The sequence below is a fragment of the Musa acuminata genome, chromosome BXJ2-1, assembly GCF_036884655.1.
Source record: "Musa acuminata AAA Group cultivar baxijiao chromosome BXJ2-1, Cavendish_Baxijiao_AAA, whole genome shotgun sequence".
NCBI lineage: Eukaryota > Viridiplantae > Streptophyta > Magnoliopsida > Zingiberales > Musaceae > Musa > Musa acuminata.
The window spans coordinates 2,458,996-2,580,891 of NC_088338.1; the positions used below are offsets into that span (position 1 = coordinate 2,458,996).

The 121,896-nt window shown below is 38.0% G+C and overlaps 14 protein-coding genes across 31 annotated transcripts in view; 5 read left to right on the forward strand and 9 right to left on the reverse strand.

The window, feature by feature from the left end:
- The window catches only part of LOC103987074 (long chain acyl-CoA synthetase 9, chloroplastic), a 13,472-nt gene extending 2,122 nt beyond the window's left edge, over positions 1-11,350 (reverse strand). The window contains exons 1-8 of the mRNA XM_009405268.3: positions 10,908-11,350; positions 9,956-10,453; positions 9,715-9,795; positions 7,927-8,199; positions 6,774-6,905; positions 6,477-6,650; positions 6,162-6,391; positions 1,095-1,212 (exon numbers count right to left, since the gene is read on the reverse strand). Coding sequence (XP_009403543.2) covers positions 1,095-1,212; positions 6,162-6,391; positions 6,477-6,650; positions 6,774-6,905; positions 7,927-8,199; positions 9,715-9,795; positions 9,956-10,402 — 1,455 coding nt within the window. The 5' untranslated portion in view covers positions 10,403-10,453; positions 10,908-11,350. The remainder of the gene's footprint in view (positions 1-1,094; positions 1,213-6,161; positions 6,392-6,476; positions 6,651-6,773; positions 6,906-7,926; positions 8,200-9,714; positions 9,796-9,955; positions 10,454-10,907) is intronic.
- A 2,064-nt stretch (positions 11,351-13,414) lies between these two features.
- Positions 13,415-21,451, forward strand: LOC135598408 (uncharacterized). Its single transcript, XM_065092141.1, has 4 exons — positions 13,415-13,718; positions 13,808-13,868; positions 13,964-14,108; positions 20,953-21,451. The coding sequence occupies exons 1-4, from the start codon at positions 13,475-13,477 to the stop codon at positions 21,208-21,210; spliced, it is 708 nt and encodes a 235-aa protein (XP_064948213.1). The 5' UTR covers positions 13,415-13,474; the 3' UTR covers positions 21,211-21,451.
- Positions 21,452-21,883: 432 nt separating this feature from the next.
- Positions 21,884-24,444, forward strand: LOC135598409 (U-box domain-containing protein 26-like). The gene has a single exon (XM_065092142.1). It carries the CDS (start codon positions 22,927-22,929, stop codon positions 24,190-24,192), a length of 1,266 nt encoding a protein of 421 aa, XP_064948214.1. The 5' UTR covers positions 21,884-22,926; the 3' UTR covers positions 24,193-24,444.
- A 1,934-nt stretch (positions 24,445-26,378) lies between these two features.
- Positions 26,379-27,272, reverse strand: LOC103989495 (fasciclin-like arabinogalactan protein 19). Its single transcript, XM_009408359.3, has one exon. It carries the CDS (start codon positions 27,249-27,251, stop codon positions 26,379-26,381), a length of 873 nt encoding a protein of 290 aa, XP_009406634.2. The 5' UTR covers positions 27,252-27,272.
- LOC103987046 (thioredoxin Y, chloroplastic-like) lies at positions 27,258-30,125 on the forward strand. Of its 2 annotated transcripts, XM_065092143.1 has the most exons (5): positions 27,260-27,677; positions 28,680-28,768; positions 29,376-29,553; positions 29,702-29,774; positions 29,933-30,125. In XM_065092143.1, the coding sequence occupies exons 1-4, from the start codon at positions 27,327-27,329 to the stop codon at positions 29,765-29,767; spliced, it is 684 nt and encodes a 227-aa protein (XP_064948215.1). In that variant the 5' UTR covers positions 27,260-27,326; the 3' UTR covers positions 29,768-29,774; positions 29,933-30,125. The 2 variants fall into 2 exon arrangements, with proteins under 2 accessions (XP_064948216.1, XP_064948215.1); XM_065092144.1 differs by lacking the exon at positions 29,376-29,553 and having other exon boundaries at positions 27,258-27,677.
- Positions 30,126-35,718: 5,593 nt separating this feature from the next.
- On the reverse strand, positions 35,719-38,151 carry LOC103987030 (probable mediator of RNA polymerase II transcription subunit 26c). Of its 4 annotated transcripts, none has more exons than XM_009405216.3 (9): positions 37,400-38,151; positions 37,238-37,306; positions 37,052-37,134; positions 36,885-36,961; positions 36,752-36,807; positions 36,623-36,656; positions 36,401-36,516; positions 36,230-36,323; positions 35,719-36,128 (listed from the first exon to the last, which is right to left on the reverse strand). In XM_009405216.3, exons 1-9 carry the CDS (start codon positions 37,820-37,822, stop codon positions 36,028-36,030), a joined length of 1,053 nt encoding a protein of 350 aa, XP_009403491.2. In that variant the 5' UTR covers positions 37,823-38,151; the 3' UTR covers positions 35,719-36,027. The 4 variants fall into 4 exon arrangements, with proteins under 4 accessions (XP_009403491.2, XP_018675368.2, XP_018675394.2 ...); XM_018819823.2 differs by having other exon boundaries at positions 36,752-36,804; positions 37,400-38,150; XM_018819849.2 differs by having other exon boundaries at positions 36,401-36,513; positions 36,752-36,804; positions 37,400-38,148.
- A 977-nt stretch (positions 38,152-39,128) lies between these two features.
- LOC135583367 (uncharacterized) lies at positions 39,129-52,555 on the forward strand. Of its 4 annotated transcripts, none has more exons than XM_065092146.1 (16): positions 39,129-39,643; positions 39,758-39,843; positions 40,820-40,900; positions 41,066-41,220; positions 41,300-41,364; positions 41,494-41,685; positions 41,780-41,831; positions 42,937-43,203; positions 43,364-43,497; positions 44,489-44,678; positions 44,790-44,849; positions 44,925-45,161; positions 48,257-48,515; positions 48,601-48,806; positions 50,364-50,411; positions 51,978-52,555. In XM_065092146.1, exons 1-16 carry the CDS (start codon positions 39,468-39,470, stop codon positions 52,266-52,268), a joined length of 2,499 nt encoding a protein of 832 aa, XP_064948218.1. In that variant the 5' UTR covers positions 39,129-39,467; the 3' UTR covers positions 52,269-52,555. The 4 variants fall into 4 exon arrangements, with proteins under 4 accessions (XP_064948218.1, XP_064948220.1, XP_064948217.1 ...); XM_065092145.1 differs by having other exon boundaries at positions 39,131-39,643; positions 50,361-50,411; XM_065092148.1 differs by lacking the exon at positions 40,820-40,900 and having other exon boundaries at positions 39,130-39,643.
- Positions 52,556-54,455: 1,900 nt separating this feature from the next.
- LOC135598410 (RING-H2 finger protein ATL58-like) lies at positions 54,456-59,067 on the reverse strand. The gene is made up of 3 exons (XM_065092161.1): positions 58,630-59,067; positions 58,458-58,543; positions 54,456-55,081 (listed from the first exon to the last, which is right to left on the reverse strand). The coding sequence occupies exons 1-3, from the start codon at positions 58,882-58,884 to the stop codon at positions 54,694-54,696; spliced, it is 729 nt and encodes a 242-aa protein (XP_064948233.1). The 5' UTR covers positions 58,885-59,067; the 3' UTR covers positions 54,456-54,693.
- A 1,111-nt stretch (positions 59,068-60,178) lies between these two features.
- On the reverse strand, positions 60,179-74,652 carry LOC135583378 (uncharacterized). 10 transcript variants are annotated; one of them, XM_065092151.1, is made up of 14 exons: positions 74,348-74,652; positions 74,044-74,108; positions 72,714-73,133; positions 72,318-72,592; positions 71,371-71,531; positions 69,588-69,762; positions 68,401-68,512; positions 64,583-64,773; positions 64,376-64,470; positions 63,870-64,286; positions 63,056-63,164; positions 62,406-62,680; positions 61,911-62,281; positions 60,179-60,650 (listed from the first exon to the last, which is right to left on the reverse strand). In XM_065092151.1, exons 5-14 carry the CDS (start codon positions 71,388-71,390, stop codon positions 60,526-60,528), a joined length of 1,890 nt encoding a protein of 629 aa, XP_064948223.1. In that variant the 5' UTR covers positions 71,391-71,531; positions 72,318-72,592; positions 72,714-73,133; positions 74,044-74,108; positions 74,348-74,652; the 3' UTR covers positions 60,179-60,525. The 10 variants fall into 10 exon arrangements, with proteins under 10 accessions (XP_064948223.1, XP_064948222.1, XP_064948227.1 ...); XM_065092150.1 differs by having other exon boundaries at positions 72,674-73,133; XM_065092155.1 differs by having other exon boundaries at positions 60,179-60,447; positions 60,520-60,650; positions 72,318-73,133.
- Positions 74,653-77,063: 2,411 nt separating this feature from the next.
- On the reverse strand, positions 77,064-79,034 carry LOC135598411 (zinc-finger homeodomain protein 4-like). Its single transcript, XM_065092162.1, has 2 exons — positions 78,631-79,034; positions 77,064-78,332 (listed from the first exon to the last, which is right to left on the reverse strand). The coding sequence occupies exon 2, from the start codon at positions 77,992-77,994 to the stop codon at positions 77,215-77,217; it is 780 nt and encodes a 259-aa protein (XP_064948234.1). The 5' UTR covers positions 77,995-78,332; positions 78,631-79,034; the 3' UTR covers positions 77,064-77,214.
- A 3,064-nt stretch (positions 79,035-82,098) lies between these two features.
- Positions 82,099-93,880, reverse strand: LOC135598412 (protein STICHEL-like). Its single transcript, XM_065092163.1, has 7 exons — positions 91,501-93,880; positions 90,713-90,932; positions 87,057-87,300; positions 86,793-86,983; positions 84,222-84,972; positions 82,573-82,642; positions 82,099-82,481 (listed from the first exon to the last, which is right to left on the reverse strand). Exons 1-7 carry the CDS (start codon positions 93,478-93,480, stop codon positions 82,380-82,382), a joined length of 3,558 nt encoding a protein of 1,185 aa, XP_064948235.1. The 5' UTR covers positions 93,481-93,880; the 3' UTR covers positions 82,099-82,379.
- Positions 93,881-97,015: 3,135 nt separating this feature from the next.
- Positions 97,016-108,002, reverse strand: LOC135598413 (protein CLT1, chloroplastic-like). Its single transcript, XM_065092164.1, has 10 exons — positions 107,188-108,002; positions 106,176-106,321; positions 105,047-105,084; positions 104,843-104,958; positions 103,646-103,745; positions 103,531-103,566; positions 103,345-103,395; positions 103,151-103,274; positions 100,925-101,050; positions 97,016-97,342 (listed from the first exon to the last, which is right to left on the reverse strand). Exons 1-10 carry the CDS (start codon positions 107,985-107,987, stop codon positions 97,182-97,184), a joined length of 1,698 nt encoding a protein of 565 aa, XP_064948236.1. The 5' UTR covers positions 107,988-108,002; the 3' UTR covers positions 97,016-97,181.
- Positions 108,003-111,576: 3,574 nt separating this feature from the next.
- Positions 111,577-113,417, forward strand: LOC135598414 (serine/threonine-protein kinase-like protein At3g51990). Its single transcript, XM_065092165.1, has one exon. The coding sequence runs from the start codon at positions 111,665-111,667 to the stop codon at positions 113,264-113,266; it is 1,602 nt and encodes a 533-aa protein (XP_064948237.1). The 5' UTR covers positions 111,577-111,664; the 3' UTR covers positions 113,267-113,417.
- A 3,809-nt stretch (positions 113,418-117,226) lies between these two features.
- On the reverse strand, positions 117,227-121,602 carry LOC103986912 (probable glycosyltransferase STELLO2). 2 transcript variants are annotated; one of them, XR_671828.3, is made up of 4 exons: positions 119,520-121,602; positions 118,058-118,184; positions 117,434-117,970; positions 117,227-117,343 (listed from the first exon to the last, which is right to left on the reverse strand). XR_671828.3 is itself a non-coding variant. In XM_009405061.3 (3 exons), the coding sequence occupies exons 1-3, from the start codon at positions 121,259-121,261 to the stop codon at positions 117,494-117,496; spliced, it is 2,346 nt and encodes a 781-aa protein (XP_009403336.2). In that variant the 5' UTR covers positions 121,262-121,602; the 3' UTR covers positions 117,227-117,493. The 2 variants fall into 2 exon arrangements, 1 of the variants encoding a protein (XP_009403336.2); XM_009405061.3 differs by having other exon boundaries at positions 117,227-117,970.
- Between the last annotated feature and the right edge of the window lie 294 nt (positions 121,603-121,896).

Here is a 121,896-nt window from a genome sequence, read left to right on the forward strand (position 1 = left end):
GGTTGGATCTTGGTACAATAGTAAGGTTGCTCTTTCATGACATGGGAGACCAAGGTTCAAGTCACGAAATCAGCTTCTTTAAGTTTTTAAAGGTACTGCTATGTATGTTGGCCCTCCCTAGACCCCGCATTGGCGGGAGCGAGCCGCGTGCATTGGTTACGCCCTTTTTACTTGATATCACCAAGGCATATGTAGTGCATAGACCAACATATAGGATCCATGATTTCACATTAAAAATGAAATCAGCATTATACCTTCAACATTTGATCAAGCAGTGAATTTTTCAAAGACTGCAGTTACACAGCATTTGAATGTTACTAACCTAAAGAATTACCACAGATACCATGTTGTATCAATAAAAGCAAACTTAGGTGTACAAAATCTAATGGAAAAAAAACTCTAAATTGGTTTAGCATAAAAGTTCACTTTGTAGTATCACATTAAAAATCTGATAAAGACAAAAAAGAAAGTCATCCGAGACGAAACAAAATAGGTTATAGCATCAATAAGTGAGACTAGTTCTAGCAATACATAAGATAGAAACACATTAGATTTTGTTAGCATGACAATTGTGTAATGTCAGAGATGGCATATGCAAAGAATGCTAGAGCAAGACGAATCAGGGAGGAGATCCAATCATGCTAAAGATTTGAGATATGTGCTAAAACAACCTAAGAATATCTACGTAAACTTTCCAATAGAAAAAATTTGGAGGTTGCGTTTGTATATGCTTTCCATGAGTAGCCTTGTAGTAGCATATTTAAATTGTTAATGATACAAATACAATATAGAGAATATTATGCAGTTAATCAACTCGAACTAACATCACTTCATGGACTGTAGCTATTTCCCCCAATCATGAAGTTATAATAGGAAATCGTACAACTGGAAGCTAAAAGGACTACAAGTAAAAGTAGTATAGAAGAATAATCTTAAACTAGCCTGCATAAGAACCTTGCAAAAAATAATAACAAACAAAAAGGAAACCAGCAATCTCATAGATGCCTTTTAAACAAAAAAGGGGTGGTTTATCATGCCAATTGAGAAGGCAATGTCCTCATTCGGATAACAGCAAGATGTTTACGCATCCTCACCTTGACATATGAACATGGAAGTGGAGCACCCACACGGCCAACAGATATGTCATCATGTTCTGAAAATGAACCGCCAGCACAAGTTTCCGTCAAACCATATACTTGCGCTATTGGAGCCCTGACAAATATTTGAGGTCATTTACAAGGTTTAAGGCATTGAAGCTCCTATAGATCTACACAAATGCAAGATACAAATATTGATAGTAAAGGAAATTTAACAAGTTACATAATAGGCAATTAAAGTTCTGTGCATCAACTCCATAACATCATTTCCCAGGTTCTGCTGCAACAATGTTCATTCAGCAGGTATATGGCTTAAAGTGTGTGTCATCTTCAGTCATGCATGGTTAATTTAGCGCTTCTTATATTTCTTTGAAAATGAGTTGGATGATAGAAGGCTTAAGTAGTGCATAGAAAAGACAGTGAAGAGATAAAAGCATTAAACTAATTTGCATATATCATCACCACATCTCTCTCATCCTCTCCCATTATAAAGTCAAAATTGTGTCCGAATTAAGCAATCATTATGTTCTCCTAAATTAAGCTTTAAAAATTAGTATGGAAAGAAAAAAAATCTTGTCATCACTATCATTGCAAGCTTTGAGATCATTGCCAAGGTAAGCAAACCATACAAATAATCCATCTTATGTATATCGATCAGTTATAAAGTCTTGATTTGCATCAAAACATTAGCATCAAATTTCTTGAAATAATCTCAAATTATCAAATCCATCGGATAAAATAACTATCTATAAAATTCTTCACATATTAATCTTGACATTTTCATCAAACAATTTATCAACATCATTATATATAGGCGTTAAATAGATGTGCACTATGTATCAATATTAATGATATCTTCATCTGAATCTTTAATAATCAATAATGTATGTGGCTTTGTGAACTATTTCACATCAAGAGGAAAAAGATATCTGTATATTTGTATTCATCCTTGATTATCTTGCTTTTGTGCAAATGTCAATAAGATCAATCTCAATATAAACACTAATATGATAATTGGTTGTACTTATTAAACCATCTTTCATTCAGTTAATAATTTCATTTTCATTTAACTTTTTATCCTACAACCCATCATGCTGGTTACCGCTTTCAAAATAACCTCTGGTGGCATAGGAGGAAATAAATCTCATTAAAAGCAACCAAGATTCTCCCATAATTATTGCTTTGAAAATCCATGGAAAATAATTTTTCTATCACCTGATAGGTGAACAGTATGTTCTGTTATTTTCTTCTTAATTAAGAAGTAACTCTTCCTTTTGTTCTTATAGAAGTGCTTCAAACTTTTAGTAAATCTGCAACATCTCCAAGGCATTCAGAACTAGATTTTTCAAGTTTTCTAATTCAAGTAGATCTTTATCTTAACGTTCCACATCCAATAAATATCTAAAAACACAAGAAATCCATTCTATACCTTCAACTTTGCTCCTCGAATGATAAATCAGTATTCAATTTGATAATCGACGACTGTGATCTCTGTCATCAATCAACTCCTACGTATTAGCTCTCTTCTTTGATGGTTGTCAAGATCAATATACGCTTCATATATTACTAAAACCATACATACTCTAATACTATGTCAAAACTAATCATAGGTTCTGTTTGGAAAACAAAAAAAATAGAAGAAGACAGAGATGGAGATGAAGTTATTCACCATCACAGGCCAGAGAGAGCAAGCAAATCCCTCTGGCTTGATTCAAATCTACAGTTGTCTGAATAATTAGAACAAATTCTTTCTTAGGATAGGTAACCTTAGTCCAACAAATTCAGCAACATAGGCAGCAGCATCTTTCACTTTCCAAAGAAAAGAATTACCCATTTTCTCCATAGCTTTGGCTTTTATGACTCTAATAGGCGCCGAACAACATTGCACCAGTAATTTTGAATGCTAAAAAGACCGGAGCTTTGTTTCTTGTAGTCAACCTGCAAACAGAGGAGATATCTATTTCAGTGATTGTTGTACCGCCCGACATGGTATGGTACAGATGGTACATACCGGTCCAGGCATGGATCGATATCCAAACCACCCCCGGTCTGGGCGGTCCGATTAAAAGAGTAAAAAAAATTGAAAAGTGGTGGGCCCAGTCCATTTCAGCATTAAAAAAGGGGGGAAAAGGTAAATTAGGGCTCGCAAACACGAACCCTCTTCTCGCATATGATGCCACAGCCTCACCGCTGCAGCGGCGCTGCCTCTTCACTGCTGTGATGCTGCCACTGCCGCTTCAACTGTGACACTGCCGTTGCTGTCGTTGCTTCCTAGGTACACTGCCACTGCATTTCTTATCCTCCTCTTATTTCTTCTTCTTCCTTCTTCCTTATTCCTTTTTCCTTCTTTGTTCCTCCACCACCGCTTCCTCTTCATCCTCTTTTTCTTCCTCATCAAAACACCATTACGGTGTATAGATCAGTACGTACTGTTCCAGCAGATTGCCAAAATGGATCTCGTACCCGAAAAGGCAAACTATAATCTATTTGATCAAGTTAGGAGACCACTTTATATTTTATATGACATCCATGAATTATATATAGCTGTCATTCTCTCAAACTTACAGGATTGCAGTCATATTCACTCGGCTTCCCTCTGATCAGCACCAAAAGACTTTACCGCTCTGCTAGATTTCCTAGCCACATCATCTGCTGAATCCACATAAAATCACTCCTCTCCATAGAAATTACAAATAAGTATGGAAACAGGGGATATCTTTCCTCAGCACCTTCTTGAATTGAAAGGAAAATAAGCCACCAAGCTTCTACTAAAAGAGTAAACCAAAACCTTGTTTTGTTGCGGTGATAGGAGCTTTGACAAAGTTTGACATACCCAGTTTAACAATCTCATGGGGAATAAAAAACAGCTACAATCATTAATGAGAAAGAACTGGTTCACTGAATCAAAAGTTTTCATAAGATCAATCTTCAGAGTTACCTAGGCAATATGCCAGACTTATGTAGTGTATGTAATATCGAGGAAAGAGGGATCTTATGCAAAATCATTCTCCCCTCAAGAAAAGCACTCTTTGACTACTGATGAAAGGAAGGCATGATCGTAGCAATATAGTAGGACCTTATAAACGAATTTGTAAGGTGTCTATCTTATAGCAGACTGATTGTAGTGTTGCATTTACCGAATCCTATCAGGTTTGATCATTGAATTCATCAATCCTATCAGATTTGAACTTTGAATCAGCAATCCTATCAGGATTGATCTTAATGCTACGAGGAAGAATAAACCGCAAATGTGATCACATCTTCATACTTATGTACAGCACATAAGAGCTTGCATAAATGTATATATAGTTGGTTATATAACACTTTCATGCATATGTATAAATCAGCGATTTAAAAAGGCGCAAAGGCGTTCGCCTAGGCGCTCGGGCGAGGCGAGGCCCGAGCGCCTCGCTAATCTTCCAAACAACACGCTTCAAAGAGGCGCCGCCTAGGCGTTCGCCCGAGCCCAGGCGCTGGGCGCTTCGGGCGAGCGCCTGGGTTAACCAAGGCGACCGAACCAGGATTTTAGGTCTGGTTTGGTCCTGGTTCGGTCTCCGGTGGTTAGTTGGTTCAATCGAACCAACTAAAACCGATATCAGTGACAACCCAACCCTAACCCTCGTTGCCGCTGCCGCTCCCGATCCCGATCCCGATCCCCATCCCGCTGCTCACCGCTGTCGTTGCTCGCAAACGCTGTCGCTATCGCCGCTTGCGCCTCCCGTTGCTCGCCGCTATCGCTGCTCACAAACGCTGTCGCTGTCGCCGCTCGCGCCTCCCGCTGCTCGCCGCTGCCGCTGCCTTCTTACACTCCGCTGCCGCCGCTGCTTCCTCTTTTCTTAGTCAGCAGGTTCAGTACCCCCTGACACTTCCTTCTTCTCCTTCTGTTAACAGTATACAGTATATTGTTAATATTTAATACTATAATTTAATTTAATTTTTTAAATAATTATATTTATTAATTATATTATATATTTTTATATTTTAGCGCCTCGCTTCGCTCGGGCGAGCGCCGAGGCGAGAGCCTAGCGCCGCGGGCGTTTTTGGACCTTGGCGCCTAGCACTTTTTAAATCACATGTATAAATCTTGGTTTCAACAATTATTTACTCAAAGACTTCACAGAATTTCATTCCTAAGAGGTCCCACTGTTGATCAGTTCAACACATCCCTAGTAAAAACAGTTTAAGCACCTCTTTTTGATATATTTAGCAATTGACACTCATAAAGTACTCTCTAAGTCGACTTCGCATAATCTAATCTAACACGACAATCAACCCTAAAATTATTAGTACAATATTGGACCCTGGTAAAATGTCCAGCATTCTGATCACTATCAAGTTAAACCTTTCTTAACTGAATAAGGAGAGACACGGAGGAAATACATAATCAGAAGGATTATAAAAGAAAAAGAAAGTAATATACATAATTGAACTCCTTAATCCTTTTTCTTGTTTATTAATGAGTAATTTAAGAAGACAAGTCAGATGGAAAAGATGAGTTCAACATTGGACCATCGCACTATATAAAGAATGGAAACCATAGTTTTCTCAAAAACAGAATACATAAACAAATTGAAAATATTAGTTCAAAATTTACTTCAAATGCATGCTTCTCAACCAAAGTGCAGATGGATTTCCCATATAATTCAAGCACAAGGGTTATCAACAGCACTAGCCTAAAAATAATAAATGTCAAAGAGTGACAATCAGGCGTCGAAACTGACTAGTAGACAAATCTAAGGCCTCTAGAATTAGGATCACAGATATTGACTATCCTCTCGGAGTCTAGAATGAGGTAGAAATTTGGGCGACCAAGATGGGTGCCAATTGCTCAATTTAGAAAGCCTGAACATCTGAAACGCATAATGACTTTTTCGAGGTAAAAAAAAAAGAATATGTTCGTAAACTACTTGTATAATGATGTGCCAGTATTAGATAGCACGCATCTTTTTTAATAAACATAGCATTTATGCTTGAAGCCTGCAACCAAAGCAAAGCACCTGCAACTACTACTGTACATCCAGGAGAATCAAAGTATCAAACTAAAGACATGAAGGTTATACTAACCCAAGACATATGCTGATGAATCTTTGAGTATCACCGGATAGAGGAGCTCCACCCGAGAGTAGAAAACGTACATGTCCTCCTAAAACTGCTCGAATCTTTCTAAAGACAAGAAACTCCCATAAAACCTTCTCTAGACCCCATGCTCCAAACCAACTTCCATTAATTGCAGCCAATCTACGACCATATGCAGCATTAAATAGTTTCTTCGATAATCCACCCTTAGCATCTATCTGAAAAACATACCATATGAAAATTTGTGGCAAAGAATCTTATGAAACAGATTTTATAGTTATCCTTTCCAAGAGATGGCAAGACCTTTTTCCACACACCATCACGAACACGGTCAAGTATAGCAGGTACAGCAGTCATCAGTGTAGGCCTCAAGACTGAAGAATCACCTTTTGTTCCTTTCTTTATCTTGTTTGATGTGTCAGTGAGAGTCAAAGGTGAGCCATACCCTATGGTAGTTCCTGCAGCAACCATTACGTTCTGCACAAGGCATATTCACAAAAGTGTCACTGATGAAGTAAAGATAAACGAAGCTAGACCGTGAGCAAGTTATGATGTCCATCCTGTGTAAATTCATAGGTAGATTGATTTGAAGCCCCTCACCTCTGCTGCAAATTCAAAAATGTGAGCCAGTGGTAGGTATGCCAAGTATATATCTTTGGTCCCAATAGAAGGGACGATAGTCATAACAGCTGAAACTGTAGCTAGAATATTGCCATGTGTCATCATTACTCCCTGCATGAGAAGTCAAGGGAAGAATGTATATTAAACTATAAACACTTCCTTTTGTGGAAATAAAGTCGAATCAATATGTCAAAATAACCAAAAGAAGGGCATTTTTTTCATAACTTATGATGTCCCTCATAAATTCCACATTACTTTATTCACATATTCATAAAAAATCGTTACTAAACAGAATCCTTAATATACAGAAACTTATGACCAACTTGTTAGGGCCAATATGTAACCTGCTTTTCAAGAAGAATCTCCTCATGCTCTGGGACTGGGCAAGAACACAAGATCAAGGGTTGTATACCAGATATCATATCAGTCCATCTTGTCTGGACAGTATGTGTATTTTGCAGCATGCACCAGGGCCGGTACTATCCAGTACAAGACAGTACATGCTCTGTACAACTCAGTTTCTTTTTTCATTTTTCAACCTTTTTAAGTTTTTTTTCTCAAAACTTGATGCATACTAGTGTATTGAGTGTTGGTACACTGGTACAAACTGATAAGAGTACTGGTCTGAGCCCTGACCAGTACAGTACCAAACCTCAATATCATTATGGTAGATGGGATGCATCAAATGCCACATAAGTACCTCAGCTACATGGAATGCAATGTGTGGCAAGGGAAGTCTTTGAAAGAATGTACATTAGAAATAGGTACAGAAATTGTAGAAAACATACATAAATATCGTGCAACTTGAAATGGGCAATATGAAAAAGAAAAGGCTAGATCAACCATATAATTACCAAAATCAATTCCTTGATGAACGAGCAAAGTGGAATACTAGGCAATGTATGATTAATCCAATAGCATTTTCAATCAAAGTTATCAACAATGTCTAGCGCTACCATTTGATCTGACAGCAAAAATTTCATGCCATCGAAACCCTGGTTCCCAAAATTATAACTGAAATAATGAAGACATGCAAGCACGATGCCTTACAAGTACCAATTAGTGACTAGAAAGCTATATATGACCTGCAAGGAAAATGCAATTTGAAGTAAAATATGAGAAGGCAGCAGACCTTTGGCAGACCAGTGCTACCACTTGTATACATTATCACAGCAATATCAGCTGAGCGAGGCAGATCTGCATCCACAGGCTTGTCCCTGCCCAATCTCTCTACTTCGACAAATGATGTTATCATCCAACCAATATTCTTCTGGGCCAATGAAACCTCACTTGGAACACCCTCCTCATCGATATAAATAACACGTTTTACAGTGTTGAGCTGTTTACTTACAAGAGTCAGTTTTTTTAGTTCCTTATGCCCACAAATTACAGTTGAGACTTCTGTCTGAGCCAATCACCAAATAGAACAGATTAGTAAGGGGATTCAAGCCAAGTGTTTGAATGACTAGAGAAGACGACAAAAAAAATGGAATCTAGACAAACAAATTATTAACATGATGTGAAAGTTCATTGTTAGGTTTATCAGCAAGTGAAATGTGTTTTTGGATGCAAAGGTAGTTAATATTCACAAAAGTAGTTCATTGAAACACAGAAATAAACTTTATGCAAGATCAGTAACCTGTAGGAATAAGCTCCACATTGCTATATATACCATGTATCTAAGAAATAAGAAGAGAATATGATAATCTAGTCAAGATTTTCTTGCGCCATTTATTCACTCAGTGGTTTTGTTCATCATCTAACTAAGAAGTCCAAGGTTCACAAGTATCCTTCTCAAAAGTTAGACATCATGGAAGAAGACATGTCCTGAATTTATTGAGAACAACATTTTTCTGCCAGTGTCAGGAAACTGAAGTTTGTCTTAACTCTTAACTCATGCAGGTAATTTTTCAGACAAATATGGGCTAACAAGCTAAAGAATCACTAAAAATTATAAGAAACACCTTTCTTTTAAGTTGTTGTAACCTGTGATGTTGCCTCCAATAATTTTTTTTTCAAGTAATAGACTAAGATAGGCAATCTTGCTCTCAGGATTTCATGTCCTATGATGGTTGCTCAGTGATTTAACAGTTATAGCATTATCTATAAAGGCACTGAAGTCATTTAGATCCAAACAAGCTATGTGTAAAAAACAGAAATTATAATTTCTTCAACCAATCCCATGCAAGTAATTCATATAAAAATACAATTCACAGCTTCCAAATGGGTTCCAATGCAGAGCACAAGTAAAGTCTTCCCAAGTAATTAAACCAAAGAATAACCTAGTATGAGCTGTAGTAAGTTCACTTAACAAAATGTAGATTCCTTTTTCTTATGAGCAGCTACTGTTCGACATGCTTCCACAATATGGTCTAAAATAGAAAAGTATTTAGCTTTCCAGTACTAAAGTCACTTTGATCATTTTATTTCTATTTGACTGCAAAGAAGACAGAATAGTGAAAAAGATATATAGGGAAAAATAGAGAGATATAAAAGGAAACTACTGAGAAAACCAAGCTCTCCTATTACCAGAAATCTCACAGTGAACTCCTCTCTGATACCTCTGAAACAATCAGCATTCACATAAACCCTTCTCGCCAATAGATCTTACAAATTTCATCGCAGCAACATATAAATTTGGGACAAAGAAAATAAAAAAAAAATGGAGAAAATACCTTTCGTAAATATATAAATCACGAATCACAACCAAGGCATACCAGGAGAAGAGTACTACATGAAATAGCTACCAATATATTAAATAAGCATATGATAGATTGAAATATCACATATACTTCTACAAGACTGAACTGAAAACTTTCCAAATGCAACTAGAAGCTCAAAACACATAAACTTCACTGCATACCACACATTCAATCCAACAATTACACAGATGGAGGAAAGCCATGATTTAAATGCAAACCTCATTTAAAGAGTGACAAAGAGCCTCCTCTCCGAGTGAAGTATATATAGTAACAACAGTGACATTCTGCCTGAAGCAACCCTGTTTTAAGAAAAGAAATCAATTATATTAGGAAACTGACAACAACTTCACAACTTCTTGTTGCAAATAAATGCTCCAGCTAAAATTTTATTATGTACTCAGTAAATTTGACAATTTTATTATGAAATCAAGTGTTGAGCATGCATGACAGGAAAACCACCTGTAAGGCAATAAACCACTCTGCCCGTGTATCAGAAAATATTGCGACCCGCTCATTATTTTTGTGACCAACTTGCACTAAACCAGATGCGAAACTGCAAACAGCTTTGAAAGCGTCACCATAATTGACCCATTCATAGTTTCCCAGATGGAGCTTCTCAAAGGATCTTCCATCTCGTCTTACTTCTGTTTCCCTTGCTATAAGTTTCCGAGTTCCAAACAGAGGCCTGTATTCAAAGCGCTTGCAAGATTGTTCAAATAGCTCAGCCAGTGTCGAGATACCTTCCCAGAGAGATTCCACTGGAGAAGTGAAATGGTAGTTTCGAACTGCATATCCAGGTTCTCCACCGACAGTAACTGGCAACCCTCGTTTCTTCACATTGTTGGGTTTCAGTAAGATGATTGAAGCTAGAAGTGCGACTAAAAGTCCAACAATATATGGATTCATCCCTTGAAGATAAGCAATTACTCCGTCGCCGAATTCTCAACAAAATGCAGTCTTTCACAAGGAAGAGATGACTCCATTAGAGCTTCAAGAGATATTTTCACCCCAAAAACAAAAGATTCAAATAGCAACAGTGTTCACCAACAATCACATCATGGTTAGATGGCATCGAAACGTTAACAGTTTAAGAGGCTTCTTTTAACACTTTATAATAACGACAACATTAAAAAATACAAAAATAAAAGCAACGAATTATTTTGGCCCCCGAAGTTGTTCATGATGGAAGGGAGAGAAAGCGAGTGCTTTATATAAACCCAATCTTTCGGGCAACAAAGAAGAAAACAATATTCTCTCAGAAATTATGGTGATCACGGGCAGAAAATATGAATAAAACGCCCACATCAAAATCAATAGTTTTTTTCATGCACTTGAGTCGAAGTCCGAAATCAAAATAAGAAATTAAGAGCGAGGGATCGAGGAGATAGAAAAACGATCGTATTAGCAGCACCTCATAGGCCATGGTAAAAGCGGGGGCGAAATCGATCCGATTCTGCTCTATGAATCCATGGCGGCGAGAAGCAAAGCCGTAGATCTGATGCACCACGAGTTCGAGAGGGGAATATTTAACCGAGGGGCGGGGTTGAGGATTCGTGAGATTGGAGAACTCTGGAAGAGTGGAGACGACGACAATTTTGGGTTCGCGCTCCCTCTCCCTCTACTCAAACTTCCTACGTTGCTCTCTGCTGCCCATATTCTGGCCAGCAATAGTAGCAGTAAAAGCATGCGGATGACTGATTTGGACCCCTCGCTGTCTCTTGCACCGATAGTGCCAGCAAGCAATGCGTGAACGTTGAGGTTTCTAAGGAAAGCCTCACGAGCTGTCTCGAGAACGAAAACGAAACATGGCACCTGAGTTCACGAAGACGACCGCCGACAATCTAATCTTCTCTCTCTCTCTCTCTCTCTCTCTCTGTGACGAGCATCTCTTTTCTTCTTTCGTATTTGTTTTTATTTTCTATTTTATCCCTTGAAATACGACTCTTATATCTAAATCATTTTAATTTATTTTTATATTTAAATATCTTTAATATTTCGATCTATAGATTTAAAAATTATATTAAAATCTCTATAATTATACCTCATCTGATCCTTAGATTTTAAAAAAATTATATTAAAATCTTGATAAATATAAAAATAAAATATTTAATTTTATTTATCTTAACGTTATTGATTTTACCGATGAAAGATATAATACTTGACAATATACACATAAAGAACATGAAATTGATTGAAAAAACGATAATTTTAATGATAATAATGGATGATAACTCTGTAAGTGATTATTATGATGATTGTCAGTAAAAACGATAAGGTGGTCGACCTTATCGATATCATGAATGATACGAAAATAGTAGATAAAAAATAATTTTAACTTAATTTATATCTTTCATCGATAAAATTGATAGTATTATGATAAATAAGATTAAATATTTCACTTTCATAACTATAAAATTTTTAATATAATTTTTTTAAACTAAAGATTGAAATGAGAAAGATGTCTAACTATAAAAATTTTAATTATTTTTTAATATAAGAATCGAAATACTAAGTAGAGACGTAATATGTAGAATTTTCATCAACTATATTCCACTCTAACCCATAATTTCCACTGGTCAATCCAAACTCTAATCCATGCTATTTACTAAACTTTGAATGGATAGATTTGTATTATACTAAAAGTGTTACTATTATATAGCAGATTAAATCAAATCGATCTGAATTTTAGTAGCAAAATATACAATTTGGCAATAATATGTAATAATAATAATAATAAATTATGGATTAAGTCAAAACAATATAAACGTTTTAAATAATTTAGAATATAATTTCATGTCACCAACTTTTGAAGTGTCTGATACAAAATAAATTTCCATCTGCGTCATGTTAATATAAAATATACTGTATGATTAGGATCCATAGCTCATAATAGTATAAAGAACATACTACGTGTATAGTGCAAGCAACTTTGCTTTCGCAGCTCCTTAAAAGTCCTTTAGATTTGGATTCGAGGCGACTTTTAGTCCAACTTTAAAGCGTGAGGCTGAATCTTTATGTTAGCAATAACCTAATTTTAGTTTGTAGAAAATAAAAAAAAATAAAAAGGATGTATATATGTTTGTATAAAAACCAAAAAAAGGTTAATTTTTTTAAAAATCATTTTTTTTATTTTTTTCCCCAAATAGGATCTCTAAGTTTGTTTTTTCTTAGCCCATCGCTTTTGTCATCTTCGTCTTGCTAATGTCACCCATCCTTCGTTACTTGTTGTGTTTATCAATTCCATTGTTTGCTTTCGTCTCGATATTTCATTGCATCTATATGATGTCCTTTTCTATCCATCACCTCTCTCTTGTCCATCGTCGCAAGGCCTCACCCTTTCTTATTATCACGTCCATCACTTTCGTATTTTTCATCTTTCTTTGTTATGTCAAGTGAAGGTGATGGATGAAAAAGAACATTAAGTCATGGAATGATAAGTGGCACCGACAAGATAATAGCGACAGATAAGAAAAGGGAAGGGAATGGAAGAATTTTTACGAGATTACGTAAAATAAAAATACCATTTGAAAAAAATAAAAATAAGAGCTATTATGAAGAAAAAAAGGGAGAAATATCTCAAAATGTATTATACATAATTTAATGCGATGGAAAAAAATAAGGCACCAAAAGTAGTGTTGTGTCTCCGTTGAACCCATATTTATGGCCCAACCAGAATTAAAGCCTACTTGGACCCAAGCTCTTCTGCCGTCGTGTCTCACATCGCGTCTCGAGTCCACGAAGAGTTCCTGTCGCGAGGCAACTTCGTGTCCTCCGCCAAATCACTTGGATCTGATTCCAGTACTCAAAACCATTAAACGGTCAAGATCACTTAGAACAAAGGGTCCCACCTCCGTTGAGTGATCTAGATCGTTTAAAAAGAAATGGGTATACCAAGTAATGGAGAGGATCCCATCCAACGCTACAACAGCGCTCATTTTGCCTCGCCGATCCTCGTTGTCTACACCGCTGCCTCAGTTGATGGAAGCTTCGACCATGGCGAGATCTCTCCTCACCGCGCCTCCGCCCCTATGTGGCCCTCGCGCGCACCCGGAGCCCCTCTCCTCTCCGCCCCTCAGGGTTCACGCGAGGTTTACTCGCCCTATCTCCATCTCAAACCCCAAAACTTCCACTTCGGCGTTGCGATTAGAGAAGATCAACCGGTTCCTAACCCGGTGTTCCTTGGACTGGGTCGAGACGAAAGCGGATGTTCCCATCGAGAAGAGTTGATTCCTTTCTGATTCTTTTGCTCCGAGATCGGTGATTTGTTGGTATGTTTTCTCATTTTGCTTATTTTTGTTGGTGGATTTGAAGGGTTCCCGCCGTTTCCGGCTGTAATGGACATAAATCAGATCCGCAACATTTTGCCTCATCGGTGAGAATAGTTCGCCTCTCGGTTGTTTTGGTTTGTATTATTGATCCGAGTACGATGCTGGAGATTGATCTGATGATGTGCGGCCTGGATTTTAGGTTTCCATTTCTGTTGGTTGATAGAGTGATCGAATACACGCCTGGACATACAGCTGTTGGCATCAAGAACGTTACCATTAATGATAACTTCTTCCCGGGACATTTCCCCGAGCGTCCGATAATGCCTGGCGTTCTCATGGTTGAGGTATCTACTTGATCACACGATCATTACCTTTCCTTTTTTACTTCTAGTTTATGGTTACTTTTGGTAAGATGTAGGGAATATGTTATCATCCTTTTATTTATTTATCGAAGGATTTTGTGAATATTCTCATATCATAGTGAAGTCTCAGGGTACTGATAGCATCAGCAAAATAAGTATTCTTATATCACATTTTCTCATGATGAAATCTTACGGGGGCTGGTAAGATCAGCTTAATAACACAGTTCGGACTATATTCAATGATTCTGATAGAGCAAAATCATGAAACCATGATGCTTTCTGTGAGTGTTGAACATGTTACTGTTTCTCCAGTTGTTACTTATTTTGGGTGATTATTGGAAGAAACTATACTTGTTTGATTGTGCTAATGAATTCATGGAAGAGTTGATCTCACAAGTATCATGGAACTTTCACATTGCACTTTGATATATCGGAGTTGTTGGGCCGTTGTATGTATTCTCACCATGACAATTGGTACTAGAGAATTTGGTTCCATGTACAATCGATATCATTCATAGATGTAAGGGAACAAAATTAGTACATCTAAATTTGATATCGTTGATTTTCTAATGTTAACTATTCTACGAGATGATGTTTATTTGCAGATTAATCCGACAGTTGAAGCCAAATGATTCTCAAGCTTACTAATTAGCAAAGCACATTGCATGATAGTCACATTTTTTTTTACCGTGTTTCATGTTATCAATGTCGAATTCTATATTGATATAATGCAAAAAATCTGTGTAGACTGAAGCATCTTAATGATAGGAATATGCATATGTTTTTGAGCCACTTGTTAAAAAATTTGGAAGCAGAACAAGTTACTATCAAGACGAGTTTGGTTATATTAGCCTAGTATGTTCTTTTCCCTTCTTATCAACTCATGATCCCACACTTAGTAGGACATTGAGCAGTAGAATCTGTGCTTAACCAAATTATCCATTCTCAGTATCAAGTTGGATCCATTAAACCATTCTCCCTCTCTCTCTCAAAGTTGTTCCATACATTAAGAGTATCTAATTATCAAAGTTTTTGAAGTGAATGGTATTGACAGATAGAGCTTTTATCTGATTTATTTGGAACATTTACTATACAGATTGTGCTGTCAAGACATACACTATATGAGGTTTAGGTATTTTGAGTAGACGGATCTACTCTGATCAAGCTTCTTTGGTTTTTGATGCATTCATAGTAACCTCATTTCTTGTAAGCTATTTCATTTTGTCAGCATAGATGTCTCTTTGAGTTTGAATAATTCTAGCAAGGATTCAATTATTTGTCAGTCATTTGCTAAATATTTGAGATCTGAAGGGTCTATAAATCCTAGTTTAACTGGCACCAATAATTAATTGTTGTAGTCTGCAGTGTGAGAGCAGAAAACAAGAAACATAGATAATACTGGTGGAAAAATGTTGTTAAATCTAGTTAAGCCTGAACGATTTTTTTTTTAAATTCTGAGATCATATATATATATATATATATATATATATATATCTGTTTGGTTTTCCACAAGATCATTCTATTCTCCTTTAGCTATGTTGTTTCTGGTGGACTAAGAATACTTTGCAGCATCATTCATCTTGTTTGTGCTACATTAGTTAATAAAATGATCCATTCGGTCTTGGTCCCCTCCCCAGCTACCAGAAACAAAAAAAATGGAAGATTAAAAAAAAGTCTGGTGGGGATTTAGGGGAGTTCCAATTGAAAAACCTCAGAAGATGGGATTGTTAAAAAAAGTCAAGGAAAAACAAGCTAAAATAAAATTGAAATTTGAAGGACAAGTATACAAACAGTCCATCGTTATAGGCAACACGAAGATCCAAGACTTGAAGATCTTCATTTCAAGGATTTTTAGGGTCAAGCTAATATTCATAGGGGATGTCATTCATAGAAAGCCTCTAATAGTTGTGTGCTAGGGGTCATGTAGCTAGGGAGTAGACTAGATGCTTTAAACTTTGATACATCTGGTTAATACTGATAATCTCTTGCCTACTCTGGTTTTTAATTTCCTATCACTTGGCCTTGTTGATAGAATATCAACAAAATTGAAAGATCAAATATCAATCTGACATAGGATAAGTGCATATAGGGCAAAAATAGTATTTTCTGTCTTTTCTAGAATTAGATAATAAGAAAGAGAAAAGGAGGAGGAAGAGAAAGATTTTATGATTCACTTGTCACTGGGCATCATATGTAGGGTCTTGACTTCATACCAGTATAGTGTAGTTAAAGGCATTAAAAGGCGCCAAGGTGTCAAAATGTTCAATGTTAAGCACTCGCCTAAACGAAGTGAGATGCTCCCAAATATTAAAATTTTAAAAATATATATCATGATTAATAAATATAATCATTAAAATAAAAATAAAACCTCAATATTGCATTCATTTAAAGAAATCACATTGTCGGTTAGGTGGTTGTGGATTGCTATCGGTTGAGAGTGGAAGAGGGAGGAGTCATGGGAATGGTTGATGTCGATTGGGACATTGGATGGCTATGGGTTATTGTCGTTTAGGAGGGGAAGAGGGAGAAGGGAAGAGGGCTGGGAGAGGATTGTTGTCTTTTGGGTAGCTATTAGTTGTTGTCGGGTGGGAGGAGAAGAGGGACGAGGAGGAAGGAGAGGGGGTTGTGGTCCGACAGGAATGAGGGGAGATATCAGGGAGGAGGAGCATCTTGTCAAGAAGGGAGGAGCTGCGACAAAGGGCAGGTCTACGATGAGAAGGGGGGGACATTGGTGTGGGGGGTTGCGATAATGGGGGGAAGATACTAGCTACGGTGGAGGGAAAGGGGTATTGTCGGGGTTTCGGGAGTGTGTGACGACGGAGGAAGAGGAGTGAGATACCGAGGAAGAGCTCGCTAGAGGAAGAAGCCACCGTCGTCGTTCACTGATGGAGAGGAAGATGCTACACCTGTCATTCGCTTGGAGAGGAAAGACGCCGTTGTGATTAGGACTCATGGTGCACTGGAGGGGAGCGGTGTGGGGGTGGTTGAGAACCGTTTGATTTGGTTTAATCAAACCAGAATCAAAGAGAATTGAACTCTACCCAGGCTTGATTTGAACCAAGCGTGTTGATTGGGCTCAACCCAGGTCTGATTTGAATCAGGCGGGTGCCCAACCCCAGTTGAAGGCGCTCACCTAAACTAGTTTTCCACTCGGGCCTCACCTTGCTTGGGCGAGCACTTTAGCACCTGATTACTTGCCTCGGATGTAGATATTATCCTCATATTATTGGAGGGAAGTACCAACTTCTTTTTAGCTCTAGAAATCATTTTTAAGGATATGACCTCATATACTTACACATTATGGGGTCATACACCCTTTCCTAATGTTCCAGGTTACAACCCCTTTCTATAATGTTCCAGGTCATACATCCTTTCTTTCAAGACATATGAATCATTTCTTCTTTACTTGTTTGGGAAAGATATATCTTTACAAATATCTTTGAAAATAATCTTTCTTATGATTAGATATTTGTTTGATAGGGTTCGTTTTTGTAGATTCTTTAGTCATGACTACTTTGTAGGTATGACATATCCAGTGAAACCTTGGTATCTCCAATCAAGCCCAAACTGATCTCCTCTTTTTCTTTAATTTCTAATCCAGCCCAAGATATGTATTCCTGATTTTTATTTGGAATCTTCGATCAGTCAGACGATTTGTCACCTTCTATTTTTCTTGGTATATCCAATCAAGTTGAAGATTTATCTCCTTTCTAGTTTAGCATTATTTTTTCATCTTTATGGATAATCTAGGTAGAGCAGTATATAAATACAGAAGATGTAACCACATGACAACTTATGATCTTCGTAGAAGACCTCTTTAAAATTATAAAATTATTTTTAAAATAAAATTAGAGAAAATAGCTCTTGTGTTGATTATTTACAGGCATATAATGATAAAGTTTGTTTTGAGTTAGGATAAGTGTACAAATGATAGGAGATTAATCGGTTGTTAAGTTGGTCTATGTTCCCTGTCATCACTTTAACCCTTGATAGAATGGATTTTTTCTTTTCCCATCTTGACACTGGTTAGGTATGGGAAATCTTTGATAAACACATCCAGTGAGGAAGAGGAATGGAGAGGTGAGAAGCTTGGTGGTGCACTTTGTTATTCTTCATTGTCATGTACTGGACCATCAACCTCACAGCTATCCTTATGTTTACTTTTCCACTAGTGTGCTCAACCATTCCTAATAATGACCATTGGTCGAAAATGTACTCCTAGGTTTAATTCTCCATTCTGTCTCTCTCTCTTCCTCCTTTTAGTGGCAATTTACTTCTCTGCTGCTAGCAGCAGTGGCAACTGAGAATTTACCCAATGATATCGTGACAATTGCTCTTTAGTTTAAGTTCTGCATCTCATCCAGCCACGTCAGGTTCTCTGCTGCTGAGTTGTTGCTACTTAATATCTCATGCAACAATTCATTGTCATCTCCCTTTGACATTTTTGCACCAGGTGGCTCTTTTGCATTGTCGTGCTACTTAGTTGGCACTGAGAAGGAGAAAGATATATGGATAAGCAGATAAAGAGAACAACAATATCTCAGAGACAGAGTGTTACTATAGGATTAGTTTTGAGTTATTACATGGGTTGGGGACCAAGTTGGGTTCGTTTGTGATAGGGCATATTCCAACATCATCCTCGTAATTGCAGTCAACCACCACGTCGAAGTCGACGTGGTGCTTCGGTGCTGATGTGGTGCACCGCGTTGACATGACACATCGGACTCGTACGAGATAGTTGCCTGCCTGCTGTGCCCATGCCGCTCGAGGTTGTACGAGGCAACGTTGCACGGTATAGAACAGCTTGGGAGGTGTGGCGGGATTAAGTAGGTCGATTAGACCGCTTGAGACGTCGACGACCGTTAATCAATCGCGTACGACAACCTTCGATTGCAAGTATAAAAGTCGACCTCCAGGCCAATACCAAGGGTCGGACTTCAAACACCTAGTTTCACCATCACTTCTCCTTACTGACTTAAGCCACGGAGGGGTCGAGTCAGGAAATCCACTCCCGACCTCGACCTATGTGCAGGAATCTGAAGCTCGGCACGGAAGGATAGAGCGTTGCAAAGCCTGATCCGATCTCCCGCGGACCGACCCGATCACCCTCAGATGACCCGACTAGACATCGACTCGATCCAGCCTGAAAGCCACGTTTGACGACCTCATGTACATGCCCCGGACTAAGCCGTGTTAACTCCTCGGCCACGGTGTGAAGTTGCACAACAGTTTGACTTATGTCTATCGCATCCCCTTTTCACCCAAATAAAATCAAAGTTTGGATTTTCTCCAACTTAATTCAAACGTTGATCAATTAGGAAAGCTCTTTCTAGATAATTGGATTTGAATTGGGCTCAAATGGGTTGATTATAGTCCTAGCTTGCTTAGTTTTATCATATGGTTATATATTACATAAAAAAAGAAGTTTCGAGATATTTGATATTCTATGCAGATATTCTTTAATGAAAAAACATTTTTTATTTAGTTTTCATGTGCTCCTATATCTTATATTCTTCTTTTACCTGATCTCTCTCTCTCTCTCTCTCTCTCTCTCTCTCTTCTTTTTTTTAAATATTGTCTAAAATATCCAGCATGAATAATTATCCTTTTCTTTATCTACCCTGTTTTTGGCCAGAGTTTAATGTATTTTTAAGTGGTTTCTGGGTGTGAAATCGTAATAGCTTTAATGTCATGTTAAGAGAGCATATGGTATTGTCAACCATTGTGTGGCAATTCTGTAAAGCACTGCAAATCATGAGTTTTCTTTGTTTTTTGTTCACATGCACTATATCATCTGTGTAATTTTCTCTTGCTTTGTGCTTCATGTTCTGCCTTTCTTGTCCATTGGTTATCCTATTTGGAAACATTCATCTAAACATATGTCTAAATTATTAAGAATTGTCTTGGTCTTGGGTTTTGTCTTGTATTTGTAGAATCACCCTGACTAATCACTAATTGTACCTTATTTCTTTTTGCTGCACTTATTTCTTGTTTCTTTCTTTTTCTTTTGCCTGGGGGACCTTTAGCACCAAGCATTCATCAAACTGGCAAGTTAATGACATCACTGTTTCTGTTAGACCATTTCAATATTGAATACCACGGAAGTTTGTCCTCAAGTTCTTGTTAAATATTTCTTGAATTTTTTCTGTGATCTTTTATGAGCTATCAAAATAATAGGAAGGGAAAGAAATGCTCTGTCATGTCACAAAATTCTGAATGGGGCCTGATTGTCATTTCAGATGAAACTATCAGTTCTACTATATATGTCTTATTCAGTTCCTCTGAACCATATCATAAACCTAGTTGGTTCATGGTGTTGCTTTATTTTATGTAAATTTATTCACAATTATTAGCTTCATTCAAATGGATGGCACATAAAGTTGGTAATATCTTCAACACCAGTAATATGTTTCTTTTATATTTAGGATTACTTTTATCAAGTGATCAAGAACATTACATTATTTTATTATCCTAGTAGTTTATGTTGGTACCAAATGCTGCATCTTTATTTCTGCTCTGCTAAACGAGTCATCTGCATCTTGTCCACATGATTGAAAGTAATAATTCTCTTACCAATTAAAGAGAAAAGCATACTACTTTTTGTACCACAACGCAGATTGCTTAGGCTTTGGTAAAAATAGAAAATAGAGAAGCAATTTTGAGTCCTGGTAAACACCATTGCCAAATCCTGATGGTTTGTGAGACTCATGCTGGTTTATTGGGTAAGTACTAGATGCAATTCTCTGAGTTCGGAGGTCCTTTGTAGTGTTGTAACAATAATCTGTAGTCTAGTTGGTGATTAATACTGAGTAATGTGGTGATGCAGGCAATGGCCCAGGTTGGAGGCCTGGTTATGCTACAACCTGAGGTAGGCGGCTCCCGTGAGAATTTTTTCTTTGCTGGAATCGACAAAGTGAGATTCCGGAAGCCAGTGATTGCAGGGGACACCCTAGTCATGAGAATGACACTAATCAAATTGCAAAAACGCTTTGGAATAGCAAAAATGGAAGGGAAGGCTTATGTGGGTGGCGACCTGGTCTGTGAGGGCGAATTTCTAATGGCTACAGGATCTGGAAGCGAGTAATGGTTGATTGCCAAGCAAATCTCTTCATGTGCCTCATTTCTTTCCGGGGAATCAAAGTTGTCCTTTTGGTCCTTTTTGGCGTCTAAGGTACTCACTCTTTGGAACTCCACCGGCATCTTTTTTTTGTTTGTGTTCCAAGTTCCTTCTTCAGAAGCTTCATGTTCTGAAATAATTTGATCTTGTGAGCGAAGACTAAATTTTCTGGAGAAAACATGTTAGCGAATCCTATGTTTAATCTTCACTGTGCCAGTCTTTTCTGATTAAGTTTTTATTAATCCTTTAGTCAAATATACCTTCCACCTGGTTTTGGATATTGCCTTTTTGCCTGTGAGAAGCTTAATTAGCTAAAATTCAACAGAAATGACAATTATTGGTAATAATATCATCCATGTTTAAGTTAGTCTGAATTTAGTAATTTATATTATGGGAAATTACTCAATTTTGAACATTATCATCCTATATATTGCTACATTATCCATCTCTACATCCAGCATTGGCATGAGCTTAATGCAAAAGATAATATAATATAAATTAATATTAATCAAAGAGAAATTATTTGATTGTTCTTCATTTAAATGTAAAAGATAATATTATAATAATAATAATAATAATAATAATAATAATAATAATAATAATAAAGCCATTCATTAATTCCATTGCATTATCCACTTAGCTGTCTCATCTACCACGTGCTTAAATTGTACTCCTCTTTACGCTTTCTATTACCTTCTGCTGAAGCTTCGCGTGACCACCTATTAGGCGGGTCTTCTTATCACAAGTCTTTTCCCAGCCGTTGGATTGCTCTTCGTCTCATCCGACAGCCGGCGCTCTCCGCATCCATCGCCATGTAGAAAAGGGTATGTTGGTCATTTGGCGCATGGGTTCCGTACAGCTGCGAAGACGTGCGGCGGCTATGACCCAGCACGTGCCGAGGGAGAGCTGCCGCGCGCGCTCTGGCCGTCGTGCTGGGTTGACCGGAGACACTCCCAGGCCCGGGGCGCCCGCCGGTCCCCCGCCACCCCCTTCCGCACGCGCACGCGCCGCCCGAGCATTGCGCCACACGTCGACCATGGTTCTTCGTGCGCGCGGATAAGCTCTCGGTTGGGTATCGGACAAGATTCAGTTCACCGGCGTGGCATCTTGTGATTAGCTTATGCTAGCTGTCTGCTGCGTCGGAGTCGGTCCCAGTCAATCCTCGACGGCGTGGTCTTCAGGGTTCACACTGGGCGGTGCGGGCCCCACCGCTCTGCACACCTGTCCGCTCCACAGATGTTTGACTCTCGCACGCTCACTTTGACCCAACTCTTATCTGAGCCGTTCGGCCTACGTCAATAGACGGCTTGGATGATCTCCAATTGCCGACATTTCAGGTTCGACCGAAACCAAAAGGTTATCGTGCTCGAAGACCGCGCCCGCCGATTTATTACCTTCTCGGTGTACGACAACCGTTCGATCAGCGCTCCCCGACGAGATCTTGCACAGAGAGGCGGGGACGCACACGTGACACGGCGAAGCATAAAGTTCACGTAGAGAGCTCGGGTTAGCAACCGCACGTGTGGAGCGATAGCATAAGAGGGGCCTCTCCCCACACCTCCCGGTGCTCACCGTAGAGGAAGCCTGCGCAAGCGAGCGAGGTCTGACAGCGGCAACCCAGCTGAGGCGGGTCGAGAGGAGGAGCTGTACGAGAGGGAGGAGGAAGAAGAATTTAGATTGGCGATGCCGGGGAGCGTGGCGCCGTTGGATCTGGCGGGGGTGACGATACCGCACCATTTCCGGTGCCCGATCTCGCTAGAGCTGATGCGGGATCCGGTGACGGTGTGCACGGGGCAGACGTATGACCGGGAGAGCATCGAGTCGTGGGTGGCTACGGGGAGCACCACGTGCCCCGTCACCCGCGCTCGGCTCGCGGACTTCACCCTCATCCCCAACCACACCCTCCGCCGCCTCATCCAGGACTGGTGCGTCGCCCACCGCTCCCTCGGGGTGGAACGTATCCCCACCCCCAAGCAGCCCGCCGATCCAGCCCTCATCCGGTCCCTCGTCGCGGCCGCCCGCTCTCAAGGCGGCGCGGCAGCCTCGCGCGTCGCTGCGCTCCGCCGGCTCGGTTCACTGGTGCGGGAGTCGGAGAAGAACCGGGTAGTGATCTCGACTGACGAGACCCGCTCGGCCCTCGTCGAGATAGCGTTCGAGGGAGAGGAATCGGGGTACCCGGACGCGGACCAGCCAGCAATGGATGCAATGGCGGTGTTGTCGATGCTTTCGATGACGGAGGCCGAGAGCGCGGGGGTGGCGGCGAGACCAGAGCGGTTGCGCCGGCTGGGAGAGGTGGTAAGGGGGCACCCGTCGACGGAGGCTCGGATCAACGCGGCGACGGTGATCGAGGCGGTGGCTGCGGGGGCCCGGTCGGCGGAGACGCGAGCGGCGGTCGGTGGAACGGAGGGAGTGATGGAGGGGTTGGTGGAGCTCGTGGCGCAGCGTGGGAACGGGCGGGCGGGGCGAGTGGGGATCCGGGGGCTTTTCGCCCTGTGCCTGGCGAAGGAGAACCGGGGGCGCGCGTTGGCAGCTGGGGCAGCCGCGGCGGTAGTCGGGAGGGTGGCCGAGCTGGCGTCAAGCGACGTGGAACGAGCGCTGGCGACTGTGGAGCTACTGTGCCGGGAGGACGGTGGCAGGGACGCGGTGGTGGCGGGATGGGGGGGAGGCGCGGTGGCAGTGGCGGCACTGGTGAGGGTGATGGCCGGGAAGGCGTCAGGGAGGGCGGCGGAGCACGCTGCGGCTGTGCTGGTGGCTGTGCTGGGGGGGTCAGAGGCTCTACACGCGGAGGCGGTGGCGGCCGGCGTGGTGGCCCATCTGCTGCTGATGGTGCAAGGCGGGTGCTCGGAGAGGGCAAAGAGGAAAGCGCAGCTCCTCCTAAAACTCTTCCGCTCGGCATGGCCACGCCACGACACCATCTCCAACTCCGACGACTTCCTCCAGCCATTCTAAAAGTTCCCACATTCTCTCTCTCTCTCTCTCTAACCTGTCGAACTCTTCTCTTCCATTTAGAAAGCAAGTCGATAGATTTTCATGTCCCCTTCCTCCTGAAAAGACGTCGAACGAAGAAAGGAGTGATATGGGATGGGAGACTTATGGTTGTGACGTATGGAGATAAAACCACCATCTGTTTTGGTTGTCGGATGGGAGTGTAAGTATGGATTTAGGATTGAAATGGATGGGTCGATACCGCAATTTCCGTTACCCTGCTCTTGAAATCTGTGCATGTTCGTTCCCATGCTGTTCTTCATGATAAGTTGTTTTCTTTATTATTTTCTTCTTTTCTTTTAGCTGAATTAAGTATACTTCAACCGAAAAGGAAGTACAAGAAAGTGGACGAAGAACAAAACCTATTCTACTTTGCCTTGTTCGTGCAGAAGAATGAGAATGTTATCTTGAGCTCTGGATATGAGAGAGGAAGAAGAACAGGTGCCATTATTGAGTGCTTTACCTTTTTGACTCTTGACCGGGTGAGAATGTCCAGTAAAGGGAGGATAAGTTGGGTACTGTTTGCATGAGATAGTAATCAGTGTTATAGGAATCGAGATACCGTTTAGAAAAGTGGAGGAGGCCGGAGTGGATTCGTTAATGCAGGGAACTGCCCCCATGTTTGAGAGATTCTCAACATGTTTGCGGGTTATCATTTGCAAACAAATCTAAGAATTTATTAAGAAGTTATAAATAAATAAAAAATTAAATATGCTTAATTTAACTAAATTTTTTTACCTTGTATGGAGCTCAATAATGAAAAAAAAAGTATTGAATATATTCTCCAAAGTTGCTTGATTCCAAATTCTTGATGAGATTGTGAGGTGTCTCCATTCTGGAAAGTGACGCTCCCAGATATGAGAGGATCAAGTTGCAGTTACAATGACCACCAATCCAAGGGAAGAACCAAATGTATCAGGATGGAGACACAAGGATGTTGACCGGCGGAGGACTGGAGCCTGTGACCTGCATGCACTGCCTACTTGCCTGCTTGGTGCATGCAGCACGCTTTTCAAAAAGGGGAGGGGAGTGTGGAATCATGGTGGTGGGCTGCAATGCTGGATGGTTCCTTTCAGTGTCCTTTCTCCACTGTCCTTGATTGCAAAATTGTCTTTGGCACGAACCCAAAGTCCACTTGGGAATATTGGTTTGGCCCCAGAATGATGACAGCAGGAGGAAAAAGAATGGAGGAGAGCGATAGAGAGAGAGAGAGAGAGAGAGGGAGAGGTTTGCTGTATAATCTTATGACCATTAGTTTCGTTGTAGTGGTCATCATACAAAAAAGTATTGGTCCATTTGGTGTCACATGGCTCGGTCATTTAATTACTTCAACTCAAGTGGCCATCCTATGCCTTGAAGGGACCTTTGTCCTTTCTGTTTCCTTTCGATTATGTGGGTCCTCTCATAAAATAAAGTTTGTGGAGGTCAAGATATGCACAATGATAGTCCAAAAAAAATTAATAAAGTATCAACTCTTTAAAGATCTATATTGTTTCTGATCAAAATTAAATATTTTTTATTTCCTAAGAAATAATATTATCATGTGTCTGCTAGAATTTTTGTGACTATATTTTTTCTAATTAACGAACAAAAGAAAGTAAAAGAGTAAACACAGAAGACTTTCAGTTCACAAGTGATATCACAATCAAACTCATTAGACAATCAAGTGACATAAGTATGAATATTTTTATTTGTATTAAAAAAAGAATATTATGTCTATAACTCAAAATTATTTTATTTCAAAAAATTCATCCAATCTTGATTTTCTTATAGATTGATCGTTGAATAATCTTTCAAAACAAAATTCAAGTATCCTCTTTGACTATATCAAATTTTTTATTTTGTAGTCTTAAATTAAGTTGGGATGATTCGAACAATTATTATTATATATTTATTGTTAAATTTTGAAAAACTATTTTTAGTTTTAGAAAAAGGAGGGTATCATTGTATTTTTGATAATTAACTTAATAACTTGTTGGATTTTATGACTACTTATGATAATTAACATAAAAGCATCTGCACCATGTAAGATCTCTAACTTGTTGAATTAAAGCTTTCTACCCGAGTGATCGTGACCGTCCGATCCGCGTTGTTGGCAGGATCACAAAAAGATTATTATGAAGACATAGGGGAGTATTAACAAAATATCGTTAAGGGGCGTCAACAATACCTTGCTGAGGTGGACTGAGAGGGCGGCCCGCGGCTGGTGAACTCGTCGGAGACGCTCCCACCTTCCCGGTGCCTCTGTGTCTCCCCTTCCATCCGCTTTTGCTAGTCGGCGGGTAGATTTCATCAAGAAACGACGGCGGCAATGTGATCGGATATGGATAAGCGGGCATCGGCACCGGAGCTGCCGCGACCGGCAGGATCGGAGAGAGATCCATGGCAGGGGATGCCGCTGGCGTCCAAGAATCCGGCGTGTGATCGAATCCGTCAGGAGGGAGGTGCTTATCCGGCGATCCTGGCTGCTCGTACGGGATCCCATCTGAGGCCTCGCTCTTGCGCGGGGCGAGGATACCGTTGAGGCCGTGGACGGCGAGGTCCTTGCAGTGGAAGATCCCCGGCAGAACAACGTCCACTCCGTCGACCGTCGCCACGTCGAGACCTTCCCCGCCGACGGGGTCGCGGCGATGGGAGATGATGAGGTCGCGGGAGAGGAGGAGGGTGGGGACGGGGGTTCCCGACGGGATGGAGCGGAGGGAATGGTGGGTGAGGTGGCGGACGGCGACGTGCTGGCGAAGGACGCGGACGTAGGCGGCGGCGGGGTAGGCCATGTCTAGCGCGAAGAGGGCGGCATCGGTGGGCGCAAAGAGGGTGAAGGACGCGTTGGGGCCGTGGTGAAGGAGGTCGAAGAGGAGGTCGGAGACGGCAATGCCGTTGCCGAAAAGGGCGTAGCCGCTCGACCGTAGGGCAGCAATCGCGGAGTCCACTTCGTTCTCGGAGATCGGAGCCACCGTGTTGGATGAGCAGAGGAACACCAAGAGCAGGAGGAGGAAAAGAGGAACAGGGTTCGATTCGGCCATTGATGCGGGGGAGAGTTCTTGAGCTGTTTGGGGATGAAACAGGTAGTTTAAGGCGGGAACGAAAGACGAGTTCTGATGAGCTGCAGGAACAAATGTTTTCAATCATGCACTAACCTTAACCAATTCGATGTGACCGACGTTCACGATTCAGTTGGGCTCAACCGTCTTTGTCAAAAGATCAGCTTCGTTTATGACGTGGAAACAAAGCGCAGCACCGCGAAACCTTACCCTAAAGAATCACGAGAAATGGCGGCCTCCCGCACCGCTGCTGCGGCCCCGGTCGCCACCGACCTCCGCACCCGCTCCATCTGCCTCTGCCCGTTGGAGCTCTCGGCTGTCGCGACGCCTCGCTTCTCGCCGCTTCGCCGCCAATCGATGCTGGGCCGCGGTCTCACCGCGGTCCCTCAGCGCCGACTTCTTCCTCGGGTGACTAGTTTCTCACACTTGCTTGTCCTTCGTTTTTGCCCGATTATTTTTTGATGTTGAAGTTTCGGATTGTTTATCCTATAGTCAGTCTTAAGGCATTCGGTATTGTCCTCGATTCTTGAAATTTGATTTATCGTTTTATGCCACCATATTGCTCGATTGGAACACCCCGAGGGAAATCATGAGCGATTTGATTTGAATTCTTCGGAGATGTTTTGAATCAAGCCTCAACGAGTCGAGCTCATTCCGGATTCGCAAGAGAGGAGTGACAATATGTTCATACCGCCTCAAAATTGACTTAATTCGACTTCTTATTGTTCATGGGGTTTGGCTCTTAATGTTTGTTATTTCAGGTAAATACCTATCGATGATGTTATTGAATTCCCAGTAACAGTAGTTACCAACTAAGCTTCATGTGTTCTTCTGATTTGTCTCCTGGCAATTATACTGCAATACATGGAAGAACTTGTCCAGTGTTGCCTGTTATGCTGGTTAGTTTTATTAACTGGAAATCCATCTGTCTGATACAGTTGAAATATATTCACATTACCAGATATATTAAAACATTCTTTCATAAATTTTCATTGCTTGGGTGAATCCCTTAGCATGTGCATGAAGTATGACGCGTGATTGCGTGTAATATGCCTTCAATGGATAGAAAGATAATATATACATCTTTTTGGTTGACCCTTTGACGGATGGGGTTGAATTGTCATGTGCCTGTACTCATTAGGATTAGTTCTTCCAAATACCTTGTCTTACAGTGCTGACTTTGGATTAAAAGTGGTTCTCTTATGTGCTTTTGTTTAAACTGAGAACATTGAACATTCTTTTACTTGTGGAAGAATATGTGACAGGATAAAGTAAGGACTTGGACTTGGCATTCTAATTTATTAGTGTCCTTGTACACATTTCTTTTCTTTTTCCCTCTACAATCCAGATGTAACTAAAGAGGTTGTATGAAATTGTATATGACCAATTTTTCTCTGTTTGGTTTTACAGATAGAAGCAAAAAAGCAAACCTACTCTTCCTTTGATGAATTGTTGGAAAAATGTGATAAGCTGTTACTGGTCGACTTCTATGCAACATGGTAATGATACTTGCTTCAACTTTTAGGAAGTATTTTTACTTTTGTAGCCACTGGCTATTGTTCCAGATCATGTGATAGAAGATGTATGAAATTTCTAATTAGTAAGCTATTATTGCATATTTTTCTCTAAGGCAATTGTTGTAATATATAGTGTTCTTGTATTAATTTTATTGAGCCCCACTTTAAAAATAAAGGTTTTAAAGCTGATTCTGTTAATGCTCGAACAGTTTGTAAAACATGGACTCTTGGTTACCCTTGGAGATGTGGTGAGCTAGATTTGATAATATGGAGATAGTGAGAGAGCTTTATCATTTAATTGTTTGGTTGAGTTTTGAGCATTAACATCCCCAATTAAAAAAAATTAGGTTTCTTAATCTATCAAAATGATATAAATAATTCAATACTGTTTTTGCATCATGTCATCTTTCAAGTTTCCATAACCTATTATGCTAGGTTCACTCATGCCTTTCTTCCTTTTATCGAAAAAAAGACATGATACACCTCACTTGCAACATTTGTATGTGAAATTTCTACTTTCAAAAATTGGATCTTTTGTGGATCTGTAAGCAGTATTGTGCAGGATTTGAATTTCTCCATGGTGTGTAAGGTGTGGTCCTTGCCAATTCATGGTGTCTGTTCTAGAAGAAGTGGGTGAAAAATTGAAAGACAGAATCCAAGTGATCAAAATTGATACAGAAAAGTATACTAACATAGCAAATTGCTACCAAATTGAGGCGTTGCCTACATTCATCATTTTCAGAGATGGAAAGCCATGCGATCGCTTTGTAAGATAAAAAAATGCTTAGTGAATCTGTTATGTATTTATTTTTTTCTTGTATTTCTTCTATCTAGAGCTGATCATTCCAGAAAGCTTTCATTCACAATGACATCGGCTACGCATCTTGTTGTGACAACCTTTTGGTTAATTTTCAGGAAGGAGCTATGCCTGCTCATCAGCTTATCCAACGCATTGAGGCTGCTCTGAAAGTCAAACAGTAGCTTTAAAGTAATGGTTTTAACTATTAGTTGTTTTATTCCATTGATTATACTCGGAAAGATTGTTTCTTTTGTACTTTTATTACTATTTTACTTGTTCATTCAGTTTTAGTTGTATTAGGCTATATTGCATATCTTCTGATGGTTGCTTCTCTCAATATTGGACAGGTCTGAATTGGTTGATTTTGTAAGTATCAGAACTAGACTAGAGATCAGTTAAGAGTTATTCCAGTGGTGGAGTCTATATGCCAAGAAAAATGGACCTACATAACCCCATCTACTAATCCAATTGAAGTTGTAATCTTGAGCTCGTATGTCATCAAACTTATTTAAAAAGATTTGGAAGTCCTACGCTTGGCTCTGTGTCTTCCCATCCAATACCTTACGCACTCTTTGAGACTATATGTGATGCTTTTTATTGGTTTTCATCAATGACACCAGCAAGAAATATATTGAATTTCAAAGAACGTACTTACAATGACATACAAATCTATTGCTTTGGAAATGTTTTGCCAGCTTTTATATTATATATGATGACCAGTTTTAGTTCTCAGTTATATTCAGCAATGCTAAAGTTCAGTATAGAAGGTTACCAGAATCTCTGCATCTTTATCCTGATGTATTCACTGGACTCTTTTAATGTTTAGAGGGCTTATATAATGGCATCTTTATAGTGATTCCACTGGACTGGGAGAAAGAAGGAAGAAGCTTTGTAATGGGCATACTGCAGTGGCATATAGTTTGGGAAGAATCTAATTGTGGACCATGTCTCATAACTAAAAAGAATTTACATATTCGAATAAAATGCCACTGGGGCCCTGTTGCTGCCTATGCAAATAACTCTCTTGAAACTTGTCCTCATGGTCCTGGGAAACAGGAAGAGTTTGTCAGATGAAAGTGGTTCCATTGTGGAGAGGAGGCAATGGAGGACAAGTTATTGAGCATGGTCCTAACTCCTAAGTAACTCCCTGGTGATGCAGTACCCCTTTAAGTGCCAGATGGTTTCATCTTCTTGTTCAACTATCAATTCTAAATGCATGTCTAATGCCGCTGGTTCGAGATAGTCTTCCTGGTCTTAAGAACTTGTTCTTCTGACATACTAGGTTTGATCTGTTGGATTGAGGGTGGCATCAGATGAGGTAACTATCTACTCTTAGAAATAAGATCTTGTGAGTTAAGTCTCTGGTTCCTTATTTTTCTCTCTAGTGTTCTTCTTTCACGGAAGCTTTTTTATTTCTCTCTATGCTCATTAGTGGAGCATGTTGAGCTAAATGGGTTTGACAATTCTTAATGCTGCTTCTCTTCTGGTTTTTGTTTCCTCAAAATCATTATTTTCTGGAATCTTATCTATTGACTATTTGGCCCAAACCTGCAACACCCTCAGGTATGATAGGCAGTTATTTTCAGTCATGTCACTGTTACACGAGACTTTTGAATTTAGGTTTCAGTTTAAGTTTTTATCAAGCAACCGTTATGCAGAATTTAACTTTTCTTTATTAGTTGCTTCTGCTGATTGATCTGAATATCTATACAAAAATTAGTATGTTGTAGAATAATTAAATTCACTTTATAGAATAATTTAATTTAAGATATAATGAATGATATGAGCTTATGAAATTTATTAATTATTAGTATGCTAATCATGATTCAAAATTTAAAATAATTAAGATAACATTATAAATCATGCATCATAATCTTAAAAATATAGCATTATTTTTATATTTAAAATTCATTGATTATTGTTTACTAAACATAATTTAGAATTTAAGCTAGTTAAAATGATATCATCATACATCATGATTGTTGATAATATAACATTTTTAATATCCAAAATTTTTAGAAAATTTCAACAACTAAAATATAAATCATAATTTTTAATTAAAGAAAAGGTAGAGGATCTACATTTCATGGTCCTTCTTTCTATTATTCCCTCACGCTGATACATAATAGATGATGAGGGAGAATTCTCCAGGAAATATAAAATTTTGAATTTTTAGATTAATTAATTAATTAATCAATTTTATGTCTAACTTGTTTGCATAGATAAGGATGTACGAATCAATTCCTAATTGATTTTTCTTAATTAGGTTAATCATACAAGGAAGTATGTCAATTCAAAAAGGTCACCCTAAATATATATATATTTTTTAAAATTTGATGATTCATTCTCTAAAGGAAATTTAGTTGTTAAACTTGGTTTACCTTAAGAAAATAATTATAGATGCTACTTTCTCACATCTTTTCTTTTTCAAGTGGTTTCCTAGTTTGAATGATGCTTTCAACAAGATTTTATGATATAATTTTATTCATCATACCCTACTCCATTTCCAAAATTTGGATTGGTTGTTCTATGAAAGTAACATCATCTCTACCAAGCATGCTTTGCTTATTATTATGGTATTTCGCATAAACCTCAGAAGTTAAGATGAATATCACCTTTATAGAATATTGGATCAAAATTTTGGAAAGGAAGAAATACATTTTGATGCATAAAATTATACCATTAATAAAATCTTATTAGAAGTATTAGTCAAATCAATACGCACATGGGAAATGAAAGTGGATGTGAGAAATTATTATTCACAATTATTTTCTTAATATAAATTAAAGTTAAAAATTATTTTTTTAAGGAGAATATAATCATTAGAGATTTTTTAAAAAATATATATTTTTTTTATATTTAGAGCTTGATATTTTTTGAATTGATATGTTTCCTTGTTTGAGTAACTTAATTAAGAAAAATTAGTTAATAATTAATGTTTTACTTCCTTGATTGGACAGATAAGTAGGCATGAAATTGATTAAATGATAAACTAATTAAGATAAGAATTTAAAATCTTTGATTTCTTTTAGGGGAATCTTCCCTCCTCTTATTTAAGAATGTCAAATATCTCCCCTTGTTATTTATTTATTGCTTGCCAACGGAAGGGAATGAGAAGGGGAAGATCATCATTTTGTTAAAAGGTAGACCCTCTACCTTTTCTTTAATTGGTTATTGTGATCTATATTTTAGTTGTTAATTTTTTTTTAAAAAAATGGATATAAAGAGTCTTATATTTTAAAAAATTATGATGTATGATAATGTCATTTTAACAAGTTAAATTCTAAATTATGATTAGTAAATGATAATTAATGAATTTAATTCTAAATTAGGATTAGTTTAATTCTAAAATTTTGGTCCAAGCCTTTCAGCCCAACCGAATCCTATTCAGCTCAAATTTGAGCCAAGCCTATGGTCCACAAGGAACATGAAGTTTCAAGGTACAAGAACAAGGACTCAATTACAAGTGCTGTTAAATCTTATATCTTATGTCATTATTGGATTAAAATCATTTGGTTATTTTAGCAAGGTGCATATCTCAATTGGTTGAACATTGGTATTTAATTATACAAATTAATTAGGGTCAATTCATGTGCTGGGAGTCAATCCACATGCAACAATATTGCATTCCATGTGAACAATGGTCAGTAGTCCACGACAATCCACATGGCAACAATACCCCATCACAACCTCAATGGTTAGTAGTCCACAGCCTTTCCATCATCACTGCATGGCAGAAGAGGAGGAGAGGCACCATCAACTTCTTCCACCACCACAAGGATGAGAGCTCTGGGTTGCTGCTGCTGGTGCTCATCCCCTGCCTGGCATTTCACCACTAGTTTAAGTTAGTTGAATGGGAGGGGGTAATATATTTCCACTCCATCAATCATCTTAAAATTGGAAATTATAGGAACAAAAGGAAAGAAAACTAGAAAATGAATCTGGACTTTGGGAATCTAAGTTGGCTTACTTGTCACTTCCATTAGATATCTTCTCTTCAGAGTTCAATGTCAAGTGGAGGAGATGCACCAGAAGCCAAAACTAGGATGGAATGAGCCAACTTTGTGCCTGTTCAGATGTGTTCTATTTGATACTAGTTCTACCCTTTTTTTATACCTCAAACGTGGAATCAAGTTGGGAAAAGTAGTTTTCTCTTGATACCTCTTAAGCTTTCTTTCTCTTCATTAATGATACAGAAACAAATTGATCAGTATTTGTATGTTGGTGAAGAAAGTTAAATATGTTCTTGGGATGATTTGTAATTGCAGGTGTTAACCCTGATCGTGGTTCCGTGGAGCTCCTGTTAACTACTGAGGTGCTCTCTAGTCTCACTCTTTTGTTATCCAATCCATATTCACAACACTATGAGAGGCCACGCCTTTTGTTCTTTGACCTGCACATTGTTCCTCATCTTCTGCTTTTACTGTCTCTTATTTTCTTTTAACCCTTTTCTGATTTGTTTATTTATGTTGATTACTGTGAGATGTCTATCTGGCTCTCTTTCGAGAATTGATAATGGGTTCTTTTTACTTTTCCCTAGTCCTAAGGTAGTCGAGATATTAGAAATATAGTTTGGAATCTTGTTAACATGAAATTTTTGAAGGACTCTACGTGCCAGAATTGACCCTTTCTATCCTGTTTTTATGAATCTTATTACGTTTGTATTCAGAAAGTAGTTTACTTTAAAGGCTGTGGAAGGTTGGCCAAGAAAATGAAGCAGGGATGATGGTTGATCAGGAAAGATATGAATCCTATTACGTTTGTATTCAGAAAGTAGTTTACTTTAAAGGCTGGAAGGTTGGCCAAGAAAATGAAGCAGGGATGATGGTTGATCAGGAAAGATATCCGCCTAGGGAGCCTTATCCAGAGCACATGAGATGGTTTGTTTGGATGTGAGATTCTCCCACGTCTCATAAGAGTCCCAAGTCTTCGTTTGATGTTTCTTGTAAAATAAACTTTGCTTAACATTATACTTGATAAGTTCCATTTGATGCTAAAGTCAATGTCTATTAGTCTCAAATGAAAAAGACATGAGGCTTAAGAAGTTCAAAATGAGTTATAAGAGTTAAACCTATGAATGTTTTTAATAACATTGAAGTTACAAAAACTTAAGTGTCTCAACGAGTGAATACTCGCTTTAGAAATCATATTAAAGTAGATATCACTGTTGGCTAATTGGGTCCCGTGTCGAATTGATGATCCAAGCGAACCTGCAAGATAGATGATAAGGCATATTTTGGTGCGACTTGCGTGACAACGGGTGGTAGCTATCTCATAGTCGATGTGGCGTATTTGTGCTGACAAAGTACCTCGGAATTGAGGGCGATGGAAATCATACCCATGCTGCTTGGATTTGTACGAAGTGACGTTACCCTATCTCAAACTATTCGCGATGATGCAAGGCGAAGTCGCATGACGCGGAGTCGTGTAGGTTGGCCTACGCTGCGCGAAAAGCATGAATCGATCTCCCGAGGTATCATATATCATTAACGAGCCTCGTACGATTGTCCTTCCAACAAACATGTATAAAAGTCAATTCCCTCTCTCGAGTTAACTTAAACTTAGTATAGGTCGAGTCGAAAATTTCTCTCCTGACATTGACCTTTTTTTACAGAGCAACAATCGAAGGCTCACCTCGGCTCGATTGATGAGGTGCTCCCCGAACCGACTTGATTTTTTCGTCACATCACCGGATCCTAGAAAAATAGAAAAATAAATTAGTGGTTAGCATACATCCGGTAAAATATCGTCGTCGAGGACAAAGACGAGTACACTTGAAATAAGTAATGAACTTTATTGAGGCAGTTGCCAGTAGTGCTGATCGTTGGCACACGAGGATTGAGGCAGCATGAACATCTAATGCCCACCGAATGCTGTAAGTCCCATCTCCCAAGTTGCTTCGCGAGTCGACTATGGCTATTGTGTAATATTATAACATACATCTACATCATGTTAGGTTATACCATTGATGAGACATCTGTTAAGGTGAGCAATGAAACAACCGCTTGCAAGTTTCCATCGACAACACACGAGGAGGTCTATTGTGCACTCGAAAGATTGGCAACCTCTAGTATGACTCAGTAATGTCACATAGCATCGAAACAACAGTCTCTCAGCAACAACGCCGTGTTGGTTGATCAAACAAGCCTAAAAAATTGTAAGCAATCTGCCGGCAAACTACAAAATCCTATAGCGAGAAATCTTTCGATAAAGAAAACGAATTGGTGAAGAAACGCAGGTGACTGGCGACAATGCCATTTACCAAAAGGACCAGCTTATCACGTTGTCGCAAACCAATCGAAATCCTCATATTTCCTCGCACACAAATTTATAGAATGCATATTTATAATCCATTTCTCCCGCTTAAAAATCTGCAGCCAGAGAAGAGAAATCGAGGAGGGAAGCTGAGCGGGTAATCCCCGCCGGTTCGCCGTCTCCTCCGTCACCAGTGCTTCCCCTGGAACCCGCCTTTGCGGGTGAAGGTATTCTTCTGCTTCGGGATCTCGTGTATATCCATCACCTGAATCGTCCGTTGCTTTTTGGCTTCGGCGGTCCCCAATTGTGGCAGGAAAGCAAAAGATTAATCCTCTCTGTCGTTGCTATGATCGTCTGAGGGAGGGTCAGATGTGAGATGAGGCACTTACCGTTCTGTGCTTCCTGGTAGTTCTCATGGAGCCGCCTCCTGGCAGAAGCGAGTCGCTCGGGGTCGAGCAAGCCGTCCTTTTCTTCTTTTGGCTTCTGCCATCGAGAACCAAGTGAGAAGCATGGAGTGTCAACCGACGTATAGGAAACAAGATACGGAGTAGTTGCTTTACAGGGGGAGGAGCAGAGGGTAGCGCGGTGGCGACGTGGGCGTTCGGCTTGGTTGGAGGAGCTTCTCTGCGCGGGGGATTGGCCTTCACCTTTGCCTCTGAACTCGAGAAACCATCTGCTTGAATCCAACGCCAGGGTTCAGTGTATGCGAAGGAAGAAAGAAAAAAAAGGGGGAAAAAAGAGTGTTTTTTTTTTTCTTCTCCTCTCTCTCCATCACTGCTTACTGTGAGAATGGGGGGTGTTTCCACGTTCTGGAGTCTGCCATGAACAATCCAATAGAGAATTCAACAATTGAATCCACAATCTGAAGGAACAAATTGTTGTTATTGTTAGATTACAGAAAGGCTAAGAACCTGGAGCCCGTTCTGGAAGTTCTTTCGGGGAATTTGCTGTGGGGACTCACCATCTGCTGCAACCCAAAAGTTGTTTTGATTGGAAGGAAGGAAAAGTAAAAGCTGATGTTTTGACTGGGGTTGGGAGACGTACCGATGATTGCCGGAGAAGCAGATTGATCACCTGGCGAATTCGATTTCACCCACTCCTCCACGAGATCTTTCCACTTCCTGAAGAACAAACAGACATGGAGAAGAGGAATCAGATGATTTCTTTCTACTTTTTTCCTTTTTCTTTCTTATCTCTCGATCTCTAATCACCTCACGAGATGCTTCACCAATCCGCGCACTTCGTTGGAAGGATGCTTGCGAAGGCCATTCACATGCCTCCCTATGTCCGTCTCCTGAAGCACGAAAGTGCCGAAAGGACTCAAAATCCCAAGAAAATGCATCGGAAGTAGTGATCTTTTGAGCATAAATGAAGAGTTGCTGGATTGAATCTGTCACCTGCAGTGATTTGAAGGTGATGTCCATGTCCGCGAGATCCTGGAGGAGGCTAATTAGGGAATCCTCCGACTGTGGAAGACCAAGGAGATGGTCACGACGATGCGTTTTTCTGTGTGTCGAAACCAATCAAAAAGGGAACTTTTTTCTTAGAGGTAAACAGACCTGATCAGGGTGTTCCAAGGACTCTTTGATGGCGAGGATTCTCCTGTTCGCCGCATCGATCGAGCGGTCATAACTCTTCGGATCATCTTCCTCCTCCGCCTCCGCCTCCGCCTCCGCCTCCTCCTCCTCGTCGTCTTCATCCACCGGCTCCGGCGACGGCGGCGTGGGCGGAGGGGCCGCCTCCCGCTTCATCGCCGGGCTGCTACTCCCCTTCTCCTCCCCTCGCGGCTGCGACCTAGCCGGGGGACCGCAGTCCCGGCACCGATCAGCCGGCGGCGCGTAGAGCCGTTCCACGATCCCATCCCGCCGCGCACGGAGCTCCTCCGGTCGGTCCGCCGCCGCCACCGCCACCGCGGTCTCGATCAAGTCCCACAGATCCACGTCGGAGCTCCTCAACAGCCTCCGCAGGTCCTCCGCCTCCATCCGGATCCCTCTGCAGATGATCCGTCAGCACCAAATCCCGCGCATCCCCCTCCGACCAGACCAGGTTCGACCCCTAAACCTTCTCCCCTGCATCACCCATCTCATCATCCGCCAACCTCAACGAATCCCAAGAAAGAATAATACAGCGAGGAGGAACGGGAGAAATGATGAACAGAGATCTAATTCGTTGAATGCATAAAAATAAATAAACAATTAGGGGATTATCTTCGGTTTTATTCCGTTCCCGGAAGACGACAGAGAGGGCAGCATTTGGTTCCTCCTCTCTCTCTCTCTCTCTCTCTCTCTCTCTCTCCCCTTTCCGTTGCCAGGAAACGGAGGAGATGAAATGGACGTGAGAGGCGATTGGTGGATTTTAACGGCGTTTTCCTAAACAATTCTTCTCTTATATATCGGATGTTATATTCTTCAACTTAAATAATCCTTTCTTACCATATGTTATATAACCATTGTGGTGGACCGTTACAAAATTCTCAATGGGAATAGTTATTTTGAATCTTTTATAGTGTCTTTGGTTATTCAGTTGGAGTTAATTCTCGAGGACATTTGCATCAAATCATTGGATGTTATTTTGACTTGAAGAGTGGCAAATGTTATGATTAATTGTCAGAAATCTTGTATTAATATATATCCACACATTAATTCTGAAGTTTAAGCTCCTTAATTATAGTTTTAGATGAGTTTAGAATATAATATTGCTTGCAATATCATTATATTAGTTTTGTGAAATTATCCGAATGCTAGTCAAATTGATCGTATTCCTATATCAAAGTTGGTCAAACACTGATATAAAATTGTTATTCCCGGGTAACAAGATTTAATTATAATTTAGGCTATTCATATTTACAGAATAGTTTATTAATAGTATATTAGTTATCACCTCAACAAAACGGCTTACCTTATTACAATAGACTCAACATCACTATTGACACTATGTTTTCGATCTTATGAGACAAGGATTTAACTAACTAACACGTTGATAATTGAGACAATTCATTATCTTCAACTTGCACTATTGTTATTAGAACAGCATGTGACAGTCTTATATGGCCACTGATGAAAGAAAGAATGAGACAAAATAAAGGTATCATCGGCTAATAATAATGATAACAAAGTGATCCGATCCCGTTCGATGACGCGGGCGCAGATCCCCTGTTTAGCATCGAACAGGGTGAGCGAATCCTCAGCGGACGATAGCTGTGAACCCTGTCCCTGCGGCTGCAGGGAAGCCGCACCCTTTCTCATCGGACAGCGCGACGTCGTCGGTTTCATCTGGCTCCACGGGGACGTCGGTCGTGGCTCGCTTTGATTGGTGGCCCCATAACCCATCTCCTTCCCTCCTCCCTCGCGGCATTGCGAGAATCCGCTGCCCCCTTTCCCGGTCCTCTTTTAGCCCTCCCGTTCACGTCCAAAACCCTAATTTCCTCCGCGGATAAGAGGAACGAGACCCCAATTCGCATCCGGATCGTTGCATTTGCCTATCCCATCCAAGTTTTCGATCCATTGTCTCGCCTCTTGGTCGGATTCACGGTGGCAGGGGAACGAACCGGTCAATTCGGATGTGAATCAGGTCGTTCTTGGCGGTGAGGATGCGAATCCTGAGCCCGATCAGGATCTCCAATAATCTATGCCTCCGCGGATGAGATGCCTCACCGGCTCGATTCCGAAGAACCCACCCTCTAGGAGATTGCTTACTCCGAGATCGCGACGGGTTCAATTCTTCACGCCGGACATGCTAGAGACCGTTCACGAGATCGCCATTTATATTCACCGGTTCCACAACCTCGATCTATTCCAGCAAGGGTAAAGCGCTGCATTCTACTTTTCTGTTGAACTTTGTGGTATGAGGTGAATTGCGAGCTTATTAATCTGGATTTTGAGAGTAGAATTTTAATTTTCTTATGTTTGAATAAGCAGATGGTATCAGATAAAGATAAGCGCAAGATGGGAAGACGGCAGCCTGGAATCTTGCGGTACTCCGTCCAGAGTTATTCAGTATGAAGGTACCAATTTTAGATGAAGCTTTTAAAATGTTGTTGGTTGTTTGGTGCTACCTGGGTAATCACTGGACGTCAGATATGTGATGGCCTAGGTTTGCTATGCTTGACACAAGTAGAATCATTATGATGTTACATGTGTTTAACGGGTATGAATACTGTTGTAGTATGCTTCTGATAAGTAGGGTGTATTAGCTGCAACCGTTATGGATGAAGATGTGACGGTGGAGGGAGAGGTGGCACCGTAGAAGTGGAGGACGAAGAGGTGGTGGAGGAAAGGAGGAAGGGAGAAGGCGGTAGAGGAGGAGAGGAAGAGTACCAAGGCTAGGGCTGGTGGCTACGAACGTGGGCGGCAGCAGACGGATACAGTGAGGGATGCACGTGATGGTGGACACAGATGCCAGCAGGCACAGGGGCGAAAGCACAAAGTTGAACTTGGGTCTTAGGGTTTGAATTTTTGTTTTAAAATAAAAAAAAAACTGAGCTGGCTTACCACCCAGTCTAGACCCATTATTGGGGCTGAACTAGGTGGTAATCTCGGTTCACATATCCTGAACTAAGCAGGAAGCCCAGTTCACAGACCTTACCACTTGGTTCACAGGAATTGCCAAGCGGTAAGCCTTGGATTGCTCGAAATTGGTAATTCATGTACCGGTCAGTGATCGGATCACTAAATTCCGGCCATATCATACCAAACTGGTCGAAATTGCACTTTATGTCTAGAAGATCTTTTTTTCCTTGAAATCCTATATCCCAATGGTTCAATCCTAATATATTAGATATCTTCTCAGATATATACGTGGATACCAAAGAATCAGTTTTATTTAAATCACGAAACCAGTATCTGATCACTTGAACTAACTGAAATTCTAAACAAAAAAAAAAGCTAATATATCCAAAGATCCATATGAATAAAGTCACCATAATTCAGTCTATTGGACTTAAGTTAGGACTAACTGACTTCCATTTTGCTTAAGGGTAGTTTTTTGGTGGATTAACAGCCATCCCATGACAGCGTGGAATTATCGTGACCCAAATAAGTGGGTGTTCAGGCATGGTGCTGGTAAAGTTCTATTAAACTTTGTCTCCAATTATTGTTACCTTAGTGGAATTCTTGAACATCTTTAGTCTGCGATAGTAACATTTTTATATTCTTCTTGTTTACTTCTTCTCCTCATGCATGATGTTTCTGCATCTCTTGAATTGACATCCTAGGTGTATTTTGCAGCTCCCAATATAGTCTCAGATGATATTTTTGCTGTTTGGAGGATCGATGATGCTGATCATAGTTTCTTTACCCATCCATTCAAAATCAAATATGCTAGACAGGATGTTCCTCTATCTATCATGGTGTCTTTCAATTTTGCTACAGGGAAATATGAGGTTGGCATCATCTTTAGTGACTCACTTGAGGTGAGATCCGTTTGTTTGCATTTTGACACCTTTGTACTTTAATTTCCAGAGACCAGCAAGTTCTGCGGCAATACTAAAGTTTGAGCTCATGTATGCTCCAATGTTCGAAAATGGGTAAGCAAAAACATAATCACACTGTGAGATTTGTGCTAGCTCTATCTCTTCTCTATCGATCAATTCTTATTTGTAGTGGTGATTTTCTTTGCAACGACAATTTGAATCTTCTTTCGGTTCCTTTTACAGCAATGAAATTCAGGCCTCTATTGAAATGTTTCCAACTGCAGTCCATGAATTCAGGATTCCTCCTAAAGCACTACATGGTCTGCATTCATACTGTCCTGTTCATTTTGATGCTTTCCATGCAGTGCTTGTTGATTTAAGTGTACACATTGTTTTCCTGAAATCTGGTACCAGCATACAAGAGAAGGTATCAAGGTTTGTGAAAATTTGAGTTTGTTCTTTTGTCCATATGCTAAAATTTACTTTGCTCTCTAGTATGTTTCAATTGATTTGAATTTTGAAATGCCAGTACTTCTCTAATGGTGGAGAATATTGCTGATGAATATTACGGATCCAATCAGGTAAGTGCCCTTCGACACAAAAATATAACGATCCTTTATGTTACCTTCTCAGATCTATTATTGGATTATGTAAAACTTTTTCCTCAGATGCATATGACCATTGATAATGATGCATTCTAAAAATGTTTGTTTTTAGAATAACAAAGGATCATCAAATAACAAGAAAATGTAGCATAACACTTGAAACATGGAAGCACATCTGAAATAAATCAAATGATTACATCTTTCTAGATTTTTCATTCACTCATTTAGTTTTTTATAATCAGATTATGTATATTTCCAGTTTCCTATATCCAAAATTATGTGCATATGATCTTCAATGATAATATTATATAAGTGGATACCTTGGCCTTTGTGATTCAGGTATCTATCTTTTTATTGTTGTCCTGACTTATTTGTCATTTAAAATCATTAAAACCAAAGGCATTTGGCCACTGTCAGTATTAAAAGCTAATGATAATTTGTTATAGGTTTTTCTTTCCACTCCATCTTCTACTCTGTTATAATTAATGCTTCGTCTTGTTTATGCAAAATTCAGTTGATGCTTAAATCACTTCGATAGGATGTAATTTAGCGGCACTATATGAATATGAATGCCATTTCTTCAATTTTTCATATCCATTTGGGTTCACTCCACTCTGATAGTGTCAGAAGCTCATTCTAATCATCAGCTTTCTTTTGTTTTAGAAACTACCTCCTTTGACTGCTTTACTAGAGTACTAATGAGCACTTTAACTGGATATGAGTAATTGCCACCTCATGAATCTGCATCATACAAGCATATCAAACAATATCGAGACTCAGTTGCTTTTTGGCAACAGTTTTATGTTGATAAACATTAGATGATGCTTACCTTGAACTCATATGCTTTAAAATCGAGAAAAGAATTTGAACTACCTTTCAACCTTCATATTGCAGTCTTAAAATTTTTGATTTGATTTGACATTTGGTTGCATATTTCTGCTTGTCTTGTTTAGAAATCGTCCTAATTATGTTTTGCATTGATCTAGAATAATTCCCTGCAACCATTAAATAAAATTGTGCATATATCTGTTATGCTTTTGCTTATATGTCCTACATATAGCTAACTTTGGTATCTTTTCAGATATTAGGTCAAGGGTGGAGCCCAAAAGCAATTGAAATTGTGAAGTCACTGTTTGTTTCACGTGAGATACTTATGGAAGAAATAAGAAACCTAAGCAAAGCAATTGGACAAAAAATTGATGATTTACATAATGCTGACCTCAATCTTGGTAAATTTGAGTTTATTGGTTCTTCATTGAGAACTGATTTATCTACTGCAAACACGGGCATTTCTGGGTCAAGTATGGGTGTTGGACACTTAGCTGGCATGCTACAGAATATTCTGGAGGTGCTTGTTTTGCTGCATTTCAGCAGTTTATTGCTTTTGAGCATTTTGGAATTCTTATTTTTTTGTTTATTGCTTTTGAGCATTTTGGAATTCTTATTTTTTTGTAAAAAAAATTCATTATCTAAGTTCCTTTTCAGTTGATATCTATATTCTTATGCAGAAATCGAATGGCACTGTCAATTTTGAGAATGATGTCATGCTCTACTCTTTGTCCAAGGAAGAACTGCTGGATGTATATTTCACAATGGGAAACCAACTCTCTTTTTTGTGGAATACATTTTTGAACTTCCATAGGTATTCCACTTTTGCTAATTTCTCTTTTACATATTGGTTAATACAGTGAACATTTTTACCTTTGGAATGAACTTTTCTGAACTATGAATGTGATATGCCATTAAATTGCTTCTTTTACATTGTTATTCATCAACTTGGTTTTGATATTTGACATGCAAACCTCCATTGCCACTTCAACAATCCAAGTTTTTAATATATGCATAATGTGTATATCAGTCTCTCCTTCATATTGAAAATTAGGTCCATGATATTGAAACTCATTTATGAGAACTCGTCTATTCATCTTAATTACACCCTGGGTTTTTCTCTTAATATTGCTAAAGCTATATTTCACATTATACATTCTTAGTCCTACTTAATATAAAATCTTTAGTTTCTAAGGTTTATTTCCATTACTTTAGAATAATCCCAATTGGACTTTCATCTTCCAAAAATATTGTCTGCAAATAACACTTTGGGGGTCAATCATTTATATAATCAATAAGTTCGTTGATTTACCAGCACAAAAGTGTAAGGATATAATTTTAATGATTAATCCTTTAGTTATAGAAACTTCTTTAGATTCACCCCATGTGACTACTATATCAAACATATCTTTTATCATGTCAATATAATTACTAAATACACATTCCTTTTCTAAAATCACCGCGATAAATCCCTAGAAATTTTACCACTGGCTTTTTTAAAGTTGTAAAAATATATGAAAATATTTTATCTCTTTTATATTTTTCCATTGGTTGTCTCAATAAATAAGTAAATTCTATGGTTGATAGTGTAGGCATAAAACCAGACTGATTCTTGTTATGCATCTTATTCTTCCTTCATTCACCTTTTCCTAAGGTTTTATAATATGCCTTGTTTTAGTCCCTCCATAGTTGGAGCAGTCTTGAATATCTCCCTTATTCTTATTTAATAAGTACTGAAAGATCTTCATTAACCAGGCATTTTTTGAGTTCTCAAAATCTTGTTAATCTACTTCATTTGGCTCTAGGATAAATAGAATTGCAATACTTGAACATCTCCATGGTGTTTGGGCTATGGATCGGAAGGCAGAATGGTCCATATGGATGGTTCATTCGAAGATTGAAGTTCCCCACCGGTACTTGAAAAGTGGAGCTGATGATTCTTCTCACCATAATGCACTTGGAAAAGTAGTAGGTGTGAGGAAGTCCAATGACGAGGTAATAATGTCCTTTATTAGTTTATCAGTTACCACATTTTCAGTGTACTTGCCAAATAAATGTTTTGAAATACTGAAGATATTTAAGTGGTTTGTTTTCTTTTATGTGCAGCCAGCTCAAGGTGCAACAACACGCGCTGAACTTCACCGGAGAAGTATTGCCCAGATGAAAGTGAGATATCATGATTGCTACAACGTTAGTGCTAATTTATTCCTGAAGATTCTAAATTTCATATGGTGTATGCAGATAAACAGCCACTCAATTCAAGACATGTATATTTTTGGTGATCCTTCACATGTTCCTGTTGTTCTAGTAGAACAACATGTCATTGATCTTCCTAACAATTCATCCTTGCATAGTCCGGATCCAAATGATGCTGCAATACCTACTGGCCCTGGTAAAAATGTTGTACCCAAATTCAGTTTGGGACCCAAAAGAAATTGTCGTGTACTACGAGCAGTTGTGTTTGTGCATGGATTTCAGGTGTGTCCCCAATCGCACTGGCAGTTAATTCCTTATATGCCTGTGATGTTGTAGCTTCCAAAGTTGACACGTCATATAAATTAGTAATTTTACTTGATGCATCCAGTAAGTTGTACTTGTATTGATGGCCCTCTAGGTTCCCACTGCAGAATCATCTAACTTTCAACAAATTATTATATCTGTATGGGCATAATTATGGGCCTCCTTTCAATAAAATTATTTAATGCATTCCTCCTGAATTTATGACAAAAGATTCATATAGCCAACCTCAAATAGTTGAGACTTGATTCCTCCCAACTGCAGTTCGCAGGATGTCTGATTGTATTTATTTAATTGTCATATGCTTTATTTTAAAAACCAGTTTGGCAATTTTCTGCCTCTTGAGCAGCTCCGTTGCTATTTTATCTAACTCATCTTGTTAAAGCAGGTATAAAGCACATAGTCTCAACTCTCAACTGCTAAACTTTTTTGTTGTATCACTGTGAAAAGAATGTAATAGGTCACAAGTATTATTTCTGTCCATTATGAAAACTTAGAATCACTTTTGAATTAGTATAGCCAACAATCTCGTTTATAGGATTTTTTGCAGAACACTTTTACCACTGAAATTTGTTGTATCGAAGAACTCACATTTGAACACTCTTCGGATGTTGTTTGCTTGAAGAACTTCTTTTTCGGCTAACTATTATATGAAAGGCACAAGAAATAGTAGTTTAGAAGTATTTTTAACTGATATTACCAATTTCCTTGCCCATCCACAATTCCTGTTTGTCAGTGTCCAATTGGTGATTACTTATGAAAGTTATCCTAATATATTAAGATGATTTACTTTAGTTATCCTAATGTAGAAGTTATTGTAACTCAGTTTCTTACTTATGGAAGACAAACATATTTAGATGTGATAAGTCAACATTTGGTCGGTCCGCCACTGGTGCGGCCCGTAAGCTCGCGAGGAATTCTCCGCTTTGGGCGATAGGTGTACCTGCATGGTTATGCCCTTCTAGAGCTCGTGAGCTCCAAAAGGCGCTTCTGAGGGTAAGGGTGATCCGGTGGACTTACGAGCTCTTGATTCCCCTACTCCTTAACCAATGTGGTACTAAATATCCTTATTAGTGCTCCCTCTCGTAGGGGAGCCAAGGGCCTAGGGTCCTTCTTCTAGTGCCAATTTGATAAGTCAATATTTGGTTGGTCCGCCATTGGTGCAACTTGTAGGCTCACGAGGAATTGGCCACTTTGGGCGATGCTACATGGTTTTGCCCTTTCGGAGTTCGTGAGCTCCAAAAGGCCTCTCTGAGGGTAAGGGTGACTCGACGAACTTATGAGCCCTTGGTTCCCCTACTCCTCAACCAATGTGAGACTAAATGAGCCATTGATTCCCATATGGGTGGGAGCACTGATAAGGATATTTAGTCAAAGGTTCTAAATACCGTACTGTATCGGTGTACTGATCATCTATCGATATGGTACGTACCGCTCGTATCGAGCGATATGGTATGGTATTGTAAACTATGATTTAGTCCCACATTGGTTGAGGGGTAGGGGAACCGAGGGCTTATAAGTCTGTCGAGTCACTCTTACCCTCAAAGGTGCATTTTGAAGCTCACAAACTCCAAAAGGGCAAAACCGTGCGGGTACGCCCACTGTCCAAAGCGGACAATTCCTTGCGAGCCTACAAGTCACACCAATGGCGGACCGATCAAATGTTGACTTATCAAATTGGTGCTAAAAGGAGGGCTCTGGGCCTTTAGCTCCCCTACGAGAGGGAACACTGATAAGAACATTTAGTCCCACATTGATTGAGGATTAAGGAAACTAAGGGCTCATAAGTTCGCCGGGTCTCCCTTACCCTCAGAGGCACTATTTGGAGCACACGAGCTTCGAAAGGGTAAAACCGTGCGGATACGCCCACCGCCCAAAGTGGACAATTCCTCGTGAGCCTACGGGCCGCACCAGTGGTGGACCGACCAAATGTTGACTTATCAGATTGGCATTAGAAGAAGGGCCTTGGATCCTTGGCTCCCATAGGGGAGGAAGCACCGATAAGGACATTTAGTCTCGCATAGGGGAACCAAGGGCTCATAAGTCTGCCGAGTCACCCTTACCCTCAAAAGCATCTTTTAGAGCTTATGAGCTCCGAAAGGGTAAAACTGTACGGGTACGCCCATTGTCCAAAGCGAACAATTTCTCATGAGCCTACGGGTCGCATTAATAGCAGACCGACCAAATGTTGACTTTCCAGATTGGTGCTAGAAGGAGGGCCCTGGGCCTTTGGCTCCCTCACAGGAAGGAGAATTGATAAAGACATTTAGTCCCACATTGGTTGAGTAAGGGAACCAAGGGTTCATAGGCTCGTTGGGTCACCCTTACCCTCATAGGCGCCTTTTGGAGCTCATAAGCTTCGAAAGGGCAAAACCGTGTGGGTATGTCCATCGCCCAAAGCGAATAATTCCTCGCGCGCCTACGGGGTCGCACCAATGGCGGACCGACCAAATGTTGACTTATTAGATTGGCACTAGAAGGAGGGCCCTGAGCTCTTGGCTCCCCTGTGGGAGAGAGCACTAATAAGGACATTTAATCCTACATTGTTTGAGGAGTAGGGGAACCAATTGCTCATAAGTCTGCCGGGTCACCCTTACCCTCAGAGGCGCCTTTTAGAGCTCACGAGCTCCGAAAGGACAAAACTATGCGGGTACGTCCATCGCCCAAAGCGGATAATTCCTCACGAGCCTACGGGCCGCACCAATGGTGAATCGACCAAATGTTGACTTATCAAGATGTTATATTTCCTAATCCTGGTTCATTATGGAAATGGAGATGAAAGTCATGAAGCACAAGGAATGCCACCTACAATGAAACAAAAATTACATTAAATTCTATATGTTCTAATATTCTAGTTTGTTATTCACAATCTTTAAATTACCCTTGATCAGACTGTATCACATGGTATCTATGTCTCTGTATCTACAAAATGGCAATTTTTAAGGGTTTTATTTGCAAAGCGAATTTCTAAGTGACATAGAAACTTTTTGTATTGATTGATTAACCTTGTAGATTGTGGCTTTCTTGACTCTGTACATCGTTCTTTGCCATAATAGGGGCACCATCTTGATTTACGACTTGTTCGGAATCAATGGCTTTTGATAGATCCTGGAGCTGAATGTCTCATGTCAGAAGCTAATGAAGAAAAGACAACAGGAGATTTTAGAGAAATGGGTCGAAGGTTGGCTTTGGAAGTGGTTGCCTTCCTTAGGAAGAAAATGGATAAGCTTTCAAGATATGGAGGCTGTAAAGTCACAAAGCTTAGTTTTGTTGGGCATTCTATTGGAAACATCATCATCAGGAGTGCCTTAACAGGTAATGATTATTTACTCGAGGAGTCATGATTATTTACTTGAATACGTCTTTTTCTGATATCTGTGTAGCATGTACTATTTTGCAGAGAGTGTAATGGGACCTTTCTTGAAGCACTTGTATACATATATGTCAATATCAGGGCCACATTTAGGGTATTGGTACAGCTCAAACTCTTTGTTCAATTCAGGATTGTGGCTTTTGAAGAAACTCAAAGGAGCTCAGTGCATTAATCAACTTACTTCTACTGATGATCCAGATCTTCAGAATACATTCTTTTACAAGCTCTGTAAGGTAATAAAGCACTAAATATTTTAATATTTGCAGGACTTGCTACACATAATATACTAAGTCAGACTAGATAGGCTTGAAATTTTAGGGGGTTTACATATCTATCCTTTCAGTGTTAGGAAGTAGTATATTTGTACCTACAAATTTAGTGTAGCATATATGTCCAAATATTGAGATCCTCCATATAAACCCGTTCCTTTAACATCCATCCAAAAATTTCAGATACTAATTATTGTTATCAATAGCTATCTTTAGTTTAAAAAAATAAAATACAAATACCTAATTTTTTTAATATTTATTTCATCATTAGTGTCAACTAAGTGAATTTTTAAAGAGTACTAATGACGATTAAAATTTTGAAGTCCTTAATTGAACAGTCACATGATGACAGACAGACAGCTGATGAAGATTTACTAAAATGGCATATATGCAAGTCTTTTGGGTTTGCTGGGATTTATATGCTAGACATATTTTTAGAAGTTAAAGACAATTACTGGCCTCGGAGGGACCTATAAGTAACTTTTCCTTTTTTTAAATTATGAATATTTAAGAATTATAGATAACATATTTTTATCAAAAACTAAACCTTGAGCAATTATTTGTCATTATTACTATATTCAGCAATTGTTATCCATCAGATAATAAAAGAAACTAATAGATATACACTATCTTCTACAGAAACTGTGGCCCTTGCTACAACTTTGCAATGAAAACTCGGTTTTCACTATTCCACTGTTTCTTTTCTACCTGTTTTAGTTTATATTTTCATCACCATTATAAACTTGACTAGTATAAACAGATGAGTGTAATTTGTTTGCCAGTTTGTGATTGCTGGTTGAAACTAGTGGTGATCTGCTCCGTAGTTTCTAACTCTCTATAATTTAAAGTTCTTTGCCGTGCAACCTAAGTATGTTAGAATTTAGATGTAGTAAGAGAGAAGAGAGAGAGTCTAGACATAATTGTCTCTCCCTTTTTACTGGAAAAATGAACATGTTACCATGCAGCACTTGTTTTGAGCATCTCTTCTTCCCATGTTAGCAACCTAAAAAAATTAAAGAATACTACCATGATGCATGCCTCAGATTTGCAGTGATGACAACATCATTTGAAGTCCACACTAAAAGCTTCACTAAAGGACAGGTGAGTTATATAATAGTGTAGAACTGTAGATATTTGTTGTGAAATGGATTTCCTGCTTATCCGAAGGAACATGAGAAGAATGTTGTAGAAATCTTTGTTAAGATCTTTAGTACTGCTTCATTTCAAGATCGTTTTTCTCTGGTTCGTGAGTTGTACTATTCCAACTTTAAAATATCGTTTGAATAGTTACTTACCATCTGGTGTTTACTACCGCAATCAAGCACTGGTGAAATACACTTTGTACGACTCGATATACCTTTATTTTATTTTATATTTCATCATTGTTAGGCTGTTCATGATGGTAAACTGCTTAGTACGTTTGTACCAATCCAGCAAGTTTGTTGAAACCAGAATAAAACAAGTCTTTAGAATCTTGCTTGTATGTAATTTCTTATATGTTTTCTTGTCATTTTTCAGCAGAAGACATTGGAAAATTTCAAAAACATTATCCTGGTATCTTCCCCACAGGTACTATATTCTGTAAAGTTCTTTCCTGTATGTACTAAAATTAAACTGGCAGCTTGTGAAAAAAAGGAAACTTTAATGTACATTGTTAGAGTGGGTGCATTTAATTGAATTTTAAGACCATTCTATATGATTGGTCCCTAGAACCGTATATTGGTATATTTTGGTGAATTTTTAGATAAATGGTGTTACCGAACATCTAAATTTGCTCTTCCAAGCAAACCACTAAACACTTTCTTTTGTTTTTTCTCCTTTTCTTTTTCTTGAGAAAAGGTGACCTGATCAAAATTTGGCTCCTTTAACCCCTGATGGCTGAAAAAATAAGCAACTTTCAAGTTCTGCATTTGGCTACATTGTCTTATTTTGATTTTGTTTTCTGCTTGTATTTGTGTTATTTCTGCTGTATTGACAAACAAGGAGTACAGATCATTTCAATAAGTAGCTTATGCCTAGATTCATATTTGTTAAACAGATGCTGTTTTCTTTTTTAATGGCATTTATTTTGTTTTTCAGCTAAGGCACCATTTTTCACTGCATCAAAAAAATGTTTCCTCTAGCATTTTTTTCTCAGACTAGGGTTTTGAACAGCACGATCATTACATCTAGTCTAGGATTATTATGTGTGATAATGTATTTTATTGACAGAATTCTATGGGACAACTTTCTGATTGCTTTTATCTTACGTCTACAAGTGCATGCTCATAAAAGATGTCACGAGTTGAGTCGATAGGATAGCTGACCTATTTATTTGATAAGTCTGAACCAACAGCTTAAAATTTTTGGTCTCATGTTGATAATATGGTAGACCCACTCTAGTCTTATAAACCAACTCAAATCTGCACCCACTTCCAATATGGATCTGATTCTCCTCTTGTGGCTTGACATCTAATAAAAGCTGAAACCATAGCCCAAAATTATATTTCAGTATAATGCACGTCATGCATTGCCCAAGGGTGGCTCCTAATCCTTTCCTATTTGGGTCATGCTTAGTACTAGATATATTTATCAATTGTAACAACTCCTTTTCGTATGATAACTGACTCATTAGTTTGATAAATTTGAACCACTCCCATAATGCTCAATCCCAAACTAATAATGGTAGACCTACTCTGTCCCTATAAAGCAAACTCAAATCTCTTCCTCTTTTCAAATCTTCTCCCACTTTCATTAGGACTAAACTAGTATGTTTACAAATGAGTGCCCGATTGAAGTCTAACATGATATATAAGTGGCTTTGGGAAAACATAGTTAGTGGCTTGTTGCAAACTCTGCAAACATAGTTTTATAATCTAAGTGGCAGAATTTTAAAATGTTAGCATGTGCTTTTGTGATACCTATTAACAGATTATGAGCCCTTCTGAATACTTTGATCTTTAACCCTCCATAGTGCCGAATTTCTTTTTGTAGCAAAATATCAAACATGAAGAAACTTGCTATTTATCATTTCTTCTAGGTCATCCTGCTTCACCTCTTAACTTGTATCTGTTGACACTTGATGTTTATTCACATGCAAAACAAATGATTGCTGTAGTAGTTCTTTTAATTGGTTTCCTTTTTTTTTTTTTCCAGGATGGTTACGTTCCTTACCATTCTGCCAGAATTGAACTGTGCCAGGCATCGTCTTGGGATCAGTCAAAGAAATCTCACATCTTCATGGACATGCTCAACAATTGCTTGGATCAAATCCGTGCTCCTTCATCTGAACGGAGAGTATTCATGCGGTGTGATGTGAATTTTGACACATCTTCTCAAGTGAGGAACTTGAATACAATCATCGGGCGAGCAGCACACATAGAGTTTCTTGAGACCGACATATTTGCAAAGTTCATCATGTGGTCCTTTCCAGAATTCTTCCTTTGACGAGTGCACTTGTGAAACAGCTTTAGCTTCTCGTGTTCGCACTTCTTTGTCATCCATTTCTGTTGTCCCCACTAACATTAGTGCAGCTGCTAATATGAAAAGCTAAGAGGTCATTACGATGCTCTGGGAGTGAACACATGGAGCATCAAGCTGGAATGAAACACATAGGAGTCTGTTGTATAGTATCTTCATTCTAAAATTCATTTATTTCATTCCTTTTTTTTCATGAATGTACATGTAATCACCTTTCTCATATATAACATTATTTAATCTTTTTTCTCACAGAATTCTGCGAGGTTATGTAAAGGTAATATGCATCTGGTAAGTGTAAATATAATAAGCTGGAATTAGGAGTGTTTCATAATACTTGTTGTGTTGTTCATCACGTAGTTTGCAATTATATTCTTGTTTGCAATGAAATATTATTGTATTGCTCATGACGTGCTTCTATCATCAAAATCCCTATGAACCCTATATACATATTTAGTGTCACTTTGCGACTTCCACAAGCATTAGAGTCCACAATTTATTAGAACAGGTTTGTCATTGTCCGAAATCAGTTTCCAGAAGGTGAGAAAACATGACATTATCAAGAAAGATCCTGAGTTTAAAGCTTGAAGTTATGATCATTGTACGCCCCTAATGACCACATATCAGACTGAGGCAAATGCTGCCCTAAAGACATCTGAATGCTCTTGATTTAGTCGCAAACTCATGATGAAGCATAGTTAAAGCGAATCATTTGTGGGTTTTCTCGGATAAATCCCTCTTATCTTTTATTTCGCTTGGAGAAATACCCTCCCATCTCAAACTCATTAAAGGGCCCTCAATATTAGAAAAGACATGAGTTTCTCACCAAAATCCACCTAGATTGGATAGATTCTTTAGCCAAATCATTCTGTAAGGGGAGGAGCTCTCTCTAAACAAAATGAGAAAAGGTAGTTTGATCCTGCAAAATCCACAAATGTGGGGGTTTTTTTGTCCCCTGGGAAATCACTTTTAAGATATTCAAATGGTTACCAAAGGTCAAAATAAGCAAGCAAAAAATTGTGGGACAATTTTCCTGAAATAAAAATTCTCTTTTTTGATTTTAAAAAAAGGTATCATAGTTTTTAGTTTTTCAATTTGGTGCCCAATATTTCTTACAATACTCGTAATACCCCTCGTCTCACTCATTGCTCGTCGCCCATATCGTCTCCGCCCTATAGTGGCTACCTTCGTCTTATCGTGAAGTTTCTCTGTGCATAGCCCTAGTCCTACAATCCATGAAGCCTCTATCCTCAACGTTAACTATTTTTGTTGTCGGTTGTCATCTTTGGCATGTCGTGAGGCCTCATCGCGAGCATCCTCATCTTGTGGTTACTGTCCTCCTTAGCTTTCATTGAGACTATTGCCTTGACTCAGAGTCAAAGGGTAATGAGAAATTGTTGACGTTTGCGACGCCCATGATAGCTCTGTTGGAATGAGAAAGGAAGATGTTACGAATGATGAGGCTTCACAAAATCATCTCATAGATAATTGAGTATGAGAAAGAAGTTACGATGATAATATAGCAGAGAAAGGGAAAGAGGAGGGCGAGCCCAAAGTCGCCTCTATAGGGATATAGCATGTCAACAAGTGATGATAGGGAGGGTGCCAAGGCATCGAGTTCTCGTTGTAAGGCAAAAGTGATGGACAATAGCGAGGGTATTACTAATTTCTTAAACTTTCTGATATAATCCACCATCGATTAACCTCCTTGTTTGAAGTTAACAAATTCCACTAGTGATTGATAACACTGAAATACTTTTGACAAAAAATATCCTCAAATCTTTCTCAGATTATTTATTCAACATCTATAGTCTTACATCTCACCAGTTACGAATATATATATATATATATATATATATATATATATATATATATATATATATATATATATATATATATATATATATATATATATAATTCCCTGACACCACCAGTAGTTAACAAGTGAACATATTACAATAGTATAATATACAAAAAACAATTTACTATATTCAAAACATTAATAAACTAGAATCTTATGAACACTACATTGATCATATAAAAAGTATAATCCATCCGTCCTAACAAAATCAACCCCCACGTAGCTTACAAAACGATATTACAATAGAGATCTTCTGCGGTAGAGACAGAGATGGAAACAAAAACTCTGAACAAGTGTAGCCAAGAAAAATAATCTACGTCGACAATCAGCCCAAGAAAATAAAAAACAATGTCAAGTTAAGTAACTACAATGCCGATATAGCCCAGGAACATAACTTGTTTCAATCGTGACAAATATGATTTGTAACATCATAATTCACTACTCAAAGCTCGGAGTTGTGGTGGTTGATACATTTGGAAATGCCCCATTATTTCAAATACATTTCATAGTGGACTTACACACTGAAGACTTACCTCAAACACTGCCATCAGCTTTGATGACGTTCGACACCGATCCTTCCTCATCATGCCGAAGTTGTTGAGCTTCTCTTCTAACACAGATGAGGTCATCAGCACCATCTCTCTGCTCCTCAGCTGCTTCAATTTGGGAGTTAACAAATCCCGAATTGGTTGGCCTCTCTGATGATTGTTCTTCTAAGCTCCCTTGTTCAACTTCAACTGCATGATCTGAGAAGTCGCTAGCAGTGGATTTGGTAGCTGGAAGAAGCGAGACTCGGCAGAGAGGACAAGTTGTGTTGGTTGCAAGCCAGTGATCAATGCAATCGACATGAAACGTGTGCCCACATGGGGGTATCCTCTGGAGGCGTTCATCTGACTGGTAGTCCCCCAAGCACACAGAGCATCTACGAAAACAAAAATGTTAATAGAACCGATTTATCCATCTGCAGAGGAAACAACACCATACTCCTAATTGACCTTGTAAAAGTATAGGAAACAATTTTTGTATAAGGATCTTTTGGCATTGTCAATTGCACAAACTAACATTGGTAATGTATAAGCAGCACTAACATTGATTATTTAGTTAATACATCTAAAATTCATAAACCTGTCCATAAAAAAGTTTGTTAAAAAAAGAGAAAACAGTTGAGGATCTTTTGTACATAACCCCCTGCGATTTACAACTTGAAACAGACATTATCCACCTTGTTCAAAATGTCCTGTAACATCAGTAGATACTAACAGAATAAGAAAATACAAATTTTCTTTCCCCAAATATTTCCTATATTTCATAATATTCTCGCTTATGTTTCCTATATGCGTACTGGTTTTAAGTAGAACATAGAAAAATTCTACTATTATCGATAGATTCTGAAAATGTTTGACCAGATAATGAACAGAGATCTACCAAGGAGTAGCTGGGTCAAACCCTGAACGTCAACCCACACTTATAAACAAAAACAAGGAAAGATATGAAAAGAACAAGAAAAACCATAGAAAACAAACACCAAATAAAAGAACAAAAAATAATGGTTATCAAATCCAGACCAGACCAATTGGTCGGACAAGAGAAACCAGGATCGAGACCCGTAGCCAGTTTGGTGTAGAAAAATCTAATTGAATTGGCAAGCCATCCAAATTTATGGTGATCCGGTCATGATGAAATATCTCCAGAAAGTAAAAGGAGATAACTAGTGGATTAACAAACATTAGTATCATCCAAGTGCTTCGGGAAAGAGACTATGAAGGTAGATGCATTATCCAAGTGCTTCGGGAAAGAGAATATGAAGGTAGATGCATTATCCAAGTTGACTTCACGATTATATCCGGCTTTTGGGGGCAACATATTGAAGAAAACATTGACGACCCCAAGCGTTGATCTTCCCAAAGTACTGAATATCGCTGTCAAGCCCTGCTGGATGTACAAGATCGTGGAGCACAAAAAAACTAGTGTGTTGACTCTTGATCCGGTTGCATCTCAGTGATTACAGAGGGAAGCTTGCTTGATTTAGTCTAGTTAACAGTCAACTATGTCGAAGTTAATTAACCAGTCATATTTGACATGCCTCGGACCCTCTGAAGCAGAAAAAGTGTTATATAGCAGGGATACATTGACCTAAAGTGCTACATAGAACATATCAGCGGGAAGATCTTAGCATCTAAAGTGCTACGACAAATGTATTACTGGCCAACACTAAAGGACACATTGACCTACATGCAGAAACACCATCAATGTCAATTTAGTTGGCAGTAGAGTTACCTCCTACCAACTGTGCTTGACCTTTGGCACAGTGGGGAGTGGACCTGCTCGGACCCTTCATACCAGCATAATCAATGCAAGTATTTAATAGCCAATGGGTCGAGGTTGAACCATTTGTAAGCAATACTGAGACGCAGGTCGAGGCCTTCTTATAGAAAAAACATCATTATTTGAAGAGAGGGTCCCAAAAGTTCTCATAATCAACAACAACACTCAGTTTAGCAATGCAAAGCACAGGAGTTCAAACAGACAAATCAAGTTGACCAATCGTACACTCCTAGAAGGATTGAAGAAGTGCATCATCAACGGTGTAAAATTTATAGTGTTGTTGAAAGACTTTACACAATAGAGTGCCTACTTATCTATGACATCCTCAATAAGACAGAAGGCCCAAAAGTATGGTTTTACTTAAGTTGGGAAGGACTGCTAAAATGCTACTTGTAGAATAAAATTTTGATAGGTATACCAAGGAATGGTTCTAAATATTACCCGAACCGGACCATACCGAGTGGTATTTATCAGTCCAACGAGGAATATGGATGCAGACCACCCCTTTTTCCAGATCAGAAACCTAATCCTCCTCCAACTCATAGTCACATGAGTCTCCAACTCTATCATCTAAATAAATTCTACTCCTAATCTATTTAAGAAAATCATCAAAAACTCAAAATTAAAATTAGCAAACTACCCTCAGCCAAAATTTAGTCAAGAATCCATGAATAACACTCTCCATCTACCACATGGAGTATGTCAATTGGTACAGTGAATTTTTACACCAACTATGAGATGACACATGAAACCCAAATCAGTCAAACCTTGTTATGGCTGGTTGCGACAGGGAATATTTTCTCAACCAAACTTGACACAATAGATCTTCTCTAAGCATATATGCTTATGGCTAGTGCACTATAAAAAATATCCCCTCTATAGGTAAGCCATGAACATTAGACTACATAACATACTCTTTTCCCATGTCGGGCCGGTCTTTACTTGAGCATCGAAAGAGCCTTGTTGGACATGCCCTAGCAATAGTTTCTCTATGTCTCCATGCTGCTTAGAGGTCGTCCATATAGAAAAATAGTCAAGTTCGGCAACCACAACATCTCACTTCCATAGACAATTAATATAGTGAATATTTTTCCATAGACAACTTATTGCACCCTAACTGTTCCGTCGTAACAAACAGGTCAAATAGCATAATTGTAGAAGTAATGTGGCAACATATAAAGTTAGAATTGGCATTTCTAGTAAGGTAAAGACGTGCCAACCAAGTGAAGGACCATCTGATTGTTAATTGTCCAAGTAAAATAAACATGTTGTTCTACTCAAACTGAAAATTAACTTCGTTTACAAGGCAGAAATACAAATGTTGGAGTACTATGAATATTATAAACCTTTTCACATCAAATGCAGAATAATCATCTTAAGGGCTTTTGGTTCCATTGCTCATGATTTTTCCCTCATGTCATATGCATATAAAACATAAATGTACTTCATTTTCAGCATAGGTATTGCAGAAAGTGGGTGTCTAAAAATTAGCCTGACTTTACATTCAAAGATCCCTGCTGTTGACATATAAGGCCCAAGCAAGCCAGGACAGAAGTTTCCAGTGAGAACTCGTTTCATTTAATCCATACATTCAGAAGATATAAATCAGGTGTAGTGAATAATATATTATGAAACTATTCAAGTTAATTCATGCCCAAATATGAACCTGTGTGATTTTGAGAAAATAAGTTACCTAATGCACATAAAAAATTTAAGCAACAACCATTAACATAAAGTGAATCAATAAATACAACTACACCTAACTCGCACAATCTAAATTGAAGTGGCGATAGGTGTCACTATAACAAAAAGTTAAGAATTTCAAATGTACACTCAGATGAGATCCCACATATAGCAAAGAAATCTTGCAGCAATATGCAATAAGTATAACTAAAAAGTAAAGGGAAAAAACATGCAATCAGTACTATAAAACATTGGGGGAAGTCACAAAGTTCATTATAAGAGCAACTCACTGTGTCTCTCTGATCAAAAAGCTCTCCTTGAAAACGACGACCGGAAGCATCTCTCTGACTTCTTTTTTTATGCCCGATTCTGAACTCTGGATGGGGATAAACAAACGGTAATCAAAGACTGACATCAACAGGTAACATGCCTCGGTGTCCAATACTCGAGACAAGAACTTACTCTCGGCACGTCTCCTCTACCCAGCTGGGAGGCTCTCAGCCTCAAGGACTGCCAATGCGCTCGCCGCCGCCGCAAGTAGGACAAGTAGAATAAGAGGAGCAGGATGAATGTGAAGAAGACTGGCACGGAAAAGATGAAAGCCTGGTAGAGCTTGAGCTCAGGGGAAGCAGCTGAACAGTATGTGGGTGGGTCTGAGGAGCCACAAGACATCACCAAGATGAAGCCCCAAACGCAATAACTCCAGGAACAGTTCATACACCAACAGAAGCCAAATCTTTGAGAGATGAAGCCCTCGAAAAGCCCAAGAAAGAGGAGGAGGCAGGCATTAGGGTTTGTGGTCGACTTTGTTGGGGGAAAAATCGAGTCCTTAGATTCATGGAAGGGGCGGAAGGCGTCGCTTGTGGGGATGGGCAAGAGATGGATCTGATGCGAGGAGGGGAGGCAACATGTATGGGGTCAGATGGGCATGCTGTGAAGAGTGGGACCCTCTGAGGCCACGTCGGCGAAAGTACGCGTGCGATTTGGTTACATTATAGAGCGATAGGTTGGAGCCCCATCAAGCAATGCAATTTCGTGGAATTAGGGAGGCGGATAAAAATGCTTAATTTACACAATACATATATATAATATGATTTTCTAAAAATATTTTTCTCAGATATAACTGGCTCACTTATTATAATATTTCTGAATAAATTTATGATATTTTATTTTAATAATAAAAAACAATACAAAGCTCATTCAAGAATCCCGTAATTGAAGAACTTTTCAATAATCTTTTAACATGTGCATGGATTAATATACATCAAATTTCGTACATACATACGTACTATATGTATAATAAGAAGATCAAGCCACTGATTTACTAGTAAACCTGTTGGCCATTGCATGTCCTAGGAATCAAATACATGCATAAAAGAAAATTAGATAGCCATCTTGCAACTTAAATTACAGCTTGGCTATATGACTTAGGATTAGTCCTAAAGATTTATTACTACCTAAAATTATCGTAAGAAATATAACAAGAAAAATATCAATTAATTGCAGGATTGAGAATAATTTCACTGCTTATATCTTCATGATTGATTGAAGTCATTTTAAAAATTATAGAAATTCTGGTCTAAGTATCCAAATTAGTTAAGCATGGATACGTTCACTTGTTGAATGTAGCATAAATAAATTGGATACCAACATAAATGAAACAAAGACCAGTTGAAATAGCTGGTCCAACATTCACAATTATCCACCACACAATTTATAGAGAAATATTTAGAAGGTGCATGGAGCTACTGTTGAACAACTACCTGCACAAGCAAACTAGTAAATGTCAAGAGGCATCACGACCTTACGGTTCAGTATGGATCAGGCAGTTACTGATGCTGTATAATTTTTGTTCTATATATTATTTGATGACACTGGACGATATACTGTCAGATACACCAATATCAAACTGATCCAGTAGGTTACCGAAATAATAATAGGCTGATTATTAAGTCCCTGGAGACGATTACCCCTATCAAATCTATACCCACAATAAGTTTGAGTAACTACATGGGAAAAACATGATTAGTCTACCAAACCAGTCGTCTATATAGTCACTAAATAAAGGAAGAAGAAATATAGACATCCTTTTAGTTGTGGCAAAATTCAACAGCCATGAGATATGTAACCAATTTTCACTCTTGTTGTAACAACAAATAGTCTCGATATTGAATGAGTGGAAACTTACTAATCAACTCACCGAGAGCATCTTCATCAATTTATTGTAACTTGGCAAATATCAACGTGCTATCCTCCAGCATAGCCCATTGCAAGCAGCTCCTACAATCCAGGAGAGAAGAAGTAGTGACGTCCTGGTTCTGTCAATTATATATTGCTCGGTCCTCTAATTACCTTGTTTCACTTCTTAGTTTTGTCTAACACCTCAATGTATCTCTTTGGAACACCATAGTGGTCCACAAGGTGCTTTGCCAGGTCATCGATCACACCTCCTTGAACCAGCACTTCATGTTGTCCTTTCTTACCTGAAACCACAAAAGAAATCACATGAAGAAAGCATTAAACAACATGCAACAAGAATCTAGCATAAAGAAACGACCACAACCACAACAACGATCTCACAATCTAAACATCAAGGGGTGGCTTCAAAGGGAACTCAAACTAGATTCTACAAGATAACCCAAGATTTCACAAATATTATGATACACCATAACTATACAGTACTAGTGAAGTTTTATAACATTATCAGTTTCACTTACCATTTGGAACACCATTCCACCGAAACAACCATATGCTTACTTTCTTTTTATGATTTCTATATACAATATTAAAAATAAAAACCCCCATAACGCTTACTGATTATTTCACAGACATTCCGATACACAAATGACATAATATTAAACCAAAGTAACAGTTCATGTCAAAATATCATATTGTGCAGGAGGGTTTAGAATTTATTTGATTATTTTAGTTAGGCATGGTATTTCTAGCAAGATGATCTTGAGGAAAGCTGCAATCATTTATCGAGGTAGCAATCATATCCAGACTTCCTAAGACTATTCTTAATGGATTTTGCAAGTTATTCCTTCAAAACTTTAAGTATCATAGCAGCATAATACCCACAATAGGAGTGAACAAGTACACCATCTCCAATTATACGGCGTACAGATACATCATCAGCAATCATTTGGCTCTGCTGAGGGCAAATTTTTTTGATAATCCAAAGAGCCAGTACTACTTTCTCACTGTTGTACACCTTTGGTCTTCAATGCCTCTCATGACACCTAATTTGGAAGGTCAACATACTACCTATCTAAAATAAGAAAATAAATGAAACTAAGGTTCGCAATACCGTATCGTACTGGTGTTTTGACCTGGACTCGATACTGGTATGGTACAGTGTACCGAGCGGTACACCCAGATGCACCGAGCACTGTAGCACTGCTACAGTGCTGTACTGCTACTATAACAGTGCACTGCAACAGTCAGTTACTGTTGCAGTGCACTGTTATATTAGCAATACAGTGCACCAGTACGCTGTAGCAATACACTGTAGCAGTGCTACAGTGCTCGGTGCACCTGCAATAGTCGGACCGGTACGTACCACCCGTACCAGGCGATATGATTCGGCAGACTCTAAATGAAACTACCATGACTTGAATGGGGACCATCTAAAAGCACCCACATAAGCATGCAATAGTCAACTGTGTCAACCAAGAAATCATTCTTGTCCTGCTACACAATTACACAAGAATCAACCTTATGCTCATTCAGTAAGATCAAACCTGGAAGTTCTGCCACTGATGTACTGCATGCAAACTTCTTTTGCAGTTCCGTAGCCAGTGAATCAGCATCCAGTAGGAAAGTTTCCAAACCTGAGACCCTCGTGACCTTCTTGTTTCCTTGTCGTCGTTCTGTCATGATCTGAATGGGTCTAGCAGCACCTTTGCGGACAGCAACTTCATTCCCTTTTGATACTCTATGATGAACTTGCATCCTGCTTAAAAAAGTTGATCCTAGATCCTTCTTGTGGATTTCTGTTGGATAAGCTGAGCCCTTTTTAACAGACCCTTTGTAGAGAGCATCACACAATGTAGCATCCAGAACTACCATTGCCTTATCTGTTGGCTTAACCAAATTTTCCTTCTCAACATACCTGACAATTCCAGGATATCACTACATAAAATGAAACTTAAGTGATAACAAAAAGATTTTGCAAGCCACATAACTCAATAAAACTTGCAAGACACAAAATGCAGAAGGTTTTAGATTAAATGCACCTGAAGACAATGTCCGAGGAATCTGATGCACTATAAAAACTTCCAGTGTCAGCTCCAAGAGTTGTGAATATGGAATTTACATGAGTGCTTGGTTTGTAGACTTCGACCACCTGTAGTTGGAGTTTCATCTGTGAACCCCCACCTGAGTTATCATGCCTTTGTTCGGCACTCTCTTGAACGCGCTTCCCTGGCTTAAATGACATGTAGTCTGAGTGTCCGCGGTTAACGCCTAGTAACATGACCTCTTTTTTATATCTGTCTTCCTTTGCTGATATCTGTTCAGAATTTATGATTAACAAGAAGAAAGTATTTGCATCAACTTATAAAAATGATATGTCTAACAACTTGTAGATCCCTGTCTAACTCGTCATACAGATGACCGTAGAGAAGGAAATGAGATTCAACAACCACTACAATCATGCACATCCTCTTTATATCCTTGTACCTTAAAACAATTTTCTTAGTAATAGCACACATGTTACTGTCTCAATTTGCAAAGTGGTGCTATTTGCTCCATTATTAGATGTGAAGTTCAAAGCAAGAAACTAATTAAAGAATATTTTTAAAAAACCTTTTGACACGAAGAAATAAGCAGCAAGTAATAAATTTCTTTTTCAAATATTACTTAAAAGCTTTATATAAATGCTCACCAGCCCAGCAGAAGATTTGGACTGCAACCACTTGGAAAGTTTCTTATAAGAAGATTTTTTAATGTCCAAAATAATGCCTGCAGGTCTGCATGGTAGTATATGGTTTGACCTATGCATCACAAGCACATTACAGCATTAGAAAAATTGAGTTATTTAAAACGACAATTACAGAACTTAAAACACAATGTACCTGAAGTTAACATTTATAAACATAACAAATCAAATGTGCCGTGGTAATGATAGCTTAAGGGTTTTGAAGTCCATCGATTGAATTATATGTAGTCATAAAGTCACATATTTTCTCTGAGGAAAATGGAGGGTAAAACCAATAAGTCTCGGTGACTGTATCCTAAAATGATGAGTCACAGTAGTTTACAATGTAATGATTTAGCAATTTTAATAAATTTCAATGAAGTTATCAAGAAAACCAGTACAAACTGATAGGAACTTGCAACTTCCATGCTCCAGGAAAGAATGTTGCACAGATAACTCCAATGGATAGAAGGGGCAAATGGCAATATGAATAACGAAAGCGAGTCTAGATATATTTGGCCTTTTAAAGACTAAAAAACTAAAATCTTTAGGACATGGAACCTCTGCCTTGTTGATGAAAGGTGAACCATTTTTGTAGATGGGTACTGCAATATGACATTAATTACATTTTGAACATGACAAATTTGAATAAATTTAACTAGTAACTAGCTGACTCAACCAGTACGCAAGATTTATTTTCAATAAGAAGAACCAAAGCACTTGCAAAAAGTGATTCACTTTAACAACCAGGATAAATGCCCAGAAAATTGGGCTGTTTTACCATAGAGTGCTTCCAGGCATGGGAAGGTCTTTATCTTTGACAGTTGTATGCAGTGCTTGCAAAAGGCATTTGTCCAGGAGGGCATCAATTTCTTCCCCAGACAAAGTTTGTTGTTCCTTCTCATCACTTTGTACTTCAGCTGTTACACTGTCTGAAAACTTTAGCCCACTTATATCAGCAGTGATTTCTTCAGAGGTTTGAACACCAACATCTAAGTTTTTTGAAGCATCAACATCTGTGCTACCCTGGATATTTGTTGCAATAGGTCCGCTTTCTACCACATTAATATCATCTTCATCATTTGAAGCATCTGGATGTACATCAGATGGCTGAGAAATCAGTAATAGATTAGGATCTTCCATGACAACATCTACCAAAAAACCAGCATTTGGAACATAATGACCTTCGGCTGATTGCCTGTGTGGAAGTTTAATAAAAACGAGAGTAAGATAATATTGATAACATATTCTTTAAAAAAATTTCTTCTCTTTGGCCAGGATACTTGCCATAGAAAATCACGATAATAATGTGTTATCCTTAAAGCTTTCCCACGTAAACCAGCTCTTTGGGCTTCTGAACTACTCATGGTGGTGGCTCCAACCTGCAGACTTTGGATACAGCTTCACAACAATAGTTTGAAGTTTGAACAGGATATAGAATGCAACTGAACTTTGAACTAAGAAAACTAACTGTTATAGATAAAGCCCACATACCGCGATTGGTGCTGGATTTCCAGGAACTTTTACTGCCCATGGCTGCCCAGCTAAGAATGAAGGCAGGCCTTCAGGAGGTATACTAATGCCAGGGAACATCAAATCAGCACCTCCAATCACATAACGAGAGACCTCACCACCCTTGAGCAGAAAGGATGGTAAGAGTTCAGGAACTTTCCACAATGCATAAACTGCAAATTTGACAATATGTTATGTTCTTAGACTACCAGTAATTAGATGAATTTTCACTAGCCACATAATCCAATAAACATTTAATTTCCGTCGCAAATATAAATCAACAAGATCATTTAGAATTAGTTAGAACCTTATCCTTACAATTACAGTCATGCCACTGCCAGTCTGCATAGAGTATAAGCATAACACATGATGCATCAAGAAAAAAGAAATTCTGCTGAAAGATGCATTCATTTAGCTAATTCAAATATTCAATATGTATATTCTCACAGAATAACCATATTCTTTATATGACAAAATATAATACACTTAGAATCGTAAATATATGCACTAAACTATAGTAAAGTCTTTATAAAGGCAAACACAGAACATAGGACTAGTAAAAAAAGAAAAAGCAGCCAGAGAAACACAAGAAATTCAGGCGATTTAGGAAAAAAAAGATAAAAATTCAATCCTTGCACGATTGTATCCATGTCAAAAATGCTGCCTGGCCTGCATAGATAATTATTATAGCAGGATACTGGCAGCCCACGAGTAGTATGGATGAACAACAGTTAAAACAGATAGAGGACTGTAGTAAGACAAAAGATCACATAAGAATGAAAGCAAGAAAACTATCAGTAGTACTTCCTATATTCTACTGTATGATAGCAGTATGTTGCAGTGTTTTTGACATGGATACAATCCCATTTATGTCAATATTAGTTTTCAAACTAGAAACCAAAGATACTTCTTTGTGCTTGGTAATGTTTTGTTAGGTCACTCTTTATCTCCCTTTGAGCGAACTGACACCATCTTAAATGCATTTCATTTATTTTATCTTATTAGGACAACACTTGTTGGTTCACGAGTGTAGGCATGTCTTTTTTTTTTTTCCCTAAGTAATCTTACGCATCTATCTCGGAACTCTCATCTTGGTTTCCCATGCACCTCTTCCTTTTAATCATTCCACATTCACTTAATGAATATAGTCTTCTTTAATCTCTCATTTTTGTAAAATAATAAATCCAAGATACGTAAAACTTTTACTTATAATGATGTCATATCTAGCTACCTTAATTTTACTCTCGTTTTTCATATAGCATTTCTAAAGTTTAATTTTATACATCCATATTGATTCCTACTTAAATTAAAGGTTAAAACCTTTAGTTTAAGTTGTTAGTCTCTATAACTCAAGTTCAAAACCAATTATAATTAAACTATCATGATAATGAGATATTATATCCCAACTATTTTGGGTCTTTTACATGGATATTTGCCCACCATTCAGCTCCATACAAGGCGATATCACTGGTTAGTAAAGTCTTCTTTCTTCCTATACCTCTCCCCATCACTAACTCTAATTGACTCATCTCGCCAAACCACAACTTCCATAGGTTTTCTTTGAACAAAGTTATACCATCTTAGGTGATTCACCCTAATTTATCCTCTGCCTGAGTCACACTTGTTGTTCTTTATTTATAATTTTAAACATCCACCTCGGTGTTCACTTCTCAACCACACTAATTATTATACATGTTTTTTAAGTCATAACCATCCAACACTTAGCATAGCTTGTCTAGCATCTACTTTATAAAAAAATGTTTGGAGTAAGAGGGACCTGAGAACTCATAAAACCCTTAATGACCCCTTCCACCATACCTTTACTTTATTAGTAATATCTTCACAAATTTCTTCATTTTGTTGAATAATAAATCCAAGCATGGTTTCAGATACCAATTAATATGGTATGCACCGGCCAGTATATGCCGGTCAGGTACCAAACCATTTCAGTACTGCTGTTTTTTCTTTTGTTGATGTCAGATAGTACGGGTTGGTGTACCGCATAGCATACTGATATTGTATTTGTCTTGTAAATTAATGAAACAATTTCAAACTGAGTTTCAAGTTTTTCAATCCAAGATGTTTAAATCTTTCATTTACATAAATTGTTGTTCATCCATCCTACCTATATCCTCAATCCTCCTTTTACTACTATTAAATTTACATTTAATATATTCGGTCTTAGACCCACTTAACACACAACATTTAGTTTCTACAATTTGTCTCCACAACTCAAGCTTATGATTAATTTCATCAAAATTCTTGTCAACCAAACCAATATCATCTGCTAATATATAACATGTATATCAATCCAATATATGACTAGTAAATTCATTCACTACTAATGTCAAAAGGTAACAACTTTAACTATCCTTCATGAAATCCTCTAGTTATAGGAAACTACACTATCACTTATCTTTTATTATTAAAAAAATATAGTGACTTCAACATCATGGACTTGCTTCAAATTCTTTCAACTAAACTTCCTATTTTCTTTAGATAATGCCCAAAGTACCAACACAGCTCTACTTGGAAACTCCAATAAAGTATAGTGAGATAAACAAAGAAAAAAGCTGAAAAGGAATGCAAATCCTTCGACCAATTATCCTTAACAATTGTCCTTTCACTAGTGCTTATTGAATTAACTTTAAATTTTCATATTTGATGATGCTCTCTTCCCTTTCTACATCATTCTTAGGTGAGCTAGGTCAACCAATCAGCACATTTTTTTATAATAGATCAGTAACCATTTGTACAATGTTTGAAAATTAATCACCTACATAGCAACCATGATTTTGAGTATAGACCAGCTCTTGTTGTCATTCAATCACCTGTTCCATCTGATCAATAGTTTTTACCATTTGTGGATGTGAAATCTCAACCATTCAAATTTTGTTCCGTAAACATCTGTTATAGCCACTGAGATCTCAGTAACAGAAATTGCAATGCAGCCTAGTTGACAAATTCAACTCGAGCGAATTATTTGCCACTCTAACAGGCAAACAAATCATTGATAAGATTATGTCATGTGAATTTATTTAAAGATATAAGCAAGGTAGATCTTTTGACAAGAATCTCAAGACACACTTCATTTGATGTTCCTAACAACATTAGGCTGAAAAGGGTTTTCTTCCGTAAAACCCTTTCTGTTATAGCCACTGAGATCACGGTAACAGAAATTGCAATGCAGCGTAGCTGACAAATTCAACTCGAGCGAATTATTTGCCAATCTAACAGGCAAACAAATCATCAATAAGATTATGTCATGTGAATTTATTTAAAGATGTAAGCAAGGTAGATCTTTTAACAAGAATCTCAAGACACACTTCATTTGACATTCCTAACAACATTAGGCCGAAAAGGGTTTTCTTCCTTGATAATAAAACCCAATTCAACAATATTGATCATAGTTATCTTGATTTCTAGTTCTCCTTGGTTTATGTTGTGGTTGTTAAAAAAATATAGAAGGCGGAACAAAAATAATAGTGGTTGAAGATTGTAAATTCAAGTCCTTTAGAGAAACTTAAAGACCTCACTACAGCATACAATCCATAAATGCTTCATAAAGGACCATAAAAACACTTCTCAATAGACAATCAATGAAGAAAAACAGCATAATGTTCATTGTTTGTTCCCCCCCCTTGGAAACAAAGTCCTAAAGAGCATCGTCACAATCATGGTTGAACAAGAGATGAAGCAACACATTCATGAAAAAATACCTAATAGGGTAACATACATAGTACTGAAATGTGAAATGGCAAAGTATACATGAGTAAAAGCATATAATAATTTGCAAATACCTGTAGGATATATCTCAGTGCCTCGTCCATCAATGTCAAAAAGCATTGGGAGCCCACCTTCGATAACATATACATGAACCTTGTTTGAATACTTGGCCACTGTTATCTCAGCCTAACATATTATGATGGAAAAAGAAAAAGAAATGGTGTAAGGTGTAGCAAAATAGATAAAGAAAAATATAGCAATATACAATATGAGAAAAACAAAAATAGAGCAAATACAAGTGTTTTGTCAATAGCCTTGGATTTATACTAAAAATGATTGGTCTCTTATTGATGGGATCAACTTCTTACATGTTTCGAAGATAAATAATCGATTAAATAAACAACAGTCTTGATAATAGTTACTTTTGAGTTCCACAGGAAAATAAGTTACAAAGCACACTAATAGTTTGAGTCCTAGATGTAAACCATCATCTCAAGATATAAAGTAACACTGAGTAAACTATGGGCCCAAGAAAATTCTAGGGAATGAAAGCAAGCAATGAATTTGAACATGTAGTCAACTAAAGATTCATGAACATAATACATCTATTAGGCTTGCCAATAAAGAATGAGTTCTGTAATACTGCATAAATTGCAAATGTCATAATTAAGTGAGAACTGAAAGCATATATGAATTGATCAACTATAGCTTCAGTAAGATGCAATTTCTATAATAAAATTCATGAAGATAGAGAGCTAGTTCAACAAAATTTTTACTGCTGACATTTATTATTCTTACTGAACATATAGGAAACAGCACTACTTGTTATGCATCCTGCAATCCCGGAATAGATGCAAGCTTTTATGTAAAAAATTGTCAAGTCTATAATGTCATTTGGATTTTAAAACCAATGCATGACTAACAAATTATCTATGTTTGTGAAAGTTGTTTAGGTATAACATCTAAAATTTTGTGCATTCACATATTGACCATCATGGTCAAGTATCTTCTTTTTTGGACAGATTAGAAAATGTTACGACAAGAACTTGTTAATTTAAGTTCAAATACCAACTAAAGCCTTTATCCTTTTTCTTTTCTTAGCTTCTGCTAGCATAGATCTGATTGTGCTCAAGTATTCTTGTAAGAAACAAGACAAAAGGATCATATGCAGTGCATTTATTCTTTTTATCACGTGTTGCAGCCTTCATGAATATGTGAATACAAGTTTTCACCAAACCATGTACTTGCTTGCACTTTTTACCTTAGGGGGAAGGATTTCATCAATATTAGCATCTGAAGCAAGTGGAAACCTGTCCTTTGCTGTTCTTCTCAGCTTCTTCTTGTCAGCTCCTGACAAGCGTTGCGATAGTTTTGCCTCAACTGGCTTTTTAAACATGATTACTGGATGGTGTCGAGCAGAGTAAGTGTAGATGGTGCTGCACAAAATGAAGTTCATTCATGCTACCAATTTCTTTGTAACTTTGCAGAAAACCAGTTTAACATTTCATTCTGACTAATAAAAATTTAGCTTTACACCTACAAATACTTAGATTTGTTTTTGAGTAAGATAAACCAAAAAAAAAAAAAACAGAATTTACTCTATTATGCAAAAAGAAACTACTAATGGCAACATGTAGCAATACAAAACCCGTAAGTGACTCGTGATGGTTGCAGTTATTGTTGCAAAGCCTACTGAATATATCATGCGAAGAATCTAGAATAGACAAACACCAAGACCACCATGGCAAGGCTATACAGGAAAATCTGGTCATATCACCCATGTTTCTCTCATTATCAATTAAATGCCGAGTTCCAGAAGCTCAGCACACAACTACCATTGCAACTTCAGATTCCTTTCCCCCAACATCAGTACAAAGCACGATCACGACAGAAAACACAAAGGAAAAAGAAATGAACAAGATTTCAGCGCAGTAACATGCCCTAATACGATCCGAGCGCAATAACGAGCACCGATCCTAACAAAATCCAATGGGAAAGGGCTCAAATTAGGTAGAGCACCATTAAACCCAGGGACGGATTCGATTACCGACGGAAACGCCACGTTCGCTCGAGGCAGAGACGGAGATTCTGGAGACGAGAACTAAAGCGGCGGAGACAGGCAGGTGAGCAGGTATAAATAGGAGTTCGCGATGGAGCTTCGTCCCGAGGTGAAGACCAAAGGGTAAGCAAGGCAAATTGAAGCCGGGCGAGCGGGTCGGCTTTCTTGGTCTATGTGGGTCGATTCAATCCGTTTAAACCGGGTTCAAATTCCTGGTCGATCGAGTCAAGCTGGATCAGATTCCTTTGGATAAACCAATCTTCCTGATCACTTAAACCGGGTTTTGAGATCTTCTACTCTCATTTCCATTCTCTTCCGGTATTCTATATCCCTTCCACTCAAAACCCTTTCCATGCTAAATAGTTTGTTGAAGTAGAAATCTAATTTCTCAAATAGAACATTCCAATCGAAGATCCGATGACTAGTCTCTTCAAAATGAGGTAAATCCGAACCCATATTTCATAGTTTATCGATTTAATTTAGGGGCTTAATCAATTTTTCTAATTTGATTTATACCTAATTTTGAAGGCTTGATGATCATGCTCAGAATCTAACTAATAACATGTAAATCTATAAAGTCATATTATATGTTGTATGTGAATTAGTTTTCTGCTACAGCAATTTATGATTTGGATGCAGCTGATGAGTGTGAGTATCCAGCACTTATTTCATCTGAACATATGCTTCAGATATGAACAAGAGATCATTATAAACTGGAAAACGAGACTGCATTGTCCAAATACAAAAGAACAAGATATGATTATTTACTGTCAATGGGTTCATGTGGATGGAACCACAAAGCAAATAAACGAAACCAAAGTTCATTTTTTTGATATTGTGATGCATTACAGACACATTCAGTGAGGAGTCTGAGATCCAGTCTACAAGGAAGAAAGAATCATCGTCAGATCATATAAGAGAAACCCAAAAGCTATCACAAAAACAAGACAAATTGGAAGAGGACTTGAAAGAAAGAGGAGAATACCTTATAATTTGCTCTATCATTCAAGATCATATGACATGCGTACTAGATGCTTCCAGCAAAACTCATACCTCAGACCTCAGTACACACCTTTACCACCAGAATGCGACTTCCTCATATCTATCCTCGGAGGAAAAAAGATCCAGCATCCACACCTTGGTCATCTATGATAAAAGAAGGTTAGAAAATGAAGACCATAAATCTGATCTTGCAAAAAAGAAAATAAGCAGCCATTTGGATTTTTGCAACTAATAGTGCTTGAAAATAATAGTTGTAAATAAGCAAATGCTACAATTAGCAGGTGTAATTATTTAAATATCTGCCCATGCAAATGCAACATATGAGAGAAGGGGAAAGAGCAATATTCACCTTTTGCTAGCAATTACATATGCAACTATGATATATAATTTTCATATCCTAAATAAGACTATGAGTTGATTTTTCTTCATCCATCATATCAGGCACAATTTAAGACTATGTATGACCATAAAGAAAAGCTGATAAACCAAGAGATAAGATATCATTCACATGCTCATCTGGCTAGAGAACCATTATGTGATACTCGACTGAATAAAAAGTATAAGTACTTCAAGGATTTCTGATTCCCACGTTAACCAAAACCAAGAAGGCAAAATTATGTCACATGTATAAAAAAGCAACAGCCTCCCCAGGGTATCTCGATGCTACTGTAGATGAACCCAATGGCTTTAATTCTTGGCTTTCAATATTAACAATCTATACCAGTGAACAAGACTCTGATTTATGCTAGCGAGTTGGTTGAGGATATCCGCTCTGTTACTGAGGCTGCCACCAAGCAAGAAAAATGGTGGCTGTGAGAATTGAACCAAGTGGTGCTCACAAAGTTTATATGTTGGTCGGTACAACCAACCAAACTAAAAATCACAGCTTACAAAGGCAAAATCCGGTCATATTTGTACACCACATCTTACCAGTTTTGGAAGCCAACTTAAGCTCTGATGAAAATGCTCTGAACTGGATCATCATAACTTGTTGCTATTGCCTTCTTTCACAAGGCTATCTTCATTAGACTAGTGCTTCATGATTATATAATTGTCAGATAAACCAGGAGATAAGGAGAATAATTGGTTTCAGGAAACTCAGCCTAAATATCTCCCCAAAGCCCCACCAAATGGAGACTAGAATCAGGATGATACGGCTAATCCAAGGCCCATTAAAGTAGCTCAGCTGTGGATAATGTCTTCTCCTGATACAGAACCAAAGTATAATAAATAAGAAATGCACAGGAGACCGAGAATAGCAATAAGACAAGGAAAATGGTCGATACACCGAATGCATCTGTGGCAAGACTCAGTCGGGGGCATCACCTGAAAGAAAGATTCCAAACATGCTATCTGCTATAATTGGATCTAAGATGGCCCTCAGAGTTTGTGTACATAAATTTTCTCTGCAGCAAAGATATCTTACTCATAGCAACCCTAAAACATTTTATGATGATCTAATCAAATTAGGTCTATCCAGCCATGATAACCGTCAAAAAATGCAAAGAAAATGTGATGTCCTGCAGCTTGATACAGAGACCAAAGGGAAAACTGCTTAGATTACATATTTCCATTGACAAAAATCATAAAGCAACAATTTCCAACAACTAATAGCTTTAGCATCCTCTGAGTGAAAGGGAACTTAAGAATTTCATAAACAGCATGAAAGGCAATTGAGTTATGATAAAGGGAACAGCTTCTGCATATCAACAAGGAAGACACATGGTAGCAGTACATGTGGAATACCTGCATGCAGTAAAAGGTACATAATCAAAATTCCTTATCTTTTGAAAAAAACAATGCCAAGGATTAACAGTAGCCCATATCAAATTCCCAAGAATTTAAATGCCAGTATTGCCTTGTTCTAGAATAGCTAATTGAAGGTACAATTAATCTAGAATCTATCCCTAAGATTAAGCAATTAGACAGTATTTTCACAAAACTGAATTTACCACAATATTAACCTATTTTTCAGTAACTAACAACATACAGTTCCAGATCTACAAAGGAGAAAGTAAAATCAGGATAACAGTGGAAGATATTTAAATTCAACACCTCAACCCACATTCAGAATTCAAATGCAGCAGCAATAAAATGTTTAAAGACAATAAATTTAGTTGCTTCAAAGTAATAGCATATGAACTCAATCTGAGAGGTAGAATATCATAGCCACACCAGAAGATTACTGGTCAAACTAAACTGCTGCTACAACTCATGAACAAGAATAAGTTGATAAAAGCATGACATTAAGGTTAATTTTTTTGCAACAATATGAACACCATATCATCTTTAACTAAGGAGATTACTATTTGCAATCCCCTTTTTGTTATTTACAATCGTTTTTATAAATAGATATATATAACCTTAATTTATAACTTAATTTTAATAAAATATTTTCACTCCTTATCTACAACCTTGTTTCTTCTCCTTTTTTTCCCATTCTCCTCCTCTTAATCGCCCAATGTGAACTAAAATGACGGGAAAAAAATAGATGATGAAATGGGACAAACTAAAGATCGAAGAGGAGGAGATTAGAAATAGCTTTTGAAGTTTGTTACAATGATTTAACGCTACAGTGAGAAATAAGATTATGTGCATTCTGTAATAATCCAAAAGACATCATCATCGATTGCATTAACGATATTATATTTCAGACCTTTGCACTATGAGGTGTACGGACGGTGGAGGAGAGCCGGAGGCAATAGGGTGTGCACGTGAGGGCTGTAGGGAAAAAATAAAAAATAAAACTTTAGGAGGACTGCAAACAGTAAAGTATTATTCTATTAATTTCTAAGGGATTATTAATAGTAAGAAGGCTGGGAATGGTAGAAAAGAGAAGCAACATAATTGCGTTTGTTTATTAGCATTTACATCGTCTAGCAACACGGATATCATCAGAAAATTTCCGACGAATCAAAAGCCAAATAGTCAAATAAGTGAAAATAAATTGATGAAATTACCTATAAAAGCATCACAAAAGGAGCATCGGATCGAGGTTGTCTCTTCGGACAAATTATTCCGGGGACCGCGGGAGAACCAAATCGGGCGATCGGGACCTCAAAGGGCATCTCTCGCAGCGGCGAATCAGGAACCGAGGAGAAAGGCACGAGATCACGGACGAGCAAAGGGAAAAAGAGTTGGGTAGCACCGGGAGATGGAGAAAGAAAGAGGACACGCGAGGGCCGGAAATGTGAGGCGTCGCGACGCGGATGGGCTGGTGACAGCCTCGTGGTTCCGGTTGTGGTAGGCGGTGCTCAGCAGCGGCAACGTGCTCTGCGGTTTGTTTGCCTGCGGAGAAGCGTACCGCGGGAGGGCGGGCGATCGTTCGATCCACCATCAATTCCCGATCGGACGGTTGATAAGGGTCAGTAATTTTAGATCGTTTACCATGGTGGACCCCGTGATGTCTCCAATCACAACGCAGGTATCGTTCATAAGTATACTTTCAGCAAATAGAAAGAAATAATAGGAATCTGACCACCATTTGGTTCGGTTCAACAGTTGTATTTTAATGTTAAAGTATTATATATATATATATAGGTTATTAAATTTAAATAATTAATCTAAAAGATTAGCAACAATTCTAATCTGAGTTGAAATAAAAGCAAGCAAATATCAAAGTCCCTAAGTCCCTTGAAATGTTGTTTCCTGCATATAAGCTTCGAAGGTGATAGAAAGGCAGTTAGGGAATGTTCTGTGCCAGAACATTTCATGAAATTTTTTTTTCTATTTTAATCCATCGTAAAAGATTATCTTCATTATGATAATCAAGATCAATAATCATTTACTAAATTTATGTTTGATCGTCGAAAAGATCGAATTGAAAAATCAACCAGACCTTAGTCTTTTGTACATTAGTTTTGAAATTAGTTCAGATCCATCTTAGCTCTGAAAGAGTGACTTGGGAAAGGTGAGTCAAAGTTGCAAAGCAAAATAAAGATTTTTTTGTGACTCAAACTTTGTCAAGCTGGTTGCAAAGGAGAAACATTAGTGTCACCCATCAGCAGTCATAGAGTGCTGAACACAGGAGTGTCACTAATTGCCTACCATTTTTCCTATAAATCCCAGCTCATATGATGATGAACACTCCTTAGCCTATGAACAACTACCCTAACACAATCATACAATTCTTCATGCTTGTATGTTACACTAATATAATACATGTACTATGTGCACATGAAGCCAACTTAAAGTCTGCTTCTGCCAATATAATCATGTCTCCAATAGTTCTCTCATGATTCTTCTTCTTCTTCTTCTTCTGCAACCAGAGTATTGGAATTCAATGTTTTGGGCATGTCCTTCCTAATTTGCTTCTTCATCATCAACAATGATAAAGATGCAAAGCAATATGAAGCCTGTGTTTCCAAAAAAAATACACATAACCAGTACTTCACCATGGTTGTGTAGATTCTTATGCAACTTTTGTGCATCTTGAGAACAAATATTGCTCAAAATAGCTGCTACAAAAATTGGGTGCCCTTTGTTATTGAATGGCAGTAGATTAATTGGACTGCTATGTTAAGTTTCCTTCTGTGGTAGGTTTGAAACACAAAACCAGAGCAGTGGAAGGAATGAACAAAATGATATTTCTTGGAATGAATTGTAAGAGACATTTCAACCACAGATGTCAATATCTATTGAGATGAAGTGTTGTTGAGCAATCACACTTCCAGCTGACATCAAAGAAGCTCTGGGACTGACTGCATCACTTGACCTTTGTCTCACAGCAGTGCACAAAGTTTGTCCAGAACATACATTAAAGAGGGTCATGTGATTTAGTGAATGCTGTGGCCTTGGAGAAGCCTAATTACAAAAGACAAAATGGTATAGTTATTACACTAGTGAGGACTGGCTTTATGGTGACAGCAAATGTCTTGTGATTTCTATTAATTCAAACCAACAATGATGATGCATCTATCTTATGGTTTTATCCAAAGGAAAAGGATAAAAGATTGCTCTTCATTTTTCACACAAAGGAAGAAGATGTGTGTTTAGCTTCCCCTCAGCCATGTTAGAAAAAATGTTCTGTTATTGAATCTCTTTTTTTCTGGTTGAAATAAAAGATTTTTGTTGAATCTTTTTTTTTTTGGGTCTTTTTATAACTGCACCTTTAAGCATAGATTTGCCAATTGTTGCAGTCCAACTTGATTCCATGTATCTTTTCTAGAAGATTAGCCTGTTGGTATTATCCATTTTTGAGCTCCAAATGCTCACAGCCATTAAGCTTTACTAGGAAGAAAAAGCACTTGAGATTTTTTCTACATGTGTTTTGCTTAAAAGCCTCATCTCAAGCAAGTCTGTGGGTAAGTGGTTCAGAGTCAATTGAAAATGTAAATAGCTGCAAGAAAAAAATTTGTGGTCATGGTTTAATATTAGAGTGAGAAAAATGAAGACTGAAAGGAGAGAGAAAACAGAATAATAGTTGATGTGACAATAAGAAAACAATTCCCACCATCAATATTAGATTTAAGAGATACTTCCACCAAGAAGCTTAATCAAATTCAAGGTTCTTAGAGAAAGAATCATAGGACAGGGCAACACACAAAAAACAATTTGTGGGAAGCATAACAGAAGGTGCAAAAAGCCTAAATTCCATGTTCTTCTTTAGCCTAAAGTCCATTGGGCATCTTATTCTTTAGCTGTGTAAAATGCATGAAACCATGATGCCAATCAGCATTGAAATAAGCAACATCTAAGCTTAATGAACTCCAATCTGAGTGACACGAGACAAAATAATTATAACAAGCTAACATGCAAATCCTGAAAGAAAAAAAAACACTAAATTAACAGAAGAATAGGAGTGAGAAGATGAGATGGGAATCATTGGTTAGTCAAGCTGGAGGGAGGTCTTCTTTGCCAAGTGGTGCTTGTTGTTATGCATCCACACCTTGAGGACCCTTCTCTTCACCCCAATCTCCTGGCAGAACTGCTGCACCATACTCTCCTCCTGCTTCTGAAGCCTCCACCCCAGCTTCTCAGCAAAGCTCAGCATCTTTTCCTTCTGCTCTGGGGTAAACTTGGTCCTGAACCTCTTCTTCACCATGGGAGGCCTTGCCATCACCCCGCCCACCACCCCTTCCATCTCATCAGACTCAGAGGCCTGCATGGCACCCAAAGGCATGATCATGCTGTGTGGTGTAGCCCTTGGAATGAAGCTACGGCTTGCAGGGCTGTAACCAAATGCACCCATCATCTTGCTCCATCTAATGGGTTGGAAGCAGTCGCACGAGGGCTCTCCTTCTGCCTCTTTCCTATGGAAGTTCCTGTGGCAGCTGCAAGCAGAGCACTTCAGGGCCTCTAGAGTTCCCTCCTCACCACTTGGCATGAACTCACCACAGCCATCAGTGGCATTCCCACCGATGGATGCTGCATGGTTCTTGAGGCACTCCCTGTACTTCACCACCACCCCTTTCTTAGTGCTGAAGGATTTAGCGTTGTGGTGGTCCTCTCTGGTGTCAGTGGAGACGGGAGAAGCAGTGCCATTGGACGAGTGGTGGATGGGAGGGGTGTCATGGATGCTGCTGTGGCCAGGGGCCTGGCCATGACCACCAAAATATGAACTGTTTATTGGGATTGGGATCTCTTTTTCATGGCCAGAAAGATCCATTCTCTCTCAATATTTGTGCTATTTCCTTTTGTAGTGTTCTTTTTGACCTCCACTCAACAAGGAAACAGGTCAAGCTCAAGATTTCTTTTTTTGCTGAAAGGAAGGACAATTGAGAATTTGAAATAGACCAACCTTAAGAACCAAAATTCCAGCTATTAATGATTGCTTTTCCTTGCCCTTTTGACAGAAAACTTGAGCTCCATGGTTCAGGGGAACCTTATCCAGAGACACACCTCCACCACTTCCAAACCAGAAGACCCAGCAGGAGATAGGAGACACCAGAAGTGGAAGAGATGCTCGAGGACTCGAGTGTTTGTTCCAAATGACTGCTTTGAAAACTTGGAAGGAAGAAGAAGAAGAAGAAGAAACTTAGGAACTGCGATAAGACCAAACAGTCATTGGTATCTGCAGAGGTGCTGACCTCCCCCACTAAGAAGGCAAAAAACACTTGACTAAAGTCTTGTTGGTTGTGGAAGATTAGTCTTTCCCACCCATGAGGAAACCAACAAGAACCACTGATTCAAATGACCACTTCATTGTCTCAGAGTATACACCTCAAGAATGTAGGCAGAAATACTCCGTGATGGTTCATGCAACAATGCAGCAGAACGCGTGAGAGCATGGGAGAGAAAAAACCTGACTGCAATTTACTCCAAGAAGCTCTGGCTGGCTTCCTTCATAGGAAGATTCAGAGTGTTTTCCATTGTGCTTCCCATGGCAAGAAGAAGGAAAACAAACGAGGCCAAAGGGTTGGAAGGATAAAAATGAAATGGTTTGGTAGTATGGTTGTGGTTGAGACACTAAATAGTGGTCTTACAGCAGTAGTGAGGGAGCAAAAAGGTTGGAACAAGACGGAGGAGAACAGAGAAAGGCTCAGGGGGGCTGTGACCAAACAAAGATAAAGTGTGGGGTGTTTGCTTTGCTTGCACTATCAGGAATCAAGCTTAGGCTATAGATGGAGGGAGATGACAAAGAGAGAAAGGGAGCTCACTGTAGTGTCAGAAGGGAAGAGGCACACAGTGAGAGACCACATAATGAATTGGAGGAACACAAGGAAAGGTAGCCACCAAATTCCCCTTGAAAGAAGATAAATGACACATACATGTATCAAAATATTCAGGAAAAGAGATCCATATATTTAGGAAAACAAACTATTGAGATCTCTATATAAAGTTAAAAGAGTAATTTCACAATGTTAAAAAAGAAAGATTTTGTTAAAGCAACGGATTAAATATTTTATTTTATCAATATAATTTTTGAAAATATAAGAATCAAGATACTAAAGATTGCTAATTACATGGAGTAATATATTGATAACCGTAAACTTAATTATTTAATTTTCTTATCAGATAATTATGATGTGATTAGGTATTGAATTTAGAAAGCAGAAGCCAAGAAATATCATTTTAATCTCTTCAATTCAGACTGCCATTCAAAAAGGTGGATAACATGGCCCATGAGATTCATCATCTTTAGCTTTCAGTGACCAAATATCTCCCAGATGTTGAAAAATATTCTCCATCACAGAGCTTTTTTTCTTTGCTTTAGAACGAGATGAGATTCTTGAACACGTCTGAAGAAGACGACATGAAAACTTTCAAAGTGGAAGTCAGCATGAGAAGCTCAGTGCCTTGTTCTTGCCATGTCTGCATCTTCTACATGCATGTTGCTTTATTCTTCAGTACCTCCTTCAGTCAGCTCATCCTTTTCTTGAATCCTTCTTGCAGCCCTATAATACTGTTTTGTTTTCTTTATTCCTGGAGATCCTTCTATCAGCCTCACTTTGTGGTAATCACAAGTTAGTAGACAGCACTTAATGAACAACAACAATTTGCTTCAGAATTGACAGATCATCCTTGAGGAGGGAACAGTTGATGTTGTCTTCTTCAATTTTTTTTTTTTCTAAGCACTCACCAAAGTCATTTGTCATGATTAATTATGTAAATAAATAGGCTAATTACATAATCCTTCGTAACTATATTTCTTTAGTATCTCGATCTCTAGATTTAAAAAATTTACATTAAAATCCCTATAGTTAAACCTCTTTAGCATCTATCTCTACTTAAAAAATTTATATTGAAATCTCGTTACGAAAATTAAACATTTAATCTTATTTACTCTAACATCATTGATTTTACTAACGGAAGATATAGATCGAGTCGAAATTATCTTTTTGTCTATTGTTTTCATGTCATTTATGACATCGATAACGTTAACCGTCACATCATTCTCATCGATCATCACCACAACAGTCACCCACGACATCATTGTCCGTCACTATCATTGAAATTATCTTTATGTCAATCATTTTTATATCATTCATACATGTATTATCACTGTATCTTCTATCGGTAAAGCTAATGACGTTAGGGTACATGAGGTTAAATGTTTCAAATTCGAAAGCAAAATACTAAAGAGATCTAACTATAAAATTTTTACGTAATTTTTTTAAATCTAAATATCGAAATACTAAAAAGATTTAGCTACCTAAGACAATTTATAATTAACCCAAATAAGCTCATATGGGTACAGTCACATATTAAATTTCATTAATGAATGTGTGCTTGTTGGAGTGTAGAGAGAGAGAGAGAGAGAGAGAGAGAGAAATAAATTTGGGTTGCTGCAGGAGGGGGGAAGCTGGTAGTTGTGGCAGCAAATTAAATGCATTGTTGGTGTCACAGCGATCACGCGAGTCGTAGGCTCCCAAGCAAATCCAACCTTGATTTCTCAGCCAAATATGCCTCATCTCAATCATCTGACACAGCCAAGAAATAATCCTCCTCATCTTATCCCCTTATCCCTTCTTGTTCCTCTACAGTGTACCCCTCAACCACAAAAAAGACACTGCCATAAGGTCATTATCGCTTCATCTATTTGCCTCATCAATCTAAAAGGTTGGAATAAAAGAATTAGTGGGGTCCCACGATGGAAATTAGCAAGTCAAACAACAATTTAGGTTCTATTCTTAATGAGCAAAAATGAGCTTACCCTATTCTTTTAAGAACTCAACAAGAGTATCTAATGTCAATCACATGATCTTTTTATTACTAAATCATATTTTTCTCTTTTGTCTTGCTTTATTCTAAATCAAATTTCTTTAATTTATGATCAACTTGTTCTACATTCACTAGACATTAATAATCTTTCTAATCATATTGGTAATTCTGGTAATTTTGAGTCATCAGGTTCTATCTAACCATTCCTTGACTATGGTATTAGAATCTCTCCTTCATCAAAATTTTCATGATTTCGTTTTAGATGCTAGTTTTTTTTTCCGGTATAGAATAAATGAAGAAAAGATTTGTAGGACTCTAAGATGATCTGAAAAAAAAAATTTACCAACTAAACTTTGGCATCTCTCTCTTTTATAAAAAATTTCATAATTCCACTATAGATGGTAGTTTTTTTTCATAAAAGATAAATGCTGAAAATATATTTCGATCTCAAAACTTTGTGGAGATCTCATAAAGTCTTAACTAAGCGAAAAATATGTTAGAAAAAATTTTAAACTTTCAACCTTGAATAAGTGTCACCACCGAACTAATGTTTTAGGTGTATGCTATTAATTCTTATTCAAGTTTTCAAGCTTTTTTTTTCTTTTTCTCAACAACATGAGGAACTTACCTCAGCTGATGTTTATTCACCATCCTCTTTTTATTTCTATGGTGAAGCTTCTAAGAAAATTAGACAAAAGATCATCACCAACCTTGCAAATTATAATAGACATTGATAGTGGCAAGTGAAGCACATAAACAAACAAGAATAATTGTTTATGATATCATCCAGAAAAAATGCCAAGTGCTAAATCTAATCTTTAGAAAAATAACTGAGGCTTTTCTATGATGCACAAGCAATATAAAATCCAGGTCAGCTGGCCTCAGATTAACAAGTTGCTATAATTAAATTAATCTACCATTTCTGTGGGGGCGAAATCAAATCTAAGTTGGTTTTAGTCTCAGCAGAAACAACTTGTTCAAGCAACAAAATAAGAACATAATTATGATCATAATTGTGTAGTTCAAAAGCATAATTACCAACTGATAGGCTCTTATTTATCCGTGCCAACACAATAAAAATGCTCTGTTTCCTTTCTTAATGATTTTGTGATCATATGACATCTATCATGTTAAAAACAGAAGAAAAATGTGGGTTTTATACTATGCAATCGTCTGTTAGCTCGTAAACTGCGTATTATCTTTCAGAAAATAAAGCTAATTAGCAATGAACACTGATATGAACCATCGATGAATCAGGCATCACCTATTATTTCCTTGGATAACAAAATGGCTTAACCTGGTAGCATTAATTAGGACACTGCAGCTTCTCCCTAAGTACCTTTTGTATATGAAGAATGAAAAGGCTTTGTGCATCCATATTTCTCCCTTTCATTTTCTGAATCTACTTTCTGCTGACTTGAGCTTACCACACTGTCGAAGACACAAGAAATGACTAGCCTTTGGTGATTGCATGCGGATTCCATGCTTTACCTGATAATAACCAAGAGTAAGAAAGGCTGAGCTTTTTGAACCTCAAAATCTATATATATGAGAAAAAGGCAAGTGCAAGCTCGATTGCTACCTTTTTTTCTTGGTTTTTGGGTGTTGTCCAACAGTGGAGGCCAATGCAACAATGTCTTGGCTTGTATTCCCTAACATATGTCATGCCACATTATGCAAGGAATGGATTAAATCAAGGTAGATACAAACACCTGATCATAGTTGTAAGATCCTAGTGTTATTGTGTAACACCAAAAAAATCACCCTTCAGCAAGTGTCTTATTACTAAGAATTATGCACTACAATTGGCCCAGGAAAGTTATTTGACTGAAAAAGAGACCATGAGCAAGAAACAAGATCAGCCACCGATCCACATACAAATGCAAAGTGTTCGAATTTGTTATTTTCTATCCATACCAGTACCTGGTATTCGCATTTTAATCAAGAGTTAGGCATCCCTTTCTCACACTAAAATAGCGTAAAAAACATATACAGGTGTGAATATATAAACTGATTCATTTGGATAGATCTGACATGTGCATTTTAAAATAAAATGTGGAACTTCGAAAAAAGTAATAAATATGTCAACTACATAGGAACTCAGCATCAGGTAAGCAAATGAGTCAATTGTTCGCAAGCAGCTAGTTATTTGGCTCGTTAATGTCTTGCTCAAACTCATTCACAATGTCAATGGACTAGCTTTACTCATTCCAAAGTTTGGTTTTTACAAAAACCGAGCTTGAACATGACAGAACTTGATTCATCTAGGCTTGCCATCTAACTTGTTAGTTGTTTGACATTTGAGAGATTTTGAGATAGTCTAAATCTTACTTCTAATCGCTGAGTTAGTAGTTGAAAACAATTTCTTGTTAAAAATGTGATGTAAAACAATCGATTCCCGAAAATAACTGCTCCTCTAGAAATTACACCAAAAACTCAATTCTTTTTAGATTCAAAGCTTAGATATTTTATTTCATAGAAAAGAACCTTATTTGGAATCCTTATCCCAAGATGTCAAGTTTCAAGTCAAAAGATCCCTGAAATAAGTCGACACATGCCTGAACAAAGCAAAGCTTGAGTCAACTGGCTAGATTGCAGTAGAGACAAGCATCTATTATTGTCAGCCTACGGAATATGGAGAAAGCAATCAAATACAAAATACCCTTGTAAAAATTCATCAAATTTTTTGTGACACCCTAATTTGCTTCCACATTGGAAATGTGAGGCTGTTATAAAGGAATATAGGTTAGATGGGTTTTTATCAACTATGACTTGAACATATCAGGTCATGTGGTTTCAGTTTATCAAGTTAATTGGTGCAAATTTTCATTGGGACAGGTAATGACAATTGATATCATAGCATAACTCGTACAGATAGGATGAGGGGTCCAAGTATGAAAAGGATTACATGTGACGAGGCTGGAGGCAATTCAAACATGAAACCATTACTTGATCTCGAACTTTGACAAAAGCCTAAATTAAAGGAGGTTGTAATGACCTATAAGTGGGAGGATAGTTATGACATATATAAGGCTAATGGGTCTACTATTACTAACCTAGAATAACCAGATTGGGTCATGCGATTCATGCCTATCAACTTAATAAATCTTAGGTTACTATATCCAGAGTCTAAGTTAATTACAACAAGTTCTAATTAATATGCAACAGAAATGAAAAAGAAACAGTTGGCTACAATTACTTCACATATTCATCAAAAGCTGAAAGACTTACTTATTCTCTTTCTCGCAGCTTACTGACTTCTTATTACAGTGCAATAAACTTGGAGACGTGGCATAGTGATCGGCTCCTTCAATTTGTTTCTTGTTGTGGCCCCCAGTGGCACTGACCTTTAAGTACCTGACCTTGTCATCCAATTCATCGTCCCAATGCCTTGTTGATTTCACTGTTACTATTGAGGACTGTTTAACACACTGATGGTTGACACCGTTAAGTGGAAGAACTTGGTTCATATCGAGTTTTGACTGATTTACAATCCTAGGGTCTGCAGCTTGAAGCCATGCAGTCTCCAACCTCTGCTCATCAGGCCCCATTTTTAGAGGCCCTTGGGCTGAAACCCCCTGCCCTTTATCTTTGTTGTTATAGGAACCATTTTTTCTTTCTGACAGCAACATGGGTATGCTTGTCACAGCATCGTTGCTGTCTCCAGGTGCAGATCTGTCACATTGTTCATAAGATTTTTCTGAAATTCTTTCATATGAATCCAAAATTTTGTTGGCATGAATCCTTTCTTGATTGGAATGGCTACTAAGGTTATCAGAGTCCACCTTCCTCTGCTTATCTTTTTCCATTTGGTTGCTTACCAGAGATGGCATTGATCGTAATCCTTCGGGTACAACTCCTAATCTAACATCTACATTCTGTCTCAAGACTATCTCCATTGAGTTTGTGATGCTGCTCAGAAATCTCTGAGCTCTTGATTTAATAATGCTATCCTCGAATCCAATGAAAGCGATCAATGTGCCTGCAAAATGTAGTAAAGTTCTTGTTTGTAAGCAAATCAAATTTAATATGACAAGGAGAATATAAGAGACAATGTAGTTTCAATAAGAGAATTGCACACGAAGTTCCTCTGGAATATAAAATTGACAATGATAAAATGGACCACAGATTTAACATGTTTTAGTTCTAATTGTGAGTTTCTCAATAGAGTTTCAGTGTCAGTGATTCCTAGTGACCAAGTGAAATTCCTGCAGCAATTCTGAATAATAAAGTTTGTCTTGTCTGCCCTCAATAGTTTGCTTGGCTTTCAGGAAAATCACAAAGCACAAATGTAGGACAACATACAACAGCATATACTACCACAATAACTGGACCACAACTGCAATGCAATGTGGTTTGGTGCCGTGTCTGCACGTTATGCAGTACACACCAGCATGTTATGTGGCATGAACAACCTTAATTAAAATAAAAGCTTAAACATATCATATAAAACAAGTATGTAAATGTCGATCCATACTAAATACTGATCCACATTTGGACCAGTATGATACCTAAAAATGATACAGGATACCATGATATCTGCTGAAATATATAAACAAATATCTCATGTCAGTAATAATTAGGCATGGCCAGCATACTTGTAAGCATAGGTTCCTTGGAGGGGATTTGTTGCAAAATTAATCTTTGTGGAGCAAAATTTTGCATATCTCAAAGATTGTAACATATTCTGTTAAATAAAAACTTAATTATGACCTCTGCTCGTTGTTTGCTGATATGCAAAGTTGGATGTTAACTACCTAACATGTTTTTAATATGTAAACTGTTTCTGTCACTTATTTCACAACCTGATAGTGAATAATTACATAAATATACTGAGGTATGAAAAAGATATGTATTATTGCTTGATCCCTTCCCAGAAGCAATAATCTGTTTATGAAGCATGGCTACAGATATGGAAGACAGACATGACACATTTTTCAAAATTTCTTACAAGGAATCTACATGACCGAATAATGAGGGAAACATTATCTTTGTTATGTATTGGGACTCCACTAAATCATTTTTCAAAAAGGGCATCTTAATCGTGTAATGACAAAACACTCACTAAACCTCTAATTTACCGTAGGGCTATGTTACTTCAGTGGATGCTAGGATAGAACTTAACATTTTGTCCATGCCAGTACATAATGACAAATATTTACTAGTTCAGGTATCAACCGGAACACAAACCACCCCTTTTCAGGTGGTCCAATCTGGTCCATTATTATTTTCCTTTGAATCTACCCCTTTTAAAAAGACACAAGAACCCCATCACATCTCTCCCAGAAGAAGCCACTCAAGCCTCGCACCGTCGGACCGCCCACCCCATCAATCTTCCAACACATGGTAGCCAACATGAACCAGATCTGTGCTGGTTCAGCCAGAGACCTACTATATATACCGGCAATGAACCAGACAGATAGCAGTCTGGTACTGAAAACCTTGCACTCACCTATTATATATACCATTTCTACTAGAGAAGGGTATAATTAGTGCATAGAGCACCTTTAAATGTCAACTGTCGGGAACATTGGCAAGTTGATCAAACTAAAATAATTGGTGACTACACCAAACTTATGAATAATAAAATGACTGAATATATCCAAAAATACTTTAGTCTGATGTCTTATTGTGTGTTATAGTTTGTATTGTTGGAAATAACAATTTAAAAGAAAAAGATAGTTTTAAACTGATATAAAGCAAAAAAGTTGTGGCAAATATATGATGGTAGATCTTAACAAGTTTCTATATTAAAATCGAGAAAATGTCATGATTTCAAAAGAAAAAATATCAATTATCTACCTTCATTTTCAGTAATTGATAGAAGTCTTCCACTGGTTGAAAGCAATTGTCTAAGTGTTTGTGAGTGGCATCTATGGATGCACATTGTCCAAATTTCATCCAGATTTTCTGGGTTAGCAGACCTGAATATTTCCTTGCAAGTAGCATCATTTGTTTGACCAGAATCAATTAATATTCTTTCATGAGATCTCCTGCTTTCAGGCAACATTTTACAAGTTAGTTATACATGATGAGAAGTATATGTAAGGAATAAATTATCAAGACCTGTTTTCGCAAAACGGGGAGTTTTTCTCCATGCTAGACACAGTGTTACTATTTTTTATGGCATTCCTCTTGCTGCTGGTGCTGCTGCTACTTATTCGATTAAGTTCTAAATTATGAGCAGAACCAAGCTGCAATAGAGCAGCAGTGAACCATGTTGAGCGCTCGCTTGAGTGTCTCAGCTGCTTTTCGGCGTCAGAAAGAATTTTCAAAGCCAGCTGTAATCTTTCTAACTCAGCTTCAGTTACTAGAAACATTTTAGAGGTAAATGAAATAAAGTCAGGACTAGAAGAAACAGCCAGCATCATTCAAAGTGACAAATGGTTAACATGTATCGCCAGTAACACATAAGCATGCATAGGATTGGAAAAATCCTCAGCAACTGATGTTATGAAGTAGTTAGGAAGGAAATAAATAAACTTCATGACCTGCTACATGAATATAGAGGTGTTATTAATAATTAGAAACTAATAGAAACAGAAAGAAAGAAACCTAACATTTTGTTCATTGCTAAAATTTATATTATGAAGGTTACACAAACTTGCATGTTTCTATTAATATATGTATTAAGAGAGTGGTAAACCAATATTAATAAAATGAGCAATGATTACTATAAATTCACTTCTTGTTTGGCTGTATGTATGTATGTTATCCCAAAAAATATAATTGATGCCTTAGGACACCAATGCTAAACTTTTGTTTAAATTACTCTTTATTTAATATGATGAACAGTGAAAATTACTCTTGTTTTTCATAATAATTATTCAAAAATTTTCACTTTTTAAATTTTAACCATCAAAACTCAGTGTAAACATCAGACTACCAAAAGTCGATCAAAATCAATATCATGTTCTATAGAATCCTATTCCACAACTTTTTACTCTACTATGTTCTGAGATATCTTCAAAATAATTAAACACTATTTATTCTTCCTAGAATTTTTTTTTCCTCTGCCGCTCCTGTTGTAGTAGAGAGTAGAGACACAAATTTGAGTAAAACTTGAACAACAAAATTAGGCAAGGTGTTTTCAGGAAACTGTCTTCAAAATAGATAATTTTCCCATTAGGATGCAAATGGCTTCATGAAAATTCTATCTCCAAGTTACAATGCCTATTACCCAAAATAATCAAGTCTTGTTTGCAGCTTGGTTGTCACAATACAATGTTATAGATTTACCAGGTGGATTGATAAAAGGAATAGTTCTTAAAAATTTCTTAAACTAAACAATTTCTTTACTTGCAATTGACATTGCAATATACTCTGATTCCATAGAAGATAAAGCAACACAATTTTGTGTATTGGATGACCAAGCAACAATTGCTCTACCCAAAGTGAACAACCAACCATTAGTAGATCTAGAGTTTGATCTATTGGATGCTCAATTTGCATCACTGTAACACTCAAGTGCAGAAGTTGTACATTTGTAATTCAATCCATAATTTATAATATTTTTCAAGTATCTCATACTCTACTTAACTCTTTCTAGTGCTGATCACTAAGGTTACTAGTGAATCTGCTTAATATGCCAATTGCACATGCAAGATTTGGTCTTATGTGATTCACAGCATACATGATTACTTTCAATAATCTTGGCATATTCTCCTTGATTTATTGTTGTTCCCTCATTTGGAACTAGTTTTACATGAGGGTCAATAGGTGTTTTAGAAGGTTTACAATCAAAATGATTGAACTTTCTTAACACATTTTCTATATAGTGAGATTGCATTAAGACAAACTCCCTTCCTCTTTTGATAACCTTGACCTCCAATATGACATCTGCAGGACTTAAGTTCTTCATGTCAAAAGCTTGCTCAAGAAACTCTTAGTTTCATCTATGCAATTTATATTAGTACCAAAAATAAGCAAGTCATCAACATAAAGAGTAATGAGTACTTTATATTTTGCAGTGACTTTAGTAAACACACAACTTTCTACTTTACTGCTCTTAAAACCAAATTCCTTAATTTTTTTTTAAAGTTCTTATACCATTGTCAAGGTACTTGTTTAAATCCATACAAAGATTTATTCAATTTACATATTTTATACTCATGATCTTTAACAATATAATCTTCAGGTTAATTGATGTAAATATATGCTCATGACCTTTAATAATATAACCTATATTCAATTTACATACTTTATGCTCATGACCTTTAACAATATAACCTTTAACAATATTTCTTAATCAGTGCCTTGATTAATGCAGAATCCATTGTGAACATATCAATCTTGAAATTGTTACAGTAGAGACATAGATCTGAGCAAAACTCGAACCAAACTGAATTAGGCAAGGCATTTCCAAGAAATTGTCTTCAAGATAGATAATTTCCCCACTAGGATGCAGATGGCTTCACAAAAATTCTATCTCTAGGATACAATGTCTATTATCCGAAATAATCAAGACTGCATTTCTTGATTACCTGAAGAATCAGAACTCAACCAGAAAATAAAGAGAAAGAAGGAATTCAGTACTTTGTTTGCACTAGAATTTTCTTATACTTTACTCTTCAGTATATAGGAATTTATATAGACACAAAAGGATGCTAAAACACCCTTTCAGTTATCCTGAAGAGTAATGACTTTTTTGAACCATTACCCCACATTAAACTGAATTTTTTAAACTGCAAGCAATTTCAATAACTGTTCCCCTTTATTCCTTCTCCTTTTTTAATAGTAAATTCCTTATATATGACCTCCCCCTAGATCTATTAACTCATCCAGTAACATTTCCAGTGATGCCCTATTCAAACATAATAGATAAAAGCAAGCTCCGAACAATGGCATTTCATGTGTAACCTCATGTATAATAATTATCTTCTTGTGGATAATGTTTATACCAATACATGAAGCACTAGGAAATATGATGCAAAAAAAAAAGATCAGATTGATTATAGAAGAAGCTTTAAAATTGGCCAGTTTTAAATCATAAAAATGTAACCTAATAGAACAGATTGTTGAACTATGCTTTCATAAACCTGGCACACTATATTGTGGAAATCCTCCTGAAAGAGGACTTTACTTTTGACATGTACATATATGCCATCTCACTAGTTTATATATCATTAATAATGTGATAGATAAATTTTAAATAAGAATGAATGATAATGGTAACTGAATTGGAGTTGTAAATGACCATGTAATCAAAGACATTGCAAGCTGCCAACCATTTAAAATTGAGTAGAAAATAAAGGATCAACTAGGAGGAAATAGTCATAAACTAGAGATTTAATCATCAGTGGCAAATAAGAATGATTAGACCTCAATCACCAATATTTGAAGAATTAATAAGAGAGCAAATGATTGACACAGAAAAAGCAGCAGTTCAGACTGATGGTTATATCTGATTTAATTATTACATTTTTCAATTTCTTGTTAAATTTGTACTTTCTTTCCGTTTCAAAATTTCAAGCAACCACTGCTCTAGTGTGCTTACTCCTCCCTAATTCCAAAGAAATCAAAGCAAGATATCAGTCAAATATAATATTTATGATAATAATAACAAACTAGTAATAAATAGGTATTTATCTTCTCCTTCACTTAGCTCTCTTGAACCAACACATTGCATTGGCACAAAAAAAGAAGTTTGAATAAGAAAGATATATTGTTGATTGTCATCCTGTCAATGGCAAGCATGAAAGAACATGATCGGATGCACTCACAACTTTGCCCACCGAGAGCTGTACCACCAGAATTTGACTTGGTCATTCGATACGTTCCAGCAATTCTGTCCATTATAAGTCCAGCTAATTGGGACATCAAGGCTATAGGATCAATGCCTGAATCTATCAGCTCTCTAGACCTCTTTACTGTCTCAGCAGTATCTGATGACATGGCGATCTCTAGAAGCTCAAGCAATTTTTCACCTGGTACAACTCCGACCTGTAAGTTTTCATAATAAGAGGACATGTTTCCGGGGCAATAGAAATATAATTATTTATCTAAAAACACATGTATATTTGTTTGATTGTCTATATCAGAAATGTTCACAAAAAGAAAAAAATGTTATTTTGATATGACTAGAACACTATATTTTTAGCTCAAGACAATCTGAGTAAGACAGTCTTCAATAACTCAAAAACATTCTTTCTGAAAGATGACATCAAGAGAGAAATGAAAAGGAACCAAAATTGTTTAGTAAAACGATACACAAGAAAAAAATTTAAGAAACTCAAATGAAAGCTTTTCATTGACAGTAGAAAAATCCTAGTGCAAAAATTAAAAACCTTAGAAATGAATTGTGTCATCAACCTTTATGTATTCTCTTTGCAAATTGAAAAATACAGATGCATTTTCCTGTGTGATAAATGCCTTCCAGGTACCAATAAATGTAGTTGATTTTCAAGGCTTCTAAGTGAGACAGGTATGAATATTTAAATGTTTAAAAATTAATAATATTAATTATTAAACATAAAGACTGTAAATAAAGAAAAATGCAAAAGAAACTCACTAAGTCAATTACAAGTGAACTAGTTATTCTTTTGCCAAGCAGACTCAACTGATCCAACATTATTTCTGCATCCCTAAGTGAACCATTTGAATTTAAAGCAATTAAATTAAGAGCATCCAATTCGACATCAAGATTTTCTTTTATAGAAAGCTTCTTCAACCGGCAGACTATATCAACATCTTTGACCTTCGAAAAGATGTACTTTTGACACCGTGACATAATAGAATGAGGCAAGCTGCCAGGTTCAATAGTTATGAATATGAAGACAATACGAGGCAGTGGTTCTTCAAGGAATTTCATGAACATGGACCAATTCTTTGAAGATAACAAGTGGCATTCATCAATGACAAATACTTTATACTGTGAAATTGTTTTAGCCAATGATAGACTTTTCAACAAATGTCTAACTTGATCTATGCTCATCTTATTTGTTGCATTCACTTCTTTCAGACTTGTTCCATTTCTACTAGAAAAAGCAGTGCATTCCCTACAAAACCAACATGGCTTGTTCTCTTCAATAGATAAACAGTTTAAAGCAGCAGCAAATATTTTTGCAGCTGAAGTTTTTCCTGTCCCGCGAGGGCCATGAAACAGGTAAGCAGGGGCTATTCTTCCCCTTGAGATGGCATTACCAAGTGACTGGATGACAATATTCTGCCCAATTATTTCCTGAAAAAACCTAGGCTGGTATTTTTGGCTTAAGGATCTTTGATCTACTATATCAAATGCAGCTCCTCCAGGCATATCTGTTTGCAGTCCCTCCTGGCTTTTACAGCTAGACCATCTCCTTCCATCCAAACGGCTTCTTGCCTCCAAATCAAGCTCCCCAAGTTTACTTGACAACTCATCACTAGTCGTATCCAGTGACAATTGGCCTATGTCACAGCTATTTGTCAGTAAAGGTAAACCTTGAGAAGATTTTGCCAGGTCACTTTGCTTGTGGCAACCAGATAATTTCTTTTTTAGGGAATGCTGGCTCCCACAGAGAATGCCACTGCCTCTCTTTTTTAGAGTATCTGACAGGGAAGGAGAACTAAGACCTCCAACTCCCATATCTTTAGTTCTCTTTGGCCAGTAGCAAGGAATGCCACATCTTTGAACCTTTGATAACTCTGGTTGATCCAGTTCATCAACATCAAAGGAAGCAACAGTTCCATTACAAGAACCAACAGTACTGGTGTCTCGGCCACCATATTTATAGTAAGAGCTAGTAGAAGCAGGAGTGCAAGATTGAGATGATAGCAATCTTCTACAAGTTCTATGGAATTTGGAGGAAGATAACCGGCTACCAAATCCAGATCCATACAATAAGGGTGAAGACGAGTGAGAAATATAACCATCTTGTTGGGTCAGCTCATGCACCAGTTGCTGCAAATCCTCAGAGTTGTAATCTTCACCATCATCAGATTGCTCACCTGAGTCAATGATTCCTAAAGAGCATGATGCTGTGCCCATTAGCTTTGATACAGTTGGATGCTTAGTCATCCCCCTAACTGAAATTGTTCTTCTGAATTCTCGGATATTTCTTCTAACTGGGTTTCCTGAATATGTACTTGTAACATTATGAAAATTTACAGGAATTCCAAGGCAAGTATCACTCTTAGAATCTTCAATAAGAGAATTGCTTAAGGTAGTGTTGTCTTTTGGACTTCCCTTGACTAAGTCATCTCTGTCTTCCTCATCTAGTTTTCGCACTCTTTCAGTAGTATGATGCCTCAAATTGTAGAGATACCTATTTTGCCTTCCGTTTCTGCCTCTTAAAGATACATTGAGTGGTGAGATATAGTTAATTTCTCCAATGAAGTTCTCCATCATTCCATTTCTATTTTTTACCTTAGAATTTGCAACAAATGACTTGGAACTCAAAGGGGACCTCCAAGATGAACAAGTTTCGGGGTCACGTAAGAAGCGTGCCCTTTGTAGAGCAGTAAGCTCCCTCTTTAAGTGAAGTTCACTTGGACCAACAGAAGTCTTCAACATTTTTTTCACAATCAAAGCTTCAATTGAAGCACAGAAGACCAAGTGATATAGTCAGAATGCACTGCACTTGGTCCCTAAGTTGTATTCAGCTGCATAACAAATCTACCAGAATCATCATTTTTAAACCATAACACAAGCTAAGCCATGCAAAATCACTGTATGAGAAATATTCTAGTGAGCGTAATGTGGCTACATAAACAAATGATCGCAATTAACGGGCAGCAATTAGTTTCTGTTAATCAAATGGAGATAATTCCTGCAAAACAATCGAAACTCAAATCAGACTGAAGATACAATTCATGAAATTTATGATCCACTGATTTGAACATCAAGATCAAATAAGTGCCACGAGCAGAGAGAATAAAAGCTATTGATGTAAAAATATCCTAAAATGCAACAAATGAACGTTTGAAGGATCAACTTCAATGTATATCCCAACTAAAAGTTTAATTTTGCAGCATTACTTTTGCTTCCAGCACTTTGAACCACCACTCCAGAAATGTTAGCTATGTATTTCAGAAGGAATGACATTAACATGCAAAACCATAAGAAACCATCTTTACGGTTTCATTACACAGAAAAAGAGGTACCCAACAAGCATGCAAAACTATTACTAATTCTGTAACTTGTGACATTCAGCTCTCTCAATATGTGGAACATGTACACACCAGCAAATCATTTGGCATCTCAAAAACAGTTCCAGAATGCTTGTAAAAGAAAACAACAAAAGATCAAAATAAACTGTTTTAGCCATAATATTCTAATAATCTACATAAGATGGACAAATTGGCTGAAATGAAGATTGTGGTAATAATTATCCACTGGTTGCTGTTAATCCATTATAAACAATTTCATTAACCAATAAGGACCCTGAACTTGCTACAAACTTCAATGTATTAGAAACTTAATCAAGGACAAAAAGAAATTGATAAGTACAAACATAAATGCTCAAATGATGGTTACAAATTTTAACAGTATCAATATGGAATTTCCAATTTGAGTACATTATGCATTATATTGTGCTCAGAAATTGTTGTGTTAGATTATAGAAATCGAGATGACAAGGAAAACACCTGTCAAAATGAATTTGTTTTAGTCACTTATTTAGCATCCCAAATAATCCTTGAATGGCTAAAATTATTTTATATCTTAGTGGTCTACAAGTAATAATTTTATGCCACACAAATTAACAGTGATTTCAAAGACAAAGTAAATTAACAGGAAGTGCATAAGACAATAAGGATAAATTAATATTTAAATAGGAAAACCATTCAAATGAAAAAATTGAAAGGATATGTGTAAGGATAGGGCCAAGTTAAGCACCCACAAGAGTCAACTTGGCCCGCTATACAAATCCGTACCAAGCAAACATTTGGTAGAGGTATAAAGGAGAAGAGAATTTGTTGAAGATGGACAAGGTTATTTTTCCACCTCAACATCTGTTTGTACTGTGTGAAGCTGGAAATTGCCAGCCACCCACCTACTTTTTTCCATTTTTAAGGATAAATAGATAAATCCATGTTACAAACATGACATTTCTTTTCAATAAATGCAGATACACAGTATAAGATGATACCAACTTTCTCTGGTTATGTCCATTTGAGTTCCCTCAAAATGAGTGGAAAAGAATTAGAATAAGAGAAGGAGAGACTCCACGGCATCAACCTACCTAGACAATAGAATTACAGGTTCTTCAACTGGCAAATCAAGAGGGGGCAAATAGAAATACAGAAAGTACATTTGCTACACCAAGAAAACCGATGAGGTAATGAAGCAATTAATACAGACATTAAACTACTGGGATGGTACTCTGAAAGGAAATGACCAACCCAGCTGTATTAACTACTTCTGGGGTAACATTGATAAATCAACTTAACCTGGAGGAGAATGTGACGAGCTCAAAAAAAAGCTCATGTAAAAGGAACCAATCAGTGAATGAAAGACAAAATGGTGTAGAAAACCATTAACAATAACCAAAGAACAAGAACTAAAAAAACATTGCAAGTTAGAACTAAACATCAACAAATTACCATCTCAAACTCTTAGATTTACGATGTCCCTAATCATTCTTCTTTTAGGCATAGAACTATAGAAATCATAAACATGCGTATAAGAAAGACTAAAGACACCAAGTAGATGAAAAATCAGCACCTAGATGGAATAATCAAAACAACAAATCAAGGTGAAGCATAGAAAACTCATGTTAAGCGAAATGAAGCTGAAAAATCAACAACATGGGCTTGGTATCGAACCACTTCTCAGGACGAATAGCAAAAGTCCACCAAAAATAGAAGTGACGCGAAAGATATTCTATTTGGGAAAAAATATATATATATCCAAACAATCGCACCTAAACAGCCAAAAGATTTGATCCTTTGGCACAGACACAAAAGGTTTCCTCGATCATATACCAAAAAAAGCGCGATCCCGAGATCCAGCATCAAACAAGTGCGTAAATCCACCTAAAATGGCGCGTTGAAGGCGGCATTACTGGTGATCAAACCATCAACAGCTAGAAAAGTTCAAAAAGTGATCTTCAAACCATCAGAGCAAGCAGGGAATTACACAGTGCGGTAGAGTGAGAGCTTCGGATGATCTGCGGAGAAGCGGAGACCTTCTGATCCAGCAGAAATTTACACCTTACACGGGAATCGATCCATACGAGACCCCCAAAAAAATCATCTTTTAGGGTTTGAAGAGGGGACCTTCCTACACTCCTCAAAATTAAAAAGGTTTCCCCCCAAACGCGGCAGACGGCTCCATTTCCTTCATTGGCAGATGGCGTTGGGCGCCCTTTTCAAATTCATAAGACTCCTCCTCGTATATTTAATACTTTTTTAATCCTTTAAAAGGTATAATTTGAGAGTCTTTGGCACCAAATTTTGACTTTTTATTTACTTTGCCACGATTTCTATATACCAATTTGTGTAAGAATTAAACAAAGGTAATAAAGAACAAAATGATAGAAACGAAATAATCAATTAGTTTCGTTCATGAAAAAATTAATCATAGTATTGATAAATAATAAAATAATAAAATATCTAAGATGATATGAATATATTCAAAAGAGAAGTATAAATAGAGACATAATTAAATATTATGACACCAATTGGTATTAATAAAAGAAAACGTAATTATAACTATAGATAGAGATTTGAATACCTTCGATTCAAGTAAAAATACTTACAAATCTTTGGAGCATGAATTCTCTTACAATCATTCACCATGTTATATTTTTTTTCAACTCGTAATTTTATTATTGGTTCTAGTAGAATAACCTCCAATTATGTTCTAGTCGAACGAAATTACAATTTATAATATTAATACCATCATAAAGCTTGATCTTTGAAATAAAAATTTTCTTTACAACAGATAAATTTAATATCCCAAAGGATTTTTTTTATTTATTTATGAAATTTTCCTTACAGAATAACTTCTCGATATAATTTCATAAAATAAATATAATTGGAGCATCTATTATATTTTTAAATGTGCTGACCAATTCAACTAATAAAAACTTTGATTTGACAGATAGTGATGGATGATCATTTTTTTTCTTGCTATCGGTGAACAAAGAGGACAACAAAATTCCTTCTGGTTCTCAGGTCAAAGATCCAGAAAGCCATGGAAGTAGGAAACACAAACTAAAAACATACAAGATGAGGAAAAGGTAGAGATCTACATCTCTAACGTTTGGAGAGTCAGGTTAATTTAGTGTGAGAGGGGCTTCGAGATGGAGCCCAACAATAGAGGAGGAGACCAGACACAAGAACTGCTGCTCCAGCAATGAAGCCTGTGGGTAGCGACGACGCTGCTCCAATGTATGGCAATGGCAGTGTGAAGGCATAGATGGCGAGAGGAACTGAAAAAAGTGAATGCCAACCGTAAGTTTCAAAGCTGCACTTCACCATCGTGTCAAAGCATACAAGAAATAAACAAAGCTCTGTTGAGCAACTTTTGTATTAATTTTGCTAACATCATTGTTCAAATTATTTTCATGTGCAGTACACAATGAGAACATTATAGAAATTCATATCCAGGATATTTCTGTGCCTAAAAAAGAAATGAATGGTAATAACAGGAAAACAGCAATAGACATTGTTCAAGTTCTGAAGTAAACGGCAACAACAAGAACATAGATTTTTTAATACCATTTTTCTATTAAGTGTGTACCAATTTAGACTCACTGGTTGTACCAAAATAGAAATTAAAAATAGCAACCTGCTTTGTTCTAGGTTCATAACTGTAATCATTGAATTAGAATAATCCTCTGGCGTTAGGAAATAAGAAAGCTTCTTAAAACAAGGTCGACCAAAATGGATAATATACTTACTTAGCACCAAGGTCCCGATTTCATGATGGACCATCAGTATGGTTGTGCTAGTGTGAGCGTGGAGCAGCTTGCAAACACAAGGCTCTCATACATCCCTAAGCTTTATGAAAAATGCCTTATAATTGGTTCGAAATGAACTCGAGTTAAACACTTACAGTGAAGGCACTTTGCAAAGAATTAGTTGACCTTCGCCAAGAATTTCTATAATTATTCGTATAACCATCCAAATCAATATTGTAGCTGAAGACTATTTCAAACAGACCATCTACAGACAAAACTATTATGTGAAAACTCAGCCAGTTTAAATACAACTAGTCATACAATCATCAACTAGATGATTAAGAAGATCCTATAGACTCTTAATTATTACTCGCTTTTGTCCATCTATTTGTGGATAATATGGATGAATTTGAGACTTCAACATCAATGCTGTGATTTCATAAAAGAACTGGATAAACATTACATCCCTGGAAGTGACAATGTTGATGAGCAACCCATCAGATCAAACTGTATCCTTACAAAGCTTAACCACACTGGAAGCATTGGCAATATCACTAAAGGGTTAAAATGAGCCATTTTTGAAAACTTATCAACCACAGCTAAGACAGACTTGTGCTACGTGCCTGAAGAAATCCCTATACAAGATCCATGCTGAAGTCATGCCATTTAATGGGCCATTGGTCACTGTATAACCCTGTTTCCTTTCCTACCCTTGGGCAAGAGCTGCTCCCCCAGCATGCAATTTAAAGTCATAAAAAGGGAAGAGGTCGGCAAACACAATCAACTTCCTCACAAAAAAAATATGTATTTTTTATCTCATGCATTACATGGTGGTGAGGCCTTTTTTAACCAAAGAATTATAATATTGTCATGATCCTGGATAGTTTGAATGCTAGCTCCCTCTAGATGCACCAAGCTGCAGTAGGCGCCCATGTTGATCTTTGGCACCCAACTTATAAGGTTAGTACATTGACCTTCCCATATCCCACATTAGCATAAGCCTCAAGAACTAGGTTCATCCTTTTTCAAAATTTTACGTTGTCATCAGAAGAATATGTTGCCATGTCATGATATGTTTCATACCGTGTCATGTGCCTTTGCAAGATTTTGTGATGAAAGTGTTTTTGAGTTGCCTGGTCACATAGGAACCCCTTCATACCATAGTTATGTTGTAAGATCATCCACTCCTATCACTATTTCTAACTTTAATGGCCATGGTTAGGTTGTATGATTTTCCACATTCCAACAAAATTCCTACATTTTTTTAGTGCAATCATGGTGCCCCATGTCAATCTTTTCAACTTGCAAGCTTGGGATAAATAAGCTACTTACCCTAGTTTTTGTTGGATGTCTAGTTCTTCCATGTAGGTTAGTGAACGAATGTCACATGACTTGACTTGCATAAGCTAAGTTCATAATAATGTGACATCATGCTAGACAACAAAAAGGATAGATAAGGAGAGAAACTAGTATTTATCTCAACTAGAGATGTCATGAAAAAGAAACATATGGGGTTTGAGATTAATTATTAAATCCCATGTGTACTCTCTTCAAATATTTTTTCCTTTAACTTTGTAGTACCAAATTCTTGACTACAATAGCAGCTAGAGACATCAGTGTCATAAATTCTTCAAAGCTGCATCCAAGTTTAACATTTTCTTATATGAATATCATAATTTAACAATATCATTTTGAAACATGATAAATGTTTATGTTCATAAAAATTGTATCCTGGTTTTTCTTGACTAATTTTTAATATGAATGATGCAACATAGGAGGATATTTTGCTTGCTAGTGATCGATAGTTGGATCTTATCCATAGCATGAGGAATTGATAGTGGTAGGTGGTTCTGCAAAGTCCATATGATCTAAATTGTGTTTTACATAGAGAATTATGTAAGTAGCATACATGGTGGCATACTTGATATTTTAATTTTATTTCTTGATGTTCTCAGTTAGATGTTTTTTGTTCAAATCAAGGTTCGCAATTTCGTACCATACTGAAGTATTAAGCTCAGCTCAGTACGGAACAGTACGAGTATACCAAGCGAGTATGCTCTGGCGTACTGCTTGGTATATATAATAATAATAATACTAATACTAATAATAATAATAAGTTTAAAAAATAAAAAAGGGTGATCTCGTCGAGGCAACGTCGCCTCGTTTCTTCTCCTTGCGCGGATGAGGAGAAGTCGCCAATGGCACCGAGGTCTCATCGCCTCAGATGAGGAGGCAACATCTCATTTTCGGTGTCCGACGAGAGAGGGTGGTGACGAATCAGGATCGTCGAGGGAGAGCAGTGCCAGATCTCTAGGTTCTCCCTCTTCTTCCTTCTCCCTCGGCTAATACTGCCCTGTAGCGGGCGGCAACGGTCGAAATCGACCGTCACCAATCGATTTCGCATGGTAACAAGGCAGAAATAGCCCCAATCGATGGTTCCGCCTAGTAGCGGGCGGTCTACATAATGGTCTGCTGACGAACCGGTACGTACCACCCGGTACGAGCAGTATCATTGGAAATTAAAAACCTTGGTACAAATTATTGAAGTTAGAATGGAACTATTAAAACTAAAACTCTTGTAAAACTAAGTTCTACAGAGCATGTAAAAGAGCTTACTAATCATACCTTGAAGATAAAAGCTTTTACCACTTGATATAGAAAAGATACGTTTAACTCATCTTGTTTTTATGAATCAATGTCTGAAAGTACACTTGACTTAAATGCTTTCTTAATTTCTTGCTAATCAAACAAGCAGTGTCTTGAAAACTTGACTGCTTAGCATTCATAAAATGTGCCATTATGTAGATGGTAAATCTATGTTGAGACAGTATTCAATTTGCAGATGCTAAATTTATGCACTAGACTTGGAACTTTGCTGGTCTCTGGATACAACTCCTTTGTGGGACATGTACAATGAAGTTAAATTTCATCAAGTCACAACCTAATAGTGTAAAATGTTGTTAAAGAAACAGCTATTCATGTGAGATTTTCTATAGGACAACCATTAAAAGCAAAAAGGGATACAAGAACACCATTAGATATGAAACTAAGGAAATCTTTTAATAGACTAACTGCAAACATATAATATTGATAAGAAAGATAGAAATGAACCTGCAAAAGTGGATGCAAGACAAGAGACTACTGCCGAAGAAATCTTCAGAAGATGTAGCAATGATATGTTAAAGGCCATGTTAACAATCACAAACAATACTGGTAAAATTGGTGCACCCTCACATCCTGTCATAAGCTAAGAGTTATTGTCAAAATAATTAACTAACTGAACACAGTTCACTAGTGAGATAGATGGACAGTACATACATAAATTCTTCCTTGCTTGTACTGTAGAAAGAAAAATATCATGGGATAATGGTACATACAAAATTAACATAAGACATGAATACATATACATATTTATGTGTGTGTGTGTATATATATATAAATATAATCCAAGGCAACATGTAATCAATCAAAATGAAAAATGCTGGAACCCTATATGAAAAGTTATAATATGCATTCTCCACTCTTGGAGGCATGTCTTGAAGTAATAAATAGCTAATAGCATTTTTAGACCCATTTTTAATATCCCAGAATACTTGGAATTGCAACTACCATTCTGACAGGACTCTTGATAGTTAACAATGCACCCTATACTATCTATCTTGGTTTGAAAGTTAACCTTCTCAATCTTTCAGCCTGGAACTCATGTTTTTTTTCTATAGAATATTAATGCTTTGCTAGTTCTTCTTCCAAGAGTGTCCTTTTTGGAAAACAAATGCACATTGATTTTTTGCATTTGATTATCTACCTATTTGAAACCGGCAATATACATTTGCCTTATTATTTATACCCACAATCAAGGTTTAAAAATTAGGGTGCTTGATTTTTTATTATGATATTTTTCCTATTACAAGGGTTTTAGAAAAGAAAATTTAGGAATAAATACATATCCAATAAGGCTACGAACAAAGATTGAAGGAATTTAAGGCAAATTAATAAATTTAGAAGGCTGACTTTGATGCAAATAGGAAACTAAAGCTTGTAGGAGTCTAGCTGAAGAAAATTATCATTGGTTATTCACTTCAACCATAGAGATGCAAGAAAAATAATGATATTTCATGAATTCATAAAAAATTAACAAAGATATGCAGAATACAAAGGGAAACCAGCAACTATTATGAAAGTACAGAAGATTATTGAAGCAAAGGGAAGGAACAGGAGGAGAAGAGGAAGAAGCAATGCAGTACAAACATAATCATAGTTCGAATTAATGCAAGCACCAAAGCACCTCCAACTACCACCTAAACACAGCCACTAGGAATTGGAGGAAAAATAAAAGAGATGGTAAAAGAAGAATGCTGGAATGAAAAAAAGAAACAAGAAAAATGAAAACAGGATGAAAGAAGAAAGATGAAGGAGATTCCAGGACTTGGCTACCACTACACTCTAACAATTGAAACAACCAGGGCAGAATGGCACCTTCAAGGGGGTAATAGAATGTCAAATGACATGGAATGGTAATATGGAAATTCTTGAAAGTGTGTCTAGAACAGTGAAATGTGATTGGATCCAGGAGAATAAGGAATCCGGTGCCAACCTATATTAGGCAGTAAGCTTATTGTACCAATTTTTTATTTGTCAATTGTCAATTATTTTTCCTTTTTGTTTTCTATTTCTTTCTCTCTCTCACTGTGCTCTCTCTCCTTTTAATTCTCTCAAGCATTCTCTCTCTCCTCTTGCTGCCCTTCTTCTCCATGTTATCACATGCATTCTCTCGCTACACCCTGCTGCATTGGTGCCACCTCCCCCCTAGTCTGAGTCGCCACCTCCTCCAATACGCCTCTTCCTCCTCATCTTCTTCTTCGTCACCTCCTCCTCCACCCATCTTCTCTCCCTTTATCTTGCTGGTAGCGATCTGTACTGGTGTAATACCAATCTGGCTGCCAACCCCATCTAGGCACAGGACCAAGATCCGAAACCTTGGCATGAAGCTTTAACCAGGACATGGTCACATTGACGCAATCATTACTCTTCAGCCCCAACCTCATGTCCTTTGAAAAAATAATACAAACAACACTCTTGATAGAACGAGATCTAAGAAGTCTACATGCATCTTTATTGGCAAAGACAAGAACCAAACAATAAAAAGTTCACAAGTTGATTCCAGTTATGTATCTCAAACATTTGAGCTGACTATAGCCAGTTATGACACAAGACATTGCATAAGACAGAGTTTAATAAATTTATGCTTTACTGTTTACGTGACTAGGAGTTTATAAGCATTCTGGGAAAAATGAAACTGCTTCATGACATAATAGCAGAAAAATGCAATTGATATACCTTTTGACAGTGAACCAATATTTAAGAAGCAGGCTGTTCCATCCCTAATGTATGAGGGCAACTGACTGAAATGAATGCCCCATAGCTTTGACAAAAACGGCATTAAAAGGCATATAAACAGTGCCTGCATCATATGGTCATAAGATGTGTGTATAACCTTTGGGAAAAAAAATTAATCAAAAGTTGAATCTTACTTGAAAAGCAGATCCAAATGAGTTCACTACAAAAAGATCAACCGAACCTCCCTGACATATGAAGAATCAACATTTCCATTAAGAAGTTACCATTAAAATACACTAAAAGAATAATTAGAATATCTTTTGGATCAGAATTAATGTCATCTTAGTGCAAATAAAATATAATGTTCCCAGTAAATGTACCTTTAGTTTCTTAGCAGCATCCAAGAATATCATCTCCTGCATGTACAAAAATACCAAATTATTATACACTTCTTTCATTGATTAGTTTGTGATATTCTACCAGAAAATGTGATACCTTCAAAATGGTGTCAGCAGCTTGAAATAAAAATGATGTTATCATGAGAAGCGACCAAAATATTCCAGAATTTTTCAATGACATGCCAGCAACTGACCCACTGCAAAAAACAATCAGATTTTGTTGGCTTATACTGTTAAATACAAGACTTATCTATTGAAAAGAAAAAATCTACCAAAATGGAAGGACTAAAGATGAATCATGATTTTTTAGTACCACAATTATTTTAGAATTATCATCACATATAAATACAGAGGCCTGTAACAAAATGTATTTCATTAAATAATATTGATCATCACTTATGGGCAATATAATTGTACCTAGCTTCATTCAAGTCAATTATAATAAAAATCCTCAGCAAGCTGCTTGAAAACATGAAATGGTTTTGATGAATAATCTTGATACCATTATAATATAGTAGTAATTTTTATACCATATACTGAGATTTTAATAATCATCCTCAAATGCACCATTAGAGTGAGAACAATATAACTAGCCCAGGAGGTCCCTAGAACACTAGTGTAATTCTATCATTTTGCATGCAACTACTTTGAGCTTTTTGATAACGGTCATGCGGCAGCGAAACCTCGTATCAATATGTTATTTCATAGATCTTTCATCTAAATTCATAAGCATCTTTAATTTTTAGTCCTAAAGATAGGTATTCTACTTTCTTTCATAAGATTTTTGAATGAGCTATTTGATTTGGAAATCTTGACGAAAGATGTCATTCATAGTAAGACTTGGAAGATACGGTCTATTTAATTCGAAACTTGCAAACACAGTTCTTTCACAAATCACAAGAGAGAAATATATGAAACTTGCATAGAAGACTACTATCCCAAAATCACCAATCAACCTCAAACCCAACCATTAGACCTCCATTTTAAGGCCATAAAGGGACATACAATGTATACGTTAATCTCCATGTGTTTTTGTATGTAAAAATGATTGTTGTGCTCCTCTCAAGTAGCATAAGACAATCAAATACTATTCAATCATACAAATCATATATGAAATCATACTAATAATTAATTATAATATATTTTATGCCATCTTGTACCCATTTCTTTTGTCATAATATTTATATCTTGTCATGTTTACGTCCCATGCCCTTGTCCATGCATTGTAAATCTTCATTTAATTTCAAATAAAACATCAAAACAATTGTCTTTAATATTTATATGATAAAGATACCTTGTCACAGTGATTACTACTCCAACCATCACAAGCAAGCACCCTAGTATTTGGTTGAAACGATATCGCCTCTTAAGAAATATAACTGAAAAAAGAAGCTGCCAAACAAGAAATGTCTGCAAAACGAGATTTGCAACATGTTATTTGATTTGGACTATTTTATCAATGCATCATGAAAATAAATATATCAGTTAATTCTATTACCTGAGATAGTACTGGAATCGATGCCCCAGAAAGAACAGCTACTCTAACAAAAATCAAACCAACAACATATATTAGTGTAGCCTCTATGAGTCAATGCCTTGTATGCAGATTCCATTTAGTAATAATATCTAAAATATAAGGACTGAGAAGCCTATTATGTAAGAAACAAAGAGGCAGTCTAAATAGTAACATCAATATAAGGGTATTAGTATATTAGTATATTGTACACAAAAAATAATAGAATGATAGAGCAGGTACAATGTTGAAGTTACTGGCTGTATCACATGCTTTAACATAAAATGCTTAAATTTCTGGCATAACATTTGTAAAAATCATGTGTATAATTCAGGCATTCAACCACTTGTTTGACTTATCTAAATTAAAGGTACATAAGAATATAAGATCACAGAGACATGTGTTCATGATAGTAAATTTCTCCTTCGTTTACTTTTATATATAGTTTCATACAGTTTGTGAAATTAGTAAGATGAATTTATTCTGATGTTTGTACAAGTGCAATGTTTAACTAAAGAGATTATACTTTTTAGTATAGTCAGGTTAATATACTCCCTTGAACAAAAATTTTCTACTAGAGAAAAGTACAGGAAGCAAAGAACCAACCTGTATCTGATTAAAAGATGAGATGACATTATGGATAAGTTGGCATGCTAATAGCCATCAGATAGTGAATTTTCTAGAGTGTGCACCACATGGGCCTAGTTCAGTCATCTTTTGTTGTTGGGTGCCCATTAGACTAAAAAATGTTAATGCAAATTAGAATCACAGGAAGGATCCTGAGAATCAGGACTTATGAAGAGTATGAATCAGAGCATTCAGTTTTGCAAAGATACTCCAGTCCCTCATTTCATTGGAATATTTCATAAGTAATCTATATAAGTGAATTCCCATCCTGTAACATGCTCACCATACTAACTACTACAAAGACATTATAAGTCAATTGACAACTGCAGATACTGAGAAAGTATTTCAAGAAATCAGCGAGAAAATAATTGATATCTAGCACCAAGTACTTGTCTAATTCTAATGATGCACACAGTAACAGGTTTAACAGATATATCGCTTGACAAGATAAGCTGCAATAGGTAGTAATTCTCATATGCTAGCATACCTCCTGCTGCCATTCCTGATGCTGCTGCCAAAGCCTCTAGAAGTCCCACAGCCAAAAATGGGGTCTTCGGTAGAGACAGCATCTCATCGGTGACAATGCCAGTATGATAACGAATGCAAAGGATAGAAAAGTACACCACCAAGTATCTGATCAAAAGGATGATTCATCGGTTGATCAATAACAACATATAGCTCATTATGTAAACTAGAGTAGCTGAAAAAAAATAAAGAATTTTAGGTCAAATGACATCTAACCAGGGACATGTAGATTCCTAGACATGATTTCAGAATACCATAATTTGACTGTTTCGACAATGGTGTACTGGTTTGATATCAAATTGATAGACCAGTGTGCCAAAAGTATTACTGGGTGCTACTACATGAAAGAAATTTTTTGTACTCTTTATTGGGGTACAAAAGCAAATTGAACATTGGTCCGAGAATATTTTAGTACCAGTACCAGTCTAGAATTCCAAAGCCTGTTCCACTATACATATTAATACTACTAAGGGATATAACAAACCAAGTTAATTTAACAATAGTGATATATACCACTAATATACAAGATGATGTTAACAAAGAAGAGTATTTCCACTAATACACTAATATGTGCCTTACTCACTGAGGCCCCATCTCTTACATGGGAAGGAGCCCTGGGGCTAGGATCTCCAATGGTGTCTACAGCCTGCATCGAGCAACAGAGTACGTATCTGAACCAGAACCACCCGACCCATTTGCCCTCCTCATCGGCCCCAGGACCGTATGCGGCTACCGAGCGTAAAAAACAAAAGGGGATCGTTGCACGAATCTCAACGTCACGCCCACATGCTGAAAGCAACTGAGACAGCTACCCCCGACTCGGCCGGCCATCATTGGCACGTGCGAACAATAATCGCGCATCGACTGCCACCGCTCACTTCCCAACCCAAAATAACTGACAGCGAGCGAACCCGACGGCGAAAACGCCGAGTGAAAGCAAGATCAAGGGAGGAGATTGCGAAAGGTTCGCCTACCCGAACGTGGTGAATTGGGCGAGGAAGAACGGGTACTCCTTGAGCGGTACGAGCGCAAGCTTTTGGAGCACTCGATTGCCGGTCCCCAAGACCACCGTGACAGCCGCTGCCGCCAACACCTCCGCCGCCCTACTCCGCCGCCCCTCCACCTCCACTTCGCCGATCATCTCCCCCATGGCGCTGAGGCACATAACCGCCGGAGATCCCTTCCCCCGGCGCGTCCCTCGGCCGCCAAGGGAACGGTCGACGGCCGGTTCTGGGGTCCACGACACGCTCGTCGATCGGAGAGCGCGGGTGATCCCATCGCTCGATGCAGAGCGGACGGACACAGGTCGGAGATGTGGCCGCCGGAAAGAGAGATCGGATGGTGGGGAGATCGAGGTGTTGAGGATCCGACGATAGCATGTAGACATCGCCGATCTGGGAATTGGGTCGAGAGGGAGGGAGGCGGAGGGGGAGGGCGAGGGAGAACTGTCCACCCCGGTCTCCTCGAACGCACTTTTATCTCGGTCCGATGGCGACGGTAAAAAGTCTGAAGACGACGCCCCCTTCTGTCGCGGTGCGGTGTTGCGCGGATCGGAAGTTTCTTGTCGGAGCAGCGAACAGGCGCTGAAGGAGCGTGACAGCGACACGGCATAAAAGCACGTGGGTGACGGCACTTCAAGAGACACGTGTGGATTGTCGGTTCGTCGGCGAGGAGGAAGAGAATTCGCCACCGTCACGTCGGGCTTAATGCGACGTGGAATTGCCGCGTTGGAATGCTCAAAGGAAAGGCCGGTCAGATTCGGGACGCCTCCCATCGCTGAAAGGTCGAGCGCGGGTGCGGCTCCGTGGACAAGAAGCGGTGGGCACGGCAGGGCTGCCTTCGGACTTGGGTGGTGGGGATTGCAAGCAAATGTCGTTTGTGATTTGTCTTGGCAAGAAAAAGAACCTCAAATCTTTTGTGTTTCTCCGATTAAATCTTTTTTATTTTCCCAGAATGATCAAAAAAGAAAACTCAAGGTTTCATTAGTTTGGAATCTAACCACACTTAATTATCAATTTTTATTGTAGATTATAGGTTTTATACGATAATTCATGTGGGGATTTGAGTGGATGAGTATTGTGAAGGTTTGACACATTTAAAAATAAAGAAGGACAAAAATTCTTATAAAAAATCTTAATATAATAAATTCGTATCGATGATGATTATTTAATATAATATTATTGAGAAAGTGAGAGAGTTGAAGAATCTAAGACTGAGTCAAAAATGCACACGGAAAGATACATGTATTTGGGTTCATCTAGTCAATGAATCGAAACACTATAAGCAATAAAAATATTATAATTGAATTTTAATTGGTTTAAAACCCCACCAATCGTAATTATTGACTTTACTATATTAAAGTGTGAGTTGTTTTAAATGAAGATTAGGAATATATTAGCATATTTCGAAATAAACGATAACAAAATATTTATTTTTCTCATTTAATCTTAAATTTAGATCTATATATTTAAAATAAATCTTAATCATCTGTCCTTATTGTGTTTCAAGCTAAAGGTTTTGTTTGTTTTATAGTGTAATATCTGTCTTGAGACTATAACCGTTGTTTCCTAATTTAGAAAGTGATTAAGTGGTGCCTCGGATACCTTTTTTGTTTTAGGCAACTGTATTAGGTAATGTTTTGGTCATTATGATCACATTAAACACTTTGGAATATATCTTGTTTTAGGTTAACACTCATGCATAAAAGGGCTGTTTTGAGTGTATCAGGTGGTTTAATAAAACTGGTGAAGTAGTAAATTAGTAAGTGGGTTTTCTTTCAGAACACTTAGAGAAAAAAATTATCAATAAATATATATATATATATATAATTTCAAAAGGGAGGATAAAACTTTCAGAATACTTTCAGAACACTTAATTGACATCGGGAGGATAAAACTTACGTGAGCTATATATCCTATTTCAAAATGAATGATTACAGATTATCCCCTATAAAAATATTTTATAAAATATTTAACCTTTTTATTCAGTATAAAAGTTATTTTCAATATAACAGTCGATACCATATATTTTTTACTATTTAGATCCATCACCTTAAGACTAACTTGAGCGTCATAAAGATCGAATCGAGAAACTCATATACAGTCATGATTTTTTACATATTATCTCGGGACATACCAGCGCTTTCATCTTGAATCTCGAAAAAATTTTAGACACATCAATGACATCTCTTTCTCCTTGCAATTGTGGATCCGAACTATATTGAGTTGAGTAGGATGTTACTAGTTTTGCCTCCCAACACTTGAGAATTAAATTGATATTTATATAATTAGGATTATTAAAGGCCATATCATCATCCAAATCAACATGAGAGCTCTTTTTCTATTAATGCATGCACTAGTTTATATCTCTGCCATGATTATAATAATAAAGAATTACATCGTCGATGTTGGTCGGAGCCAAAATCGTTGTAGGCCAAGTTTATCCGATTACTATCATGCTACATTGAATAATAATAATCTGGTAGTAGTTTTAAGTAACTGTAATTTAAAAAAGCAATAATTATTGTATTTTAAAAATATCATTTTAACTTCAAGTTTTAACTATATTTTTTAAAAACCATAATTATAATTATCTTATATGCGACGATTTTATAAGAAGGGAAAGACAAACATACGAGTATAAAATATATTTACCATAACCATCATTTATTCTTTCTATTACACTCTTCTTCCATCTCTTTCTTTGATTCCATACCTCTTCCATCCCCTATACATGTTCTAATTTGTTGAGTTCTTCAAGCATCCTCAAATGATTTGAAGAAACACTACAGTAAAATAATTTTTTTTCTTGTGGTTCTTACCTATATATTACTAAGAACCATTGCGTGAGGAAGAATGGCAATAGGTGCCACCGTGAAAAGATGATTTTACAATTTTAAGTAAATATTTATTTATTACTGTGTAACTCAACCATAATAATAAATTGTTGGACTAATTAAATATTATTCGCTTAGTTAGTTACCTTAGACTCATCTCTAGTGAAATGTATAGATTTATTTATCCTAATGTCGTCGGTTTTACTAATGAAAATATGAAACTAAAAAAATTTAAAAAAAAAATTTAATGTTTCAGTTGGTGGTGGCGAACGATGCTGTTGGGAGCCGCGAGTGATTGTTGTGGATAAAGAGAGATAGGTGAGGCTACCTTGCATCTGCATCGATATCGATGCAATTATCAAGTGGCATCGATTTGTATCATTGTTAGCGTCAACATAGTTATCGAGCGATACTGCTCGATATCTACATCAGTGGTCCTTTCGCAATTCGACAATTGTATCGACCCAAACACAAATGTAGAGCGATCCTCATCTCTCATTGACATTCTTCTCATCCACAATAGTTACTTGTGGCCCTCTAATGGGGTTGTCATCTATAACTATAGAGATGCTAATATAATTTTTTAAAGTATAGAGATCAATATAGTAAAAGTAATTAACTAAGGGATAATATATAATTAGCTCTAAATTATTTAACCCAACAATCAATAATGCTAACCACAGTAATAAATCATACTTATCCTGCATAAACAATCACAGTAATAAATATAAAATAATTATAATAATATTTTCTAAATAAAATATAATTATATTTTATGGCATGGATGACAACCACAATAATAAATTATATAACATATAAGATGATTTATCTATGATTATACTTTACAACCGCTGGGATACATCACAATAATTTAACAAAAGACTATCAGATTCATTTATCAACAATAGCATTTATATAAAAAAAATTAATATTTAAGCATAGCCAACTTCAAATACAAAATTCAAAAAACACTTCACATAAGTTTGTCATAACATAATGTGATCAACATTTTAATACATTTTACAAAAAAAATTCTCCATATGGGAAAGTCTATTACACTGAAAAGTGAACTATTGAAAGGGTCAGCAAGCAAATGCCATTCATGATCTCGGCAAATATGCCTCCAAAGACTTTAGGTAAAAGTACTTTTTCAGGTTAAAAATATTTAGTAAATTGCTTCGAACTAATTCTCAGAGAAAGTGGAATTCAAATTACCAAAACACTTTTCTCTGATTTCTATTTCTTAATAAAAATATTATTATCTGGGAAAATATTCATCAGAAAACAATGTGTTCCTCTTCATAATAACAATAAAGATTCTTGTCCATCAATAAAAGAACATACACTAGAAACCAATGTGGGACAGCTGGCGCCCAGTTATTTGTCATCGACATCCTCATTAACTAAGGAATAATGAATCATTAAACCTGTATTAGCGATAATTACAAAGTGCGAATTAGAATTATAGGTTTTGTAGCGTATATATATATATAATTTTATTCTCCCATTTTTTGCCTTCCTTAGCTAAATTGTTTTGGCCTCTGCTTTCCTGTTGCTGTATTGCTCATCCGTCACGGCCGTCTAAAGCCCCATCCGGTTCCTCGTCTTCCATCTCGATGATGGGTTACCTCTCGTGCCGTGCTGACTCCTCCGTCGCCACCTGCCGCTCTATCTCCTCCTCCGACGTAAGCTCCCACAAGCCCCTCCGAAAGAAGAAGCACAGCACCAACAACCTCACAAATTTGTCGGCACCGAAAGAAGAAGCCGGCGACTTCGCCCACCACCCCGGTATCCGCCACTTCACCTACCGAGAGCTCGAGTCGGCCACGGGCAACTTCTCTGACGACGTCCTCCTCGGCCGCGGCAGCCATGGCGCCGTCTACAAGGCGGTCCTCCGCGGCGGGCGCCAGGTCGCGGTCAAGCGCCCCTCCCGCCGTCCCCACCATCTCTGCTCCCCCTTGCCGGCTGCTTCCGTCGCCGCGGCCACTGCTCGCGACGAGGTCGAGAACGAGATCGAGATCCTAGCCGGCATCCGCAGCCCCCGCCTCGTCAACCTCATCGGCTTCACCCCCTCCGCCTCCGATCGGAAAGAGCGGCTTCTGGTGGTGGAGTTCATGCCCAACGGCACGCTCTACGACCTCCTCCACTCCAATCCACGCCCGCCTGGATGGGCTCGCCGCATCCGGCTTGCCCTCCAGACTGCCAAAGCCCTTCTCACCCTCCACTCCGTGCAGCCGCCCGTCATCCACCGCGACGTCAAGTCGGCAAATATACTGCTCGATCAGAGCTTCAACGCTCGGCTGGGGGACTTCGGTCTCGCCCTCCGGGACGATGAGGATACCAAATTCCCCTCCGCCCGCTCCACGCCTCCCGCAGGCACGCTCGGCTACCTCGACCCCTCTTACGTCACGCCTGAGAACCTGAGCACCAAGACGGACGTATTTAGCTTCGGGATCTTACTTCTGGAGATCATGAGCGGCCGGAAGGCAATCGATGTTGCCCACTCCCCGCCGTCAGTCGTGGAGTGGGCCGTCCCCTTGTTGAGAAAGGGGAAGGTCTCAACGCTTTTTGATCCAAGGATCGGGCCGCCCAAGGACCCAGTGGCGAGGAGGCAGCTTGCGACACTGGCTGCCAGCTGCGTGCGGTCATACAAGGAAATGCGGCCATCCATGGAGGAGGTCGTGGAGCAACTCAATGTGTTGAGCAAGACAGTGCTGTCGAGAGCTTGGAATGGGCTCTCGGTCGGAAACCCATGCTCGGTGGTTGACGTGGAGAGGCCCTTGACGAAGCTGAATTCTACTAGTATCAATCGGGGCCGGAGTCCAGCTTCGGATTCAAGGTTTCATGGAGAGGATGAGCCACTTGACAAGGATCGAGACATAGCTGTTAATGTGAAGAAGCCCCCTTTGATTATAAAGGAATCTCGTTCTTCGAGGAACGCAAGGAGGGTGTTCTTGGAGGACACAAGGGGAAGTACAAATCTATTGGATCTCATGGCTCAGCCTGATCGAGAGCTAATTAAAACGTTGGCAGCTGGTGTGACTAGTAACAATAGTCCTACTATCAGCAGGGCAAGGACTCTGCGAGTCATTCATGATTTCCATGGCAGTGATGCAATTTTGCAATTGAGGAGGAATGGATCTTTGACAAAGGAGCCATTGAAATCATTTTCGAGATTTAATGAGATTGATACTATTAATGAGAAGGCTCATGATTGAAGCAGAGATCTCCTATGACCACCACTTGGGTTTGTTATGGTTTATTTATGCCATTGTCGAATGAACAGTTTTCTTTTTCTAGGGTGAAACAAATTATTATTTCTGTTGTAACTTGTCTATTGTTGCATAGAGTAGGAATTATTCTTTTGTATGTGCATTGTACTTGGTGGCTTTCCCTTCTGCAGATCTTGCTAATTTAGTTTATTATGCATGATATAATTTCATAATGGAAACTTCTTTTGTAGTTGTTTATAATTTGGCTAGTTATGTTACCTATAACTATCATTCTTGTTGACTGTAGCTAATTCACGCATTTCTTGAGTAGAAGTGGAAATATTTCTTTTGGTTTCTTCTTTAAGTACATGGAATTAACCCATTTTAATTTGACTTGAATTTAGCATCATGCTTTTCTCTCTGTGCTCATGATCTATATACATGCCAGACTTACCTTCCAGGCTTCTATGACCATGTGATTCCAATGGCTCATAGTTACATCGAAACCTTTAGAATTCTCAAGGTTGTTCTTTTTAATTTCTTGATTTGGTACTTAGAGTGATCTTTGTTTGTTTATGAACCTTTTTTATCATTTAGTAAACAAATTGATAGTTTCTATTGATGGCATGATATGATTTGATCCGCTTTGAGAGAGAGAAATTAAGCTAATTGAACTAGATATCTGGTGTATAAAGAAATATAACAATCATCCAATATGCCTCTTTGGTTTACGGTGTTCATATTTATAGGTTACTGGTGCCTTGATACCTACTTAACAAAGGTTACATTAATTTCCTGAAATATTTTATCATATCAATAGCCGTAACTTGTTAAAATAGGTCTTCTAACTAGACATTTTGCTGTTAAGGACTGGAATCAATCACCTAATTCCTCCATTCACTGCTGCTGCTGAAGCATAGGTTTTTTGGCCCTTTCAAGACCTGTTCTGTTCTTTATTTTCTTCTTGTGACCATGGCAAGTGAGCCACAGGGCTAGGTGAATCATATATATATATATTTATGAAAGTGGTTGCCAATCACCACAAATCTGGTTGCTCTTTTCTTTGGTGGGTTGGAGGCTTGCCAATCTCTAACTTGAGCCAATCTACTTAATATAAAACCAAGTCCAGTTACTGCCTTTGGCCTTTGTATGACTTTGATGCCTAACAGGACTTCTTCCTTTGCGTGTGTCATGAAGGTTTCAGACCAGTTTTGAGCACTCATACTACAACTAGGGTTCATTCCGTATGAAATCCTCTGCACCATAGGATCAGACCATGTTTGCCTGATGAATCCTAATTATTTTTCGGTTCAATCTTAAACAAGATGTCTGGGTAATGGGTTAGTGTTTCTTGAGTCCAGTTTAAATTAGGTCTCTGCAAGCACTGAGTTGGGTGCCACATGCCCATCCAAGGACACCATAGTGGCAAGCACTTGTTGCAAGTGTCATAGGGGCTAATTACGAATTCTCCCTTGTAATTAGTTGTCTTTAGCATTCTAGTCCTTATATTTTCAAAAGTTATATTGGGATCCCTATACTTATGAAAGTGAAACATTTAACCCCGTTTCTCTTCACGTCGTCGACTTTGCTGACAAAAATACTGTAAGGTTTACCACTGAGCACTTGTGGTATTTTCGTCAGCTGAGTCGACGGTGTAAGGAGAAACGGGGTTAAATGTTTCATTTTCGTAAATAGATATTCCAATATAACTTTTGAGAGTTTAGAGATCAAGATGCTAAAGGTAGTTAATTACAAGGGATAATCTGTAATTAGTCCGTGTCCCAGCTGCCATGCTGAGTCACAAGGTGGGCCATCTATTTATTTTACCCAGGCCGGCCAGCACATGGCTGAAACTAGCCCATGTTTATCTAATCTCCAGCATGAATTGGAGACTCAGGTTTGAGTACACCATTTTGTTGTCACACAAGTGATGCTGAAGGTTGCCTCATAAAATGACATCTGTAATTCTTGGATGGAGTATGTTTCTAGTGTTAATCTGGATTTTGCATTTTCTTTGTGCATCTTGCCATTGCATTATCTAGTTTTCTTGCTGCAGGTTCTTTGTAGGCATGAATTTGAACATGCTACGACAAAAATACATGGAAAAGTTTATATATTACTGTATGAATCCAGCAGTTAGTCCTTGTTATTCATTTTGGGTTGCCCTTACCGAGTATGCTTATGAATTTATCTTCTCTTTTAATCTCTGTTTTGTTTGTTTAATTTTACGGTCATTATCTTGCCTTGAAGTAATTGTGCTACACATGAATTCCTGGTTGGCAATTTGTTACTGCCATTCATTTGCAGCATGGTCTATCTTGATTATCACAATTAACAAAATATAATGAAGGATGTCCATTGCATTGTAAGTTGTATCAGGTGGTATTTCTATTGCATCAGTATGGCTGTCAAGTTAATTCACTCATTCCAGCCATGAATTTTCAATGATCTGGATTATGAACAGTAAATGAGGCTATTGCTAAATGTGTCTCCATCATGAGCTGATATGGTAAGTGATTCAATTGTTAGGTTCCTGTAATTATTGTTAATGATTTGATTCTTCCTGAGAAAAAATGAATGTATATATATGCCATTCTAACGCATCAATAGATGACAGTTTATGGATGATTTACATGTTTCTTTTTAGTGAGGCAAGTGAATGAGATGTAAATAGGGATTATAAGATCAGACGACCACATTGGCATATCACTGTTTTCGGATTTAGTTTTGAGCATCAATTTGGTTTTTATGAGAATGAATATTATGTTGTTATTTCAACAGTCTAAGCAATGTAGTTTGAACAAATAGGGATTATAAGATCAGACGACCACAATGGCACATCACTGTTTTCGGATTTAGTTTCGAGCATCAAGTTGGTTTTTATGAGAACGAATATTATGTTGTTATTTCAACAGTTTTAGCAATGTAGTTTGAACCAAACTAAATTCCGTATCACTGATCATTAATTTATTTTTCTTCTTTGTTGGAATCTAAAGCTTTAAGATGAGGAGGCGTCGAGTCTAACGTGTGTAGCCTGATTTAGCTTAATATGTATAAGGCTGACTCTTGTTTTTAAGCTTGAGTGGTGTCGTATTTACAAGTTTAAGTGAGGTTTAGCCTACATTTTTCTTTAATTGGATCTGTTGCTAATTTTGATTGCTTTCAAATAAACTTGATCCTAGTTTCAGAATCGGCGACTCTGATTCGACCAAATTTGGAAGCAAAATCAAATCGGTTTTAGTCGGTTTTGGTTTCGGATAAGGATTTTAGTTTCGAATAAAACCGTCCATAGCCGGTGGTACATATCGTCAATATCGATCCATCAGCATATTGATATGCAAACCACTCGTTATTGGACAGTATCATTAATTAGTATTGTTTTTGCCTCGTTATCATCTTAATTCAATCGTCATCACTCGTTACCAGGTGGTATTAACCGAAAGAGAAGAAAGAAGAAGAGAACCTGGATCTATATATAACGGTATATCGAAATAGAAGAAAGAAGAAGAGAACCTGGATCTATATATAACGGTATATCGAAATGTACCACTTAGTACTATATCAAAAGAATCTCGAAACTCCGATACGATACGAAGTTTCAATCGATTTCAAAATTATCATTTCCAATTAATTAAAAAATTAAATCATTTCATTAAAATTCAAACCCAAGTAATTAGACTTGGGTTTGTGTTTTAATTTTTTTTCTCTGTACAATCGGTTCGGAATTCAGTCATCAGAACCTGATTCCAGTTCAGTTTGAAACCATCAAATCAAATATATATATTTGATGTTTTAAACGTTTTTAGAAATATCCTGATCATGTTGACCACAGAGGTTTTCCCCCCGAGATGGGGTTGACCACAGAAACACAATTCAGTCAAGAAAGCACCATCAGGAATATGATAGGAATTTTACAAAGCACTGGCAAAAAAAAGTGAGCTGTTATTGTAGAAGGTGCCAAATACGTTTCATGATCTAAATTGTTATCGGAGTTCATGTGAAGCGAGCAGTTTCATCATATATATATATCTCTCTCTCTTGTAGTCCACAAGATTCTTCACCGTGGATTCAGAAATTGAGTTACTGAAAGGAGCAGTAAGTTGTCCGTAAATTAATATTACAACACAGAAGAAAAAAAGGAAAAAAGAGAAGAAAAAGGGAAGAACAACATACAGAAGCAGCACTGTTCTCTTTAGCCATCCTCCAACCACCCCCAGATGGTTTATCCATAGATCATACCAGCTCTAGCAAAAGGGGGTCACCTGAAGCCATGAGTCTTACTAGTTTTACGAAATCATTCTCAGTCTGCACCTTCAGTGGATAAACAGCAGGAACCTGAGCAGTATAATAGCTCGTGATCGAATCATTAGCCATCAGGTTTGTTCTGTAAACAACCGTGGCAAGAGCACTTGAGTCGAGATTCTCCAGTGCATCCATTGCCAGAAAAAACATTGGGACAGCAATTTTGTGATGAATTTGTAGATCTCCAACGATTCCCACAAGATCGACGAAATCTGTAACGAGTCTTTGAGGAACATAGAATATCTCGCTACTGCAGATGACGAGCCTTCCATCGGTGGTACTTTCTTTGTAACTTGTCTGAAAATGAACTGGGAAGTTGTCGACAATTTTCTTGACTAAATTTCCTTGATTTAGATGCCATTCTGAGACATTTCCTTCGGTAGAAACCAATACCCATGACTCAGGGACCTGAAGGTAGCATACACAAGTCCAGTTGATATGTCATCCCTTGAGAACATAACAAACAAAGGGAAACAAATTGAAAGAGATCATTACCCTGTTTGTTATCCAAAGCTTTGTCTTGTCAGCTTGAAGCAGGTTCCAATAGTTAAGAACCATGTCATCTTGAAGGAAGAGAAATCCTTCTGCATCTTGGAATTTTTTAAACACCTTGGGCAAGTACCTATTTGATAATCACACAGTACGGATCAAGACACCAAAGAAAGGAGAAAGGGAAAAACTTTACAAGAGAAGAAGAAAACCATCAATATAAACCAAGCACCACAATAGATAAGTTTACAGGACCAGACTTTTGGCTTACATAATAGATTATTATTTCAAGATATCACAACAAGTAATCTTGTTTAAGGTTAAGAATACCAAAGAAAAAGTTTGCCAGAAGTCTAAGATAATGGGGCATTTCAGTGCAAAAATACATGTATGATGCTATGGCGTTGCTGATGTATTTATGTACTACCAAGGCCCCAGGTTATTCTGATGGCATAGGAATTTCCAAAAACCAATTACCTAAGATAATTCTGTAATGTAAAAATGAATAGAAAGATGACCGAGTGTATTCCACAGTTGCACATGGGAAATTATAAGATGCCATGATATCATGCTATGATTGTCACACAGTGATAAAGGATTCTTATAAACCAACCAAAAGAACAGAAGCTCTAATCATATATTCCAAGAAAATAGTTAAGAAGAACACTATGAAGTTGCAAGACAAACTATTCTTGGCTAGAATTATCATATGAAGCTGGTTTAAACCATTGGTTAATGATCTGCCATTTTTATGAAGACTTACCTATGCTATAAAGAGTATTACAATTGCATGTCATCTCCAAGCAAGGACCAAAATCCCAGACCAGCACCAATACTAATTCATGGCCAGACCAGCATGGTACAAAAATCGTAAATTTTAGTTGTTTTTCTTGACCAACAGAACAAGTTCTTAATCAAAATCCTAAATTTTAGTTGCTTTTCTTTTGGCTCAATAACCTAATCAAAATATGTTTTTAAGACTAATTGTATACCATATGTCACAATACATGCCTAAGAAATCTCTAAATGTATTGGAGTGACTACATGCTACATATACTACCAATATACAGTTGGAATACTTGTAAAGGTAGACTTACAAGTTAAATTATACATTATACCTTATTAGCAACAATTTTCACCAGAAGGATTGTCATGTTAGAGTTGGAGGTGGATCCATGTCAAGTTCTTAAGAAGTCTTGATTAGTAACATGATAAAGATGCTACTAATTCGAATGACGCATTAGCTGACAAAATCATAAACAAGTGACAAGCATAAAAGGATGGAGGAATTTGCAGCCATGATCTATAATTTTAAAAGCAAAAAAGAAAAGACATCGAGCTCAAATTGTTGCTCATTCAAATTGAGAAAGTGCTAGTAAGATGAAGGTAACAAGCTATGTTGCTGTTTAACATTTTATGTTTAATACAAAAAAAAAGATAAAATTAGTATGGTAGAAGTAGAACTCACTTGTACGCTTCAGCTAACTGACCATATTCCACAGCAAGATCTGGGTTGCTCTGCTCTGATAGAATTATCACTGTTTTGAATATCCTACCATAGAGCAATCTCCACTCTAGAGCAGTGCGATCCACAGGCGCACTGCAATACACGATAAGAACAATGTTTCCCAAGTGCTTTCTCCACCTTATAAGGTTCCCAATCTCGTAGTTTACTGTCCCGACCTCATCAACCCCAAGGTGCACAGATGGTAGCTTCCTGGGAATGAACTCCCTTGTATCTCCATGCCCAATATTTGCTCGAGGTCGGTCCAACTCCAAGGACATCAGCCTTGGCTGCTGATATCCAATGGCGAGCAAGTCCTGTAGCCATGCAGCCGTGAACTGTACATCCTGCTCTGTCCAAAATCCTTCCTCTGCCATCACATAGCTCAAATGCAAAATCCTCTCGAACAGTGTTTGTTTGCTCGATCTCCAGGATACCAAAAACTTGATGAGACGGCCAACATTCACATGGAGGTCTTTCTCTTCCGCGAAAGGATACGACTGTGCCTTGTCCACCCGGTGGATGGTCGGCGGATAGACGGCCACGAATCCGCCGATCTCCCACAGCATCCTCTGCGCCCAATAGCCCCTGAGCACATCCGAAGCCATCGAGCTCACAGAGACGGGGAGCATGAGGCCCCAGAATGCCTGTACGTGGAAGATGGTGTTGAACGAGTTGACAGGCACCATGAGGCCCTGGGGCAGCGCAAGCTTGGGGGCGTCCTCGTCGAAACGGATGTCGAACGACTCAAAGTCCGAGGACTTGCGGGTGAAGTAGAAAACGGAATCCACGTCGGGGAGACCATCGGAGAGGCCCTGCTGGATGAACTGCCGGCCACTGTACACCTCGGTGTAGAACTCCTCGTGCCCGACGTCGCCGACATTTTCCAGCGGCAGCCCCCTTGGCCACACGGACCTCTGCCCGAAGTGGACGTAAGGGTTCACCACCGTCCGATTGGGTTCTGCATGGCTGTACTGTAGGAGGATAGGGTGCTTGGGGGCGGCAGCAGCAGCCTCGCCCACAAGGTCCAGATCGAAGTGTTTGCCGAGGTCGCCGCCCAGGACCTCGGCGCGGTCATCCGCATCGAAGATCACTTTGGCGCCGTGTTGGATGGCGAAGAGGTAGCCGACAGACTTGCGGACGTGAGAGTTGTAAGGGAGATAGTCAACGGTGCGGAAGCCAAGTCTGGCCTGCTGATCCAGGGATAGGAAGATGGCACCTTTGAGGGACCAGTCGGGCGGAGTGACGGAGTTGCCCACGGCGAGGAGCTGCCAGCCCTTGATCCTGGCGAGGGCGCGGAGGGAGCCGGTCGGATAGGCGGACACGGAGACGATGATCCACCGGTCGGAGCGGAAGGAGGCATAGGGCGAGGCGGAGGGATCGAGGGGCTTGATCGGGGGAACGGAGTTCCACGATATCTGGGGATAGATGATCCGGGAAGCGGCGGACGAAGCGGAACGGGTGGTCTTCTCGAAGCAGAGGAGGGCGGCGGTGTCGCCGGCGCTTCTGAGGAAGAAAATGGCGGCGACGGTGGCGACGAGGAAGCAGACGGCAAGGATCTTGTAGAGGTTGTCGGACGCCCAGGTGGAGAAGTCGAGGCTTTTGGCAGGCACGAGGCGGCGGCGATGGTGGTCACGGTCGGAAGCGGGAAGCGGCGAGGAAAGGGGCTTGGGAGGCTTAGGGCCGGACCGGTCTTGGACCAGCATTTGACTCGGTCCGATTGGGTACGAATCGGACGGAACTGCCTAGTTAGCGGAGATGGGAATGAGGCCGAAGATCTCGCAGATCTACCGACAGATCAAAGAAGGCATGGCGATAGCCTCCGCCTCCGCGTCCTCCTCCTCCTCCTCCTCCTCCTCCGATCTCCCTTTGGCTTCAGGCTAAAGTAGGGTGGCGGAGGCAACGCAGTTGTTGCTGCGGACAGACGGAAGATTGCAGTTCAAGCGTCGCTTTCTCTGGCCTACGACGTGAGCTCGCAAATTGCTTTCTGGTATCCTATCCGGTCGAAGTCGTCTTTGCAGTCGCTGGGATCTTCATTGCAGCCTTCATTGGCTGGTCCAAACTCGGGAATCAATGTTAAATTGCAAATGAATTTTAATTCATATGACATCCTTCCGTTGAAAAATTACAAATGATTTTTTTTCTTAAATAAATAAATATACTTTTGATATTACTTTCACTTTTATGTTAAACTGATTAATCGAATCATTCCATCTTCTCTTTTTCTTTTCTTTTTTCTTATCCTCTCTTTAATTACACCTCGAAAAGAAAGAAAGTCTGAGATTAAATTGAAGTTTTATCAATTAAATTAGCTAATAAATATTTTTGCTATATAAAATAT

What these genes read in the sequence shown, in the direction of transcription:
- LOC103987030 (XM_009405216.3), bottom strand. Translation starts at nt 37,822, where the DNA reads ATGGAGGCGGAGGACCTGCGGAGGCTGTTGAGGAGCTCCGACGTGGAT. An exon ending in CCTTGGAACACCCTGATCAG is followed by an intron (nt 37,307 to 37,399) that starts GTCTGTTTACCT and finishes GGTCTTCCACAG; the next exon opens with TCGGAGGATTCCCTAATTAG. An exon ending in CTACCAGGAAGCACAGAACG is followed by an intron (nt 36,129 to 36,229) that starts GTAAGTGCCTCA and finishes GGACCGCCGAAG; the next exon opens with CCAAAAAGCAACGGACGATT.
- LOC135598408 (XM_065092141.1), top strand. Translation starts at nt 13,475, where the DNA reads ATGGAAGCTTCGACCATGGCGAGATCTCTCCTCACCGCGCCTCCGCCC. An exon ending in GGATGTTCCCATCGAGAAGA is followed by an intron (nt 13,719 to 13,807) that starts GTTGATTCCTTT and finishes GTGGATTTGAAG; the next exon opens with GGTTCCCGCCGTTTCCGGCT. An exon ending in CTGGCGTTCTCATGGTTGAG is followed by an intron (nt 14,109 to 20,952) that starts GTATCTACTTGA and finishes GTGGTGATGCAG; the next exon opens with GCAATGGCCCAGGTTGGAGG.
- LOC103987046 (XM_065092143.1), top strand. Translation starts at nt 27,327, where the DNA reads ATGAGCTGCAGGAACAAATGTTTTCAATCATGCACTAACCTTAACCAA. An exon ending in GTCGACTTCTATGCAACATG is followed by an intron (nt 28,769 to 29,375) that starts GTAATGATACTT and finishes ATGGTGTGTAAG; the next exon opens with GTGTGGTCCTTGCCAATTCA. An exon ending in GAAAGCCATGCGATCGCTTT is followed by an intron (nt 29,554 to 29,701) that starts GTAAGATAAAAA and finishes GTTAATTTTCAG; the next exon opens with GAAGGAGCTATGCCTGCTCA.
- LOC135598414 (XM_065092165.1), top strand. Translation starts at nt 111,665, where the DNA reads ATGATGGGTTACCTCTCGTGCCGTGCTGACTCCTCCGTCGCCACCTGC.
- LOC135598410 (XM_065092161.1), bottom strand. Translation starts at nt 58,884, where the DNA reads ATGAACTGTTCCTGGAGTTATTGCGTTTGGGGCTTCATCTTGGTGATG. An exon ending in GTAGAGGAGACGTGCCGAGA is followed by an intron (nt 58,544 to 58,629) that starts GTAAGTTCTTGT and finishes ATCCCCATCCAG; the next exon opens with AGTTCAGAATCGGGCATAAA. An exon ending in TTTTTGATCAGAGAGACACA is followed by an intron (nt 55,082 to 58,457) that starts GTGAGTTGCTCT and finishes TTGTTTTCGTAG; the next exon opens with ATGCTCTGTGTGCTTGGGGG.
- LOC135598413 (XM_065092164.1), bottom strand. Translation starts at nt 107,987, where the DNA reads ATGGGAGGCGTCCCGAATCTGACCGGCCTTTCCTTTGAGCATTCCAAC. An exon ending in CTGCTGACACCATTTTGAAG is followed by an intron (nt 103,567 to 103,645) that starts GTATCACATTTT and finishes TTGTACATGCAG; the next exon opens with GAGATGATATTCTTGGATGC. An exon ending in TCTTGCATCCACTTTTGCAG is followed by an intron (nt 97,343 to 100,924) that starts GTTCATTTCTAT and finishes CACTTTTTTCAG; the next exon opens with TTCCTCTCGCCATCTATGCC.
- LOC135598412 (XM_065092163.1), bottom strand. Translation starts at nt 93,480, where the DNA reads ATGTTGAAGACTTCTGTTGGTCCAAGTGAACTTCACTTAAAGAGGGAG. An exon ending in GTTCACTTGTAATTGACTTA is followed by an intron (nt 90,933 to 91,500) that starts GTGAGTTTCTTT and finishes GAAAACTTACAG; the next exon opens with GTCGGAGTTGTACCAGGTGA. An exon ending in TCCCCGTTTTGCGAAAACAG is followed by an intron (nt 86,984 to 87,056) that starts GTCTTGATAATT and finishes GCCTGAAAGCAG; the next exon opens with GAGATCTCATGAAAGAATAT.
- LOC103989495 (XM_009408359.3), bottom strand. Translation starts at nt 27,251, where the DNA reads ATGGCCGAATCGAACCCTGTTCCTCTTTTCCTCCTCCTGCTCTTGGTG.
- LOC135583367 (XM_065092145.1), top strand. Translation starts at nt 39,468, where the DNA reads ATGCCTCCGCGGATGAGATGCCTCACCGGCTCGATTCCGAAGAACCCA. An exon ending in GGTGTTCAGGCATGGTGCTG is followed by an intron (nt 40,901 to 41,065) that starts GTAAAGTTCTAT and finishes TGTATTTTGCAG; the next exon opens with CTCCCAATATAGTCTCAGAT. An exon ending in TGTTTGTGCATGGATTTCAG is followed by an intron (nt 45,162 to 48,256) that starts GTGTGTCCCCAA and finishes TTGCCATAATAG; the next exon opens with GGGCACCATCTTGATTTACG.
- LOC135583378 (XM_065092156.1), bottom strand. Translation starts at nt 71,390, where the DNA reads ATGATAGAGCAAATTATAAG. An exon ending in CCAAATCTTCTGCTGGGCTG is followed by an intron (nt 62,681 to 63,055) that starts GTGAGCATTTAT and finishes AATTCTGAACAG; the next exon opens with ATATCAGCAAAGGAAGACAG. An exon ending in TCCTCGGACATTGTCTTCAG is followed by an intron (nt 62,282 to 62,405) that starts GTGCATTTAATC and finishes TGGAATTGTCAG; the next exon opens with GTATGTTGAGAAGGAAAATT.
- LOC135598411 (XM_065092162.1), bottom strand. Translation starts at nt 77,994, where the DNA reads ATGGATCTTTCTGGCCATGAAAAAGAGATCCCAATCCCAATAAACAGT.
- LOC135598409 (XM_065092142.1), top strand. Translation starts at nt 22,927, where the DNA reads ATGCCGGGGAGCGTGGCGCCGTTGGATCTGGCGGGGGTGACGATACCG.
- LOC103986912 (XM_009405061.3), bottom strand. Translation starts at nt 121,261, where the DNA reads ATGCTGGTCCAAGACCGGTCCGGCCCTAAGCCTCCCAAGCCCCTTTCC. An exon ending in CAGTTAGCTGAAGCGTACAA is followed by an intron (nt 118,185 to 119,519) that starts GTGAGTTCTACT and finishes ATTATCAAATAG; the next exon opens with GTACTTGCCCAAGGTGTTTA. An exon ending in AGCTTTGGATAACAAACAGG is followed by an intron (nt 117,971 to 118,057) that starts GTAATGATCTCT and finishes TGCTACCTTCAG; the next exon opens with GTCCCTGAGTCATGGGTATT.